Here is a 126773-nt window from a genome sequence, read left to right as displayed (position 1 = left end):
AGATTGTTAAATCCAGATTTTTTTCAATTAGAATCCTTATGGCTTCTTTTCTTTAGACTTAAAATGGACATCAAACAAATTTTACGCCCATTTTTAGTCCAGAAATGGTCGTAAAATTTGTTTTTACGCCCCATTTTACGTCGAGAAACGGAACCTATATTCAAAAGGCCCTTAAAAACATGACACCCACTTGATATGGAGCTCAATATATCACAAAACATCACATTATAAAATTACATGCAAAATATCAGCAGCAAATAGAATTTCATTTGATCAAGTTCTACCACATAAGGGTGTCAATTTTGGCTCGAGCTCGGAAGCTCGCTCGAGCTCGGAAGCTCGCTCGAGCTCGGCTCGAATCCTTAACGAGCCGAGCCGAGCCGAGCCCGATTTAGGCCAGGCTCGTTAAGGCTCGGCTCGTTAAGGCTCGTTAAGAATTTAATATATTTAAATATATATATTATATATTAATATATACACTAAAAGGGTTGTCCATGGAGTGAAAGGGGGAGGCAAAATATGTCACTTCATTTTTGGAACCCCATTTGTTACTTGGACCACCCCCCATAGTGTAAAAAAAGTAGTCAAATTACACTAGATAGGGCTGTCCAGGGAAGATGAGGGGTGTGAACTGAATATAACCCGAGCTCGGTAAGGCTCGCGAGCCGCTCGCGATCCTGGCCGAGCCTGGCCGAGCCGAGCCGAGCCTGGTTCGAGCCCTAGCCGAGCCTGGCCAAGCTCGGCTCGGCTCGTTTACACCCCTACTACCACATTATTACAGCACACTGACTACATTTTGTTCTAGGCCCCCATAACCCTAATAGCAACCTCACAATATCAAATTTATTAATTCATGATTATTCTTCAAAACAGGGAAGACAAAATACTACAATATCCTACTCCTAATAACACAAATCCTGTACCTTAAAGTCCTAATCTTCCCCGTCTTTACTGCGAAGAACACTAACCTATGACTGCACAGTGAGATTAAATTGCGGTTTATTACTTATTATATACTCATCGATACGTCGATTATTCTCCATCACCACATCTAGAAACATGAGACATTGATGGTACCAAGATATTCCTTCTAATTCATTTATTCTCTTCTTTAGACCCTGAATTAACTCACCACTACTAACATCATCTAGTACTATTAATTTTCTATCGAATTTGATCTCAATTCGGAGCGGGATGGGCGGATCTATCCTTAAGAAGAACTCGAATTCGGACCCGTCCTCTATAGGATAATCCTTTAATTTCTTCGTATTGTCTATCAATAGTTTTCCATTGGATACTATGATAAATTTCTCACCGTTGAGTTTCAGACGCCTTTCAAGTGCCCCTCTCAAGGTTCCCACCGTCACTGAAGACGCGTTTAGCTTGAATTCTTCGCCAAGTGCATTGTTCCTCATAACCAAAAACTCCATTGAAGAGATTGAAGGCAAAAAGAGGAAGGAGATATGGTTATGGTTCTGCTAAGTGTTATTAGTAGGGGATAAATGAGATGGAAAATAGAGGCCGAATGGTGAATGGTGGGAGTCTAGAGATATGTATGGGACTTGTATAGACTTGGAACAGACATAAAATGGAAATGATATCCATGTTAGAATAGGATGATTAGGCAAATGCATTAGATTAGGAAATTTTTGAAAAGATATTCATGTTAGAATAAGATTAGATCTTGGAAGATGGCATATTAGGTACATGGATTAGATTAGGCAACTGCATTAGATTAAAATAAGGGGAGTGATAAATCGACTCCCAAACATGATAAATCGACTCTCCATGTGTCTTTCTCTCTCCTCTGGGTTAGAGAGAGAAAGAGGAGAGAGATAGACCGGAGTCGATTTATCATTTTGGGGGGTCGATTTATCACTGCCCTAAAATAATCCCTTTTTTGTTTTTCCTTGTTTACCCCTTCAGGCTATGTTTGGGTGGCAAGAAAAACATTAGTTTTGATGGAAATTTTTTCTTTCCATGGTTTAAGAACTAATTATTAGATTGATTGTGGTCTATTAAGTACTTAGATTAGGCAAGTGCATTAGATTAGTGTCATCTCTTTTATTGTTTTCTTTTATCTTTCCCTTGTTTATCATGTATGGATTGCAAGAAAAAGAATTCTTCCCACAACTAAGAAGAAAAAGTTATGATTACAATTAACTTAGATTGGATATTATCTTAAATTAAAGGTCCCATTAAGTAAAAATTGAATAGGGTTGGTTCAAGTTATCTTTTCTGTGTAAAAAAAGTAGGAAATTTAAGAGACACTTTTCCATTCTATACTTTTTCCAGAAATTCCTGCAATCCAAACAGGGCCAGGGTCAGGAGAGATTTCGTTTCTTTACTTTCCTTATTCTCTTGATTTGATAGGAAAATCAAACAGTGGAAGAGGATTTCCATTTGAATAACTTACTACTTACAAGTTACAGCTAACAATGTTTGCCACATGAATACTAAATTTCAACCAAAGAGTGTTAATAGTTTCTTTTTCTTAGAAAAAAACTTCCATAATAAAATTGGTTTTCCTTTGGATTGCGAGAAAAACATTTCTGATGGAAAGTTTTTCTTGAAAATTTTTCTATTGCCATGTTTTAGAGGATAATGATGGGAATATAGTTAATTTAGAGGGATATTATCATAAATTGAAGGTGATATTTTAAAAAAAGTTAGAATTTTTGTCTTGCTCAGTGAATAACTGAAAAAATCTAAAAAAAAAAAAAAAAAGATAGCGAAATGTTTTAAATTTCTACTCTGTCCCTCTTTAGAGGCTTGAAATGTGGCCTGCATTACGTTAAGATCGAAGTAAACTCAACAAACAATACTCATGAATCACTATATCGAGGTCCTCTGAGCGAGCAGTTAAAGAAGGCAAGGACAAAAGACAAAGAGAAAGGGAAGGGGCTGACAGGCCTGCTCACCCGTAGGCTGACTTGCTCCTTTAGTTGCTGCTTCATTAGGGCTTTCCTTTTTTTTTAAAGAGCGGATAGTACTCTACTTGAGCATCAGTTTCATCCACCCCGTCTTTTGGATTCAAAATGGATTTTAGGACTCTTTCAAATCGCAGGCGATTCGCTGCATATGGGGTTTGGGATTATCATTCACAGTTTTAATTTCAGATTCTATATTCAAGTGGGATTATTCCAAAGAAGTCAAAGATCGGAATTCAAAGGTTTTGGCACACAAGTCGATTAATCAATAATCAGAAGGTCACAAGTATTAGGAGCATGGGAACTAAGTTCATATGGTCGCAATCTGATGGAGTTCAAAGGGATGAATAGCGGGTCATACATCGAAAACCGAAGTTCACATAATTTCAAATCGATGGGATTCAAATGGAGTCATGGGTCACACTCAGCTCACACTGCAAAGGGTTCATGAAGGGTCACATATCATTTGCCAATAGTCTGAAGGATTCAAAGAGAGTCACGCGTTTCAGAATTTCAAAGGTTCTTAAGGATGGTACAAAATTCAATAAGTTCAGATGTTTCAATAACTCTTTAGAGGGTCCAGAGTTTCAGTACATGGACGCATTAGTCCCACCCAACTTTTGGCTTATACTCTGAAAACCTGAGTTTAGTCAGGGCCAAGGGTTCAGGCAATAGACTCTCTCAAAATCCAATTCTCTTGTTAGAATGACTCGAGAATCCTGTTTCCTCCTTGCATACCTGACCCAAATATAGGGTGGTCATCATGGCCTTATATAAATTTTCTACATTAAAATTTGTGAATTGTTTGATTTGTGATGTGTTAGCCATATTACATGTGGGGTCCACTTTTCTAATATTCCAAGCCATTCATCGACAAGGCCACAATGTAGATGGACCATGCCCAGAAGATCTCGACCATTGAGAGTTTGAGACTCATCTCTTTATTTGTAAGTCACTAGCAGTACAAATGAATGGTGTGGATCAATGAACAAGTGGCATCCAATCCCACCAATCAGAACCGCAATCACGATCGACTGATCCTAGCCCTTCATTTACACCCTTTTATATCAAATGCACTTGTAAAAGTATTTAGAATGAGTTAATAGGGATTAGGAGTTGGATTATTTAATGATAAGTACCTTCTTTCCATATTAAACCTATTCATTTTGGGAGCTTGGCGTGTTTCTCGAAGCGGGACTACATAAAATCTAGCCGTCCGATCTAACCCTCCGGATATCTCGTCCGTCGATTTGGCTCTAGCCATCTAAATAGACTTTTTAGAGAAGAACATCTCTCATTTCCACTGCCAGAAGAAGAAGAAGAAGAAGAAGAAGAAAAACCCTAATCTTTTCAGGTTCTCTCTTTCTCTCTCATACATTTTCTCGTTTTTGAAACCCTAATCTTCTCTCAAACCCTAAATTTGTCATTCTATATCAGTAATCTTTCGTTTCTTTTGTCTCATTTCCTCATAAATAAATAAATCTGACATTTTCCCCTTCATTTAAGTGGATTTTGAAAGGTTCTGTTGAAATTTCGATTTCTTTTATACTGTTTCTGACATATGGTAATTCATTTAATAGCTAGGGTTAGCTCAATCAGTCTGTAATTTGAGATTGTTGCGTTTTTGGGTGAAACCTAGGGTTTGGTAGAGAAAATTTAGGGTTTGATGGAAAATGGTGTGGGGAGCATTGATAAAATTGGTTTGAGTGAGATGAAGGGAGAGAAAGATGAGAATTTGCAGTTGGAATTAGGAGATGAGAGTTTAAATGACGATTTTAGAGAAATGAAGGGAGCAAAAGATGAGAACTTGCAGTTGAAATTAGGAGATGATGGTTTTCATGGTGATTTTAGGGAAATGAAGGGAGAAAAAGATGAGAATTTGCAGTTGAAATTTGAAGATGAGGGTGGTGGTGGTGATTTTAGAGAAATGAAGGGAGAGATGGATGGGAATTTGGAGTTGAATTTAGGAGATGAGGGTTTTAATGGTGGGTTTCACGAGCGGAAGGATTCTGAAGCGGACGAGGTTTTCGAGGAGGCTATAGAGGAGCCTGAAGAGATTCATACGGAGCAAGAACACAATTTCGATGGTGTTGTTGTTGATGGAGATGGAGAGGTGGAGAAACATGGAGGGGAAGGGAATGGGAATCCTAACGAGGGTTATGAGATTGAGAAATTTGAAGGAGTGGAGGGAAACAAGGACGCTAATGAGGGCTATGAGATTGAGAAATTTGAAGAAGCAATGGACCTCTTGGTGGAAGAATGGATTCGAGAGGACGAAATGAAAGATGTTGGAGAGGAAGGAGTTGTTTTGGAAGATTTGGAAATTGGGGATGATGTTAGGGTTGCAAATGTTGTAGAGGAGGGTGTTACGACACTGACTAAATTAAATGGCATGGTAGGTGACCGTGTAATTGGAATAGGGGAGGGACATGTTGAGGAAGTTTTTGATGTTATTGTTGACGGCGAGATGAGAATTTCTTTAGACAATGAAGAAGGAACATATGGGGTTCAAGCTCGTGTTCTTGAATACTCTGAAAGTGAGGATTTTGATGATGTGAATTCAAATGGGATCCATTCTGTTGTTCGTGAAAAAACCGAAAATGGGGATTTTGGTAAAGTTAATTCAGATGGGATTGGCTTGGAGGGAAATGCTGAGGAAATTTCTGATGTTATTGTTGTAGGTGGCATGAGAACTTCTGTGGAGAGTGAAGTAACATTTGAGATGCAAGCTGGTATTCATGAAAACTCTCAAAATATGGATTTCGATAATGGGAATTCAAATGGGGTCCATGTTGTTGTTCATGAAAAATATGAAAATGGGGATTTTGGTAATGTGAACTCAGATGGGATTGGCTCATGTCCTGGAAATAACTTGAATAAAGAGATTTCCGATCAAGACATGTATCAACTAATGCATGATGCTATGGTTGATATGGATACTTCTACTATTGAAGAGATAGATGCCGTGCAAGACGACACTCCACAACCTATAGAAGTTCTTTCCGAAATAATTGGGGATACAGATACTAATTCTGAAGCAGGTGAATCAGGGGCTCTGGATTGGCTGGATTCCGAGGTTCAGTGCTCTGGCAATACGCAAGAAGGTTCTGAAAATTCTGAGGTTATAGATGTAACCGATGAGGGAAGAGGTGGAGAGCCTCAAAAACAAGATGAGGGAGAGAAATCGAGCTTTGTTGAGAAATCGGATATAAAAAAGTCGCATGAAAACGAATTTGTTTCCCTAGAAGAGTATGATGAATCTACTTCAACTGATGAAGATGTCAGTGTGCCGAGTATTCAGCCTCCACCACTTGTTAGTTCATCTGGTGGACAACCCATGAATCCTCCTCCTCCTACTCGTCCTGCTGGTCTCGGATCTTTTGTGCCACCATTGGGACCCACCCCTCGTGCTTTGCCATCATCCCGGGTGAACGGAACCTTACAACAGCGGCAACCTCAGCCCGTGGAAGACTCTACAAATAGAGAGACAGAGGAGTATGATGAGACCCGAGAAAAGCTTCAAATGATCCGAGTGAAATTCTTGCGGCTTGCTTATAGACTTGGCCAGACTCCCCACAATGTTGTTGTAGCCCAAGTTTTGTACCGGCTCGGACTAGCGGAACAGCTACGAGGGAGCCGAAACACAAGCCGTGCCGGTGCCTTTAGCTTTGACCTAGCAAGTGCCGTGGCCGGGCAACTCGAGGCCGCTGGGCAGGATGCCCTTGATTTCTCTTGTACAATCATGGTTCTTGGAAAGACGGGTGTTGGTAAAAGTGCAACCATCAATTCAATTTTTGACGAGGTTAAGTTCAACACAAATGCATTTCAGTTGGGAACTCAGAAAGTTCAGGATATAGTGGGGACAGTTCAAGGCATCAAGGTTCGCGTGATTGATACTCCTGGTCTTCTATGTTCATCTATGGACCAACGGCGTAATGAAAAGATCCTCCACTCTGTTAAACGTTTCATCAAGCGGGCCCCTCCCGATATTGTTTTATATCTCGATCGGTTGGATATGCAAAGCAGAGATTACGGTGATGGTCCATTGTTACACACCATCACCAATATATTTGGACCTTCCATTTGGTTTAATGCTATTGTTGTTCTAACCCATGCAGCATCTGCTCCACCCGATGGCCCAAATGGTACTCCACTGAGTTACGAGATGTTTGTGACTCAGCGTTCTCATGTAGTTCAGCAAGCAATTCGGCAAGCAGCTGGGGATATGCGACTTATGAATCCTGTCTCTTTAGTAGAAAATCACTCGGCGTGTAGGACAAACAGGGCTGGGCAGAGAGTCTTGCCAAATGGTCAGGTTTGGAAGCCACATTTGTTATTATTGTCATTTGCATCAAAGATTTTGGCCGAAGCTAACACGCTTTTAAAGTTGCAAGAAGGCTCACCTGGGAAGCCTTTTGGGGTTCGTTCTAGGTCACCCCCGTTACCTTTTCTTTTGTCTTCCCTCCTTCAATCAAGACCCCAGCTAAAACTGCCAGAGGAGCAGTTTGGTGATGAGGACAATATGGATGAGGACTTGGATGATGCATCAGATGAGGAGTCGGAGTACGATGAGCTCCCACCATTTATGCGTCTGACAAAGACCCAACTCGCAAAGTTGAGTAAAGAACAGAATAATTCATATTTTGATGAGCTAGAGTATAGAGAGAAGCTTTTTATGAAAAAGCAATTGAAGGAGGAGAGAAGGCGTCGGAAACTTCTGAAGAAAATGGCAGCATCCGCTAAGGATTTGCCAACTGAGTACAGTGAGAACTTAGACGAAGAAAATGGTGGTCCGGCATCTGTGCCCGTTCCTATGCCAGATTTGGCCTTGCCTAGTTCTTTTGATTCTGACAATCCTACTCACCGCTACCGTTTCCTAGATTCCTCCAACCAGTGGCTTGTGAGGCCTGTTCTAGAAAGTCATGGTTGGGATCATGACGTTGGTTATGAGGGTCTAAACATTGAAAGATTATTTGTGGTTGAAGACAAGATACCTGTATCAATTTCTGGTCAGGTTACAAAAGACAAAAAAGAGTCCAATCTCCAGATGGAATTAGCCAGTTCTATAAAGCATGGCGAAAGGAAAGCAACCTCATTAGGTTTTGATATGCAAACCGTTGGAAAGGACGTGGCATATACTCTACGCAGTGAAACAAGATTTAGTAATTTCACTCACAATAAGACAGCGGCCGGTCTTTCTGTTACTATTCTTGGTGATGCCTTGATGGCCGGAGTAAAACTTGAAGATAAATTGATGGTTAACAAACGGTTTAGGTTAGTTTTGACTGGTGGTGCCATGACGGGTCGTGGTGATGTGGCTTATGGAGGTAATTTGGAGGCTACCTTGAGAGATAAGGACTACCCTATAGGTAGGACACTTTCTACAATTGGGCTCTCCATCATGGATTGGCATGGCGATCTTGCAATTGGCTGCAATTTACAGTCTCAGTTCCCTGTTGGTCGGAGCACAAACATGATTGCTCGTGCGAATTTGAACAATAGGGGGGGTGGACAAGTCAGTATCAGCTTGAATAGTTCAGAACAAATTCAGATAGCTTTGATTGCCCTTATACCTGTATTCAGAAATATCATCAAGAATAGGTTATTTGGTTCTTCGCAATCTACTCATTAGGGTGGAACAGTGTGATGCGGGCAGTAGCTTTGAGGTATTAGAACATAGCCTTAAAAATAGCCTTAAAAATAGCCATTTCTATATGCCTTTGGTTGGTATCAACTGTGAGTGAAACTAAGCTGCTGTTTGTATTTATTTACATTGCAAGAATCCCTGGTCACTTATATACGCTAGTTCTTTAAATGGCATTTTTCATTTGGTGATTTTCATCCTAGAATGGCAATGGCTTAGCTAAGGATTCATGACACCTTTGTATTCAGTTGGTGCCTTAAGGCAAGTATGCAAATTGATTTTTTATCTAGAAATTAGAAATGTTAGTTCTTATCTTCTTCTGAAATTTCTTATGATTTCAAGGCCTTTTACACCCAGCTATACGTGTTTTCTAATATTGGAGAACATATATGAGTTCAAGTCCTTTGCAGCATTCTTTTCAGGTTTCAGCATGGGATTGGGTAGCCATCCATACTGAAGAACCTTCATTATTACCCTAATAAAATTAATGGTTTGTAGTCTCTAACAAGGGATTTGCTAGCGTCCATCGCAGAAGGCATGTCACGGATGGTCTGTTGCATCTGACAGCAGCCACAGAGGCGCACTTTTCAGCAGAGTTTGTCTTCATTCATGAGGTGGCTGCTGTCAGATGCAACAGACCATCCGCGAAATGCCTTCTGTGATGGACGCTAGCAAATCCCCTCTAACAACTATTTATCACGGGTTTGAGCCTCTAGCTCAATTGGTTAAGGCTTTGTTCTTCAACTATGGGATTGGAGGTTCAATCCCAGCTTACCTACCCAAAAAAAAACTATTTGTCACATGTAAATGCAGAAAACTGAAGGAACTTCTTTGGACTTTGCATGAAAACACATTGTAAATCTCTCTCTCTCTCTCTCTCTCTCTCTCTCTCTCTCTCTCGTGTGATTATTCTGTTTCCAGCATAACAATTTTCTCAATACTCGATTTGTTCAGGCCCAAACCTCCTCCTTAAAGTACAATTTCATAGATCTTGCAACTTTTATTCCATGCATGTATTTTTTCCTGTCAAGACACATGGGATTGATACTATTGTCTTATATTCTGACTAATTGTAATGGTTCACTGGTTATTACAAATCTTCTGTCTGAACTCACTACCTTCTTCCTGCTATATGTTTTGATTTTCAGCCTCATACCAGCCTTTTGGTTATAGATAGATTTGCATAGAGAAACTCAATCCTTTAGGCCCATTTGGTTGCTTTCCATCTAGGATTCCCTCTTGGGATTTTCTGGCATGTGGAAGTTTGAGACAAAGTTCAACATCCAACTGAAATCCCCTACTTGATCTTGACTCAATGGATTTGATTGATGTACTAACATTGGAGAGGACTTTGGGGGATTTTTGGTTGTGTTTTATCCTAAGCTTCACTAGTCACGGTCTGATCATTAGGTTTGGGCTTATCTTGTCACTATTGGAGTGAAGTCAAGAAAGGTGTTAGAGGACACATTATAGAAACCTCTACAGATAGGAGGGCAAGGATCATCTTATGAAGATGATTTTTGGGCACGGCATATATAAGTTGGGACACACCAGGGAAAAAATATGAACTGGTAGAAGTACAAGTGGGTCTCACACTCTCACTTGTTCAAAGATCCAACTCACTCATCTGTGAGGTCTTACTATGGATGATCAAGACATATCAGACGATCCTGACCCTCCAACTTGTGGCTGTGAATAAGAGAATTGGTGGGCTTAGAATGGTTGAATGAAAGTGGATTTTGATGCATGCTAGCAAACGAATGGTTTGGATCATTGAAAAAGTGGGCCTCTCCTGTTCAATGATCTAGACCAGTTATCTATTAGGTCTCACTATGGATGAGCCATGCATCAAAATTAACTTGTATGGAATGATCCTAACCCTCCAAGATGTCACCAAGAATCGGGCATTTGGCAGGATTAGAATCATCTGATGGGAGAGTGGGTTTTAATCCCTGCCTAATCTATGAATGGTTTGGATCATTGAAATAGTGGGGGCCAAGGTTTTTTTTTTTTTTTTTTTCTTTTGTAGTACTGTAATTCACTCGGAAGGTAAAAGTAAAACAATAGCAGAATACAGGGTATTGGATTTTTTTTTTTTTCTTTTTTTTGGAGCTGTGGTGGGGACCCTCCCATCATTTGGATGTACAAAATGGACCCTCCTATCATTTGGTTTTTTAAAGCTCTTAAGTTTGATGGATCTAGCTTGGGTAATCCCGGCCCGGCTGGGATAGGAGGCGTTCTTAGAAACAAGCTTGGGGAGGTTATTTGGGCCTATGAGGGCCCCATAGGAGTGGTAGATGCTACGGCAGTAGAGGTGCGTGCAATCCATCAAGGGTTGAGGTTGGTGGAACGTGATCGGCTAAAGAATGTGGTAGTTGAAAGAGATTCACTCAACGTTATTCCTTGGCTTAATGGATCTTAGAAACCGTCTTAGAGATTTGATAGTTTGTTCGATGAAATGTTTGGATAGCTGAAAACCTCACTTGTTGTGTTCAAGCATGTGCGTCCTCGGCAAATTCGGTAGCGGACGTCTCGCTAGAGATGGAGTTCCAAAAGAATTGCTGACTCTCTTTCATTCTCTTCGCCCTTTGTCCTTTGATCTCCTATAATCTTGTTAGTACTAGCTCTTTATTTTGGTATCTTTCTTTCCCTTGTATTGACCACCTGCCGTATCCCCCTTATTTTTTTCAATAAAACTGGTTGCCATTTAAAACAACAGTAGAATACATAGAGAGATGATATTTTCACCCCCTGCATTATACGCACGCTCCCCTTATAACGTGGTCTGACGTGAAAAGTGGGCAACTTTAACGCTTTTTGACGTCAAATCACGTTATAAGGGGAGTGTGCGCATAATTTGGGGAGGGGTTAACGTTTTTCGACGTCAAATCACTTTATAAGGCATCCCACATTCAAATGTAGAAACTCCTTCCATTGAATGGTTAGGATTGTCCAATCCGAAAGATTCTGGACCTATCGAGATGGGGGAAAGTCCTCCCATTGAACGGTTAGGATTGCCCAATAGGAAAGGTCTTGTCACCTATTGAGATGGGAGTGTCCCTCTCCATGGAAGTGAAAGCAATAAAAAATAGTGAGATCAATGGACATCATATGAACGATCAAGATCACCACATCTGACGGCGAAGATCGATGGACAGACAGCCAAAGGGCTGCAATTACCAATTTTCTGAATGGCTCCAGACTTTGAATACAATAATGTTTTGTAATGTATTTTAGTCCCACATCGGAAGTTTAAGAAACAGGGAGATAGGCTCAGTCCTATAAAATGAGGGTGTTCGTTCTCTTAAGATATGATCCTTCAGGCAGTTAACGGGATATGATGAGTGGTCAAAACTCGCTGTAATTCAATGTGCGAGAGGGGTGTCCAGCCCAAGCCTGGTTACGACAATATGGGCACTCCAATCTCACCAATCTGATCCCTATTATAATGTTTTCTCCTGCAAGGAAAATTTTTTAGTGGGTGTGGTAATATCAATAGTTGTGGGTGATATATATTTAAACCCATTCCCCTTTCCCAGGCCACTCCCCTCATTAGTTGTTTTTACCCTAATGAGCCGTGGTCATTAGTGGTTTAACCCTAATGAGAGGGCTTGTCTGCTGGATGGGGGGGGAATGTGGGTTGTTGGCATTAAAACTCACTTTGTATTCATCCATTGTAATTTTACAATGGATGAAATTTGGGTTTTGCTTAGAAAAGTAATTTTACAATGGATGAAATTAACACATGTTTGGAGGGGAGCCAGGAATTTGGCCCAAGGGGGGCAGAGAATGGTTGTTATAGCATGTTGGGGCCCATACTTTTCCAAAATGCACAATGGGGCCACACGATAGGATGATCCAAACTGTTCATTTGTCGGGCAGTATTGCATAAATCATCTCCATAAGATGATCCTAAGCCTCTCATAAATAGATGTTTCTGTAGTGGCCAAGATCAGAGGATTAGGATCATACCATGGAGATGATTTACGTATTTACATTGTGGCCCACCAAATGAACCATTTGGATTGTCCTAATACTTTTTGAAAAATACTAGAGTTCAACGGCCACTAAACATATAAAATCTCATAATCTAATGGGAAAATTATATGCTCTCCAAGGTAAATGTTCTCTTCAAGGGACCTGATATTCCGGTAGTGCTCTCCACTCCCCAGCTCCTCCATCTCATCGAAGAGGACCGAAATGAAGTTAAATATGCTCGTATATAAGTGTGCTTCCTTCTGGCCAAAGAGGGTCCTTGGGTTATTGTTTTATTTTCTCTTATGTATGTGGGAGCCTATTCCCCTTTTGCTAGCTATCGAGCCCCCTTAATCTCTGTACATTTTCATTATTCTTAATGATATCTGGTCGGGGTCTTGCCTAATCCCAGCTTACTCATCAAAAAATAATAATAATAAAATGATACCCACATAAGTGAGGGTAAAAAAGTCAAGCTAATAAAAAAAATATCCGATTTCAGGCCCTGGCTTATGAACCAACACGCCCTTGAGTAGAAATGACACCAACACTCCCTTATTTTTATAAAGCCACTCCTCACTTATGAACCATTTTCCTGGTGATTTGTTAGGTTTATTTAAGATTAAAAGATAAATTTCATCACTAAAACAAGGTAGTGAGGATATCATTTCACCTCAATCACTAATTGGGATTGCTTTTTTCCATTTCAAGTACAAACAATGCATTCTTTGATGCACCTCTGTCTAATTATATTCTATAAGTTTTTTTTATTACGTGCTCTGAACTAGCAAGAGCAAGTGTAAAAACACCACAGAAAGGCTAAGACATAATCACAATTAAGCCATAAAAAGTTAAATTAACCATATAAGTAAGGATATTTAGTTAAACCAACATGTACGTAGGGATATTAAGAACAACAACAATGTATCATTAAAATTCTTACAAGGACACATCCATCTTACTCTCAATGGTACTTGAAGTTGCAACCCTCGGCGGCTTCCTAACTTTGGTTAATTGTTCAAATGCATAGGCAATTTCTATTAGCTTTGCTTCAGAGCCTTTTAATCCTGCAAACATGATCGCATAGGGCACGCCGTCCGGATCATAACCAGCGGGCACCACAATTGCAGGGTAACCTCCAATCGCCAACATGGGATATGCAAAGAATTCCGGAGCCAACATGGCATCCAAGTTGTGGTCATTCATAAACTTTTCAAAACCCTCTTCACAAAGCTTTGTTAGCTTCTCTACAGTGTTTGTGTATTCGCTATTTGGTAGTGATGTTTGCTCAGACATTAAGAAAAATTCCTGACCATACTCATCCAATTTCTCCTACAAAAAAGAAAAGAAAAAAGAGTATGATGAGTAAGATTAGATAGAAAACAGAATTCCTGCATCAGATGGGTTGTAAGGAATTTATAGAAATGAATCTGAAAGTAGATAATTGTAACTATGCATGAGCAAAAATTTCAAAATGAAAATAACATTGAAACTTCCATGGATGACAACTGAATGGTAGCAGGTCATTTGCTGAGAATCAAATTAGGCAGAGAATAGATTCATCATCTCTTGAACAGAGAGATATCAACGTATGAATTGTTGAAATTAGCCACCAATGCAAGGCTATATCAACATATAAAATGACCTTAGCCACCAATGCGAGGATAGTCAGCATTAGATTCTAAATGTGTTGCTGTTATGAAAAAATGGGAGTGCCGATAACAGCTCATATAAATTCAGAATATGTTAGGGAAAGGTGAACAATACCTAAAACTGGAAATTTAAAAATAATACACTTACTTTTAAAAATAATCATATTGAAACCCAGAGTTACATGTTTACTCGTATTGATCAATTTGGAATAGTTAAAAATAATCATATTGAAATTGAAATCAAGATGTGAATCCTGTTCAACACTCACTCATCTTCTGAATGCAGGAACATCAATGACGAGTGTTGATAGTTTTAGAATAGCGAAATGGCATACAATATTAGGGCCCTTCTAGTTTTGGTACATTTGCATAGTGAGGTCATGGTCTGAACCCATACCTTATCTAAAACCTTGTCAAGAGAATGATATTTATAGTAATTATAATGAAAAGAATGATAAAAAAGAAGAAGAGTAACATGCATCACTAGCTGCCTATCAATGATTATCGGTGGCATGTAACATGTATCACTGGCTGCCTACATTTTACAAAGGGCAGCCAGTGCACGAGGCTCCCGCCATTGCGTTGTCTGGGGAGGGCTAGATGTAAGCAGCCTTACCCCTTCTTTGCAGAGAGGCTGTTTCCGTGACTCGAACCCGTGACCACTAGCTGCCTACATTTTAAACAAGGAAAATGATATGGGACATATGGTGCTCCAATTTCTTTGGGAAATAGCCAGTCACAGACTAGAAATTTCACAGCTGTTAATTTGGTGGGCAACCACGAGAACATAGTCACCACAAGTCCACACCTCCTCTGTTTGATAAGTTAATTGAGGTAAAGCTCTTTAATAAAGTTGGCTTTGATAAAAGGGAACAACTCCTCATATATAATTTACTTACTTGATCTCTATAATTTGGGTCCTCATTAAAAGCAATTGCAGCTGTTAATGACCTGATTAATGATTCCAGCAAGTTGGATAAGTAAACATTGAGGTCTCGCTTGAACTCGTACTTGAGAGCCAATTGCTCCCCGCTTTCTTCAGGATTCATCACAGTTTCTATATTGGATATTGCAAGATCATTGATAAGCACTGCTCCATTTTGACTGCATCATCATCATAAAACAATACATTCAACTTCAACATAAGCAGGGCCTAAATTATTAAATATACTGCTTTAGCAGGGATCAAGCGTCAGACTCTAGCAGTTAGAATCGATATAGTAACTCAGAAAGGTGAGACATGGCTTCAACGCCAATCTACATGCCAAAAAAGAACATAATGACAACCAATACACTTAAATGGGAAACCCATAACTTATCATTGAAACATTTTTGAGCCGTAATTCCTAGGGAACAATGGCATGTCATTAAATGGTGGAGTTCCTAAACATAAATACTGCTTAAATAAATAGAGAAAGGTTGTGTATAGGTAATAATAAATGGTCTCACCTCATAACATTGAAATGGTCTTCAAATGTCCGCACAATTTCAGGATCTGTATACTCTACTTTGAAATAATGCCATAGGTTCCCAAGCCTTTTGTTATTGAGTCCATCGTGTTTTAGGCACTGCTTGAATCCACCACTAGGGATATATTGGATGTTTTCTTTGGTTATCTCGTCCCTAGGGTCGTAACCCACAATCTCGTCTAGCAGGTACACAGCATCGGATACTGTTCTGCCAATGGGACTGTTGAAGAATTTATTAATTCATCAAGTTACTAAGCAAGGCTCCAATATTGATATTTTTAGATTTCTTCAATGAAAAAATATAATTAGTAATCATAAGTATTTAGAACAAATTAGAAGAGTAGTGTACAAAGACCGCAATACATAAAAAAGAATGGCAATATTAACTTTGACCAACAACTACTATTTGAAGCATCTCCACATATTGCTGAATCTGAGAAAAATGGTTGGTCAAATTATAATGAAACAATGCATGTGAATTCTGTTGGATTGGAATTTTATGATTTAAATCAAAGGATAAAAAGCATTTTATCATTCAAGAAAAAAAAAGGTTGAGCATTTTCATCTATCATGGAGTTTCATCTAAAATATAGATCACCATAAAATTTTATGGGGTCGTTCCTCGATTTTGCCTCGAGTCGAAGTGATTGGCCACGGTGAATATTTCAAACTGTTATGATGGCTGTTTGAAGGTGTTATGAGGTCTCAGAGATAGAAGATATCAACTATTGGTGATTCCAAAACCACTTCCACGATGTCCGTGACTCCGGCTTATGCTCCTATGGATGGAAACTTTGGTGATCATATAGATGTCCGAGTCACAAAGTTGATGGTTCAAATTACCTTGAATGCCCCAATATGTGAAAATGTACAGTGGTGGTAGAGGGAAGCTCAGATACCTGACTGGTTGAGTGAAGCAACAAAAGAAAGATGATGAACCACTTATAGATAAGTGGGAATGAGAGAATTGATGGTGATGTCGGGGCCGACAAGTTCCTTGCAGCCACATACTAGTAGAGGATATACGTTCATAAAGATTGAAAAGAAGATTTAGGTTTAGGCAGCATAGACTTATTCTCAAAGGAATAATATTCATCATCCACAGCTTTGAAAGGGCCAAGATAAATATTCTTAGGGAGCGTAACTTTCAACCCATGAACTCTCTTCTCCTCCTTGCTCCTTCTCTCTTATTCCCATTTTTATTGATTTGTTCACATGGTTAAATCAGAACTCTCTTTTCCCAACACTTTTATTCTATGAATAATATTGGTTGCATTTTTATGCAATGAAGTAAAAAATGTGGCAATTTGCAAAGATAAAGATTTGCACAAAGTTTTCACATAAATTGTGATTTTTCTTTTTCCAAAATCTCAATAAACTCTGCATGGAATTTCCAACAAAAAATCTACATTGGAATTTGCAAAATAGCTTTTGTATCATAGATTGAACTTAAAAGCATAAAAAAATTAAGGAAAGCACGGTTTACTATATTCACCATATGAAAGAAGAAATAAATGAAGCTTACCCCACAGTATCCTGCCTAAGAGAGCCAGAAAACGTTCCGGCCCTGCTAGTGAGACCCACCGTTGGCTTGATCCCCACTACTCCACTGATACTGCATGGTTGGACAATGCTACCACTTGTTTCCGTTCCAAGAGAAACCGTGACAAGGTTCGCGGCAACACTGACGGCAGATCCTGTGCTCGAACCACCTGGTTCCGTTGATCGCACATAGGGGTTCTGATTCAATCAAATTTCAAAGATGAAAGGATAAACCACATATTGACACATAACTCATTAGGCAACAACTAGAAGAAAACCCATGCAATGCATGTGTGTGTGTGTGTGTGTGTGTGTGTGAGAGAGAGAGAGAGAGAGAGAGAGAGAGAGAGAGAGAGAGAGAGAGTTTTCCTTAAGAATATGAAGAGAACGGCATAATATTTGAGAGTTTTCATATCGTGTCTTTACGTCCATTATGTACAGTTTCAACTGGATTTTTGTAGACTGTTGGATTTAAATCCAATAGCTATATAATATTTATCATTTAATAATAGATTGAAGAAAAAAGATAAAACATAGAATAATAGGTTTTAGGTGTAGGATGCAGCCTGCCTAGACTTGACGGTATTGGGTAGAGCTGGCAGAGAGTACCATTCCCTCTCCTCTTTGTTTTAGTAAAACACTTCTTCCCTTTCACCTTCCCTCCTCGCTCACTATTATGCAAACCTTTGTCTTCCTCGTTCGCTCGACTGGAGTGGGACCACCACTCGAGTTCTTCAGTGTCGACGCTCCGACTGCTCAGCCAGGATCTTCTTGAATGCATGAATACATCTCCATACCCCAATTGCCATTGTTAATATTCTTACCAATGCTCCTACGTAGGTTCCTGCCCGAACGCCTAGTGACATGCACTGTCCCGCATGTCTGATAATTTAGCACATACCAGATTCCCCATGTAATTCATATAAATATGTATACATAATACATGCACCAAATTTCGCATGAAATTCATATAAATATAATTATGTAACGCATACTAATATATTATACCAATGTAGCACTTACGAGATTGGTTTATGCATCTTGGTCGTTTCAGTTCCAGTGTCAGTGGGGGATGGAAATGGAAGCATTTCGGTTGTTTGGTGTCGGCATCGGTGGAAATTTAAATCATGATTGTTATATAAAACAGAGCACTGTTTATTAGAATGCGTAAATTTGTAGCGCAGTCCTTTAGGGCCAAATGTCTCACAAGATGAGAGTAAGTTCCCAAACATTGAGGTTACCATTTTGATCCTAGCTTACTGACAACCAAAAAATAAAATTAGAAAATGAAGACAAACTAATTTACACAAACAAGAATAGTGTTAGAAAGTTTGCGGTTTTCAAATTCTTCAACTGCCCAATAAGGCGGGGACCATAAATCAACATTAGTCAAGAAATGATATAAATACTTGAATGACAAACAAAATTAAGAACTCACACTCACTGTACCACCTCTCGCACTCCATCCATCTGGCATTTTTCCACTACTGGACCGAAAATTGCACCATTCGGTAAGGCCGGCTTTCCCCAAGATGACCGCACCCGCCTTTCTCAACTTGTCAACAACTCCGGCGTCTCGAGGGACAACTGAATTAAGGAGCGCAAGGGACCCAGCTGCTGTGTTGAGTTTGTCTTTAGTGGCAATGTTGTCCTTAAGCATCACTGGAATTCCATGCATTCCACTCAAGCAGCCACCTGGGAGATTTCGTTCTCTATCAGCTTGATCAGCTTGGCTTAGAGCATCTGGGTTCACTTCAATGACTGCACTAAGGGTAGGATTTAGCTCTTCAATGGCATTTATATAGTGCTGCACTAGTTGTCTTGACGTGAGATTGTTTTCCTTGAATGCTAATTGAATCTCCTCGACAGTCGCCTCTTCGATCTTGAGCCCATTGTAGAAATTAAAAGCCAAATTGGTAGATTATGTTAGAAATGAGAATGAATATAAATTTAATGGCAATAAAGGAATTGATGCAGGACAATACCTAAACGAGGGAAAATCCTACACTCCTAATGGAATAATGGGTTCTAGGAAAGTTTAGGGCTAACTTCTTAAGAGGCTAAAGACACCTACTGGTTAACTAGGGTTGATTTAAGGCAGAATTAATTGGTGGACAACAGCAATATTGAGGCTTAAATTTACATTAAATAATGAGAAAGAACACAATTAGCATGAAATAAACCTTAAACAAATTAATCGACAGTTAAAGGGTCCTTCGGGTAACTAGTTAAGGGCAAAATTAGGCTAAAACGGGGTTTTAAAAGTGCGACCAAGTAGAATAATTAAAACAGTACCAAAACCTATGAATTAAACCTTATTTTGATGAGAAATCAGCAATAATCCAATGGAAAAACAGTAATAAATTTCTGCAGCAACAAAACAGAGTCAAATCGGTCTAATTTAGGCCAAAAGGGTATTCTGGTAATTTGGACAGATCTGGAAATTCTGGGTGAACCGCTGTGGGTTGAAACATAATAGGTTTAAATGATAAAAGAAATTAGATTTTCAGGTTTAGGGGGCTGGTACGTTTGCCGATTACGCTTTCAATCTCCAAAAGCAAGTTTTGGGGCTTGAAAGGTGTGAAAATTTGATTGGCCTCGAAAGGGGTTGTAAAACTATAAGTTTTGATTGATGTAGTCCCAAAATAAGTCCTTCAAAGTTTCAAGATGAGATCTTAAACGATGTAGGAGATATTTGGATTTTGGGTTTTTGTATTTTAGGGTTCAAGAACACACAAAAAAATTGAAGAACTAATGACTTACTTGTTTATGGCTGATTTGAGAGGAGAATAGAAGTGAGAAGATGAGAGGGGATTGAGAAGACTGGCTCCAAGCTACCAAGAAGAGAGAAGAGAAGAAGTTCCAAGCTTCAATAGCTTCTTTTGCAAAAAAAAAAAACTTTAATTCTTTATTCAATAGTCAAAAGTCTTTTACATTGCTTTCATAAGATATATTTATAAGAAAAGAAACCCTAAAAACTAACTTAATACCCAAGCAACTAATCATAACCGTCCATCTAAAATAACGTAAATAAAACCTTGACTAAAACTTACCTAAAATAGTAAATCTCGTAATAGACCCTTACCCTATTCTAAAACTGCCTATAACTTAGCCAAATCAAGTCCAAATCGCATAATCTTGGGCTCTTTAGATAGGTAATCGAAAAATCTTTCTAAAAATAACAAAATCAGCCCAAAAGAACAAGATTTGATGCCCTAAAAAAATACTGCAAATAAAATGACGAAACTAATAAAAAAATCAACTAAAAGAAAAACGTCAACATAGAGTGGACGCATGTAGCACAACACATGTGGTATATGTAGCATATGTGAACGTCCATCTCTCCTGAAAAAGCAGTCACTCTCCTTCCCATAAGTCTGGATGGGAAGGAGACCAGATGGAGACTGGAGAAATCCGGTGAATTAAATTGATCGTACCGCTCTCATAAGTCTGGATGTAGACTGGAGAAGAAACAATATTTTTTACACTTTCACTAAACATCATGACAAGAACTGCCGCGCTATCATTGATGGTGGGAGTTGTATGAATGTAGTTTCTCCCAGTGGAGTTAGTCGCATGGGACTCAAGCCTAAGCCACATCCAAATCCCTATAAGGCTGCTTGGGTCGACCAGTCAACCATTCCGGTTACCCAGAGATGTCGTGTGCCCCTTCAATTCTTATCATACATCGACACCATCTGGTGTGATGTGGTTGAGATGAATGTTGCTCACGTTTTACTTGGACGACCGTGGTTGTATGACAGATATGTCGTGCATTACGGGAAATCCAACACGTATTCATTTGAGCACAAGGGCAAGAAAATTACGTTACAACCATGCCCGCCGCAGCCGTTCAAGGTGACTGAGAAGAAGGATGTTGCTCCCATTAGCAAGTCCAAGAAACCCTTGAGTATTCTTAGTCAAAAGGATTTTGAAAGGGAGTGTGGAGAGTCTGAAAGGATTTACGCTCTTGTGGCAAAAGAGGATTATGTCCTTCAGAATGAGGCTGTTATGGAAATTCCTCTTGAGATGAAACCGTTAATGGGAGAATATGAGGAGTTATTTCCTGAGCAACTACCAGATGAACTACCACCTATGCGAGACATTCAACATGTCATCGATCTAGTTCCTGGATCCTCATTACCGAACTTGCCCCATTATCGCATGAACCCCAAAGAACATGCCGAATTAAAGAGGCAAGTAGATGAACTCTTGAGCAAAGGCTTGATTCGAGAAAGCCTGAGTCCATGTGCAGTACCCACATTACTTACGCCAAACAAGGATGGAAGTTGGCGCATGTGCATCGATAGTCGAGCTATTAACAAGATCACTGTCAAGTATCGATTTCCAATTCCCAGGCTTGATGATATGCTTGACATGATTGCTGGCTCGGCCATCTTTTCAAAGATAGATCTAAAAAGCGGTATTACCAAATTAGAGTTCGAATTGGTGATGAGTGGAAGACTGCCTTTAAGACAAAGGATGGCTCACATGAATGGTTGGTTATGCCTTTTGGCTTAACAAATGCACCAAGCACATTCATGAGAATAATGACACAGGTGCTTAGACCCTTTATTGGCAAGTTTTTGGTTGTTTACTTTGATGATATCTTAGTTTATAGCAAAACCAAAATTGCCCACTTGTCACACCTTCGCCAAGTGTTTGAGACACTCAAGAAAGAGAAATTGTACGCGAACCTCAAGAAATGCACGTTTTTCAGCAATCAGGTTATATTTCTTGGGTTTGTTGTCTCGGTTGAGGGTGTAGAAGTTGATCCTAAAAAGGTTAGAGCAATCATTGAGTGGCCAGAACCCACTAATATTCATGAGGTTCGAAGCTTCTATGGATTGGCAACATTCTATAGAAGGTTCATTAAAGGGTTCAGTTTCATTATGGCTCCCGTGACGGATTGTATAAAAAAAAGGGGAGTTCAAGTGGACCAAAAGTGCCACGAAGGCATTTCACGAAATCAAGAGACTCATAACTGAGGCTCCCGTATTGCGTTTACCTGATTTTTCTAAGGTATTTGAGGTCGCATGTGATGCATATGGAGTCGGACTTGGTGGTGTACTTAGTCAGGAAGGGCACCCAGTTGCCTATTTTAGCGAAAAACTTAATGAGGCTAGGCAAAAGTATACCACATACGAGAAAGAATTCTATGCAGTAGTCCAGGCATTACGCCATTGGAGACACTACCTAATACCTCAAGAATTTGTGTTATACTCTGACCATCAAGCTCTCAGATACCTTAATTCTCAGAAGAAGTTGAAACCAATGCATGCGAGGTGGGTAGAGTATCTGCAAGAGTACACTTTTGTCCTTAAACACCGTCCTGGTGTTGAGAATACAACAGCAGATGCCCTCAATCGTGTCACGCTTTCTATGTCTCTTAAGACCTTTGAGAAGGTCAATGCCTCATGTGAATTTCATGCGTGGAGTCATGTTAGATGTTTGTTAAATTCCATGAGTATAGAAGTCATTGGGTTTGAGAAGATCAAGGATGAGTAAATCACTTGCCCAGACTTGGGAAGTGTTTATAGTGCCTCGAATGAGGAGAATCCCGAGTTGAGATCTGATTATTTCTTACGGGATGGCTATTTGTTCAAAGGTACTAAGTTGTGTCTGCCACGTATATCCTTAAGAGATTTTATGGTTTGGGAATTACATGCTGGAGGAACTGCAGGACACTTCGGTCGAGATAAGACCATATCATTGGTTGAAGATAGGTTCTATTGGCCTGGATTAAAGAGAGATGTTGCTAGGATTGTTAGCCATTGTCGAACTTGTCAGACAGCCAAGATGCATAAATAGAACACGGGATTGTATACTCCATTGCCAGTACCATATGCCCCATGGGAGGATGTGAGTATGGATTTTGTTTTAGGCCTTCCGAGAACTCAAAGGAGACATGATTCGATATTTGCAGTGGTAGATAGGTTCTCGAAAATGGCCCATTTTATTCCATGTTCTAAAACTTCTGATGCTTCTGCTATTGCTCGGATATTCTTTTCTGAGGTTGTGAAACACCATGGTCTCCCAAAGGCAATTGTGTCTGATCGTGATGTTAAGTTCACCAGTCGCTTCTGGAGAACCCTGTGGAAAATGTTGGGAACTGAATTGAAGTTTTCTAGTGCATACCACCCACAAACAGATGGTCAGACAGAGGTCATTAATAGAAGTTTAGGAAATCTCCTTAGATGTCTAGTTGGTGACCACATTTCTAGTTGGGATCGAGTCCTTCCTCAGGCTGAATTTGCTTATAACAGTTCTGTGAACCGTAGTACATGTCTTTCTCCTTTTCAGATCATCACAGGCTATTCTCCTAGGAAACCAGTTGACCTTATTCCTATTGTAGCTAGTGAGAGTTCTAGAGTTTCTAAGTCTGCCGAGTCCTTTGCGCAGCATATTCGAGACTTACATGCAGAAATAAGAAGAAAGATTATAATTAGCAATGAAACATATAAATCTTATGCAGATGTACATCGAAGGTTGCAGGAATTCCAAGAAGGTGACATGGTAATGGTAAGGATTAGGCCAGAACGCTATGGTAAGCGCATAGTTAGCAAACTACATGCTCGTGGCGTGGGACCTTTTAAAATAATTAAAAAGATTAGTGCTAATGCTTATGTTTTGGATCTTCCATCTGACATGGGAATTAGTAGTACATTCAATGTTGAAGACCTTGCACCATACCATGAACCCTTTTCTGCCGTTGAAAATTCCAAATATGTTTCATCACCGCCCATCCCAGTGCAACCCTCTTCTACCCCACCATTACCCAGATTTGACAGAAGAAAAGCGGTAATAGAAGACATATTGGATGAGAAGATTGTCTCCACTCAAACCGGTGGAATTAGAAAGTTCCTAGTTCGATGGCGAGGACGACCACAGAGCGATGATTCTTGGATTACAGTCGACGAGCTTCAAGAGCTTAATCCTGGATTGTGGGAACAGTGCAAGCAGCTTCATTCACCGGAGGTGAATCTTTCCAAGCCGGGGAGAAATGATGGGGACATCGACCATGGGAAGGGATTCAAGGTCTACAGGCGTCGAAAAAGCCAAAGGATATCCGCGATCCGTACTTTTGACGATGGAGATGATTGTGATCGTTGATGATGATGGAGATGATCTTGATATTAGCGTGGACCATGGCATATGCTATCTATGCTAGCTATTTCCATGAGTGAGCCACGTTACCACCATGAGTGGGACGTTTTTTTTATTGCTTTATTTCATTAGTTGGACGTTATTTTATTACTATTATTAGATGGTAATTGATTATGTCAGAGTTGTAATAGAATAGGAAACAAATTACTTAGTGCTTAAGTAATTATCTAAAGCCGTGTGGGCCCCACTTAGAATTGGGGAACATTCACGCGTGAACTCTCTATATGTAGTCTTTGACGCTACTTTTCTAGGGGAAATAAAAAATTATCGCATATTGCATATTGTCGTGGAACTCTTCTCTCTCTCTCTCTCTCTCTCTCTCTCTCTCTCTCTCTCTCTCTCTCTCTCTGTAGGTGGCTTGGAGCCAACCCTTCTCGCCTCCCCTCCTCTCCTTCTTCTCTTCTCATCTCTCAGATATGTTGCATCACAGGTAAGATCAAAACCCAAAGTGCGTGTGCCTTCTTTGTCCAACAAATTGGAAACCCTAGATTCAATTTAATTTCTTTGTTCGTAAGATCTCAACTGGAAACTTGAAGAACCCTAGTTGGAATCAAATTTTCAGCCCAATACTGAAGATCCATTGCTTTAAACTCTCCAAAATCCCTAATTAATAGCCCCTTGATTCCAGCCTTTGCATAACAGCATCAAACAATTTTGGCCGTTAATCTGAACTATTTTTTTTTCTAATATTTTGAAATTGCTGAAATTCCCTCTTTGCCATGAATCATTGAATGATACTAGTTTCATATCTATAGAGGTTTAATTCATTGGATTACATCGTTCTTTGTTATTTTAATTGATCTTGCATAATAGACTATAGTTTTGGGTTAATTTTGCTATTATTTGTTATCTCTAGGACTTATTACTTGTTGATTTTCATTTGCATAGATTTATCTATTTCATATTAAAATATGATCTCTCTAACTCATGACTGCCTGTATAAGTCTTACTGCTGCCCGTAGAAATTAGAGAGTCAAATCAGCCCATACTTAGTTAATTTCTGTGTTATTTTGTTTCCTACATAAGCCTAAAAGTTTCCTAAACCCATTATCCCATTTGGAGTGTAGGGTTTTCCCTATTCTAGGTATTGTCCTGCATCAGGAGTGCTGAAAGAAAATTCTATGGTCTTCATATGGTTTTCCCTGATGAGGAGATCTACGGATTGATAGGAGATGTGTAGATTAGTTATGGAACAAATGCAGCACAAAATCTACATTAAAATGTTGTAGGCAATGAAGACCAATGATCGCAGTATGTGGTTTCCGTACCTTAAATGGTCCTTAATAATTACACCTCACGTAGGAACAAAAATTATTAGAACTATCATTTATCTAATCTCCTTACAGAAAAGGTTAAATTATCTGGATATATAGGCATACCGTTATGCTTTTAACAGAAGTGTCTTGGGCTTCTCCACTCATCTTCAAGGAAAACTGCAATTAACATGAAATTGTCTGTTTAATGACCACAATATATAATAATGTGATGGTATTCAATACGTGTAATTAATTTTTCCTATTAAACTATGTGAAAGTTAAAATGCATTAAACCTCTCAGATAAAAGCACTCTCACGACAAATGGTTCTTTTAAATGGCGATTTCTAAACACCAATCAGGTTTCACATGAGCCATGTTTTTTTCTTGATAGATGCTCTCAGGATTCTAAAACCTGTTTATGTAGAGAGAGTTCCAGTGGCTTCATGTCTTACCCTTAATTGGCAATTAGCGGTCTGAATTGCAGCTTTCCAAAACTCCCTTTGGTTACAACTTACAAAAATACAACGGATCTTTGTATAAATCGATCAGATAAGATCGTTTGGGAAAAATGAATGCGGTAAGCAAATCCAAGATTAAGAAAATGATTTAATTCTGATAGAATTTTTTTAATCAAAATATGGATGCGACTTATAGACACTTTCCCTCCTACTTCGCTATGTTAGCTGCATGCCCATTCCCTCTCAAGTTTTCTCTTGCTTAAAGAGTTATCCATTGTAGCTCTTTTGTTACAATGTTTATTCCCACTTTTGATTTAAAATTCATGTAGTAAAGTAAAGTTTTTTTTTTCCTGAATGGCAGGGTAGAGTTATTAGACCAGGTATCTCTAAATCTTCCTATGGAAATATGTTTATTTATTCATTTTTTTAATGGAGGGGTAGAGTTATTAGACCCGATATCTGTAAATCTCACTATGGAAAGATGTTTAGAAGACATGTCAACATATACACCTTTTCTCAAAGGTTTGAATTGACTAGGATATCATAAGCTTTTACTCACCAACAGATTTTCCTCTCCTGATAACTAGTAAAATGGACCATGAAGTTTTTCATGCTCATGCTGATTTTCTCACAAGACAACCAATATAAAGTGTGCTAGATTTTACTTTCACGAGGCTTTTTATGCTCATGTGGGTTCCTTCTCATGACAACATATACAATGTGTTTTAGAAGTTAGCGAGTTAGATGTCAGTAAGTCCCATCAAGCCAAGATACATGAAAAATGCATACATTACACCCCTTATCAAAGGGTTATTTTTCAGTCAATGCTATATCTCATGATTAATTGTCAATTCATGTAGTTAATTTAAAATTAACCTCCAAAGACTGGTATTTGTTAAGAAGAATCATGGCCAACCATAAGATAAAAATTTCATCTCCATAAACTAGTTTTACGATGAGGGATCATGGCTGCGTCTTTTTTCTCCCACTTGGCTAGGAAGACCAAAAGCTATGACATGTCATAAGATCTCACTCCTAGTCTGGACTTTTTATGACTACTTTCATGTCACTAGATTTCCCTCCCACTTTTGAAGTTTCCTTTGTGAGTACCAGAAAGAAACTTGTGTTAGACATATCCAAGTTCATTAGACCAACGTCTCGAATTTTTTTTATTAATTGTTCAATTCACACTACAGGTAATGTATCTCGATTCGGTCATGTACCTTGGTTCATGTGTTTATGCAGTAAAAGTGTAAAACAACCCTGTTCCCTGGTAGGGGTTCTGCCAAACCCCACTCTACCCATCAAAAAAAAAAAAAAAACCTTGTTCCGACAAAGAAATAACATCTCATCTAAAGAGGTAAGCAAGTCTTCAGGTGGACTAACATCAATGAGAATTCTGATCAAATCTGATCAGAATATCCTTTCATCTCAAGCTTATCTTCTTGAAAATAGAACTAATAATCATTTGTACCTTACATGTACAGTGCATCTCAACATATTCTTTCTACATCCTGCCAATGTTTTGTGGAACTACTTACAGTGGTCCAGCAAATGGGATAGATAGAATTTCATTCATAACAATACATATATCAAATGTGGTACCACTTTTGCATAATGAATAGTACCCTCCATCATATCAAAAGACAGTTGGTATTGGAATTTCTCCAAAATAGAGGATGTTTCTCCATGCCCTTTGTCATACCGTGTATCATATCATGGCTGACATACTTCTATTATTCTAGAAATTTAACACTCACATCATTAAATCACATGAGTATACAAGTCCTTGTCATGGATCAAAAACTCTATTCAAGTGTCAAGCGACTCAAGCATCACCCTAGTGTTTTGTCGTGTGCAAATTACACAGGTAAGTTTATTTTTGAAACCTCTATCATGTAAATTACAACTAGTTTTCATGTTCCCCCACACTATAGATTAATTTTGTAAGCATCTACTTCGATATCATAATTATGTATGACTATAGATGGCTTTATTTGTTATTTTTTTGAACAATTGAAATTTTGATTAAAAAAAAAAGTAGCACACCAAAGCGAAGCCGTGAAGATCCAAGGAGCAGAACAAGGAAAAAATAAAAACAAGAAAAAAAACTACAACCAAGGCAATAAATGCCAAGTCAACAAACAAACAAACACAAGACACCATCGAACATATTGATCTACACTGTCCCAAATCCCATGATGTTACGAGTAGACCTGTCACCCAAGCACACTAAACTTGGCTTTATTTCATGAAATGCACCAAAATAATTTCTCCTAGAGCATGCATGAACAAACTACCCTGATTTTAAAATCCACTCGTCACGAAGAGTGTAAACATGTGGAGACTGTGAGAACAATTCCAACCATTTCGCTCTGCTCATCTGTTACAGCCACAATCATATTTATAGCACAATTGTTCGACTTTCAAGCTCGCTTCGAACAATCCCGCTTGATGTGGTCATATTCCTTGCAACAATGACATTGCACATCATTTTCTCTGACCTAGATCTTGATCAATCTTTCTCTGATCCCGTGTTAGACAACCTTTCTCTTTGAGGTCCACCATGAACAACTAGTCCATGAGCTTGACTTCCATCAAGAATAGGTTTCTCCCGCATCCCATTAGATAAGAGAGACGCCTTCAGCTCCTTTAACTCCACTATGTCATTATCATACAATAGAGTCGTTGCTATGTTGTCATATGAATCCATAAGCGAGGTAAGAAGCATACGGGCAATGTCTTCTTCTTTCAACTTTTCTTCCAAGTGTGTAGCTAATCCACAAGCCCATTGAACATAACCATGTGTTCGATTCCATCATTAAATATAGTATGCCTGGTCCGAATCAGGCATATTTGTGTTTTACTTCCCGTAACTCTTCCTCAGCCAGGCTTGGCCAGAAGATTCTCACATTCTTACATCTTCAACTTGTACAATTGTCACTTCATATACAATCGGTTGGCCCAAGTTTTTTGACATGTAAAGGTTTTCCAACTTCTCCCATAACTAAGGTACTGATTCTTCTTCCATAACGTTTAATGTAATGTTATCTAATAGACATAGTAGAATCATGTTGATTGCCTTCGACTCAATGTCTTCTCACTCGGCATCCGTCATTTTTTTCGGATTCTCATCCTTTTCCTTCAACGTCTTAGCCAGGCCATGTTGAACAAAGATGTCCTTCAACCTCATCTGACATAGGGTGAAACTACCCTTTTCGTCAAACCTATCTTAGATCACCCTCTCTGAGGAGCTCCACTTCAAACAAGAATGTCTCAAACAATCTTTCTACTCTCGACGATCGCTCTAATCGCGATCCAACCACGACACTCATGATCGCTCCAACCACGGCCTTACGACCGTCACTCCAACCCATGGTTTTAAATTTTGACCGAAATCCAAATTTTTGGATTTTGGTGAGGACCGAAACGAAAAGGTACCGAAACCGAAATTCCCGAAACTTACCAAATTTCGTTTGAAATTTCGGGATTTTCGTCGAAATTTATAATAAAATAATAATTTTTTATTCCGTTAAAGAATTTCAAATGAAATTACAGAAATTTCACCCAAAATTTTGGTAATTTCGATCAAAATTTCGTCCCAAAAATCCGGCGTTTCGTGCGCCAATACCAAATTTAGCCCGAAATTTTGGGATTTCGGCTGAAATTTCGGTTTCGGATAAGTCCGAAATTTTAGCGGAAACCGAAATTTAAAACCATGCTCCAACCACAACTCTAATACCGCTTGTTGAGAAATCCATCGGGGAAATCCTTTCCTGATCCAACCATGCACAAACACACGGAAAAGTATAAATAAAGGCAAACCACAAGATGAACACCAAGGTTTTGCATGGTTTGGCCAAAATACCTACGTCTACAGGTGAGAACACGATCTTCCACTATGAGAAAGCAAAAAATTAAAAGGAATACAATGGATTAACCTAAAACCCACAAACACACAACTCTTTCCTTTGCTTTTGTAACCCAAGAACCTCTTTCTCTTTCTCTCTTTTTTCTCTTATTCATGCCCTTCAGGTAGAGCCTTTTACCGTACGTGATATAAGTTTCATATCTTAGATTTTTCCAAAACTTAGAAACTCTCTGTTAGGGTTCTGTAGTTTTAGAGAGAAGAATTGCAGAAAGTTAGAGCTAGAAGAAGAAGAAAAAGAGGAAGAAAAGGAATATTTTCATTCAGCTTCCTCTCCTCTGAGAGCAGGCCCTTTTAAAGGGGTTTTACAACAGTTTGTTATAACTAACATATTCCCTCCTCATTACCTCAATACTATAACTAATTTGTAAAGTAATCTAATCATTATTCCTTATTCATCTTGCTAATTCAGAAATTAGCATAATCAGACATCCACAATGGTTTACGCTTCACTCTGTTTTCCCTCTTCAGTATTCCTCCCTTCAGTATCAGAACCTTGCATCTGATCGGTCATCATCTGTTGATCTACAGTGTTAACACTCTCTTTTTTGTTTTGCCTTCCAACCCACAATCCTATTTATTTTAGGAAACTGTATTGGTGAGAAACAAAGCAACTTTCCCAACATAAATCCAGTCTTCCAATTCTCTCTCATATGAAAAGAGAAAAAAAAAACCCATAAGCTGAATATTTTGGTCTCTAGCATGTGGGTTTTTTAATACCTAAAACCTGGAGGTAGAAGGGAAAAAAAAGAGTGAAGTGATGTACCTAGTATTCCCAATTTCTATTTGTATTTTGGGAGGAGTTTGCTTATCTCTCTGTTCCTGTAGACAAGAAAACCAGGCAATGGGAAAATGAGGAACATGAAAAATAATAATGCAAGACAAAATTGGGAAACAATAGATGATTAAAAAAAAAAATCATGGAGAGAAAAACCTTAAAAAGTTTAAGCAGAAATTAGGAATTGCAGAGATGGGGGAAACAACATTGTGAATATGAAATGAGAGGTGGAAGATGGGAACTGTCATTTTCAGTAAAACCCATCGTCTTTGTCATTTATCAAAATACTGCTTTACAGAACCAGCAACGGTCAAGATTGCAACCCGTGCCATTTCTTTTCTGTTTATCTTCTTTGTAGTTACTAGTAAAAACGCACGTGCGTGAATAAAGGATTATCATCTGTAAATTATTTTTTGGGAACAATCAATTTATCCTGTGGCCCATTAAATGAACGGTTTCGATCATCCTATGGTAGTCCGTAAAATATTCAGTACAATTTTTTCTTTTTTATAGGTAAGTTGGGGTTTTGCGGGGGCCCCTACCGGCTTATTAAAAAATACTTCACTACATGAGCTTACATTATATATATATATATATATATATATATATATATATATATATATATATATATATATATATATATATATATATATATATGAGAATAGAGTTCCTAAGGTGTCACCTCATATAGCTTATATGAGGTGGCGCTCACAAAACATAAGGGGCCCACTTTGTTTGGATGATCCAAAGCATTCATTTGATAGGCCCTCACATAGATAGGGTGTGCCCAAAAAATTAACTTCATAGGATCATCCTAACCCTTCCATTTGTGGAGGTTGAAATGGATGGGTATAAAGCTTCATAAATCTGCCCATTTTTAACCTCCATAAATGGAAGGGTTAGGATGATCCTATGGACCTGATTTTTTGTAGGCACCATATCCATCTAAGGGCCTTTCAAATGAGTGGTTTGGATCACCCCAAAAATGTGGGCCCCTTATGTTTTGTGAGCGCCACCTCATATAAGTTATATGAGGTGACACCTTAGGAAGTCTATTCTCATATATATATATATATATATATATATATATATATATATATATATATATATATATATTCTAACAAGAATTTTGTGACAAAGCCTGCAAACCAAAAACATATTTCTTACACTCCCTATTCAAAGAAAACAATAGTGTATAACTTACACCGTAGGATGATCCAAACCGTCCAATTGATGGGCCACATCGTACATAGGGTGTTCCCAAAAAACACATTTCCATGCGATGATCCTAGCCCTGCAGTCTATTGAGGAACGGCATGTTTAGGAAACATTTATTGGTTGGAGGGTTGTAATTATCCTGTGGAAATGAATTTTGGCACACAACCTACTTACATTGTGGCCCATGAAATGGACGGTTTGGATCATCCTACGATGTAGCCATACAGTACTTTTTCAAAAAAAAAAAAATTCACTATCAGGACTTACACTATATAAAAACTCTCATAATCACATCATTTCCCTCTAAATCATGGGAAATGGGTCAAAAGGGCCGGGTAAAAATCACCTGGAAATGAAAGGTTTAGATCATTAAATGAACGGTTTGGATCATCCTATGGTGTAGGCCGTAAAATATTCAGTACATTTTTTTCTTTTTTATAGGTAAGTTGGGGTTTTGTGCGGACCCCTACCGGCTTATTAAAAAATACTTCACTACATGAGCTTACACCATATATATATTCTAACAAGAATTTTGTGACAAAGCCTGCTGCAAACCAAAAACATATTTCTTACACTCCCTATTCAAAGAAAATAGTACTGTATAACTTACACCATTGGATGATCCAAACCGTCCAATTGATGGGCCACATCGTACATAGGGTGTTCCCAAAAAACACATTTCCATGCGATGATCCTAGCCCTGCAGTCTATAGAGGAACAGCATATTTAGGAAACATTTATTGGTTGGAGGGTTGTAATTATCCTATGGAAATGAATTTTGGCACACAACCTACTTACATTGTGGCCCATGAAATGGACGGTTTGGATCATCCTACGATGTAAGCCATACAGTACTTTTTTTTTAAAAAAATACTCACCATCAGGACTTACACTATATAAAAACTCTCATAATCACATCATTTCCCTCTAAATCATGGGGAAAGGGGTCAAACAGGCCGGGTCAAAATCACCCGGGAAATTTTATGGGTCATCAGGCTTGGACCCGCGGGTTAACCAGAATTTTGACATTAAAATAAGGTGATAGAGCTAGAGAATTGCCCATATCAAATAAGTTGATTCTAATACAAGCTTTCTATAATTTTTTTTGGAGTTACTACTATTATGCCATTATAGATAAAAGTCATGTAGGATAGAATTTATCGAGAACAACCTATCCTAATTGATACATCTAAAAATTATTTGCATAGAAGAAATGAAATTTCCATATGTTTGCTGAGTTTTTTACCCCTTCCTTGCTTGTCTTTTAACAAAAATGACCGAAATTTCACCTTTTTATTTTTTGGTTTTGAAGAATAAAGTAATTCCAGGATAAAAACAAATAAAAGGGGTTGGTAATGCTGAGAAAGGAGGGGGGGGTATCTCTGCCCATGATCTTATATTATCCTAAAAGATAAAATGTTAACCACTCTTCCCTGCAAATGTATTCAATAAGATAAAAATGTACGTGACATTTTTTATAAGAGGAATTAGACCTCAGCAGATCGGAGGGTGAGGATCAGCCTATGGAGAAGATTTTCAAGGCACAACCTATTTACTCCAAGGCCCAACAAATGAGTGGTTTAGATCACCCAAACAATGCAGGCGCCATTGTTTTTGTGGGGCTGCATGGGCCACCATGTATTGTGCCGCAAAAATCATTTTGCTAGGATGATCCCAACCGTCCGGTAATTTTACGGGTCATTGGGGTTGGACGCACACCCGGCCTGTGCGGGCCGGGTTGACCCGCGGGTCACCCAGATTTTTGACGTTTTGTTTAAGATTTTTTTGTGTGCAGGGATTTGCTAGCCACCTTCGCGGAGGCTACTTCTCGGCTTGTCGCACATCCTTTGTTGCAAAGATCGACAGAAGTACGATTTGTGCAAAGGTGGCTAGCAATAAATAATAATCATGCGGTACTAAGTTTGAAATGAAAAATTACAGAAAATGGAGACAGAGTAGACAAATTACCAAAAAAAATATCAAAAGAGTGTAGTAAAATATGACAATTACGGAAAAAATACAAAGAAAATTAAAAAATTATGACAATTACGGGAAAAAAGCATAAAAAGCAGAAAGCTGGCATTTTTTTAAACTCATGTGCAAGGGCATATGAGAAGCGGAAATGACGAAAAAGAAGCAGTGAAAAAAGACATACGTGGGATTTTGACTGGAATTAAGGCGGGATACATAAGGCAATAGCAGGAAAGAACGTGCCGAAAAATATAGGATTCTCGCTTTTAGTATAGTAAGGATTGATATCCTCATTGGCTTTTTTTGATATTGGCACTTTGTTTCCTTGGCTGTTTATACTATAGCATTTTGGGAACAGCAACAGCCTTGCCAGAAAATAAAAGAGAGGAGTTCCATTGTTAAAAATTAAGTAATATTGGCAAAGTGCATAACCATGTTTTAGTAATTTCACTAACTCAGCTTGTATTTATTTTTTATAATCGGCTTTGAATAGCTTTTTGGGAGCAATAATAACTTTTGACAGGGCATAGTTTGAAGGAAATTGCTGACGTCATGGCAAAAGGCATTTCGCACATGTCACACGAGGAGGCTGGTCCGACATGCAGCTTTTGTCTTCATTCACCGGGTGGCTGGTCTGACATGCAATAGACCATCTGCGAAATGCGTTTTGTGATGGACCCTAGCAAATCCCTAGTTTGAAAATTGGGACTCAATAACAACTCGTTGAGTTACTTGGTCAGCGGACAGCGGACTAGATGACTCACCCGGTCTGTCCACGAGGTGACTCACTGGGTCAGGGGTCAAGTAAAAAGTTGTAATTAATGTCGATATTAGTTACGGGGCTTTGGCAGGAACCATCGCACAAGGCAATTCGCGATGGAACTGTTGCATGTGAGAGCAACCACCTCAGATGAATTAAATTAAAAAGACAAAATCTGAACTGGCTTCACATGCAACAACCCAGCCGCGAAATATCAAATCCCTAGGTTTTGATGTATAATCTAAAATTGATAATTTTCAACATTTGATAAACTGTGTTCTCGAAAAAATAATCTAAAATTGATAATTTTCCCTATTTTCAAGGAAAATTGCAAACCTACTAAACAGAAGTTCATTCCATGTGATATTATTTTTCCATTGAAAGTTTTCTCTATATCCAATCACCCCCTTATTTTCACATTTTAACTGCCTACCATGAGTCACGGGGAATCATAGAGTGGTCCTCAAAATATCATGTGTACGTTGTACAACCGTGTATTCGATAAAGACTTAAGAAATGGAGAGTTGATTGTAAAAAATTAACAGCTAAAAACGTTATGATACTTGATGGGGTATAAAAACAGCAACCAATTAGCTGTCGACACGTGGCCCAGGAGGGCCCACCACAAGCCCAACTGCTGCACGGGGGTATTATGGTAATTACCTTAAAGTAGGTGAGCTCAAGCCTATAGCTGGCCGACACCTGTCCTGGGGTAATAACTCCCCAACTACCACAGATTTCTCTCTATGAAAGGGCTTTCAAAGCTCATAAAAGAGGATAATAACTTCTTACCCACCACTCTTAAACTCGCTCTGCACTCCTGCTCATACTGACTTGAGTGTCGAAGGGCCTGTCCGGAGTAACACTCCGGGTTGGTCTTTTGACCTCGTTTGCTTCTGTGCAGAACACAGTTCCGCAGGACTCATTTCCTTCACTTCGGCTCCTCGAGTCATCCGGCTCAGCTCTTACGTCACTGCCGTATCTGTTAACCGATTTTAGGCACAACAATACTCAAGAATAAGAATGATGTGAGAAACCAACAATCATAATGCGCCATGTGTACCTTTTGGTGAGTTTCCTAAAGAAAAGGACCGGTTGTATGTGACTTGTAATGCCGTAGCAATAACCGATTTGTTAGGTTTCTTGCTCGGTTGTAAAATCGGTTTCCCTAGCATTACTCATAAATAAATAAAAAATTAAGGAAGAAAGAAAAGAAAAGCCTTTGTGCCGGCATCAAAATAGGATGCTGATTCCGATTCCTAATTCCAACAATCCATAACATAGCCATTACGCATTGACTACACCAACCATATTAGCGCATGTGTAAAGTAGGACAAATGATTCTAGGAATGGTCCAATAGTATCCAAAGATTACACAACTTACCCAATAGTTGAGACCTCTCGGGAAGACCTACATTTCGAGGAGGTCAGTACTTTTAACACCAACACATAAATAGCGAATTTTTATCCCTTTAATATTGGTTTTACCTCTTTCATTGATGAAGTTATCTTCACTATTATAGCAATATTTTTTATAATAAAGATACCTTAGGGCCTGTTTGGATATGTAGATTTTAGAATCTTGGATTTCCTCAAAATTGTAGATGGGAGACGAGAGAAGAATGAGACCAGCCATCGTTTTCTGATTTCTCGCCCTTCTTTCCGACAGCAAAAGAGCAGGAGATCATCCTATGTTTTCCAAGTTTTAGAAATATCAGGATGGGGAGGAGACTATAACCTGGATTTCTTACTTAAAATCCAAGAAATGTTGTTAGGACAACATACAGCAGCTTGATCATGAACCCCCTTTTACACTATTTCCAAACTAAAACCCGGATTCTAAAATCCACGTATCCAACCAGCCCCTTAGTCTTTCTCTCTTTCATTGATAAATCTCCTTCACAATTGGTAATACTTTTGAGGATAAAGCTACATTCTTCATTAGTCATTTCAATTCTTGGCTCCACTTTCAGTTATAAAGATAATGACACCATTAGCAATACTCTTGATGATAAAGCTACCTTCACCCATAGCAATATTTTTTATGATAAAATTAAATTCATCATTATTTTTTTTTTCCTTTCAAAGAAAAAGCTACTTAACAAATGTAGTAGAAACTTAATACTCTAATCCGAATTACAGGGATAATTAAAAAGCCAAGAACAAAACCCTCCCTCATATAGGCTTTCAAGGTTTGAATGAAGGTGGTTTCCTAACTTTGGTTGCTTGTTCAAAACCATAAGCTATCTCAATCAACTTAGGTTCTGAACCCCTTCGCCCTCCAAAGTAGATTCCGAAGGGAATTCCATCACTTCCATATCCCGCCGGAATGCTAATTCCCGGGAATCCCCCGATGGCTAGAATAGAAGAAGCAATTGCTCCCGGTGTCACCAATGCATCTAACTTCTTCTCCTTCATCAATCTCTCCAACCCATCTCTAGAAAGTCTCTTCATTTTCTCTATTGCATTTTTTTCTGCTTCTCCGATTCCGTTTGTTGCTTGAGCCGCTAGAAAAATGTCCTGCCCAAACTCATTGATTTTCTCCTACACAATAGAGAAAGGCAAATTGATAGTCTGAAAAATAATTTTTCATCAAATAAAGGCTTGCAAAAACCTTCTTATAGTTTGACAATTTACAAATAGTGTCTTCATATTGGAGTGGATTTTGCAAATCACTATGGAAGAATTTTTTTTTTTTTGGTCTCATGAAAAGACCAAAATGTAGGAAAAATACCTTACAAAAAGACCAAAATATCCATGATGCTCAATGATTTGTTTTGAATCAAAGGTGTGGGTATCATTTTTATATATACTAACATTCTTGCCCTAGCTATGCATGGGTGCAAAAAAGAAGGACCCCACCCAATAAAAAACATGAGGTGTAAAATTGTGGGCCCCACCCTATGGTGAAGGTTATGGGACCTACCCCATTAAACTATGACGTAAAGTGGCAAGCCCCACCCTAACAAAACATATCATTGAGCTTCACAAGTATTTTGGTCTTTTTACGAGTAAATTTTTGGCCTTTCACGTATAAGGACATTTTGGTCTTTTTACAAGTCAAAAAATAAAAAAATGTATCGTGGATATTTTGGTCACAAATTGATGGCAGTGACCTGATTTGCAAATTCACTCAAATGTGATGGACTCTTTCCAAATTGTGAAATTAGAAGATTGTTTTCTTACAAATAAAGCAAAGTAGAAGACTTCTTTAGCAAAACCCCGTCTTAAGTAGATGATATTTCTACTCTTACACACACAGTCGGTTTTTAGGGAAATAATATCAGCACAACCATATTTTACTAATTGCACCAACTCAGCACGTCTGTTTTTTAATCGGCTTGTTAGAGCTTTTGGGGAACCGTAATAACCTTTCACAGCGGAGTTTGTGCAATTATTAAAACAAGGTTGTGCTGACATCACTTTCTTTGTTTTTGGGAAATGATTTCAGCGCTACCATGTTTTGATAAGATGAGGGAAGCGGGAAGCATCTTATCGTTTAGTAATTAAAGGGCTGTCAAAAAAATATTTTGGTTCTCAAAAAGCTCTTACCGTAGGGGTGTAAACGAGCCGAGCCGAGCCGAGCTTGGCCAGGCTCGGCTCGGCTCGTTAAGCTCACAAGTGAGGCTCGGCTCGGGTTCGGGCTCGGCTCGGTCAGCCTTACCGAGCTCGGGTTATATTATGTTCACACCCCTCATCTTCCCTGGACAGCCCTACTAGTGTAATTTGACTACTTTTTTTACACTATGGGGGGTGGTCCTAGTAACAAATGGGGTTCCAAAAATGAAGTGACATATTTTGCCCCCCCCTTTTCACTCCATGGACAACCCTTTTAATGTATATATTAATATATAATATATATATTTAAATATATTAAATTCTTAACGAGCCGAGCCGAGCCCAGCCTGGCCTAACTCGGGCTCGGCTCGTTAAGGATTCGAGCTGAGCTCGAGCTGAGCTCGAGCGAGCTTCCGAGCCCGAGCCAAAATTGACACCCTTACTTACCGGCCTTAAATATTATAAGACAACATGTGTTGCACATCTTTATCAAACCTATAAGTTTTTCTTTGTTCTGTAGAAGTACCATAAAGGGGTGAAATATTAGATTTGTTTGTAGCAATACCTGAGCTGAGAATTTGTTGTTGAAGGCTATTATGTCTGCCAGTGATCTGACTGGAGAACGGACTAACTCTAATAAGTAGGCATTTAATGAAATCTTAAACTCGGCCACCAATGCAGTAGCTTCACCACTGGCAGTGGAGTTTACTATGATATCCACGTTTGCTATTTCGATATTATCCACCAATATGGCACCTCTTTGCTTTAATGTGACGAAATGCTTTTCAAAAGCGTGATTGAAAACAGTTCCATTGTATAAATCGAAGAAGAGTTTTCTAAGGATCCCTAGTCTCTTTCCTTTGAGGCCATCTTCCTTGAGAAATTGCTTATAACCACCATAAGGGATGAACTTTGCTGCTTCTCTAGTTGCTTCTGCGTCTCTTGAATCGAATCCTACGATCGCATCTAATACATAGACTGCGTCCGATACTGTTCTGCAAATGGGACTGTTACAAAGAAAAATATTAGGGAAATGATATTCCAACTCTTCTTCTACCATTTTCCACCATGTTTTGTCTGTTTTTCACTATATTTTGACTTTACATAAGGAATAAGAGGAAGTCTAGACTGAAGGGAGCCCTTGCAAAAAGGAGGTGAACGGGTTCCCCCATTGGCTACACATCACTACCGTATTAATGGTTGAAAAGTGTGCCCTTCAGTTTAGACTTCCTCAAGAAATTAATTAGTCTATACTTTACATATGTGGCAATGTTGAAATTGACTTAGATGCCATTATTTTCAATGAACTAACTCACAACAATGTTTAAAGGGATTGGATAGGTCAATCGCTAAAGGCATTTCTCAGATGGTCTGTCGCATCATGTCAGACCAGCCACACAGTTAATAAAGACAAAAGTTGTCATCTTCATTCATTGTGTGACAGACCAGACCAGCTGTGAAATGTCTTTTGCGATGGACCCTAGTAATTCCCATGTTTAAAAACACAACCCGAAACAATATGTGGTAGGGTCTGGTTTACAAACAGTGGGTTTTCCAAAAAGAAACCCGACCCGACCCTGAGGTAGGGTAGGGTATTGGAAAGCCCGACCCGACCCAACCCAAGACAGGGTATTGAAAAGCCGAGTTGCAATCCTAATCATTTCTCTTGTGTAATTAATTTTTAACAACTGCTTTATAATTTGAGGAATGATAAAATGAAGGGTGCCTATGCAAAAAAAAACAAGGTACAAGGGCACCCCCATTGGTCCATCCCTACAAAGTGGGCACATAAAATCAGCAAAGTGCATTTGTTGCTCCACCATTTCATAATTCTGTGCCCACTTTATAGACATGGACCAATGGGAGCGCCCTTGTAGCTTGTTTTTGCAAGGGCACCCTTCATTTTATCATTCCTCAAATAATTTATATTTAGACTTACGACTGATGTAACAGATGAACTAGTTCTAATTCTCTCACCCAACAGTGTCCTGTCTAGGAGAAATTGTTATGACCCCAGATCGACTTGTGAGTCCTAGAGTGGGTTTGATCCCCACCACAGAATTGGCACTCGATGGACATACGATCGAACCGTCCGTTTCCGTTCCCAACGATACTGTCACCAGATTTGCCGCCACCCCGATTGCCGATCCACTACTCGACCCGCATGGCTCTGCCGATAACAAATACGGGTTCTGCACTCAAACAACATAAATTAAAGGGGGCGCATAATCCTTATGTGGGGTGAAAAAATTATGACCCTTATCTTAATTATGACTGATTCCACCTATTCAGGGGGTTGGCATTTGGTTCAAAAAATGAACGAGGGCAGAATGATTGAAAGGCGGAAATAATGATGGAATCAGTCCGCCACCCCTAAGAGGTGGTATTCTGATTCCACCCTTTTTGAATGAATTTTTACTGGAATATTTTCAAGGGATTTGCTAGGGACCATCGTAGAAAAGCGTTTCGCGGCCTGCTGTTGCAGGAGAGAGTAGCCACCTCAGATGAATTAATTGAATAACACAAAAATCTTCTGAAAAGTGAGCCTGTGTGGCTGCTCTGTGGCTGCGGAATGCCTTTCTGCAATGGGTCCCTAGCAAATTTCTATTTTTAATTAAAATTATTATTTTAATTTCTTTTCTCTGGTGGAATCAATTGCTGGAATCAGCATCTGATTCCGATTCCACTCAATTCTGGCAATTAATTCAATAAAAAAAGAAGAAGAACGGAATCAGGGCGGCAGAATAAAAGAGGAAACAAATATCTTAATCAGTTCCCATCCTAAGAGGAGGTATTCTGATTCCACCCAGGTTGAAATGGAATTTTTATTAGAATTGTTTGGGAATATAACTTTTTATTTTAATTTTTTCTCACTCCCTTTGGGTGAGAATTGGAATAGGAATAAAGGGATACCGAGAATGGGGGAAAAGAGAGAGAATGTTGTTCAGCAAATCTGACCATTCTTCCCCTTTCAGACTTGGGATTTCAGTGTATAAGTTCTCCCAGCAAAGCTAAGTTGCTCAAAATTCTCCCCACAAGACTATTCGAAGCCTCTAATTTGTGGACTTCATGGAAGGTTATAACAAAAACACTTAAGGGCATTCATTCAGGTTCATTGGAAACTTAATTTTACACATGTTTTGACATATTTTTTATATATCATCAGAACATGCAAAAATCTCAAACCATGCGTAAAATGATTGCAAAATTAAGTTTTCAATGCACCTTACGAAATACGGTAGAGGAGAGAAGAAGGAGCTTACTTTGCCCTGGCCGCTTCTCGCGTTCCACCCACTAGGCGCATTAAGAGACCGAAACTGTGCCCACTCACTCAAACTAGCCTTCCCCAAAATAATAGACCCAGCCCTTCTCAACCTCTCAACCACGCCGGAGTCTCGACCCACCACCGAACCCACTAGAGCCAATGACCCGGCCGTAGTATTCAACCGGTCTTTGGTCCCTATATTATCCTTCAACAAAACCGGAATCCCCTCTAAACCGGCCGAGTTTCCCCCACTCGCTCGTCTCTTCTCATCTGCCTCATCAGCTTGGTTTAGAGCGTCCGGGCTCACCTCGATCACGGCCCGTAGAACCGGGTTCAGGGCTTGAATTTGTTTTAGATAGAATTCAACTAATTGTCTTGAGGTTAGTTTGTTTGAGTTGAAAGCTAGGTGGATGTCTTGAATTGTAGCTTCTTTGATTTTGAATCCATGGGTTAAGGATACAGCTAGAAGGAGAATAAATAGTGTGGACCGGATAGCCATGTATGGGAGATTTTTCATATTATTTCATTGCCTCTCTGCTTTTGCAATAAATAGTGAGAAGATAATATATTCGCCACCTTTTCTTCCCTGGAACACCCCATTTAGTGTAAAAACTAAAGAGTAGTCTTTGGCCCTAAATAGTGGATATAGGATTGAATTGATTTGGTATTTTCAGCCATTTGTTTTATTTGAATTGTTTCATTATGTTTATCTTTGTCTACTCTCTATCTGTTTATGCTGTTGTTTTTTTCTCTTTTTTTATCTCTTCTTTAGTCGTCGTAATGTGAGTGTTTTGGCTGTGTACGTTAAGCTGGGTCTCTTCGGGACGAACTTATGGAAGCAGGATTTAGAATTATTGGGGTTTTTATAAGCAATATGTAGATAAGCATAGATCTGCATATGGGGATATTCAATATTTGAAACCTATGGTTGATTCTCTTTCTTATAGATGGAGATTTTATATGGGGGTGAGCCCTTATAGTCCCTTAGTTTTTTTTCAAAAAGTACTATACGGACCACATCATTGGATGATCCCACCCGTCCATAAGATGGAACACAACGTTAAATAGGTTGTTCCTCAAAAAGTCATTTCCATAGGATGATCCCAACCCTCCAATCTATAGGGTAACTGCATATTATGGAAACTCTGTTGATCGGAGGGCTAGGATTATCCTATGGAATGATTTTAAGGAACAACCTATTTACGTTGTGTTCCATCTTATCTACGGTTCGGATCATCCTATGATGTGGTCCGGAAAGTATGTTTTTTGAAAAATAAGGGACTAGAAGGGCTTACACCATATAAAAACTCAGGATAGGCTATATGTTGGATATGTTCCTTTTATCATATTTTTAGGGCAGTGATAAATCGACTCCCAAATATCTTAACTCGACTCCCAAATATCTTAAATACACCATATATTTGGGAGTCGATTTATCACTACCCTAATTTTATTGGGAGACGATATTTTCACTCCCCCTGCATTATGCATGCGCCTTCCCTTATAATGTGATTTGATGTGAACAGTGGGCAACTTTTAACGCTTTTTGACGTCAAATCACGTTATAAGTTGGACACATGCGTAGTGAGTGGGTGAAAATTTCATCGCCCTTTTTATTACAATAGATTTAAGGGAGAGAACAACCACCTAGCAGCAGATTCTCTCATCAAAAGTATGACTATTAAATTGTAGGACCCACCAATCTTCAAAAGAGGAATGCTTGACTAGGGAGGAAAACACCAAAGACAGCCAATTTATTTTCTGAACTTCTAAAGGCGGCGAGTTTTCAACTTTACACCCTGACACGGCAAAAGGACATGTGTCAGACGAAATATAGACCATTTTGCCCTTCGTTGTTATGCAAGTGATACACATCACAATCAACCTTTTTCCTACTGATTACGTCTCCTTTTCTACCTGCATTAAATATACCTCGAAATCCGCAAAATAGAAATCATTTCATGTGATTTGAAAAAACCTACTTAAAATCAGGAATAGTCTTTGCCGTAGAGGCGGAGGTCGACGGCTACAAGGTGCGACTGGAATGCAGCTGGGTGCGATCGGAAAATACATGGGTGCGAGTGCATTAAAGAAATCCAATTAATATTTTGTGATCTCGAGGCCCACACCTTCGAAGTTGGAAAAGGAAAGTTTTAATCTACGATGTTGAACGATGGGGTTCGTTTCGAAATAACTGTGGTTCGATATAGTTTCGAAATGTTCATTTCTCAACGCCACCGTAGCCACTAGCTTCTCCCTCCATCTTCCTGAGAAACCTCTTTTTTCCCTGTCTCTCCCTTGTTATCTTTCGTCTTCTGCATTTTCTCCCTTGCTTTTCCTTCGTCTTTTGCATCTTCAGCCACCGCCCGGTTTACAATTCTCGTACAACTGTTAACTTCGACATTAACGTCGGCGCTAACTTCGACATTAACGCCGGCGTTAACTTCGACGATCCTCGCACAACTGCTAATGTTGAAGTTAATGCCGACGTTATGATCGAAGTTAACAGTTGTACGAGGATCATAAACCGGGGGGTGGCTGAAGATGCAGAAGACGAAGGTGCCCGTGGAAGAGTGAAACAACATTTTATTTTGGGCCTTTTTCCCGTAGTTTTCATATTTTCATCCATTTTTTCGTAGTTTTTTCCGTAATTTTTCTGTAGAGGTGCCTTCTTTCGGTATTTTTTCCCCTAGTTTTTCTAATTTGTAACCTTTCACCCGTAATTTTTCTTCAAAACTTAGTACCTTACCCGCAAGAATATTATTGCTGGCCACCTTTGTAGAAATGTACATCCCCCGTCCTTTGCAGTTTGCACCATGTCAATGAATAAGACAAATCTGCCAAAAAGTCAACATAAATGGCTATTGCAAATCCCTATAAAAACAAAAAAAATCTTAAATAAACAGAAGGGAGAAGATACTGGCTACGGACGTTGAGAAATGAACCTTTCGGAAAAATATCTGAACCCAACTTAATTCAAAACTAACCCTAGTTCCTACCCGTAGATTAATCGTTCAACATCGTAGATTAAGCCTTTCATTTCTCAAGTTCGAAGGCGTGGGCCTAGATATCAAAAAATATTTAATGGCATGCACTCACATCGATATACATTCTGATCGCACCCATCATTATTCCAGACGCACCTTACTTTGTACCCTTAGATTCCTGCCTCAACGGCAAAGATTATTGTTGTCTTTACATTTACATTCACAGCGTTATAGTCGACGCTAAGTGTATGTTTCACATGAAATGATTTATATACTTTGGCGGATGTCGAAGTATATTTAACGCAAGTAGAAAAAGAGACGCAATCAGTAGGAAAAGTTAGGATGCATGCCACTGGAACCTGCAACTAAGGGCAAAATGGTCTATATTTGATCTGACACATGCTCTTTTGTCGTGTCAGGGCGTAAAGTTGAAAACTGGCCGCCTTTGAAAGTTCATGGCCGTCTTTGGTGTTTTCCTCTTACTAGGGCAAACTCATAGTAAGAAAATAATGCTTGGAATCTCACTGAACCATAGAAAATGACCTCTTTTCCATTTTATTTCAACCATGACGTGGGCTGAACAGACCCCAAGGCAATATTAGAGGGTTGATCCTAACCCTCCTATATATTAAGGGTTAGGATCAACATTTATGGAAATGATTTTTGGGGCACAATCTATTTAGGTTGTGGCCGATCTAATGGACGGTTTGGATAATCTATGGTGTGGGGCATACAATACTTTTTTATAAAGTGGGAGTGCGATCACGAAAATATGGTAGTGGTGATATCATTTCCCTATCAGATAATGGGCAGCATATATAATTGATCCAAATGTTATCGGACACTTATGTTGGATCCGTTATTTTAATTATGTTTTCATTCAATTGTAGAGTTAAAGAGCGACCAAACAAACATATGACACACATTTCTTTGCAAGTTTATTGAATTTTACTAAAGGGAAGTGATATATTCACCCTCTTTCTTCCCCAGGCCAACCCTTGTTGTGTAAAATGAGTTGCCATGAATACCCTAGAGTGGGCGGCCTGGGAAGAAAGGAGGATAAAGGTATCCACCCCTGTTGTCTATTTTTATTTTTCAAAAAAAAAAAAAAAAGGTGCATTTTCACCTCCTTTTACTCATTCCCAAAAATAAAGTCATTCAAAAAAATAGGGAAAAAATACATAAAGACCCCCTTAACTATCTGACATTTTCACTTCTAACCCTATAGTTTCGAAGTCACCAACGACACCCCCTGAGCTTTCGTTGGTTTTTTCTAATGTGATGTAGTGGACGGAGAGGTGGAAATGACCATATGCCCTTCAGTATAAACTTAATAGAACCCACTTTCGACATTTCCATAATTTCTTTATGGGAGCTGATATTTACGCCCCTTATAAGTCTGCGGACACCCGCATTTAAACGCCGTTATGGGCTAGGATGAGTTGTCAGTTAGTAAAAAAAGAGTACTTCTAAAATGACGACAATACCCTTCCAACAAACCGCCTATTCCTCTCTCTGACGATCAAAATCTTTCTGTTCTCTGCCCTTACCAAAATCCCCTATTCGATCTCTCTCCCTCTCAAAATCTTTTCTCTTTCTCTCACCTTACCAAAATCTGGAAACCTCATTTCCTCTCTCTCTGGCACGACCAAAATCGAGACCTTCGTGCTCTGTCCGCCTCTAAGCTCAAATCAAAAGAAGAGCTTGCCATCACAGATTCACAGTTATATCTCTCTCTCTCTCTCTCTCTCTCTCTCTCTCTCTCTCCCTATATATATATATATATATATATATATATATATATATATATGACCATGAAAATATCTCATGTCTATGAAAATAGGGTTTTCCATTTTGGGCTATTAGATTTACTTTTCAAGTGCTCGGTGAAATGCTCGAGAGGGATTATATTTTCTTCTTGTTTGATTAGATATTGGGTTTAGTTGTTAATGGCTACATGTGTTAATTTTTTTGCTTTTCTTTGTTAAGACTAGAGTGGGCATTGGGCTTTAGTTATTTATGGTTGTGAATTTCATTATTAACATCAAGTTACTAGATTGGAAATGAGTTGATGATTTTAGTTGTGAGAATTAACTATATCCGATTGTAATATGATAAATCAAATTAGGTTGTTTATTTCGTTTCTGATTTTCTTCCATTATATTATTTGGTCCCGGCTTAATGTGCAAATAGTGATTATGAATTATAAAAGGGAAATTATTTCTACGCTCCAATGTTTTGATAAACATGCGCTCCAACTTTTGTCGTGTGGTATTTAGCAGGCTGTCAAAGGAATATTATGATTCTCAAAAAGCTCTTAAAGCCCTTAAAATACTACACGACAAATATGTAGAGCGCATGTTTATCAAAACATTGGAGCGCTGAAATCATTTCCCTTAAAAAAAAAAGTGTTAAATTGTTGTGGTTTTTTATCTGCTTTTCATTTTTAATATAACTCGCTAACATTTTTTGAGTTTATATCAGTTATATTTTTTCCTACTTACGATGGACATTCAAAGCCAAGAAGAATGCCCTAAGAATATGGAAATGCTTCTACCTCTAAAGATGGAGTTTGCAAATCGAGAAGAGCTTCTTGAGCATGTGGCCAATTTTGCAAAATCCCAAGGGTATATTATAAGCATTAAGAAATCGGAAAAGAACAAGAAAGTTATCATTGGATGTGATAGAGGAGGTGTTTACAGGAATACTCGTAAGATTCCGGATAATCTTCGTCAGAAAGACACTTGCTCACGCTTGATAAATTGTCCGTTTAGAATTGATGGTAGAAGGATATACAACGGTTCATGGATACTCAATATAAAAAACTTGGAGCACAACCATAAAGCTTCAGAAGATATCTCAGGTCATCCCTCCAGTCGTCGGCTTTCAAAAGAAGAGATTTTGCGAATTAAGGAAATGACTATTGCAGGTATACAACCACGTCAAATACTTTCTTCTCTTAAGCAAAGTAATCCACAATTTTTATCAATATCAAGAGATGTCTACAATTGTATTGCGAAGGTTCGTAAAGAGATACTAGCAGGTCGTACCCCTAGCCAAGCCTTAGTAGACGAACTTGCTAATGATGGTTTCTTATACAATCTTTAAAATGATGAAGAAGGTCGTTTGACACATTTATTTTTCGCTCACCCACAATCGATAATATTGAGCAAGAGATACTCTAATGTTTTTTTGATGGATTGTACCTATAAGACCAATAAATACAAGATGCCATTATTTGATGTCATTGGAATGACAAGCTTTGGTTCTTCATTTTATTCATGCTTTGCATTTCTATCGAAAGAGGAAACAGAAGATTATGTATGGGCTTTGAAAATGCTTCATGATATGTTGGGTGTTGTTTCTCAACAAATAGTATTTGTAACAGACAGGAAATTGGCCTTGATGAAAGCTATACATGTTGTATTTCCAAGAGCTATTAATCTTTTGTGTGTATGGCATATTGATAAAAATATTTTATCGAAATGTAAACGTCATTTTGAAGATGGAGACAATTGGGAGAAATTTTTATCTGGTTGGAGTACTTTGATAAACTCTCCAACCGAAGATGCATATGTTGAAGCTTGGAAAGAATTTAGAGATAAGTTTAAAGAGAAGGTGATTGCTATCAACTACATTTCCGACACTTGGCTTCCTTATAAAGAATGTTTTGTAAAGGCATGGACAGAGAAGCATCTTCACTTTGGGAACCGTGTTACTTCAAGGGTAGAAGGTGCGCATTCCCAACTTAAAAAATACTTGCAACTTTCAACCAGTGACTTTTATTTGGTTAAAAGGAAACTATGTCTAGCTATTGAAAACCAGTTTCAAGAAATCAAAACACAGCTTTCAGCGGAAAAGATTAAAGTTCCTTATAAGTTGCATATGGCATTTTTTCGTGAGCTCATTAATCATGTATCTATTTTTGCATTGGATAAGCTTTTCCAACAATTTGAGTTGGCTACAACTTGTTCAGCTTTGGCCACATGCAAGAATCACTTTACTGCTACCATGGGGCTTCCTTGTGCACACAAGATTAGATATTTGTTGGATGAACGTAAGGTATTGTTTCCAAGTGATGTCCACTCACAATGGCGAATAGATGATCAAGCAATCGATGATATGAATTGTGTTAAAAATAGTCGAGAAGAACAAATGGAAAAGATAATTGGGAACTTGCAAGATAAATACCGAAAATGGCCCTCCTCTCAACAAGAGATTGTTTTAAATCAACTTTCTCAGGTAGTGAACAGTTCTACCCCAATGCTTCATGAACCTAATGTTCAAAACCTGAGAGGACGTCCACCAACGTCAAAGAGTCGAAAGACAATCAGCAGCACAAGACGAGACCCTTCATCATTCGAGATTGTGGAAGCAACAAGAAGATGTAGTATATGCAAAGGCGTTGGCCATAACAGCCGTACATGTCCACGACAAACCGTAGGTACCGTCTCAACAACTTATTTTTCTATGCCCATTCCAATTGGTGTTGAAACTGAAATTGGCATTTCAGAATTGAGCACTTTCCCTAGTGAGACTATCGGATTTGGGGATGATTAGCAAATGGTAAGTTGCTTATATTGCTTGCAAGGTCAAGTTATGAAATTTAATAATGTGATTTTTCTTTTCTATCAATCTAGATTGGCTGATATATTTAAGATTTTCTTCGCCGCAGATGGAGTTTTTTTATATAAACCCCTCCCCCAACTTTTTGCAGAGGTGATTTTTGTCATATTTTAGTTAGAACAATTTGCTAATAGTGAAAGGTAAGAATCTTTTGTCATGACCTCATAATGAGTTTTTCTTTCTTTTTAAAAAGGACATTGATGTGTTTTCTTGAATTATTTTGTAGGAATCTTGGACGATCGAAGTGGCACTCATTCAAATCTGAAGCATTTGTTGTTGTTTTATACCATCAAAGTGTCACTCATTCATTCCGGCGCTTCTCTAATATATCATTGATTTTGTAATGTATGCGTCCATTTTGTCATTTAAATCGCCCCATGGGGTCATTATTAATGAAAGACCTTTCGATTTACATTTAGATTTTCATCAACTAAGGATTTGAATTCTCGCAATGTGTTGAAAATGAATCAAATCAGTGCAAATTTATGGATCTTGATGGATTCGAATCACCATCTTCTTGAGACATATTTCTCAAGTTCAACTCTTTATTCATAATGTTTATTTGTGTATCTGATTTAAAACCCTTGAATTGACGTTGTGTAGGGAGAGAAAGGTGAAATTGTGAATGCGCCCCTAAGTGCAGATTTCTGCACTAATGGAAGGGTGCCTAGCCACGCAAATTGGCCAGTGGACAAATATTAAGGTGTTGGAAGTGTGAGCTGTAACCGAACTGACGTTATGTTGGGAGAGAGGGGAATTTGTGAATGTACAAATATTAAGGTGTTGGAAGTGTGAGCTGTAACCGAATTGAAGTTATGTTGGGAGAGAAAGGGGAAATTGTGAATGTGCCCTTAAGTACAGAATTTCTGGAGTAAAATTCCTCTATAAACTGAGGCAAAAACCTTATTAGATCCAGACAATTCCCAAGGCGAAAGTAATTCCGAACTCACTGTGCACAAAATTCTGCTCTTAGGATAGATGATGTGAGCAGCTCTAGGACAAGTTCAATTACAATTAGAGACTTTCATCCCATTGAACACCCTGAACCGAACAACTTCAAGTAGTGCAAGCTTCTGATACCAATCATGCATTATAACTCTGTTTGGAATGCTCTGAGATACATCAAGCATACACTCTCTAAATGAAGATTGAGTAGGTACTGGTTCAACCGTTCTAGTCTTTTTTCTATGAAATTTTAGAAATGTTTTCCCTTTTTCAAACTTTGCTAGAAAATTCCTGCAATTAAACGGGCCTCAGGAAAAACGATTCTCTTAATAGTCAATGTCATAACTCATAACCACATGTCCTCATTTCCCTTATTACATCTCTCCTGTCATAGCAGCCAATTTGTGATGAAGAGGGAAGTGAGTCTTTTTCCGGTGCAGAACCTGTTGCTGCAAATGGTGACTCTGTTACAAGATCTTTGGAAGGGGTGGCCATGGAAGGGTTCCAGATTTTTGGTAAGGTGAGAGAAAGAGAAAAGATTTTGAGAGAGAGAGAGAGAGAGATCGAATAGGGGATTTTGGTAAGGGCAGAGAACAGAAAGATTTTGATCGTCAGAGAGAGGAATAGGCGGTTTGTTGGAAGGGTATTGTCGTCATTTTAGAAGTACTCTGTTTTTACTAACTGACAGCTCATCCTAGCCCATAACGGCGTTTAAATGCGGGTGTCCTCAGACTTATAAGGGGCGTAAATATCAGCTCCCTTTCTTTATTTGCCAAAGCTATGGTTTCGTTGGGTTTTTCTCAAAAACTAGGGTTTCTGATTGGGTGATTATCATCTTCAACCTCAATCGTGTCGAGGCGTTGCTCATCTTCAACCTCGATCGTCTTCAACCTTGCTCTTCCTCAACCAAGTAACCTTAATCCCTTGGATGGAAATGGCATAACCCCTATGCAAATTTCTTCAAAACAGTGAATGTCGTGACCTCTGTAAATGGTAGGACGAAATAACATTGGAAGGAAGAAGGAAATGGCGTGAAATGGCTTTAAACGATTGAGGGTATTTTTAGGGCGCTGATATTCCCCCTCACCCCCTCCCCTTGTAGGCTATTTTCCCCCCCTTGACGGCTGGCTAACGTTAAACGTTAGGATTCACGTATATGTCACTTGCCCACCATTTGGCCTCTCTCTCTCTCTCTCTCTCTCTCTCTCCACACACACACAAAACAGGTGTTAGTGTATTAGGGTTTAAGCAAGGATGCTTAAAGCATTACACCCAAGATATCTATTTTGGAATACCAAGTTTGTTGCCTCCAGCCCCTATATATAGAGATACACTAGGGTTAGAAGAGGTTAATGGGCTCCAGCCCAAATGGGCCCACTACACCTGGTCTATTACCTATTGGGCTTATATTAGAACATACATGGGTTATATGATATACCCAACAACAGGTACAGTTGGTGGGCCCAACAGAAACCGTCGGTGGAATCGTGGGCCCATCTTTGAACAACGTAGGCCCCGCCTATACCACACCATAGATAATCCAAACCGTCCATTTGATGGGCCATAAACGTAAATAGGTTGCGTCCCAAAATATCATTTCCATAGGCTGATCCTAGCCCTCCGATCTAAATAGAAACTACATCTTATGCAACCTCTATAGATTGCAGGGTTGTGATCATCCTATGGAAATGATTTGTGGGTTACAACCTATTTACATTGTGGCCCATCAATGAATGGTTTGGATCATTCTATGGAGTTGGTCGTAATGTAACATTAAAGCCCGTCCACAACATAGGATGATCCAAGCCGTCCATGGTTTGGGTAATCCTATGGAGTTGGTCGTACAGTAACATTAAGGCCCAATCGTGGGCCCCACCGATATTTTTTCAAATTGAAGCGTACTGTCCACAACATAGGATGATCCAAGCCGTCCATGGTTTGGGTAATCCTATGGAGTTGGTCGTACAGTAACATTAAGGCCCAATCGTGGGCCCCACCGATATTTTTTCAAATTGAAGCGTACTGTCCACAACATAGGATGATCCAAGCCGTCCATGGTTCGGATCATCCTATGGTTCGTACAGTAACATTAAGGCCCAATTTAGGCCCCACACATATTTTTGAAAATGAAGTGTACCGTCAAGACCATAGGATGATCCGAGCCGTCCATTTGATGGGCCATAACGTAAATGGGTTGTGCCCCCAAAAGGGTTGCCCCATCAAATGAATGGTTTGGATCATCCTGTGGTCGTACAGTAACATTAAGGCCCGTCCACAACATAGGATGATCCTATGGAGTTGGTCGTACACTAACATTAAGGCCCAATCGTAGGCCCCACCTATATATTTCAAATTGAAGCATACCGTCCACAACGTAGGATGATCCAAGCCGTCCATGGTTTGGATCATCCTATGGTGTGGTTTGTACCAATTTAGGCCCCACCCATATTTTTGAAAATGAAGTGTACCGTCCAGACCATAGGATGATCCGAGCCGTCCATTTGATGGGCCACAATGTAATAGGTTGTGCCCCAAAAATCATTTCCGTATGATAATCACAACCCTACAATCTATAGAGGTTGCATAAGATGTAGTTCCTATTTAGATCGGAGGGCTAGGATCAGCCTATGGAAATGATATTTTGGGACGCAACCTATTTACATTTATGGCCCATCCAATGGACGGTTTGGATTATCCTATGATGTGGTATGGGTGGGGCCTACGTTATTCAAAGATGGGCCCACCATTCCACCAACGGTTTGCTGCACCCAAACAACCCCCCCCCCCCCCCCCCCCCCCCCCCCCGCGCCCGCGGGGGTTTTCCTTTTAGTGAAAAGCCACTTAGCAAATGCTGTAGATACTTAAACACTAAAACATTAATCTGAATCACATAGATATAAACCAAGAACAAACCTTCACTCATATAGGCTTCCAGGTTTGAATGAAGGTGGTTTCCTAACCTTGGTTGCTTGTTCAAAACTATAAGCTATCTCGATCAACTTAGGTTCTGAACCCCTTAGCCCTCCAAAGCAGATTCCGAAGGGAACTCCATCATTTCCATATCCCGCTGGAACGCTAATTCCTGGGAATCCCCCGATGGCTAGAATAGCAGAAGCATGTGCTCCCGGCATCACCAACGCATCTAACTTCTTCTCCTTCATCAATCTCTCCAACCCATCTCTAGAAAGTCTCTTCATTTTCTCTATTGCATTTTTTTCTGCTTCGCCGAATCCATTTGTTGCTTCAGCTGCCAAAAAGATGTCCTGTCCGAACTCATCAATTTTCTCCTACACATCAGAGCAAGGCAAAAATATCGTCTGAAAATTTATCTTAAATTGAATATAGGGATAAGTATTGAATAGTTTATAGGGGTTTTTGCAAGAGAAGTCTTTTACTTTTGATTTATTTGAAGTCTGTGAAGGGTGGTGCCCACTACATTGGATTTCACTTGCGGGGACCATATCATTTCTCCAGTTTGACAATTTACAAATAGTATTTTCACAATAGAGTGAATTTTGGAAATGACTATGGTAGATCTTTTGTCTTATGAAAAGACAAAAGATGTAAAAGGTGAAGATTACCTTATAAAAAGACTAAAATACCCATGACTCAATGATATGTTTTGAATCAAGAGTGTGGGAATATCATTTCTATATATACACTAACATGAGTTGGCTATGCTAAACCTCAGGATATTATCTCTACTTTCAATAATTTCAGCATCCTCGAGAGAATAGAGCAAGAGGAGGAAAACTGGAAAGAGCATCACAAGGAGGAGGATCCTATAGATACCCACAAGAGAATGCCCACACCAGATAGAAACTCACAAATAGAAAACAAAGACCCAAGCCATGGTTATTGGGCTCTTCTCCTAAACAACTATGGATGGCTATGCTATATCCGAAGAAGAAGGAATAGAGAGTGAGGGGGACATTGAATTAGAGGACTACTCGGACCCTAAAGAGGTTCCCTCATTAGAATCCTCGTCAAACTAGGAAGATGATCCAACAAACACAAAAGGTCCTAAAGAATCTCCTAAAAAAAAAAAAAATAGTTATCATGGGCGGAGTCCACCTGATCCCAGTCTAGTAAGAGGATAGTTGTGAAGAAGAGAATCCAGAACTTGAGGAATCAAATGAATCATTGCAGGAAGTTCACAAGAAAAAATGGCCAAGACGCTCACAAAGAGCCCAGCACACCCCTACCAAATTAGCTGATTATGTAATTCACAAGTGTTGAGCATTTAGATCTCTATCTGTCTGGTTAGATGAGATTTTAGTGGAAGTAGTAGTCAACAAGGAGGTGACAAAGGTGGGATATGTGTAGACTTGTCTAGAGAAGATTAGAGGGAATTTTGATAGTGTGTTTGGTTAGATATCAAAGCATGTGGGAGAATGGAGGGGTGTCATTAACAAAATAAATAGTAGAAGAGAGAGAAAGAGAAAAAAAAGTAATGATTACACATGGCATATCATATTCTACTCTTCTCCCCTTTAAAATTTACCAAAAACAAGGTTTGGCATTGGAAAAGTAGGGGAGGGGACAATCCCGCCACATAGGCGCCACCTAAGCAAAAAGCTAATAATGATGTCTCTTCCATGTCTAGTAGTCCAATGGGATTTGAGCTAAAAAATGACAACCAAACAACATTTGGTATTTCATTTTCCTAGAAAATGCTCAGCCGTGCTTTTTGCAACCAAACAGAGCCTAGGCTTAGTATTTGTCGCTTATATGTGCTAAGCCTTAGTTCTCCCTTTCTCTCATGTTCTGAGTTACGGAAGGTTTTGTGCCTATTATTGTATCATCTTTCTCTTTATCAAATAAACTGGTAGGGCCCCCTGCCAAACCCTAGCTTACCCATAAAAAAAAAAACATGTGGTATAAAATGCTATGCATTGGTGTAAAAAAGAAGGGTCCTACCCCATCGAAACATGAAGTTTAAAATGGTGGGTTTCACTACAGTCTACAGACATGGGCTTGGGTGGAGGCAATGGGACCTACGCCATTAAAACATGAGGTAAAATGGTGGGTCCCACCTGATGCATGGGTTTAAGTTCAGTTGGTGGTACTCACCCAAACAAAACATATCAATGAGCATTAAGGGTATTTTGGTCTTTTTACAAACTAAGTTTGTCTTTTCACATGTAAGGACATTTGGTTCTTTTATGATTCAAAAAAATCAACCAAGGGCATGTTGGTCACAAATTGATGGCATTGACCCGATTTGAAAAAGTCACTCAAATGTGATGATTCTTTCTAAATTATTAAACTAGAAGACTACTTTTGCAAATAAAGCAAGTAGAAGACTTCTTTTACAAAAACCACTTTAAAGGAGATGATATTTCTACACTTACAGATGCTGTCGTCTTTCTCAGGGAAATGTTATCAGCACAACCATATTCTCACTAAACCTGTCTTGTCTTTTACTATTTATAGAGCTGTCAAAGGTTATTCGATTAAAAAGGAAAAGACAAACTGGGTTTGTGCAATTATTAAAACAAGGTTGTGCTGATATCAATTCCCTTTTTTTATGCAGAAATTTTTCTTTGACTTGAAGAAGTAAAGGAGTGGAATTACCAAAAAAGGCATGAAATATTAGGTTTGTTTAGAGCAATACCTGAGCTGAGAATTTGATGTTGAAGGCTATTATGTCTGCCAATGATCTGACTGGAGACCGAACTAACTCTAATAAGTAGGCATTTAATGAAAGCTTAAACTCGGCCACTAATGCAGTATCTTCACCACTGGCAATGGGGTTTCGTATGATACCCACGTTTGCTATTTCAATATTATCAACCAACATGGCACCTCTTTGCTTTAATGTGATGAAATGCTTCTCAAAAGCTTGATTGAGAACAGTTCCATTGTAGAAATCAAAGAAGGGTTTTCTGAGGATACCTAATCTCTTTCCTTTAATGCCATCTGTTTTGAGAAATTGCGTGTAACCACCAGAAGGGATGAACTTTGCTGCTTCTCTAGTTGCTTCTGCATCTCTTGAATCGAATCCTACTATTGCGTTTAATACGTAGACTGCATCTGATACTGTTCGACAAATGGGACTATTGAAAAGAAAAATAATTGTTATTCTTGCCATTGTCATTAGGTAAATGATATTTCCACACTTTTTCTAGCATTGTTAGTGATTTTGCATTTTCAAAATCATGTATATTACATGTTTTAGTGTTTTGGAAAATGTTTTATCAAAAGCGTTTGGGAAAAAAAAAATGTTTTCTTGGAAATATTTGCTTTTACAAAAGGATGTAGAAGTGTAGTTGAAAAAGATAGTTCCACATCGGATGAGAGAAAAGAAAGAGAAGGGCTTATAAAGCACTACCTTTTCTAATTCTTGTTGATTGCAAATTGGGTTGAACCCATGGTTGGACCCGCACCGTTCGCACACGCGCACGCGCGCGCGTGGCGTGGGCTATAGGGCGCTTTATTGGCGCTTTTTTAGGCGCACTTTGCACTTTGCACGTACGCAACGTCGCGAGGAGCGATTGGAGCCTTTAATTTTTCCAGATTTGATCTGCACCGTTGGATCAAGATGAAGGTGGACCGGTCGGATGGGTGGGTCAAATGGTTCGCAGGCCCATCAAGCCAAATGGTTCAGTTGGGTTGGGCTTCGGTTCGGGCCTAACGGTCGGCCCAACGGGCCCATGACTCCAACGGTCAAAGGGTGTGATCAAATGGGTTGTGTCCCTTCCCCCAACGGTCATGTGCCAAGGGGGTGCGATCCACACCATAGATGGTTGATCTAACGATGACTGGGTTGGAGAGAGGTTTTACTCAAACCAACAGTCACCTCTAGAATCGATCAGGACCATTCAAAATCAATGGGTGCGATATAACGGTCAGATTTCAAACATTCTGGAAAGGTGCCCTGTAGAGGTGTTTTTCACACTGAAAAGTCACCAGATGGTCTATAAAATATGTGCAAACTTCAGTCATTTAATATAGAAATCGAATTGGCAATTCTGACTGATTTTACACTCTCTTCTACACTCCTACAAAAATCCCCAAGTATTTCTACATACTGTTTTTCTTTTCTTTATTGTTCTAGATACTGTTTTTCTGCAGAAACAGAATCTAGAGATTTCTCTAAGGCTTGAAATTTCGGAAGGGCATTTCGGGTTTGATTCCGCTAGTGCTACGCGTCATCAAACATTAGTAGGGCTTCCCTACTAGGCTTCATTGTATCTTGGAGGCAATTCGCGGATCCCCTTTGCACACTACTAGTGGGGGCGAATCTTGTCTTAAGGAAAGTGATATCACGCCTTGAAGCAACAAGTTTCTGTTTTCTATCATCAACAGTACCCTCAACAAATTTTCCAACAATCTTAAGACAAGATATTTCTACTGTTGTTTCAATGGCACTTTATTCAGTGCGTCAAATGACCCAAGACTTTGTCAAACTCGAACGTTTCGACAAAGGAAATTTCAAGCGCTGGCAGAAGAAGTTGCACTTCATTTTGACATCACTCAAAGTGGTCCATGTTCTCACTACTCTAAAGCCGTCAGCAAATGAAAATGAAACTTTGGCGGAGGCTCGTGCAAGGATGAAGTGGGAACAGGATGACTACATTTGCAAAGGGCACATCCTAAATGCTATGTCAGATACACTATTTGACATATATCAAGGCATGGGATCAGCAAGTGAAATCTGGAATGCACTTGAAGCCAAATACTTGGCGGAAGATGCCAGTAGCAAGAAATTCACTGTGAGTCAATTTTTAAATTTTTAAATGGTAGATGATAAGTCTGTTATTGATCAATTACATGAAATACAACATGTAATTAATCAAATTCATTTGCAAGGCATCCTTCTTGATGATTCCTTCATTGTCCCGTCAATTATTGACAAACTTCCACCAAATTGGAAAGACTTTAGAAAAAGTCTAAAACACAAGAAAGAGAAAATGTCTATTGAAGACTTGGCTCAATGCCTCAGGATTGAGGAAGAGTCAAGAATCAGAGACAAGAAAGAAAATGAAACTGTATCCTCTAAGATCCATTTGGTGGAAAATGTCAAGAATTCGAACCAACAAAGAAAAGGCAATTGGAAGAGAAACAAACACCCTGAAAATAATACTAATAAGAATAAGAAAAGAAAGGGTGCTTGTTTCAACTGTGGCAAACCAGGTCATTACAAGAGTGAGTGCCGACTTCTTAAGGATAAGAAGTCGGGTGCACCAACAGACAAAGAAAAGTTTGTCGCCATGATTTCAGAGGCAAATATGCTTGAAGATGGCAATGATTGGTGAATTGACTCTGGTGCGACGATGCATGTCTGTAAAGACAGGAACCTGTTTTCAACTTATGAAACAGTTGAAGATGGAAGCGTGTTATACATGGGAAATTCGTCGACAGCAGAAGTCAAAGGGAAGGGCAAGGTGGAACTTGAGTTCACATCCGGCAAGCGACTCACTCTAACCGGTGTCTACCATGTACCAGAAGTTAGAAAGAACTTAGTGTCTGGAAGCATTCTCAACAAGAATGGCTTCAAACTTGTATTTGAATCTGACAAGTTCATTCTTTCTAATGGGGGTACTTTTGTTGGGAAGGGATATATGTATGAAGGGATGTTCAAACTTAATATCAATAAAGTGAATGTCTTTGCTTATGTTTTGGATTCTTCTTTATCTTTATGGCATAATCGTTTAGGACATGTAAATACTAGGAAAATGAATGATATGGTGACTGAACTCAGGGTGCCAGCAGCACGCCTGAGCTGCCTACGTACCCCTCAGCTAGGGATCAAGCCATCCGTAGTTCGGACCAGAATTCCTAACTACTCTGCACATGACTCAAGATTTTTTTTGAAATTTTGATTTTTAAAATGTTTTTGGATTTTGAATTGTTTTTGAGATGTTTTTGAATTTTCAAGTGTTTTTTGGAATGTTTTTGTTGTTTTCAAGTATTTTTGAAATGTTTTTATTGTTTTTTGACACCAGAGAATAAAATCCTATCATCATACGGGTAGGGAGACTTCTGGAATCCCGCAAAGGTTGGATAGCATCCTATGCTTTGCGGGGGAACGAACAGGAAAATAACTCGGCAAGGGTTGGACAGCATCCTATACCTTGCAGGAGCGGGTAAAGATCACGACTTGATGAGAGGATGGACAGAATCCTAACCCCTATGATGATAGGAAAAACTCCTGGACTGACTGAAGGACTGACTCCTGTGCTGAAGACTGTTATAATTACTATTTATAATTACTATACAAGATTACTATTCAAAACTACTATTCATAATTACTATTTATAGGTACTATTCAAAACTACTATTCATAATTACTATTTATAAGTACTATTCAAACTACTATTCATAATTACTATTTATAAGTACTATTCAAAACTACTATTCATAGTAGGACTCGTTGATGTGGGACCCGCTGTTGTGGGACCCGCTGTTGTGGGACCCGCTGCGGGACCCGTTGTGGGACCCGCTGTGGGACCCGCTGTGGGACCCGCTGATGTGGGACCCGCTGATGTGGGACTCGCTGTGGGACCCGCTTTGGGACCCGTTGTGGGACCCTCTGTGGGACCTGCTGATGTGGGACCCACGGATGTGGGACCCTCTGTGGGACCCGCTGCGGGACCCGCTGTTGTGGGACCCGTTGATGTGGGACCCGCTGATGTGGGACCCGCTAATGTGGGACCCGCTGATGTGGGACCCACTGTTGTGGGACCCGTTGTGGGACCCGCTGTTGTGGGACCCGCTGGGACCCGCTGTGGGACCTACTGATGTGGGACCCGCTGTAGGACCCGTTGTGGGACCCACTGTGGGACCCATGTAGTGCAAAGAATGAATAATTAAAAAATAAAAAATAAAAAAAAATGAACTTACGCCACAAGAGATCCAGGAAGGTGTTGACAGAGTCGTGCTTGTGTGGGGCCCGCTGATGTGGGACCCGCTGATGTGGGACCCGCTGGAGGTGGGGCCCGCTGGAGGTGGGGTGGAGGAGATGTGGATGCCGGTGGAGCTCCGGTGGTTGGTTGGGAGGATGTCGGAGAAGGTGGTGGTGATCGGTGGATGGCCGGTCGGAAATGGGTTTGGCCTCGCCGGATTCCGGCTGGGTTGCCGGAGGAGAAGACTCTCTCTCTCTCTCTCTCTACAGATCTCTCCTCTCTCTCTCCCCTCTGCAGATCTCCCTCTCTCTCCCTCTCCCCTCTGGTTTTTTCTTCTTTTTTTTTTTTTCTCTTCCCTCTGGTTTTTTTCTTCTCTCCCTCTTTTTTTTTTCTCCCTGGTTTTCGGTTTTCTCCTCGCGAGAGAGAAAACAATCATGAGTCATCATGAGTTTTTTTTTTTCTTCTTTTTTTTTTTTTTTTTTTTTCGTCAAATGGGAGGTGTGGGGTCAAGAAAAGAGAAAAAGGGGGACAATGATGATGGGTTTTTATTTTATATTATATATATATATATATATATATATATAAAAGAAACCGACGATTCGCTTCTCTCTCTCTAAAAAACGGATTTTTTTTTTATTTTTTTTTTATTTTATAAAAACAGGGTGGTGATATTGGCACTACCAATATTGATGGGCGCACTATTGGCGGAAAAATTGATGGGCGCACCATCCAATCGTGTCTTATTCGAAATCTGCTCTGCACCGTTCCAGGATAATTCACCCCCCTTTTCTGGTTTACACTACGGTCCTTTCTCTGCTCGTTCGCTAGGCAAACGTACTCGGATTTTGACGAAATTTTGCGGGGACCTAGCTGTGGCCCAAAGCTAGCCTAGGGTTAAGTTTGGGACCCTAGATCATTGATCTGATGGGGTTTTGCACAAAATTGAAAGGTTTAGGGCACGGTCAAAATGGGGTGTCTACAGATGCCCCTCTTTGGCAGAGCGTGCTTGTCGCGCGAATGTCAAAGCTGAACAGACAACACATTTTGACTGGCCCAAAATCAGAGGTTTTTTTTTTTTTTTTTTTTTGGACTTTTGAAAATGATACTCACAAAGATAACATGGTGAAATAGCCTTTCACCGGACTCTGACTCTACAAACGCTGGTGAGATAGCCTCTCTTGAACTCGTAACTCAATAATGGATGTATGGATGAGATAGCCTCTCTTGCAGAACCTTAAAAGATTGATTTGGCTGCGAGAGAGCCGGGAAAGATATTGGCATGGTTGCGATTGAACCAGAAGCCTAGAATTGACTTGATTGCGAATGAGTCGGAAGGTCAAAAATTTGCTTGGTTGCGAGCGAACCGAGAAGCGAAGGGTTGACTTGACTGCAAAGGAGCAAAAATCAGGGATACTGGCCGAGTTGCGAATGAACTATGAGACCGAATAATTGTCTTGGTTGCGAATGAACCAGAAAGTCAGGGATTGACTCGACTGCGAATGAGTCAGAGTTAGGGAGATTAGCTTGATTGCGAATGAGTCAAAGGAACGGGAACTGGCTTGGTTGCGAACGAACTGAAGCGAACGAACCGAAAAGCAAAGGGTTTGACTTGACTGCGAGGGAGCCAGAGTCAAGGATACTGGCCTAGTTGCGAATGAACTAGAAAGTGAGGGATTGACTCGACTGCGAATGAGTCAGAGTCAGGGAGATTAGCTTGATTGCGAATGAATCAAGAAATCAGCAAGAAACTTGGCAGCGAATGAGCCGAAGAGTCTAAGATTTTAGCTTGGTTGCGAATGAACCAAAAGGATGGAATTTGATTTGAGCTGTGAATGAGTTAAGAATTGAAAGATTGACTCGACTGCGAAGGAGTCGAAGTCAGGGAGATTATCTTGATTGCGAATGAATCAAGAAATCAGCGAGAACTTGGCAGCGAATGTGCCGAAGAGTCCGAGATTTTGACCCGGTTGCGAATGAACCAAAAGGCCGGAATGATGACTTGGTTGCGAACGAACTGAAGTCAAAGAGATTAATTTGACTGCGAACGAGTCAAGAGTTTAGAAAACAGGCCTGACTGCGAATGAGTCGGAAACCTAAGATTTTGACCCTGTTGCGAATGAACCAAAAGGTCGAGGATACGAGCTAGACTGCGAATGAGCCAAAACTCAAAGGATTGACCTGGTTGCGAATGAACCGAAAGGTCGAAGATATGCAAACCTGAATTGGGATCTGAGAAGATAGCATCTTGGCAGATGAACAGGGCGGAATGATTAGACAGTTATCATGATCAAACCTATGACCTGGTTGCGAATGAACCGAAAGGTCGAGGATATGAGCGAGACTGCGAATGAGTCAAAACTCAAAGGATTGACCTGGTTGCGAATGAACCGAAAGGTCGAAGATATGCAAGCCTGAATTTGGATCTGAGAAGATAGCATCTTGGCAGATGATCAGGGCGGAATGATTAGACAGTTATCATGATCAAACCTATGACCTGGTTGCGAATGAACCGAAAGGCCGAGGATATGAGCGAGACTGCGAATGAGTCAAAACTCAAGGATTGACCTGGTTGCGAATGAACCGAAAGGTCGAAGATATGCAAACCTGAATTTGGATCTGAGAAGATAGCATCTTGGCAGATGATCAGGGCGGAATGATTAGACAGTTGTCATGATCAAACCTATGACCTGGTTGCGAATGAACCGAAAGGTCGAGGATATGAGCGAGACTGCGAATGAGTCAAAACTCAAGGATTGACCTGGTTGCGAATGAACCGAAAGGTCGAAGATATGCAAACCTGAATTTGGATCTGAGAAGATAGCATCTTGGCAGATGATCATGGCGGAATGATTAGACAGCTATCATGATCAAACCTAAATTGGGATCTGGGAAGATAGCATCTTGACAGATCAACATGGTGGAATGATTAGACAGCTATCATGATCAAACCTAAATTGGGATCTGGGAAGATAGCATCTTGACAGATCACCATGGCGGAATGATTAGACAGCTATCATGATCAAACCTAAATTGGGATCTGGGAAGATAGCATCTTGACAGATCAACACGGCGGAATGATTAGACAGCTATCATGATCAAACCTAAATTGGGATCTGGGAAGATAGCATCTTGACAGATCAACACGGCGGAATGATTAGACAGCTATCATGATCAAACCGAAATTGGGATCTGGGAAGATAGCATCTTGACAGATCAACAGGGCGGAATGATTAGACAGTTATCATGATCAAACCTAAATTGGGATCTGGGAAGATAGCATCTAGACAGATCACCATGGCGGAATGATTAGACAGCTATCATGATCATACCTAAATTGGGATATGGGAAGATAGCATCTTGACAGATCAACATGGCGGAATGATTAGACAGCTATCATGATCAAACCACTCTAAGAATCAAGAGCACGAAACTCAAGGAGGAACAATTTTGATTCAAGAAATCGAGATTTCGATCGATTCCATTACATGATTGATTGTCTCTTGCCGAGAACGTTAGGAGTGCGTGATCTCTGCTGAGAACCAGACACAGGTAACTTGCTGAGGTTTTGAGTATTGACCATTTTTCTGATTTTGCCGGGGATTGAAGGCTGCGCGAGCAAATTCTAGACTCTGCTTGGGAAACTGATTTTCTGGGGAAGTAGACCTTTTAGATAGTGCACTCGTCTGAGAAGTTTGAAGTTTGGCTCGAGATATACTCGTACATCTCTTATCTCAAATTACTGAAGACATTGGCACTGATTGCCTTTTGTGCTTGATATCTTTTATGACGCAAGTCATAAAAGATGCCCCTAGTATATTGTGTTTCCATGACAGGAGTTTTAAGGAGGCAGGGCAATGATGGTTGAAGAAAAGATGCTTCGTTTCATGAAGGCTCGAGGATGCAAAGTTCTTTTGTATGGAGAGAATAGGACAATAACCATGATGGCTGAGTCTGGAAATCTCTTCTTTCGCATGGCTCACTTTTGGAGGCTTAAGGTCTCGGGTAGGTTTGAACAAGATGTCTCCCGCCCCTTCTGATACCTAAACCAGGATTTACTCTGAATTTTCTTCGCAATTTGGAGGACACGCTCCCATTCTTCTAGCACCCGACAGTTTGGACTTTGCAAGGAAAGGGAACACAAATATGAAGGAGGAATAGATTTCCAAGGACTCGGTCAAAGAAGATTCTTGTTGTTCGGAGGACTCGACTCGCTTTCGACTCACTCTTGGATCTGATGTGTTAATTTTCAAGGGTATGGCTTAGCCACTCTTAGAGTATTTCGAAGACCGTGTCAAGAGGCACTATTCTCCTTTTTCGGTGTTTATGTCATGATTATTATCCCTTTCGGATTGCTCGGTTTCAATGCCCCTAGTTTAGATGAATGTTAAAGTAAGCTTGCTGGCACTACTTGGACTCCAAGATTTTACCCTGGTTGAAGACTGTTTCTCCACCTCAATGATTCGCTTTTTCGTTGGAAGTCATTGCCATTGACCAGATTGCCTTGTCAGGTTTTCAATCTGGCGGACCGCTTGCCCTAACTTTTGCCTGGTTCGCCCTTTCGGGTTTTCAATCCAGCGGGCTCGATACCCTAACTTTTGCCTAAGCTGAATTTTCAGTTGTCAACTTAGCGGGTAAATGACCCTAAATTTTGCCTAGACCGCCCTCCCGGGTTTTCAACCTAGCGGGTCTTCAAACTCCATCATTTTTTCTTCTTGACTTTGAACCTCTGCTTGTTCACCAGAAGGACTTTCTAGGCGGGCTTGGGTTCAAAAGGGTTAGATATCGGAAGTTCAAACGATTTGGATCGAATCTGGTCTTGCCAGACTACCTACGTACCCCAAAAATGGAGGATCAGATCCGCGTAGTTCGCTTTGGGTTTAACAAAGAATGGTTTAGCTTTTTAGCTTCAAAAGTTTGAAAAGGGGATGATTTAGCTTTTATCCCCAAGGATTTGACCGAACCTGAATTGATCAAGTTGCCTACGTACCCCCGAAGAGTTGGGGATCAGGTCCGCGTAGTTCGGGTCGAAATGCCCCTGGTTTGCGGGTGTTTGAAAAGAATGTTTGATTTTGTTGAGGCTCGAAGGTGTTCGCAAAAGGATTTTTTTAAACTTGGGATTTGTGGCGTTTAAGGCTCTGGCGTCCAAGGATGACCTTCTGATGTTTTGGCATACAAGCTTCTTGAATGGCTAAGGTTCAATGGCTTTGAACTTTTTTTTTTTAGGAGTCTGGCGGCATTTCCTGGCAAGACTTCATCTGCACTGTGCAAGCTAGACTGATTGAATTCCCACTTTGTCTTTGAGATCTTGCACTGATATTTGGGATTCTACGACTCTGGGTCTTCTCTGAATGCTGAAGATTTTGAAATTTTCAATCTACTTATCGACTCCGCTTCCTGCGATTCTGATGCTCTTGAGGAGTTGACGCGGGGCATGCTCCCTTCTCCTTTCTTCTCTGGATTCTATCTTATTTTTCTTTGTTCATTCTGATTTTTATTTTTTTGCTTGGATGTGGGGAATGCCCCTACGCCTGGAATGCTTTAACTTGAAATTCCATCGCAATGTATAGCCCAAGTATTCTTTTTGGGGTTCATGCTCTATGCTCATGACTTTGTTGTCTGAAAGTCTTCTCTCAATTTTTCATTCACTGCATTTGATGTTTGGTATTCTTTATTTGAATTTTTTTGCTTTTTTGACCTGTCTGAAGCCGAGGGTGACTCACATTGAACGATGCCAAGGCACGCTTCTGGTTTATCCTCATAGGACCAAGCAACACTTCTTTGAACCCTCTAAATAGGTTTATCGATTCTTTGCGCTCTTCGGGAGATTTTGCCAATCCTTACTTCCCGAGTTTCGGATTTCGATACCACTATCCACGGTATCGATTTCATCTGCAAGTGGCTTTGCTCGACGCTCTTCCTCTCGTTTGATTATCTTTCAAATCACGAGGAGAATTTCATCGGCATCCTCGTCCGAGGAGGGTGTCTTTAGTTATTTTAAACATTAGATCCAAGAGTGAATCATAAAACATTGAAGATATTGAAATCAAACTTTATTGAATTGAAAACTTTCAAGTACATCAATAGTTCTCAACACGCCTCAGTGGGGTCTTCATCAGACTTGACAGAAAATAAAACACCGACTCTAAATGAAAAAGACTGACAAACAGGACACCCCCTTCTTTTTTTTCTTTTTTTTTTTGACATTGACACTATGACTCACCAACCTTCAACACAAGAGTTGGTATACACTCGATAGAAGTTAAATCTTGAAACATGACATTTGGAACACCTCACTTGAAACACGACACTTGGACGCGGACAAGGACTAGGCACTGAAGTTCAGAAGTACACGTCTTCCTCCATGATGTTGTCGGCTAGTGGTTTCGGTCCTGGTATAGGAATCTCGGAAGAGGCGGTCCCATGCAGTTTTGTCGACCTGGCCCAAACTGCCCTTGAAAACCTGCTGGTGGCATCATGCTCTCTGCCCTGACATTCTTCGGAGGCTCACATTCTGACATTTTTTCTTTCCCTTTCGGTTCATCCCTCTGCTTTGATGCAGCATAAACAGAGGTGGTGGAACCTTTGAAGGGTTGAATAGGTCTAACCGGTGCATAATTCATGAAAGCACAGAGTTCAGGAAGGGAAGAGTCTCCATCTATCTCGTCCTGAATTTTGTGTTTCAATGCCAGGCACTTTTCTGTTGTATGACCAATACCTCTATGGTACTCGCAATACTGATCTCTTCTCCAGTGCTTGGGGAGTGGGTTAGGAATAAGCTTCGGATCTAAAAGTGTCAAACGACCTTCGCTGACCCATTTCTTCATGATAACTTCCTGAGAACATGGTAGCTGAGCGCATTCTCTCCTCAGTCTCTGACCCATCCTCTCTTCCACTTCTATGATTGGCTTCTTAAAAGGTTGACGATAAGGTTCAACATTCTGAACTTCACTGGGAACAAATACAGGCTTCGTCCCACTATGCAAATCAACGTATCTGTCAAGAATTAAACTCTGAACTGATGTTTCTTCTGTCATAGTACCCATATCGGCAAACTGCTTAGGAGCTGAATCATATCCGGTAGACAGATATCGTATCTGAGTTTTCATCTCCCTCACTTCTTCAGTTAACATGGCCATCTGACCAAAGAGCTTAACCATCCAGTTTTCCATTCGGATGAGGGCCGACCTTTCAAAAGATTCCTCCATTGGTCGAAGGCTTGATGGAACAGGTGGCATTTCTGAGATAGGACGAATAAGGGATGCAGGATCCAATAATGGTTCATCCGTAGAGATAGCTCCTACCATCGGTAAAGGGCCAACTGATCTTTGCACTGGTTTTTTGGTAGCCCCGGGTTCTCCAACAACTACCTTACCACCCTTGATAAGTTTTAGGATCTTATGTTTCAGGGCTTGGCAACTGTTGGATGAATGTCCATGAACTCGATGATATTCACAGAAATCTTGTTCATAAAATTTGCTAGGAAGAGGATTTGGAGGAGAAGAAGGTTCAGGAAGTTCAAGTTTACCCACTTCGACCAATTCTCTCAAAGCTTTTTCAAGATTCTTCGGCAATGGAGGAATCTCTTCTTGTAACCTCTGAATAGGCTTGTTTCCTTTCTGAACCACCTTCTTGAAAGGTTGACGAGAGGTCTCCACATTACTGACTTCTTCAGCTGCTACCATAGTCCTCTTTCCGTCTCTAACATCAGTTGAGGTCCTTGTCTTTAGGCCTTTAGCCAGTGCATCCTCTACTTGGGTTCCCGTCTTGATGAGGTGATTGAAATCGAGAAAGTATTGGATAGCCATATGATGATAATACTGTGGAGACAGGTTCTTAACTACAATCTTGATCTGATCTTCATCGGACAATCTGTGGGTCATCTGAGCAGCTTTTCTCCTCCATCTTCGGATGAAGGAAGTGAAAGTTTCATTATGCCCCTGTTTCAACATTTTCAGATCCCTTTTGGTTACCTCTATCCCTTCCTCCATGGAAAATTGTTCCACAAACTTGTTAGCAATGTCTTCTAAGGTTCGGATCTCTTCAGACTTCAGACTCAAAAACCATTTCTTTGCAGTTCCGACTAGAGACCTGGGGAATAGGAAAGCAATCTGCTCTGGAGAGAGTCCATGTTGCTGTAGAAGAGGAATGACAGATTTCAGATGACTGGTGGGGCATCCCGTCCCATCATACTTGTCAAGATCAGGTACTGTGAACTTAGGAGGAAGAACAACTCCCGGGACTGTCATGAAGTCGGACATGTTCAACTTCTTAGGGCCTTGGAACTTCATGCTTTCCATTTCTCGGGTTAGCTTATCCAATCTATTTGTTATCGCTCTGCCCTCATTGGCTCTCTCCAGATGAGGGAAACAATTATCTTCTGCATACTGCTCATCCTCGACATCGTCTTCGACATTCAAAACAGCAAGCCTGGCCATTGCAGGATGTGGGGGAGGTATAAGTGGAATTTGCCGGGGTACAGGTTCTTCAGAAGTAGAACCTCTATCACTTTTCAGACGGACTATCTCCTCACTCATATTATTCATCTGTTGGAGCATAGACTTCATCAACTCATTCATCTCGGCCAGAGTATTTCCAGATTCAGCCATAGGTTCTGGTGTGGGTTGAATAGAAATAGGTACTGCAAATGAGTGAGGTTAATAAGGTCAGATTCCCGCCATGGAATGGACAAACACTATAGCTCAATATAGGGTAATCAAATGAAAATCACATACACAAGCTGAGACAAAAGATGATACGAGTATATCCTCCCATGGATAAAATCCGGCAGCATAACATCTATGCAAGAAATGTGGTAAGATAAGCACATGGTTTGTCAACGAACCAGAAAAGATAATGATTACGCTCAAGGTTTCTAAAAAAAAATCGGCAGCATGACGGCTATACTAGGAGATATGGTACGGTAAGCACATGGTTTGTCAACAAGCCTAAAAAGATAGTGACCACACTCAAGGTATTTAGGAAAAATCCGGCAGCATGACGGCTGTAGTAGGAGAGACTCAGCAACTAAACATGAAGAGTATGCCGTCATGGTCAAGATAAAGCAGGGCTCTCAGCAAGAACACACACTCCGGTAATGATGATGGCAAGATAGACTCATAATCGACATGCGGAGTGATCTGATCAGGATCGATCAAATGATCAGGCTCACGGAAAACAGATCATGACTAAAAGAGCCAAGAATCTTATGATAATCCACAGAATGGATAGATGGGGAAAAATTGATTAGATTATAAGAAAACCTAACTAAGAAGCAAGCCCTAATCTAATAATAAATATATACATATATATACATCCTAACCAGGGGCACCAACCCTAGTCTAATCTAGCGGAGTCGAGAGAGTCTCGACTCATGACAGACAAGTGAGTGTACTAGGACTGCGTCTGTAGCCACATAAGGTGGGCTACAATAATCTATAGATAGGACATGGCTCCTAAACCTAGGCTCCAACATGTGTAAGCCACACATGTTCGTCCTTATATGAATGCAATATACTTATATAAACACGGGTACTTCCTAGTTGGGTTTCACTAGGTCAGTAAGTATATACATAATATATAAAACAAAGTAGGGCTCCGAACTCAATCTATCGGGTACTATGCGTATGAAACATACTTAATATGTATAACTCAAGTGCACCGAGTGTTATACATAGTATGCTTCATTGCTCATCGGCTGCTGTAAACACAAGTGCACCGAGTGTTTACGGCCGCAGCGCTGGCGCATAGCTTGGAAATAGATTCAACAGCACCATCAGGGTGTAATGACATCCCAGTCGGGCACGCATCGAATCTATCCCGTGGAGCCAATAATGAAAAACAACGAAAGAAATAAAGAATGAACGATATGGCAACATATGATGTGCAGTGTGTGAATCCCTCGTTTTATTTACGCACCTACTTGGTGCCCCTGGATTTCTAACGATAAAGTTCCCATTTAACTTGGTTTTGACCCAAATTTCTTCAAAATTAGTAAAAATGGCATTTTTACAGAGTTAGGCAATGTTTCAAGAACTCCCCAGCAGAGTCGCCAGCCTGTGGAACCAGATCCGGGACGGGCGTGGAGGACGGGCCCCCGCGCGAGTCTCTCTAGATCGTCCACGTGAAGGAGAGCCCCACCAAGGAACTCTCGAAAGAGTGCCCCTCACAGCATGAACGGCGATGTAAAGTGAGATACCTCTCGATTCGGGGACTAGCCCAGATTCGAGGCGTACCTTAAACAAAGAAGAGTCGCCATCCAAGGAAGTGGGCCCTGGATCCCATGCTGTGCTCTGTTGCAACGGATAACCAGAGATATAAAATAGGGTTCGTGCCTGATGACGAATGGGGAAGGGATTAGGCGCCCCCAATTCGCCCAAGTGCTAGCACCTGGTCTCTTATGCCATTTATTATTAATTTTGAAGAGTTTTGGGCGAAAATCATGCGAAATGGGAACGAATATCTCCGAGATAACGTCTAGCTAATCATGCATGTCTCGGAGATGAATAAGAAGCACACACAAAAGAAATGAAAGATATGTCGCCTAAGAATAGCTAGGTTATGAGTGCCATGCCTAATTGGTGTCTAAGTTCTGGTGGACAAGCACATGCATGTTACAGCTAAAGGTATAAGATCTGTACATAAAAATAAGAAAACACAGCAAAACACACAACACAACACGACTCGACACACGACCCGACACGACAAACCCTAGACTCTAATGCAATACTTGACTCGGACCAGGATGGCCATCCATCCTAGCTGCACTACGTATCCCGGCCTCGGGAAGAATCAGAGCCAACGTAGTTCGGTGCCCTATTCTAAACTACGATGCCTAAAACTCTAGGACCGCTATCCTAGACTCGATCCACTAGACTCGACTGATGTTTAAAGCTTTTTGTGCGATTGCTTAAATTCAAGTGGATTGTAATTTTTAGGACTCTATATGCCCTAACTAATGCAAGTTGATTAGCCTTAAGCTAATGCAGGTGGGCCCTATATCCTATGTGTATCTAGGCTGTGCAACATAAAGAAAACCATGGGCTGACTATATGCTTCCTAGTCTAGCCATCGGTTCGACTAAGTGTCTGACCGATCGACTCGAGGCCTCCTAACTCTAGGGACACTCACACGACAGGACACACCACATCAATACAAATCAAGACCGACTCCTAACTCTAAAACACCCTAAATATCTAGGACAGACTCCTAACTCTAGGGGAAGATCTTTTTGAAAAGGTTTTAAAGTTTTTTGTATTTTTTGGAGGTTTTGAAGTTATGAAAAATGGTGAAAGTTGTGAGAAATATTTACAAAAAATGGTGACTGAAAATGGTGAAAGGGTGTAAAAATGGTGTCTAAAAATGGTGACTGAACTCAGGGTGCCAGCAGCACGCCTGAGCTGCCTACGTACCCCTCAGCTAGGGATCAAGCCATCCGTAGTTCGGACCAGAATTCCTAACTACTCTGCACATGACTCAAGATTTTTTTTGAAATTTTGATTTTTAAAATGTTTTTGGATTTTGAATTGTTTTTGAGATGTTTTTGAATTTTCAAGTGTTTTTTGGAATGTTTTTGTTGTTTTCAAGTATTTTTGAAATGTTTTTATTGTTTTTTGACACCAGAGAATAAAATCCTATCATCATACGGGTAGGGAGACTTCTGGAATCCCGCAAAGGTTGGATAGCATCCTATGCTTTGCGGGGGAACGAACAGGAAAATAACTCGGCAAGGGTTGGACAGCATCCTATACCTTGCAGGAGCGGGTAAAGATCACGACTTGATGAGAGGATGGACAGAATCCTAACCCCTATGATGATAGGAAAAACTCCTGGACTGACTGAAGGACTGACTCCTGTGCTGAAGACTGTTATAATTACTATTTATAATTACTATACAAGATTACTATTCAAAACTACTATTCATAATTACTATTTATAGGTACTATTCAAAACTACTATTCATAATTACTATTTATAAGTACTATTCAAACTACTATTCATAATTACTATTTATAAGTACTATTCAAAACTACTATTCATAGTAGGACTCGTTGATGTGGGACCCGCTGTTGTGGGACCCGCTGTTGTGGGACCCGCTGCGGGACCCGTTGTGGGACCCGCTGTGGGACCCGCTGTGGGACCCGCTGATGTGGGACCCGCGGATGTGGGACCCTCTGTGGGACCCGCTTTGGGACCCGTTGTGGGACCCGCTGATGTGGGACCTGCTGATGTGGGACCCGCTGTGGGACCCACGGATGTGGGACCCACGGATGTGGGACCCACGGATGTGGGACCCTCTGTGGGACCCGCTGTGGGACCCACGGATGTGGGACCCTCTGTGGGACCCGCTGCGGGACCCGCTGTTGTGGGACCCGTTGATGTGGGACCCGCTGATGTGGGACCCGCTAATGTGGGACCCGCTGATGTGGGACCCACTGTTGTGGGACCCGTTGTGGGACCCGCTGTTGTGGGACCCGCTGGGACCCGCTGTGGGACCTACTGATGTGGGACCCGCTGTAGGACCCGTTGTGGGACCCACTGTGGGACCCATGTAGTGCAAAGAATGAATAATTAAAAAATAAAAAATAAAAAAAAATGAACTTACGCCACAAGAGATCCAGGAAGGTGTTGACAGAGTCGTGCTTGTGTGGGGCCCGCTGATGTGGGACCCGCTGATGTGGGACCCGCTGGAGGTGGGGCCCGCTGGAGGTGGGGTGGAGGAGATGTGGATGCCGGTGGAGCTCCGGTGGTTGGTTGGGAGGATGTCGGAGAAGGTGGTGGTGATCGGTGGATGGCCGGTCGGAAATGGGTTTGGCCTCGCCGGATTCCGGCTGGGTTGCCGGAGGAGAAGACTCTCTCTCTCTCTCTCTCTACAGATCTCTCCTCTCTCTCTCCCCTCTGCAGATCTCCCTCTCTCTCCCTCTCCCCTCTGGTTTTTTCTTCTTTTTTTTTTTTTTTTTTTTTTCGTCAAATGGGAGGTGTGGGGTCAAGAAAAGAGAAAAAGGGGGACAATGATGATGGGTTTTTATTTTATATTATATATATATATATATATATATATATATATATAAAAGAAACCGACGATTCGCTTCTCTCTCTCTAAAAAACGGATTTTTTTTTTATTTTTTTTTTATTTTATAAAAACAGGGTGGTGATATTGGCACTACCAATATTGATGGGCGCACTATTGGCGGAAAAATTGATGGGCGCACCATCCAATCGTGTCTTATTCGAAATCTGCTCTGCACCGTTCCAGGATAATTCACCCCCCTTTTCTGGTTTACACTACGGTCCTTTCTCTGCTCGTTCGCTAGGCAAACGTACTCGGATTTTGACGAAATTTTGCGGGGACCTAGCTGTGGCCCAAAGCTAGCCTAGGGTTAAGTTTGGGACCCTAGATCATTGATCTGATGGGGTTTTGCACAAAATTGAAAGGTTTAGGGCACGGTCAAAATGGGGTGTCTACACTTATGTTTTGGATTCTTCTTTATCTTTATGGCATAATCGTTTAGGACATGTAAATACTAGGAAAATGAATGATATGGTTAAGTTAACCTTAATTCCTAAATATGAAAATGACTTAGTAGATAGATGTAAAATATGCATGCAAACCAAGATAATCACTAAGTCATTTCATAAAGTAGATAGAACTTCTAACTTGTTAGATTTAATTCATAGTGATGTATGTGACATACATAGTGTTCCCACAAAGGGAGGTAAAAAGTACTTTGTTACATTTATTGATGATTATTCTAGGTACTGTTATGTTTATCTACTTAGTCATAAAGATGAGGTTTTAGAAAAATTTAAGATTTATAAAACTGAAGTAGAAAACCAATGTATAACAAGCATTAAATGTCTCAGATCAGATAAAGGTGGTGAATATCACTTTCCTCATTTCTGTGAATCAGTAGGCATAGTCCATGAATCTTCTGCCCCTTATACACCACAACAAAATGGTGTAGCAGAAAGGAAGAATAGGACACTTACTGAAATGATTAATGCTATGCTTGTTAATTCTGGTTTAAATAAAAGTTTTTGGGGTGAAGCCTTACTTACAGCTTGTCACATTTTGAATAGGGTACCAAGTAAGAAATCTGATATAACCCCTTATGAATTGTGGAAGAAAAGGAAACCAAACTTAAGTTACCTTAAAGTTTGGGGTTGTAGATCTATAGTTAAAGTCCCTAAACCTAAGTTAAGAAAATTAGGTGAAAGGGGTATTGAGTGTATCTTTTTGGGATATGCTAGTCACAGTAAGGCCTATAGGTTCTTAGTTATAGAACCTAATGATTTCATAGATGTCAATACCATAATTGAATCTAAAGATGCATTTTTCTATGAAAATAGGTTCACTGCAATTCCTAAAGAAATTGAACCTACAACTTCTGTAGATCATCCTTTAGAATCACAAACAGAAGTTGGTGAACCTAGTGTACAACCTAGTAAAATAAGAAGAAGTTCAAGAGATAGAAGGGATAGGAGTTTTGGCCCTGACTTTGTAACCTACCTGGTAGAAGGGACAAGGGAAAAACTCCAAGGTTCTGTCTTGTTAAACTTAAGCATAGAAAGTGACCCTCAAACCTATGGAGAAGCCATAAAGTCACAAGATGTTGCTTTTTGGAAAGAAGCAATTAATGACGAAATGGATTCTATCATGGGTAATAAAACTTGAATTTTGATTGATCTACCACCTGGGTCTAAACCTATAGGATGTAAATGGATCTTCAAGAAGAAGATCAATGTAGATGGGATCATAGAAAAGTTTAAGGCAAGGTTAGTTGCCAAAGGGTTTACTCAAAAACCCGGTATTGATTACTTTGACACATATGCACCTGTTGCTAGGATTTCTACCATTAGAGTGTTGATTGCCCTTGCTTCCATATACAAACTTCACATTCACCAGATGGATGTTAAAACCGCATTCTTAAATGGTGAACTTGATGAAGAAGTGTATATGGAACAACCTGAGGGATTTATTCTGCCAGGCCAAGAGCATAAAGTATGTAAGCTTATCAAATCTTTGTATGGGCTTAAGCAAGCCCCTAAACAATGGCATGAAAGATTTGATAAAGTCTTAGTGTCAAATGGTTATAAGATACATGAATCAGATAAATGTATATATAGTAAATTTAAGGGCGGCAAAGGTGTTGTTATTTGTTTATATGTTGATGACATGTTAATTTTTGGTACTGATATTGCAAGCATTCAAAGTACTAAATCATATCTTTCTCAAAACTTTGATATGAAAGATATGGGTGAAGCTGATGTGATTTTGGGTATTAGAATCATAAGACAGGACAATGGTCTTATTCTAACACAATCACATTATATTGAGAAAGTTCTTAAAAAGTTTAACCATTTTGAATATTCACCCATTTCAACACCTTTTGACCCAAATATAAAGTTGTATCTTAATACTGGCAGGACTATCTCTCAACTAGGGTATGCTAGTGTAATTGGTAGTCTTATGTATGCTATGACTTGTACTAGGCCAGACATAGCATATGCTGTAGGTAAACTTAGTAGGTTTACCAGTAATCCTAGTTTTTCTCATTGGAATGCAGTCTATAGAGTTTTAAAATATTTAAAGAAAACTATAGACTATGGTTTATGTTATAGTGGGTATCCAACTGTAATAGAAGGATACTCTGATGCTAGTTGGATAACTGAGCGTATAGACCATTTATCAACCAGTGGGTGGATTTTCACCCTTGGTGGGGGAGCAGTCTCCTGGGCCTCTAAGAAACAGACATGCATAACAACTTCAACTATGGAAGCAGAGTTTATAGCTCTGGCAGCATGTTGTAAAGAGGCGGAATGGCTTCGGAATTTGTTATTGGAAATTCCGTTATGGTCTAAACCAATGCCATCGATTTATGTCCATTGTGATAGTCAGGCCACACTATCAAGGGCATATAATCATGTTTATAATGGTAAGTCCAGACATATAGGACTTAGACATAGTGCTATAAGAGAGTTACTTACTAATGGAGTAGTAACTATTGATTTTGTGAGATCGAGCCAAAACTTGGCCGATCCATTCACTAAAGCTCTTGCAAGAGATCTGGTGTGTAAAACATCATTAGGGATGGGGTTAAAGCCATTAACCAATAGTCACCAATGATGGAACATCAACTCAACACTTGAATAAACATCAAGTCTTGAGTTCAATGAGTCCAAGTACATCATATGGAGTGATTGCAAACACTATAATCTGTATTATTTGCCATCCCAAGGTAAAGTGCTTGGTACCTGTAATGTTTAAAAGGAGAAGGCTGAGTATTTAAACTCTTAATAGGCTTATAACATAATGTTGGAGTGTCTTAGTTACAGGGGCACTCTTGATAAGCCTACCTATGTGAGTGTGGGAGTGGTGCCGCTTCCTATGAGACCTGGCTAGTCTCTAGAGCGCTCATGAAACCAAGATATAGACACAAGGCCAGTTCATGTGTCGGTTTTAGAAATTGCCCAAAGAGGTGAAATCTTGTGTGTGAGACGTATCCGGTTAATCATATAGAATAGCTAGTTCAAAGATACGTCTACTATGCAATTCTGGTTAACTTTGATATGTCATCACTAAGTGAAGGTTCAAATCGAGAGATACCTTCATCTATGCATAAGATTTCCAAGCCTGATGAGAAAATTTTCTTTGATTTTGAAAATGGTGGGGGATTGTTAGTGATTTTGCATTTTCAAAATCATGTATATTACATGTTTTAGTGTTTTGGAAAATGTTTTATCAAAAGCGTTTGGGAAAAAGAAAATGTTTTCTTGGACATATTTGCTTTTACAAAAGGATGTAGAAGTGTAGTTGAAAAAGATAGTTCCACATCGGATGAGAGAAAAGAAAGAGAAGGACTTATAAAGCACTATCTTTTCTAACTCTTGTTGATTGCACATTGGGTTGAACCCATGGTTGGACCCGCGGGACGGTGCAACGCACCGTTCGCACACGCGCGCGCGGCGTGGGTAATGGGCTATAGGGCGCATAGTGGCGCTTTATTGGCGCTTTTTTAGGCGCACTTTGCACTTCGCACGTACGCAACGTCGCGAGGAGCGATTGGAGCCTTTAATTTTTCCAGATTTGATCTGCACCGTTGGATCAAGATGAAGGTGGACCGGTCGGATGGGTGGGTCAAATGGTTCGCAGGCCCATCAAGCCAAATGGTTCAGTTGGGTTGGGCTTCGGTTCGGGCCTAACGGTCGGCCCAACGGGCCCATGACTCCAACGGTCAAAGGGTGTGATCAAATGGGTTGTGTCCCTTCCCCCAACGGTCATGTGCCAAGGGGGTGCGATCCACACCATAGATGGTTGATCTAACGATGACTGGGTTGGAGAGAGGTTTTACTCAAACCAACAGTCACCTCTAGAATCGATCAAGACCATTCAAAATCAATGGGTGCGATCTAACGGTTAGATTTCAAACATTCTGGAAAGGTGCCCTGTAGAGGTGTTTTTCACACTGAAAAGTCACCAGTTGGTCTATAAAATATGTGCAAACTTCAGTCATTTAATATAGAAATCGAATTGGCAATTCTGACTGATTTTACACTCTCTTCTACACTCCTACAAAAATCCCCAAGTATTTCTACATACTGTTTTTCTTTTCTTTATTGTTCTAGATACTGTTTTTCTGCAGAAACAGAATCTAGAGATTTCTCTAAGGCTTGAAATTTCGGAAGGGCATTTCGGGTTTGATTCCGCTAGTGCTACGCGTCATCAAACATTAGTAGGGCTTCCCTACTAGGCTTCATTGTATCTTGGAGGCAATTCGCGGATCCCCTTTGCACACTACTAGTGGGGGCGAATCTTGTCTTAAGGAAAGTGATATCACGCCTTGAAGCAACAAGTTTCTGTTTTCTATCATCAACAGTACCCTCAACAAATTTTCCAACATTTTCCACCTTGTTTTGTCTGTTTCCCTTATATTTTGACTTCACATTGGAAAGTAATTAGTCTATACTTTTCTGATTTGGGAATGTTGAAATTGACTCGATGCATTATTTTTAACGAACAATCTAATGTGGGTGCTTAAGAGGGAAAAAGAAAAGAAATTAGAAATCAAGAACACAACTTAGAGAAGAAGAAAATGAGAGCAAAGCTTAACCCAATTGATATTCCATCAATTACATAAGTTAATCAGCATCTAAAATCCCATTTAAAGATGGTTTCTAACCCTTTAAATAAAAGACAACCAAAGCAAATTCGTTCAAGCTCATCCACTAGCTAGCTTAGGGACTTACATATTATAAATGGCATTAGAACTCACTAACTTTGACTGTTTTGGGAACCCACAGACATAGTCCACTAAAACTGCAATAACTTTCTACCCTCTTGTCCAATTTTTGAGCACGAGTACTTGTTGGAAAGATCTCAAAGAGACCTACAACTTTATAATTTACTACTTTCCATAATTCTGCCATTTAGAGGTCCAAAAAAGAAGTTCAAAAACGGGCCAGCAACATTACTGCAGGAATGCACCTTGGAACTCTACCAAAACCACCTAGGCTTGACATGGCTGCCATGTTGGCACTGCATCATTATCTCCAGGTGAGAAAGAACTCGCCCACGAGTTCTCATCAAGCTCTCCATAATAAGTTGTCAAGTCTTTAACATTGAAGTTGGGTAAGTATTGATATTTGGAGGGAGCTCAACCTTGAATGAATTATCCCCAATTTTCTTAAGAACTTGAAAAGGGGCATCCACATGATCTTGAAATTTGCTAAACTTCCTTGGTTCAAGAAAACTCACCAAGAAAACTCGCCCTCGAACCTTGAAGTATCGAAGAATGATCATCAATTGAAACTTCCCAAGATCAAGCTCCACTTCATAATCTCCATGAAGAAATGATAATTTGTCTAGATTTTAAAAATGTTTGAATATATAAATATCAATTGTGAGCTTCAATGTAGGATTGAATAAAAATTGATCGATGAAATTGGATGAAAAAATCGAGGTAATATTTTTTCATTTACCCATCACTTCAATATCCATCGGTTCACCTAATATGCAATCAGATCCAATTTCTTTGGTGATAAATTCATTTAATTATCGTTGAAGTTCCTTGTACTCCTCGTTAGTTTCAACAACAAGTAGAGCATCGAATTTACCATTATCATTGGTCTCTTGATCAAATTCGTTCTTGAAAAGAAAAAAGTTACTCTCATACCCTATTTTGAATCATGCAATCCGATACGGCTTTAGATGCTGTTCGGTTTTGAGCTTGTGCTTGTTCACAATTTTATGAGATACGATGTTCTCACAACTCCAATCAACGATCACAATGGAGCAAACCTTGTCATGAGATTCACATCGAGTCTTGAAAATATCGGAATGAAACCAATCATCATCGGATTCAACCTTTGGTGTAGCAAGTTCTCTTTGGATCACCAAACTTTCTTCTTTTTCGGGTTCTATTTCTTCATTTTGTATGCCATCTTCCTCATCATATATGGATTGATTTGAATAGTCAATAAGATCTTCATCATATATGGACTGATTTGAATCATCAACAAGATCCTCATCATTTTCTTCATCACCGAAGGTACTTGCCTCTTTGGACAATTTTTGAAGCGATGGCCAACTTGACCACACTTGAAACAAGCATTTGAATTGTTGGGACGATTGGGCTGATTTTCAACTTAATGTGTAGGGTCTGATTTTGTAGAAGTTTTGTTGAAATATTTGGACCTTGACTTTGTACCTCCACCATGTGAAGATTTACCTTCGGAAGAAGGATAGAGACTACGAACATGCACATACTTTTTAGCACCACGACGAGAAAGCTTAGCCTCCACCTTCAAGGCTAGTTGATAAGCATCATTGACGCTCAATGATCGATGCATTTCCACCTCATCTCGAATGAAAATTTTCAAACTATCAACATACCTTGCCACAAGTTGATCTTCACCTTCTTGAATATCATTACGAGCCATGAGTTTGTAGAATTCTTCGGTGTAGTCCAACACACTCTTAGATTCTTGGCGTAGGTTGTTGAATTGAGAAAAGATAATTTGGGAACAATCAAACGGAAGAAATTTCTCCTTAAGCATTGATTTCATTTTCTCCCAATAAGAGATCTTACGTTTTCCTTTGCGGATTTTCATCTCTTGGACCTTATCCCACCATGTGAAGCGTAGCCACGAAGCCTTGTTGTAGCCATAAGCTTCACACGTTGGCTTTCGGGTTGTAATCAAAGAACTTCTCAATGGCACTAAGCCATTCAAGAAACTCTTCGGGTTGTAGACGACCATGAAACTCCTACAAATCAATCTTGACGGTGTCGAAATTACGATAGAACCTTCCCAACCTAGCCTCCTCGCGAGTATTGGCGAAGGGATTTACATCGGATTCGTCACTAGAACCTCCACGGCTTGATCTACCACGCTCACTACGAGCCTCTCGGCGTTCAAGACGCATGGTAAGTTGTTCAACTTGTCTTTGAAGCGCTTGAAGTTCATCATCTCTTTCATCTCTCAAATCTTCTATCATTTAGTTACCACGCCTTCCTCTACCTTTTCTTGCCGCCATGAAAATCAAATCGAAGCTAGCCCAAGAGAGTATTGTTGGCTCTGATACCAGATAATGTGGGTGCTTAAGAGGGAAGAAGAAGAGAAATTAGAAATCAAGAACACAACTTAGAGAAGAAGAAGAAAATGGGAGCAAAGTTCAACCCAATTGATATTCCATCAATTATATAAGTTAATCAACATCCAAAATCACCTTTAAAGATGGTTTCTAACCCTTTAAATAAAAGACAACCAAAACAAATTCGTTCAAGCGCATCCACTTTGATAGCTTAGGGACTTACATATCATAAATGGCATTGGAACTCATTAACTTTGACTGTTTTGGGAACCCACAGACACAGTCCACTAAAACTGTATAACTTTCTGCCCTCTTGTCCAATTTTCGAGCAGAAATACTTGTTGGAAAGATTTCAAAGAAACCTATAACTTTGTAGTTTACTACTTTTCATAATTCTGCCATTTAAAGGTCCAAAAAAGAGGTTAAAAAACGGACCAGCAACATTACTGTAGGAATGCACCTTGGAACTCCACCAAAACCACCTAGGCATGACATGGCTGCCATGTTGGCACTGCATCACAATCTCAGGACAATGTTTAAAAACTCGACCAGACCCCACCCAAGAAACTATTTAGGGTAGGGCCGGGTCCACAAATCGTGGGTTTTCCATAAAGAAACCCCACCAGACCCGAGTTATTTTCTCGGGTAGGGTAGGGAATTGGAAAACCCGACCGGCCCGACCAAGCTGCAACTCTACATTTCTCTTGTTTAATTATGTTTTAATAACAGCATGGGATTTGCTAGGGACCATCGCAGAAGGCATATCGCGGACCAGCTGTTGCACCTTATAATTTGATGAATGATCAAATGAACGGCGCCCTTGCAAAACAAAGCAACAAGGACGCTCCACAAAGTGGGCACAGAATGATGTGCCCACCTTGTGGAGATGGACCTATCGGACATTTATTTTGATAAAATGAAGGTGCCCTTCATTTTATCATTCCTCAAATAATTTATATTTAGACTTAATTAATTGAACAGAAAAAAGAAAATGATGTAACAGTTGAACAAGTTCTAAGTCTCTCACCCAACCGTGTCCTGTCTAGGAGAAATTGGTATGACCCCAGATCGACTTGTGGGCCCAAGAGTGGGTTTGATCCCCACCACAGAATTGAAACTCGACGGACAGATGATCGAACCATCCGTCTCCGTGCCCAGCGATACTGTCACCAGATTCGCCGCCACCCCGATTGCCGATCCGCTACTCGACCCGCATGGATTCGCCGATAACACATAGGGGTTCTGCTTTCAAACAACACAATTTGTCTAAATTATCATTGAATATGCACCTTATAATACCCTTAGGGGGCCAGGGCATTTGGATCTATGGGAAAGAAAAGTATGGAAAATAATATTTTCCATGGTAAAACATTCATCGCCACAGCAATTGCTGATCGATCCGCTGCTCAACCCACATGGATCTGTGGGTAACACATACGGATTCTGTCTCAATAAACATAATTTGTCTAAATTATCATTGATTATGCACAGGGGCGGAGCTACATATAGCATGGGAGTGGCCATGGCCCCCAATGACTTGCAAAATCCCTATGTTACAAGGTGTCTCCTTGGAAATTTTTAACCAAAATTCGAGAAAGTAAGTAAGCGGCCCAGCAATTGTAAATTCCTGGCTCCGCGACTAATTATGCACCTTACAATAGTTTGGATGTAGGGAAAACAAAATAATGGAAAATAATAGTGTCGATGGAAAATGTATTAAAAGCCACCCCAACACAACTCTACGTAATTAGCCGTTAATCATATTTTAACCAGCTGCTGAGAGCTTTTTGGGAATTGCCACAGCCTTTAGCAGGTGGTTAAATCATATAAAACAAGGCGAGTTTGTCCCATTATTAAAAGATGGTTGTGTGGATATCAGTCCCCTCTTCCAATGAGGTGATCATGTTTGTGATTTGAAAAAATAGTTTTTCCATCTTAAGATTATACACTTGATGCATAATTTTGGAGATTTTTAGTGTGAATATTTGTTGTTTTCTACAATTTTTTTAATTTGTCACTATCCTACACTAAAATAAAAAAATAAAAACCCAACCCGAAAAACTATCTTAGCAAGGATCGGGTTTATGAATCTCGGGTTTTCCCATAAAATGTTAGACCCTACCTGAGATAATTTCTCGGGTAGGGTAGGGTTCCGGAAAATCGGACCGCCGGACTTGTGTTGCAACCGCAGAAGAATAAAGTGAGGACCACTTTTTCAATGACGTAAATCATTATCTATTATGAATGGGACATTCCCAAAAATTCTCCACCACTAGGGATAAAAGATAAATAACGCCTTTCTCCAACAGCTTAAGCTTTTGGAGAAGTAGGTAAGTTAACATGGTATAAGAGCAAAAGGTCTCGAGTTCAAGCCTCCCGGATAGCAAAAAAATCCACATGCGATGGTCGGCCCAAAGTGGGACCATGGTTTTAAATTTTGATCGAAATCCGAAATTTCGGATTTCGGTAGGGACTGAAACTGGTATTTGGCGAAATTATAAATTTCGGTTTGAAATTTATGAAAATTCATTTTTTAATTTAAAAAAAAGCGTTAGAAATTTCGAACGAGAGTACCAAATTAACCCGAAATTTTGGTTTTTCAGAAGTCCGAAACCGGTACCGAAATCGATATTTTAAACCTTGAGTGGGACCACATGTGCCACTTGTTTGCCTAGTGGGCTACACTTGAGGGAGAGTGTTAAAATATAAAAGATAAATAACGCCTTTCTCCAACCGCTTAAGCTTTCGGAGAAGTTGGTAAGATAACAAATTCTAAGCCTCTAATTTGTGGGCAATAAGAAGGCATGTTTGGATTAGGGAAAATAAAAATATGGAAATTTGGGTAAACTGGCACTCACTAGGGTAGATTGGAAACCTAATGTTACACATGTTTTAAGTAAAAGTCTCAAAACATTCTCAAAACAAGTGTACAATTGGGTTTTCAATGCACCTTAAAGAGTACCCTAGCAAAACCCAATAATATTTTCCAGGAAATCAAAGCGCTTGGGAGAAATAGGAAAGAAGGAGGTTACCTTGCCCTGGCCACTTCTAGCGCACCACCCATTAGGCGCATAAGAAGAACGAAAATGAGCCCACTCACTAAGACTCGCCTTCCCCAAAATAATACACCCAGCCCTTCTCAACCTCTCAACCACGCCCGAGTCTCGACCCACCACTGAACCCAATAGAGCCAATGACCCGGCCGTAGTGTTCAACCGGTCTTTGGTCCCTATATTATCCTTTAACAAAATGGGAATCCCCTCTAAACCGGCCGAGTTACCCCCACTCGCCCGTCTCTTCTCATCTGCCACATTAGCTTGGTTTAGAGCATCCGGGTTCACCTCAATCACGGCCCTGAGAACCGGGTTCAGGGTTTGAATTTGTTTTAGATATAATTCTACTAATTGTCTTGAGGTTAGTTTGTTTGAGTTGAAAGCTTGGTGGATTTCTTGGATTGTGGCTTCTTTGATTTTGAATTCATGGGTTAAGGATATTGCTAGAAGGAGAAGAAATAGTGTGGACTGGAAAGCCATGGTTGGGAGATTTTTCATGTTAATTCATTGCCTCTCTGTGCTTTTACAATAAATAATGGGCGATGATATTGTCACCCCCCCTAAATTACGCATTCGCTCCCCTTTTGGCTTGATTTGACGTCAAAAAGCTTTAATAAGGGGGGCGAATGCGTACGCAGGGGGGGTGACAATATCATTGCCCTAAATAATGGGAAGATAATATATTCGCCCCCTTTTCTTCCCTGGAACACCCACTTTTAGTGTCAAAAGAGTAAGTGGTCTCTGGCACTACATAGTGAATATAAGATTGAAGAACGCGGCTAAAAGGCCGTGGTCCGTTGCCCCCCACGTACAGCGCGTGGCCGTCCTTTCTGGCCTCAAATTATTCTTAGGGTAAAAATTGCAAGCACTCGGATTGGTATTTCCACCCATTTGTTTTATTTGAAGGAAAAATTACCAATGGGGGCACCAAAATATAAGAATTGTGAAGGGAGGATATACTTTCGAAAAATTGTTAAAAGAGGGACGAAATGGGGGTTATCAAGTCTCTAGAAGGGGGTTATCATCCCTCTAAATGGGGTTATCAAACTCTCAAAAGGGGGTTATCAACCCTCTTTAACAAATTCTCAAAGTGTCCCCCGTTCACAATTCTTGTATTTTGGTGTTCCCAGTGGCAATTTTTCCTTTATTTAATTCATCTGAACAGACCTCAAGGCAAATTAGAGTGTTGATCCTAACCCTTAATAGATAGGAGGGTTAGGATCAACTTATGGAAATGATTTCCTTTATTTAATTCATCTGAACAGACCTCAAGGCAAATTAGAGTGTTGATCCTAACCCTTAATAGATAGGAGGGTTAGGATCAACTTATGGAAACTGGATTTTCACCTCCTTTTACTCGTTTGTTCCCAAAAATGAAGTCATTTAAAAAAATAGGGAACAATACATATAGACCCCCTCAACTATATGACATTTTCACTTCTAACCCTATAGTTTCGAAGTCACCAACTACACCCCCTCAGGTTTTGTTGGGCTTTGCCAATGTGATGTAGTGGACGCAGAGGAGGAAATGGCCGTAATGAACTTCCGTATAAACTTAACAGAACCCACTTTCGATGTTGGGTTTTTCTCGAAAACTAGAGTTTCTGATTGGGTGTTGATCATCTTCAACCTCAATCGTGTCAAGGCGTTGCTTATCTTCAACCTCGATCGTCTTCAACCTTGCTCTTTCTCAACCACATAACCTTAATCCCTTGGATGGGAATGGCATAATCCCTCTGCAAATTTCTTCAAAACAGTGAATGACGTGACCTCTGTAAATGGTAGGACGAAATAACTTTGGCAGGAATTAAGAAAGAAATGGCGGGAAATGGCTTTAAACGATTGAGGAGGGAGTTTTTATCCTCAAAATATTAACCATGGTTACTTTGAGTCATTCCGTCATGTTAAACTAACGGACCGTCAGCAGAGGAGGTCTACCTAAATTCCAATGAAACCTCGGGGGTTTCATTGGTGACTTCGTAACTATAGGGTTAGAAGTGAAAATGTCAGATATTTGAGGGGGTCTATATGTATTTTTCCCAAAAAAAAATAAAAAAGAGGGGATGGATATGCTAAAAAAAGGTCGTTGAGATATTCACGAGACCCTTTCAATAATTGCAGTTATATAAAATTTTGCATCCAAAACAGCCTTTCTTGTAGGACAAAATGATATTGGCAGTCCAACTTTGAGGGGATTCGAGTAGATACGTTTTTATTTAGTTCCACAACCCCCCCCCCCCTTTTTCCCTTTTAGTGAAAAGCCACTTAGCAAATGTTGTAGATTGTAGATACTTAAACATTAATCTGAATCACATAGATATAAACCAAGAACAAACCTTCACTCATATAGGCTTCCAGGTTTGAATGAAGGTGGTTTCCTAACCTTGGTTGCTTGTTCAAAACTATAAGCTATCTCGATCAACTTAGGTTCTGAACCCCTTAGCCCTCCAAAGCAGATTCCGAAGGGAACTCCATCATTTCCATATCCCGCAGGAACGCTAATTCCTGGGAATCCTCCGATGGCTAGAATAGCAGAAGCATCTGCTCCCGGCGTCACCAACGCATCTAACTTCTTCTCCTTCATCAATCTCTCCAACCCATCTCTAGAAAGTCTCTTCATTTTCTCAATTGCTTTATTTTCTGCTTCGCCGAATCCATTTGTTGCTTCAGCTGCCAGAAAGACGCCCTGTCCGAACTCATCAATTTTCTCCTACACATCAGAGCAAGGCAAAAATATCGTCTGAAAATTTATCTTAAATCGAATATAAGGTTAAGTATTGAATAGTTAGGGGTTTCTGCAAAAGAAGTCTTCTACTTCTGATTTATTTGAAGTTTGTGAAGAGTGGTGCCCAGTACATTGGATTTCACGTGCGGGGACCATATCATTTCACCAGTTTGACAATTTACAAATAGTTTCTTCACAATAGAGTGAATTTTGGAAATGACAATGGTAGAATTTTTTTTCCTTATGAAAAGACAAAAATGTCCTTAGATGTAAAAGGTGAAGATTACCTTATAAAAAGACTAAGATACTCATGACTCAATGATATGTTTTGAATCAAGAGTGTGGGAATATCATTTCTATATATACACTAACATGAGTTGGCTATGCTAAACCCCAGGATATTATCTCTGCTTTCAATAATTTCAGCATACTCGATAGAATGGAGCAAGAGGAGGAAAACTGGGAAGAGCATCGCAAGGAGGAGGATCTTATAGAGACCCACAAGAAGAATGCCAAACCAGATAGATATTCACAAATAGAAAACAAAGACCCAAGCCATGGGTCATTGAGCTCTTCCCCTAAACCAACTATGGAAGATGGCTATGTTATATCCGAAAAAGAAGGAATAGAGAGTGAAGAGGACACTGAATTAGAGAACTACTCAGACCCTAAAGAGGTTCCCTCATTAGAATCCTCCTCAGAAAAGGAAGACGGTACAACAAACACAAAAGGTCCCAAAGAATCTCAAAATTGTTTTAAGGATAGTTGTGAAGAAGAGAATTCAAAACTTGAGGAATCAAATGAATCATGGCAAGAAGTTCACTATAAAAATTGGCCAAGACGCTCACAAAGAGCCTAGCACACCCCTACCAAATTAGGTGATTATGTAATTTGCAAGTGTTGAGCATTTAGATCTCTTAGGCTTAGTTTTTCTCACTCACATGTGCTAAGCCTAGGTTCTCCCTCTCTCACATGTTCTGAGTTAGGGAGGGTTTTGTGCCTATTATTGTATCACCTTTCTCTTTATCAAAAACTGGTAGGGGTACCCGCCAAACCCCAGCTTACTCATTAAAAAAAACATGGTGTAAAATGCTATGCATGGGTGTAAAAAAGAAGGGCCCTACCCCATATATCAACACATGAAGTTTATAATGGTGGGCTCCACTCTATACATGGGCTTGGGTGGAGGACCGGAGGTAATGGGACCTACACCATTAAAACATGAAGTAAAATGGTGGGTCCCACCTGATGCGTGGGTTTAAGTTCAGTTGGTGGTACTCACCCAAACAAAACATATCAATGAGCAATAAGGGTATTTTGGTCTTTTTACAAACCAACTTTGTCTTTTCACATGTAAGGACATTTGGTTTTTTCATGAGTAATCAACTAAGGACATGTTGGTCACAAATTGATGGCATTGACCTGATTTACAAAAGTCACTCAAATGTGATGATTCTTTCTAAATTGTTAAATTAGAAGACTGCTTTTGCAAATAAAGCAAGTAGAAGACTTCTTTTACAAAAGCCACTTTAAAAGATATTAAGGGTGTCAATTTTGGCTCGGGCTCGGAAGCTCGCTCGAGCTCGGCTCGAATCCTTAACGAGCCGAGCCCGAGTTAGGCCAGGCTCGGCTCGGCCCGGCTCGTTAAGGCTCGTTAAGAATTTAATATATTTAAATATATATATATATTATATATTAATATATACATTAAAAGGGTTGTCCATGGAGTGAAGGGGGGGGGGGCAAAATATGTCACTTCATTTTTGGAACCACCACTCCCCATAGTGTAAAAAAAGTAGTCAAATTACACTAGTAGGGCTGTCCAGGGAAGATGAGGGGTGTGAACATAATATAACCCGCGCTCGGTAAGGCTCGCGAGCCGCTCACGAGCCTGACCGAGCCGAGCCCGAGCCGAGCCTCACTTATGAGCTTAACGAGCCGAGCCAAGCCTGGCCAAGCTCGGCTCGGCTCGGCTCGTTTACACCCCTAAAAGAGATGATATTTCTACACTTACACATACTGTCGTCTTTGTCGTCTTTCTTAGGAAAATGTTATCGGCACAACCATATTTTCACTAAACCCGTCTTGTCTTTTAGTATTGAAAGAGGTGTTAAAAGGTTATTCGATTAAAAAGGAAAAGACAAACTGGGTTTGTGCAATTATTAAAACAAAGTTGTGCTGATATCAATTCCCTTTTTTTAATTCAGAAATTTTTCTTTAACTTGTAGAAGTAAAGGAGTGGAATTACCAAAAAAGGCATGAAATATTAGGTGTTTAGACTTTAGAGCAATACCTGAGCTGAGAATTTGATGTTGAAGGCTATTATGTCTGCCAATGATCTGACTGGAGAACGAACTAACTCTAATAAGTAGGCATTTAATGAAAGCTTAAACTCGGCATTTAATGCAGTATCTTCACCACTGGCAGTGGAGTTTCCTATGATATCCACGTTTGCTATTTCAATATGATCAAACAATATGGCACCTCTTTGCTTTAATGTGATGAAATGCTTCTCAAAAGCTTGATTGAGAACAGTTCCATTGTAGAAATCAAAGAAGGGTTTTCTAAGGATCCCTAATCTCTTTCCTTTAAGGCCATCTGTTTTGAGAAATTGCGTGTAACCACCAGAAGGGATGAACTTTGCTGCTTCTCTAGTTGCTTCTGCATCTCTTGAATCAAACCCTATGATTGCGTTTAATACGTAGACTGCATCTGATACTGTTCGACAAATTGGACTGTTGTAAAGAAAAATAATTGTTAGTGCTGGGAATGTTGCCTTGTTTCCCACGATAGTGGTGGGAAGACAAGAACGAGAGAGGTGTGTTTGGCTACCTCGACAAGAGAGAGAGGAGAGAGAAAGAGGTTTCTTCTTTGGCTTTCTTCTTGGGTTCTTCTTAGGGTTTTCTCTTAGTTGTTTATCTTGGGTTTTTTCTCGGGTTATCTCTTGCGTACGGTCTTAGGTTGAGAAGCAAGAAAGGGTTGTGGGGTTTTGAATTTAATTCATTATAATCCTTGTATATTGTTTTTCTCATGGTGGAAGATCATTATAATCCACGTAAAATGTTTGTGTTCTTCTTAGGGTTTTCTCTTCATTGTTAATCTTCCTTTTTAAGGAAAAGATAAAGAAAAATAATTGTTATTCTTGCCATTATCATTAGGTAATTCTAGCATTTTCCACCCTGTTTTGTCTGTTTTCCTTATATTTTGACTTTACATTAGAAATTAGTTAGTCTATAATTTTCTAATTTGGGAATGTTGAAATTGACTGGATGCCATTATTTTCAATGAACAATCTCACGACAATGTTTAAAAACCCAAACCGACCCACCAAGAAACTATCTAGGGTACGGCCGGGTGCAGGAATTGTGGGTTTTCCAAAAAGAAACCCCACCCGACCCGAGATATTTTCTCTGGTAGGGTAGGCAATTGGAAAACCCGACCGGCCCGACCAAGCTGCAACCCTACAATAATATTTTCCGAGGTAAAACGTTCACCGGCACAGCAATTGCTGATCCGCTGCTCAACCCACATGGATCTGTGGGTAACACATACTGATTCTGTCTCAAAAAACATAATTTGTGTAAATTATCATCGATTATGCACAGGGGTGGAGCTACGTATAGCATGGGGGTGGCCATGGCCCCAATGAATTGCAAAATCCCTATCTTACAACGTGTCTCCTTCGAAATTTTTAACCAAAATTCCAGAATGTAAGTAAGCGGACCCGCAATGACCAATGCAGGCAAAGTGTAAATTAGACTGGCCCCACCAATTGTAAATTCCTGGCTCCGCGACTAATTATGCACCTTACAATAGTTTGGATGTAGGGTAAACAAATAATGAAAAATAATAGTTTCCATGGAAAATGTATTCACAGCACCCCACGCCACGCCCCCCCCCCCAACACAACTCTACATAGTTAGCTGTTAATCATATTTTAACCTGCTGAGAGCTTTTTGGGAATTGTCACAGCCTTCACCAGGTGGTTAAAACATATAAAAAAAGGCGAGTTTGTCCCATTATTAAAACATGGTCATGTGGATATCAGTCCCCTCTTCCAATGAGGTGATCATGTTTGTGATGTGAAAAAATAGTTTTTCTGTGACTATTTGTTGTTTTCTACAATTTTTGAAATTTCTCACTATCCTACACTAAAATAAAATCCTAACCCAGAAACTATCTCAGCAAGTATCGGGTTTATGAATCTCGGGTTTTCCCATACAACGTTAGACCTGGCCTGAGATAATTTCTCGGGTAGGATAGGGTTCTAGAAAGCCGGACCGCCCGAGTTGAGTTGCAACTAGGGGTGGCCAGAACCGAACCAGACCCGAAGAACCGCACCGGAACCGAACTGTTTAAAAACACTTTGGGTCCGGTTCGGTTCCACTGATGGAGAACCGAACTTATTCGGTTCGGTTCCGGGTCTAATATTTTTGGTTCGGTTCTGGAACCGAAGAACCGAACTTTTGAATATATATATATATATATATATATATATATATATATATATATATATATATATATATATATAATATTTTTTATATTTCTATTATACATATACTTATTAATATAAATTATTTATAATATTAATAAGTAATAGTTAATAGATACTATTCTTATAATAAGAAAGTAACTTATATTATAACTTTAATTAAAAGTTTTTTATAAATTATAATTAGTAATTAGTAATTAGCCATTAGAACCGGAGAACCGAACCAGACCGAACCGATTTTGTTCGGTCCGGTTCGGTTCGGTCCTACTATGTACTACGGTTCGGTTCGGTTCTTACGGTTCATGGAACCGGGAACCGAGAACCGAACCGGTTGGCCACCCCCTAGTTGCAACCGCAGAAGAATAAAGTGAGGACCACTTTTTGAATGACCTAAATCATTATCTATTATGAATGGGGCATTCCCAAAAATTCTCCACCACTAGCCAATTCTAAGCCTCTAATTTGTGGACATTAAGAAGGCATATTTGGATTAGGGGAAATAAAAATATAGAAATTTGGGTAAACTGGCACTCACTAGGGTAGATTGGAAACTTAATGTTACACATGTTTTGAGTAAAAGTTTCGAAAACATTCTCAAAACAAGTGTAAGATTAGGTTTTCAATGAACCTTAAAGAGTGCCCCAGCAAAACCGAATAATATTTTCCAAGAAATCAAAGGGCTAGGGAGAAATATAGGGAGAAATAGGAAAGAAGGAGCTTACTTTGCCCTGCCCACTTCTAGCGCACCACCCACTAGGCGCATTAAAATCACGAAAATGAGCCCACTCACTCAAACTAGCCTTCCCCAAAATAATAGACTCAGCCCTTCTCAACCTCTCAACCACGCCCGAGTCTCGACCCACCACTGAACCCACTAGAGCCAATGACCCGGCCGTAGTGTTCAACCGGTCTTTGGTCCCTATATTATCCTTTAACAAAATGGGAATCCCCTCTAAACCGGCCGAGTTACCCCCACTCGCTCGTCTCTTCTCATCTGCCACATTAGCTTGGTTTAGAGCATCCGGGTTCACCTCAATCACGGCCCTGAGAACCGGATTCAGGGCTTGAATTTGTTTTAGATAGAATTCTACTAATTGTCTTGAGGTAACTTTGTTTGAGTTGAAAGCTTGGTGGATTTCTTGGATTGTGGCCTCTTTGATTTTGAATTCATGGGTTAAGGATATTGCTAGAAGGAGAAGAAATAGTGTGGACTGGAAAGCCATGGATGAGAGATTTTTCATGTTATCATTGCCTCTAGGCTCTAGTGCTTTTACAATAAATAATGGGAAGATAATATATTCGCCCCCTTTTCTTCCCTGGAACACCCCCTGTTAGTGTCAAAAGAGTAAGAGGCCTCTTGGCACTAAATAGTGGATATAGGATTGAAGAACGCGGCTAAAAGACCCTGGTCCCCTGCCCACGTGCAGCGCATGGAGGTCCTTGCTGGCCTCAAATTATTCTTGGGGTAAAAATTTCAAGCACTCGGTTTGGTATTTCCACCCATTTGTTTTATTTGAATTGTCTCATCATGTTATCTCTGTCTAATCTCCCTCGCTTTATGCTGTTATTTTTCTCCTTTTTTTGCTTTTTTTGGTCTTTTAGTTAGTCGTTAGGGGTGTCAACGGATCCACTTCGGGTCGGATCCACCTATGTCACACTCAAGGTTTAAAATTTTAGTTTCGGACCTGAAATTTCAAATTTTCGGTCGAAATCTGGTACAAAACCCAAAACCAATATTTTATACAATATTAAATTTCGATAATTCTGAAATTTCAGCCGAAATAAATGACCGTTTCGGTTTTGGGTGATTTCGACCGAAATTTCGGATTTCGGTCGAAATTTAAAACCATGGTCACAGTCATGATCCATTCAAATTCCATATCTGCGGGATTGTTCTTCGGATCCTACTTTCCACGTCGTGATCATGATCTATTTTAATTCAGACCGTCCATCGGAGTGTCCTGTTATGTCCCACTAAGCTAAGTAAACAATTAATTATTTGAAAAAGAGTTAGAATGGCAATCCACTATTAGTGTGTCTCTTTGCATTTTCTTCAACTACATTAAAAATTTATCTATGTTTGATCTATGTGTAAAATAATGCTTGTAAACAATAAAACTAATCGAAATTACGTACACAAATATAATGTATAACTATTATCAAAGAATATGATGCATAAAGAACAAAACCCCTCTCTCTTTTCATTTGTGAAAGTATGAAATGAAACGATTGAAATGAGTGAAATGAAATCGCGATTCATTAAGTGATAAGAGAGGTTTTGACCAAAATACCCTTCATAGAACAGTTAGCATTAACAAAATTTGGAGGGTATTTTTGCAAAACATTTCGAATCGTGACTATCCAATGGGCATCTATGGCATGCCCATACCCAATCTGAAATTTTTCGGATCCCAGATTTGATGATCCAAAATATGCCTACGGATCCTACTCCTATGTTTAGATCCCGTTCATTAACTTTTGGATTCAGACAATCCATCGGACCGTCTGGATCCATTGACACCCCTATTAGTCGTCCATATCTTGTTGAGTTCTTATAAGCAATTTATAAAGATAATTCGGCAGGAATCAGAATATGTTGAGTGGGAAACAGATACCAGCATTTCCCCCTCTAATTCTGCCCAGGTTTCAATTCAGCCCCCTTGATTCCATTATTCTTCTTTTTTCCAAATCAAATGTCATAATTGGTTGGAACTGGAATCATATCTCAATTCCACCGCCTGATTCTAGCAATCATCTTTGCTTTCGCGCAGAACTCCCAACATGTCTTCTCTCTAACCTCTATTATATATACATCTCCTAGGGTCCCTGCTCTCCCATTCTTGGGAAGAGCTTTTCCTTTTCATTCCATGGAAAGCCAATGAGAATAGGTGAGTGACACCTATTCATTTGGTAGCACGTTAATGTCACTATTCTACTTGGTAAATCCTAGGTAGATCAAACACTACAAATGTTTGTAGGGAGATGATTTTTTCGCCCCATGTAGGGTAATGTGCCCCCCTCTTACATGAATTGTGGGCAGACTTCAACGCTTTTTTATGTCAAATCACGTTAAAAGGGGGGCGCATTATCCTTTTGGGGGGGAGGGGGGCGCATTATCCTTTTACATCAATTCACGTGAAAAGGTAGGGGTGTCAACGGATCCACTTCGGATCGGATCCACCTATGTCACGGTCACGATCCATTCAAATTCCTTATCGGTCAGATCGGATTTGGATTGTTCTTCGGATCCTACTTTCCACGTCACGATCACGATCCATTTTAAATCGGACCGTCCATCGGAGTGGCCTATTATGTCCTACTAAGCTTAGTACACAATTAATTTTTTTTTAAAAGAATTAGAATGTCAGTCCATCATAATGAAAAGCAGTGATCGACTTCAAAGAAGTGACTAAAAATAGGGAAAAATATGTATCCACTATCAAGTATTCTAAGAAGATAATAAAAACCAAAAATTTAGCAGGAGTTTTCCGTGCATACTGCTCGAATGCTGGGAAGGCAAGGGTGTTGCGATGGCGAGGGTGAGAGCAATGACTAGCGATAGCGAGGGTGAGAGCAATGACTAGGGACAGAACATTAATTAATGTCAACGGAGTAGATGGGTTATGGTTACCGATAGGAAGATGAGATGTTCGTTCCACAAATGGGGAAGGGAAACTTACACGGGAAGGAAGTGGAGATTTATTTCGAAAAGGAGATTTCGTTCAATAAAGATGGAAACCGGTAACTACTAAAAGAATATGACTATTTGACGAGAATACCCCCACTTAACATTGATGTTGTAATGATTTTGAGGGTATTTCTGTAAGATGATTTCGGACGATAGGAAGATGAGATGTTCGTTCCACAAATGGGGAGGGGATACTTACACGGGAAGGAAGAGGAGATTTATTTCAAAAAGGAGATTTCGTTCAATAAAGATGGAAACCGGTAACTACTAAAAGGATATGACTATTTTGATGAGAATACCCCCACTTAACATTGTTGTTGTAATGATTTTGAGGGTATTTCTGTAAGATGATTTCGGATCGTGACTGTCCCCAAGGACTTTCGCAGCATGCCTAGATCCGATCCAAAAAATTTCGGATCATATGATTAGGAATCCGAAATATGCCCATAGACGCTCTTGGTATGCTTATATCCCGTTCATTAAAGTTCGGATTCCGATGGTCCATCGAACCGTCTGGATCCATTGACACCCGTATGAAAAGGGTGTGAATTTTTCATCACCCAACTTAAAAGGCTATTATTTGGAAAATTCCTTGCAGAGAAGGAAAGTAGAATGAATACTGTGTGGCAACCAAATGTGAAGAAGAAAAAATGGTGTCATTTTACTTCTCTTTCAAGAGGAACACTATTTTGATGGCAACCAAATGAACCTAGAAGAAGATGGAAACTGAGTAAAGAGAGAGATTCGCTCAAAATCAAAAAGGAGAAATTAGGTGTTATTTTCTTATTTAAAAAAACCCTATTGGCTATTGCATTTATGAAATTAAGGAGGGCATTTTCCATGTATTCAAAATGCCATGTTTGTTTGCTTGTTTTCTTTCCTCTTTTTTTTCAAAAAAAAAAAATGGTCTGCATTTTCACCTCATTCTATTTTGATCTGCTTGTTCCTTAAAAAAAAAGAGGTCAGTTTAAAAGAAAAGACAAAGAAAATGAGGTGAAAATGATGAGAAATGGTGTGGATATATCATTTCCCCTTCAATAATTGCAATCATATAAAATTTTGCATCCAAAAAACAGCCAAAGTGATATGGGTAACCTCACTTTTGGGCATTATATTCAAGGAAAAATTGCCGACGGGGGACACCAAAATACAAGAATTGTGAACAGGGGACGCACTTTTGAAAAATTGTTAGAGAAGGACAAAATGGGGGTTATCAAGTCTCTAAAAGGGGGTTATCAACCCTCTAAATGGGGTTATCAAACTCTCAAAAGGGGGTTATCAACCCTCTTTAATAATTTTTCAAAATTGTGTCCCCCGTTCACAATTCTTGTATTTTGGCATCCCCATTGGCAATTCTTCCTAGTAGAAAATTGGCTCCACTAGTTACCAAAAATGATGAAATGCCTCACACCATGAAATAGATTTTCATGAAAATGGGTCAATCCAAACCCCCTATAAAATTGATTTATGTGGAAAACTATTTCACTTGGATGACTATAAAGGAAAATTTGTATAGACATGGCAAGAAAATCGGAGAGCCCAATAGAGTCCAAATTTAACTAGAAAATAGAGGGGGGGAATTATTTTGACTAAAAAATTATGGAAAATGAGTTAGCCAAATCATTTTTCTAGGGGAATTACACCCAAGCAGCCCGTAAATCTACTTGGAATGTTGTCAATTCCTTTCTTCTGGGTAGGACTACAAAGAATATTGATATTGACAACATAGTCTCATAAAAAAACAAGGGAGCTGATATTTCCGCTCCACTTTTAGACTAATCCACTCCAACTTGGAGTGGATTAGTCTAAAAGTGGAGCGGAAATATCCAAAGCATAGGTGAGTTGATATTTCCGCTCCCCTTTTAGACCTATCCACTCCAAGTTGGAGTGGATAGGTCTAAAAGGGGAGCGGAAATATCAATTTCCAAAAACCATAGTAGATTACGAGCAGATTGATGGTTTTTAGTAATCTAAATTCTTTTTTGTTTCTGTGTTTCTCCTTTTTCTTTTTAAATTCTTTTGGCATTTTGTACAGTTCCCTTTTATAATTCAAGATTTTTCAATGGGTTGTAGGTGAGCCATAAATTTAAAACTGGCCCAAACTGTGCCACATGTATGTAATCAGGTCAGTTGATCCCTTAAGCTACCACAACTACAACCCATTGCCATTGCTCGCATCTTGATACGATGATCTGAGCCCTTGATCTATGATCTTTTCCGCCATTGCTCACATCTTGATTGGATGATCTGAGCCCTTGATCTATGATCTTTTGGGCCATTGCTCACATCTTGATTGGATGATCTGAGCCCTTGATCTATGATCTTTTGGGCCATCGCTCACATCTTGATAGGATTATCTGAACCTTTGATCTTAATCTTTTGTGGAGTTAATCTTATGGATCAAATCTCCATTCATCCTGGTACCAAGACGATCTGCGTTGCCTCTTATTGTCAACTAGATCAATGGTTGAGATCACACTGTCATATAGGATCAAAGATCGACGGTCGGCGATCATTAGTGCAGTCAACCTCCATGAAAAAAAGACAACTAAAATTCACCCTTAAAACATTTGCATAAAAGCATTCTATTGGACATCAAAGTAAAGTCAATTAAGAGGATAGATTTTCATTGACAAGTGAGTTTCATCCACTAAAAGCATATTTCTTTCACTAATCTTCGATTATTTGAAGAAATCTCTACACCTCCGTTAGTGTGGGATCATTAATCATGCAACTCAAGTCTTCCAGACGTATCGCTTCAAATGTGATGCCACTAGCATTTGTTATAAAAATCATTTCAATTTCATTATTCATATACACAATCCTTTAATACATACATATGAGAGAAAAAAATGAGGAACCAAAAGAAAAATAAAGCTATGCAGATCAGTATACTAAAGAGCAGGAGAGGTCTCAGGTGCATCCAACCCATCCATTGCATCCAAAACCTTAATCCTTTCACTTGATTTCTTAGTTGGAGAACTACCACTACTCCTGCTCAACCCCAAATCTTTGCTGCCTTTCTTCTTGCTGATAACAAACTCTTGGCTTTTGCTTATTCCTGGAATCAACTTTCTGTAAATCACCTCTTGTAACATCTCTCTATCTTCTTGAGACAATTGAGAGATTTTAGTTTTATTGTTACAGGTAAGAGATGGGTATCGTAGAGTTTCGGGCGATAAGGGGGAGCCTTTTTGGGCAGGGGAGCGAAAGGGTACGAGGGACTTGAACCTGTGATCTCTGGATTTTACTTGGATGACAAGATGGTGAAGCCATGTTACCAATTCAAGTATGTATTCATCTGTCTTCTCTTTCTGTGCATGATAGAGCGTCTGGATGCGGATCATGTTACTTTGTGGGGATGTCTTCTTGTGAAACTCAATGCTGCCACACAACAAAATTTTAAACTGAATTTAGAGTTTGTACAATCTCTGGTGGAGGAATAGAAACATGTTAGCCAGTTCTCAGATTCCAAGAAAAGGATACCCATCATAATAAAACTAAAAATTAAAACTACATAGATCAAAGAAAAATGAAAGATGAAGCACTTAAAAGGATGCCTTAACTGACCCAGTATTTGCCCACTCTCCAACCCATCCAAAACCTTGATGTGCTCTGGTTCCAAAAAAAAAAAAAACCTTAGTACAACGGATTTACATAATAGAGAATTGAAATTGTGGGCATCTCTGTTCATAAAATAAGAACACAGTAGAAGCCGTAGAAGTCACCAACTCCGCTGGTGAATATTTAAACTCATTCAACTCGCCTGGTTGTATTTGTGGCTATGGGGACGATCCACTGGAGTGTTTTTTCCATCTCAGCTTTTATCTGGGGAATCGTAAGCTGCAGACAACCATATCGTGAGCTGTGTAGGACTATAAATAAAAAAAACTCAGTTCTAGTATCACATTTGCTCGGTATCAAGCTAATAATAACTATTTGAAGTGAATGATAAAGAGCGATAGTATGCAGGCCTACTAAGAATAAATCCGGCCAGGAAACAGTTTTCCATGAAGTTCTCCTTTAGCTTGGTTGCAAAACTCTCACATAGACATAAGTTGAGTGAATTTATTGACAAATGTCATTTACAGCACCGACGTATTAATTTAATTTGTTAAGTCATCCAGAACTTATTTAAATGAAGAAACAAAAATATAAAAGAGTCGACATTTACGAAATCCTCATACAGAGAGAAATGGCCGGGTTTGGCCCATTCCTCGAAAGAAGTTATTATGGGATCCCTATCCACCAAAATCTTCACCTCTGGTTCCGGCGAACGAATAATCATTGAGTCCTCCTCTTTCCGGACAACACATATGTTAAAGCATTAAAGATAAATAACGCCTTTCTCCAACAGCTTAAGCTTTTGGAGAAGTTGGTAAGTTAACATGGTATCAGAGCCAAAGGTCTCGAGTTCAAACCTCCCGGATAGCAAAAATCCACATGCGATGGTTACCCCAAAGTGGGACCACATGTGCCACGTGTTTGCCAAGTGGGCCACACGTGCGGGGGAGTGTTAAAGTATAAAAGATAAATAACACCTTTCTCCAACAGCTTAAGCTTTTGGAGAAGTTGGTAAGTTAGCAACATACAAACAAAGAGACCCGCTACCTTCTCTTGCTATATTGTCTGTCATATAGTGGGTGTTGAGATTATAACATGTTTAGTTTTATGAATTATGATAACACCCATCATCATGAATGACGTTATTGTAATTTCTGTTTACAAACCCTACAACTCTCTTTTTTCCCCTTTCCTCTTCTCGTTTTACTTCTTTTCTTAATATATGCCTCCAAATGTGAAGTATCGCCAAGATCTACAATCACAATTCACAAGTGCATTGATCTGATTTTCTTTGTTCCTATCACATGTTTCTCTTTGCAACCATGATTTTTCTTTAGGTCATTTTGTGCTACAACTGAAATCGTAATCATACGAGTGCACATGAATACACAAGAAGACAATTCATATTGAGAATGAATTCTGTCTTTGCAAAGTTTTATAAGGGGGCCAACTGGACATGCGTGTGTACTAAAAAAAAGGTAGTGGGGCTCAAATTATTGGGTGACATAAACCATTCATAAGTTGGGCCTTGATGTAGATATACCATGCCTAAATTCTTCTCCATAGCATGATCCAAATCCTCTGATCTATAGAGGTTTGAAATGGATGGCATCTTATAGAAACCTCAACAGCTCGGTCGGTTAGGAATTTAGGATCATCCTATGCAGAAGACTTTAGGGCATAACCTATCTACACCGGGGCCCAACTTTTGAACGGTTTAGATCACACAATAATGAGGGCCCTACTGGCTTCTGTTTTTGCTACACACATCTGCAAGATCGTTATATAAAAACTCCTGTATTGAAAACAAAACTAATTGTAAGATGGATGGTTCTGAGAACATTGGATGTGAGAACATTGAAGGTAGTTCTGTCACTCTGCGCAACATTTTTTTCCTTTACCATAAGGCTGTGTTAACTTAAAAATCAGTTGGGGATAATATAACCATTTTTCTCAATATTTTAATTGTAAACTTCTATGTTGGCTACAATACAAATTCTCCGATGAGTTTTCGAGATCACATGTCACTCCTATAAATAGACAAAGTTTAAGACTTAGGAAACTACCACACAGGCATATCCTCCATAACGGCAGCAGCTACAGAAGGTGAGATTCCAGAGGACTGAGAATTAGATGTAGATAATATCCCCAATGTACCCTTTTCTGTAGCCATTTGCTTTTAATTGTTTCTGATTAAAGATTTACATAAATGAGCTTACAAATTTAACAGTACATTTTGTACACTGTGAAATCTGAAAAGATGTAAAACTTTTATTTTAAAGGAATTGCATATCTATTACATTAATATGCTTCCTAAAATTATCGTTACTTGTAACCATAGTTGTCAACCCGTGACTCGATTTCTTAATTTTATGACTCGTGACTCAACTCGACTCGTCACTCGTAAGAGTTTTTGAAAAGAGTAGAAATGTAGTTAAAAAAATTATCATTATATCTCAAAAGATGAAGCATGTAAAAAAATATATAACATAATTGAACATAGATTAAGCACTGAGCCAAAAATATCCATCTATCCGTAATATATACTAAGCACGTAACTTTCCAAATGTCATTCACCTTTTCTAGAGAAAGTATTTTCCCCTACATCATGTTTTGATATTTTGATTGCGTGGGGTGGGGCTCATATTCGATACCCAAGAATAGCATGGGTAGGGTCCACTATTTTACCCTTGATCTGATGAGCCCACCAACTCTATCCAAACCCATACATACACCGTGGGACCAACTTTTTTTTGAATGGTTTGGACTAATTATTTTACACGTCATGCTATGATGGGGTGGGGCCCAATATTTAATGACCATGCCTAGGATTGGTGGGGCCCACTGTCTCTACCCAAACCAATGTAGAAAGTGGGGCCCACCATTTTACCCATAATTTTATTGACAAAATGGTGTCCACCATCCCTACCCAAACCTATGCATTTGACTGGAGCCCGCCATTTTACATCTCATGTTTTGATGGCGTGGGGCCCACCATCTACTAGTAAATAATTACATGCTTGTAACTTGCATGAACAAAAATAATTAAGTTTTATGTTCCTACTTTCAAGTTTTCAACCATCAAAGCAAGAAAGCCCAGGCCCAACAACTCGATTCGACTCGTATGAGTAATAGTTTTTTTCCTCGACTCGGAGGGACTCGTAGGAGTCACCAGATGACTCGTAAGAGTTTTCGACAGAGGCGACTCGACTCGAAAGCCCGGCGACTCGACTCAACTCGAGAGTTGACTCGTAAGAGTTTGACAACTATGCTTGTAACAGTGGCACAATGAGGGCAAATACTTCCCATGGACTAATAACAACCATCAAACACTGGAAGCAAAAGTTTTATCTCTTTTTTATCTCAACTGAAACTTTAGTTTCCTTTGAGATGTCACAGCGAACTTATAAGTGTGCCATACAAAGAACAAACATAGTGTCAGATCGCACCATCATACAGAGGGATCTAGACAGGTTGAATTTAATTCAGAAGTTACTACATGGATTTTCATGGTCAAACAATAAAGGAAATTTAATGAAAAAAAAACATCAGACAATAGAAATAATTGGTGCATAACCAAATTCATAAAGTGATAGGGAATCACCCAATAGAATGACCCATTTGTGGGAGACTGAAATTATCAAGACCAGACATACCTCTTCCTTGGCTTGAAATGACTGTAACCGGGAACGCAGAGCCACTTTAACATCGGATGGTAATCCGTTGTACAATGTATCCCTTGTATTAGGAGGAATGGAACATGGTCGAGATACCTGAGGGCATTAGATGTTTAACATATGAAAAAAATCAATATCAAGTTAAGAGAAAATATAGGGCATTAGATGTTTAAGGCATTAGATGTTTAAGATATAAAAAAATCAATATCAAGTTAAGAGAAAATATTGGTCAATGTTTCATGGAAATGTATTCCGATTCCGCGCTTACTACGAACACAAGCAACTATATTGACTACATCAAAAAAACTAAAACCAACACAGTTACTACACTCACAGTATTATCAATCTGATTGATTAAGTTGGCATAGTGCAAAGAAAGACCAAGAACGCCCAATCTTTGGGGATATATTCTCTTGTCGACCAATTTAGTACCTGCTATAATTCGAAGAAAGAATAAATATTATCAGATGCATCCACTCAAAGGTGATGATAACACAATAGATTGGGTTTGAGATAGAGAAACAATATGAGCACCCCTAACACCACAAATCATCCACCCCTAACAAATGGCAGGAATCAATTCTTAGTATATTCATGCCTATTTATTTTTAATTTTACAAATTATGGAGGTATCATCCTTGTGGTTAGGCAATTAAGTTTATAAACCTTGTACAATGACAGATCTTGTAGAACTCAAGGTTTAAGGTTTCGATTTCAGTATGGGTTTCGGTTTCAGTACGCTTTCCGTCACTACGGAAACGTGTAGGTTTCAATTAGAAATTTTGGTAGAAATCATGTAAAACCACATAAGCGTATACAAATGATGGAAATTTAAGATGAAACTGCAAGAAATAATTTAGAAACCATCACAAGAGCAAGAACACCATTCATAATGGTTTAACAACATCGACCACCTAGTGACAGGCATTGCCGCGCATGTCAAGAACAATAGGGTTCAATTTCCAATGTTGAAGGGAGTGCATTTTCTCATGTGATGGTAAACAGTTCTAAAGAAATTTACATTTAAAATAATATTTGATAATTGAAGGAAACTTTATCTTCACAAGATGTGTACATTCTTACCACGCCTTTTTTATACACTTTCATTAGAGAATTTTCTCCAATTATAACTCCCAGGTTATTCAATCATATGCAGACCCTAGTAGGGATTGACATTGTGGAGGTAAAAGTTCATGCAATATGGAGTCTAAAGAAATTTACATGTATAATATATTTAACAGTTATAAAGAAATTTACATTTGTATGGTATTTGATAGATAAAGAAATTCATATGTAAAAGTTATTAGATAAAGAAATTTAAGTTTTCATATTGGTCATGGGCCCACTCTGTAGTTTTGGTCTTCTTTACAATGGTTCTCGATTCGGAATCATATTCAGGTATGCTGGACTATAGCATGCCCACGACATCAATACGGATGCCCAATAAGGAATCTACCACCTCTAAAAGAGGAAAGTTATTTATGGTTTCGATCACAACACGGACCTCTAAAAACTAATTAGGTGAATTGATAAATGTCTTTGTTGAAAGAGAGAAGAGAATGAGTTGGAGACTTGCTCCCCCTCACTTATGTATTTATATTAAGAGAGAAAGGATACAAAGACCATAATGCCCTTAGGCATATACATACACCTTCTAACACTCCCCCTCAAGCTGGAATGTATATATCATACATTCCCAGATTGTTACAAATAACGCTCAACTTAGCCTTACTTAAGGATTTGGTAAACACATCAACCAGCTGATCCACTGATCTAGTAAAAACTGTGCATATCTCCCCATTATGGATTCTCCAACGGATGAAACGGCAATCCACTTCAATGTGTTTAGTCCGCTCATGGAAGACTAGATTTGTAGCAATATGAATCGCGGCCTTATTATCACAATAAAACTGAGAAGGAGAGGAAGAAGAAAGGGGAAGAGGGTGTAGGATGGAAGAGAGGAAGAAGAGGATTTCTTCTAATGGTGGTCCCTAGGGCACCACAACCCTAGGGCTCTAATACCATGGGCTCTGATACCATGGTGAAAGAGAGAAGATGAGAGAAGAGAATGAGTTGGAGACTTGCCCCCCCCCCCCCCCTCACTTATGTATTTATATTAAGAGAGAAAGAGTACAAAGACCATAATGCCCTTAGGCATATACATACACCTTCTAACAGTCTTATCGAAGGGATTTCCAAATATATGTGTATATATTTATATTTCAAATGAAATTTACAAACACATTTGGATGTCCAAGCTGATGAACGGAAAGCCATCTTCATCTACTTAGTTCCATCTACTTTCACAGTTGTGATATGATTGTTCAGATTGTCCCCAAAGGAACCCGTAGAGGGTCCAAACCATGGTTTTAAATTTCGACCGAAATTTCGGATTTCGGCCAACATTGAAACCGAAATGCACCGAAATTTCGGTCGAAATTTTATTAAAATATTATTTTATCTTGAAATTCCGGCAATTTCAGCCAAAATTTCGGCCCAAAGAAACGAAATTTTGTGGCTTTTACCGCATTTCGGTTGAAATTTCGGGATTTTGGCCGAAATTTCGGTTTTAGCCAACGCCGAAATTTAAAACCATGGTCTAAACACATTGCACAGAATCCCACAACAGCAACAGTGGAGCTCATTTCGGATCCAGCAGCCGATGCCACAGGAGTTAGGAGATTGCCTGAAACCAACCTTAGAGTGAGATTCTCAACCCTCCAAATGGTCAAAAGCTGACTAAAACGTAGATTTCAACAAAAAAATCCCCAAAACAGGGCGTGACGCCCCAATAGGATACCACGAAAATCAATATAACTTTCTTTTTGAATGGTATTATGATATCATTTTCAAAAAAAAAAAGAAAAGAACTTACTCAATCGGACTCCGATCGAAGCAAGGTCACCACTAATGTGATCCTCATCAAAAAAAAATGTTCCAAAAGGGATAGGTTTCCCCTCTTAGCAGATCAAGTGCGGAGGGTTCTCTCTCATCAACCCTAAAACTACACTTTTATGTATTTTTTCTAGAAAAATCAGAAACACATTATGGAGGTCTCAAAAAATTCTCGAAAAAATACCAAATTCATGAGAAATATATGCCCTCTCTATTGAAGTTTTTCGGACTGAAACCATGGCCGTACGACAGATGGTTTCAGTCTTACGGCTTGATGACATCACCAATGGTGCGATCAGTCACAGTGGTTGATTTGCATACACAAACAATTGTAAATCTTGCTTTGACACTAAGTTGTAATTCAAGGAAGATGAACACAACAGAAAAGAGAGGAAGGGGAAAACGCTGGAGAGAATAGAATTATCACACCATGATGGTTGATTCCTGTGTATTTATGTTAAACCCTTGATGGCTGAAGAAAAGACATAAATGCCCAACCCCACTCCACACCCACAAAATATATATATATATACTAATACAAGTGATACCCTATTAACTTAGCTAAATATTTATTTCCTACAAAAAAATTAGTAATAAACCCCAAAATTTTGAAACCAAAATCTGCCACAAGAAAGCCTCCTCTGCTGATCAATGATTTTGTTGGTAAGATCCATCACGATTGGTAGTGAACCAACTAGAACACCAGCAGTTTTTAGATTGCTGGTACAAGGAAAACATGACTGTGCGGTTTATAAGAGGATTTGGCTATTGCAAAACCACCTGACACAAGAATTTGTTTTGCCATAAAACCCCATCTTTCTGGGAAGAAAGTGACTGAACTGGATGTAGGGATGGTAAGAGCGATGGTGAGAGAATGGGAACAGCGGTAATGATAATGATGGCTACAGTCACAATGGCAAACTGATTATGGTTGTGATGGAGCAATGGCAGTCATAGTGACATGGTAGGTGTGGAATGGTTGTGATAGAAAGCAACAGGAGAAGACGAAGAAGAAAGGGGAAGAGAAAACCAAAAACACAAAAGAATAAATAAATTGTGAAAACCAAATTTATCTATTTGTGTATGTGTTATTTTTCATGAAATTTTTCTAAAGGATTCATTTAGCCAACCCCAACTAGTTTGGGACAAAGGCTTTGTTGAGTTGACTTGAGTTGTGTATGTGTTATTTTCTTAGTAGGAAAAACCAAACACCAGTATATAAATCCATCCGTGATATTTCCTTGGATATACATGAGGGTATGTACATTAAGATCTACATACACATAATATAATATAACAAGTGCATATAGGATTTACAGTGTTGTCAATTCCAATTGCGATGAAATTCTACAACATACCATTATTGGCAAAGGCCCCATTGATCTCCTGATGTAGAAAGGTAACAATGTCAACAAGTTTCTCCATGACCTGCAATAGATTCCATGTCACTTTAATTAGGAAAGTTTATTTTGAGCAAATGCGTGGAACATTAAATGCCATATACAAACATTCGTCCCATGCATGAAAGGAACAACATTACAAAATAAATTTCGTAGAAACAATAAAATAAAAACTCCGCCTGTGTTTTCACAGCCTGTCCCAAGCCAGGATAAAGGAGGAGGGAAGGCGTTAGGTTGGCAGCCGGCCGTAAACTTTGCCACTTTTCTGTGAAATGAATCCGATAGAAAATTCTAAAGGATTCATTAGCCGACCATAACTAGTTTGGGACAAAGGCTTAGTTGAGTTGAGTTGAGAAACAATAAAATAAAATAAACCTATTACAAGAATAAGGGCAGCAGAGAATGGCAAGTCAGATAGGGTTGCAAGAAAAATACAATAAATGAAATTGGAGATGCAATACTTCAAAAGCTTCCTTGAAAGTTGTGATGCTAATGCATATTTGCAGTAACTGACGAATAAGTATCCGTGTAATCATATACCTCTTCCAAATTTTTGGACCAAAGAGATTTCTTTTGCAATCCCTTTACAAGCTTTCTTTGGCGTTTTAACTCACTATGTAACACCGTGAGATTCTCTCCTGAAAAGAGAAAGTATTTGTTAATTATAATGTCATACTTCAATTATCAGTGAATGATATAAAAACACAGTTACATAAAAATAAAGTAAAACATATGATATGCAATGAAGGTTACACACATGAATTGCATTTTATAGAATTAAGGAATGGAAATGAAAGACTGTTGGAATTTGATCTAGGCCAACTAAGATTATCATCCAAATGAATATTGTTAAAAAGGTAAAACAAACCAATAGATTCTCAAACTTGTAATCATATAAGGTCATAATAAGCGACCACCCTCCAAGAAATTGTCAAAATTGCAATCATATAACGATGGTGTAGGTTTAATAATAAACCATGACACTCCAACAAATGAAAAAATCTTTTAAGGGAAAAGGGTTCGTGAGAAAAGATGAGCCATATTGCTTGCTACACACCAAAATCCAAACATCAAATGTGATGAAAGGGATTGTGTATCACGCTGCTTACACATCCAAGGAAAATAATACCTTCTTTGGGAGGCACTCTGCTTATCTATTTAAGGAAAATAATATCTTTGGGTACTAGACACTTGGCACGATAGAGGTGCATGAGAGTCTTAAAGGTCATGAGCTTAATAGACGCCGGTAACTCCACAAGAGCAATAGAAAATAGAAGACAAATAGAGAAAAATCTCTAAGGGGCCGTTTGGATACGTGGACTTTAGAATCTTGGATTTCCTCAAAATCATAGGTGAGAGACAAGAGAAGAAGCAGACCAGCCGTCGTTTTCAGATTTCTCGCCCTTCTTTCCGTCAGCAAGAGAGTAAGATATCATCACATGTTTCCAGGTTTTAGAGATTTCTAAAACCTGGATTTTTTCCGTCAGCAAGAGAGTAGGAGATCATCCCATGTTTCCAGGTTTTAGAGATTTCTAAAACCTGGATTTCTTACTTCAAATCCAAGATTCGGAAGAGAAATGCAACGGCTGGTCTGCTTCTTCTCTCGTCTCCCACCTACGATTTTGAGGAAATCCAAGATTCTAAAATCCGTGCATCCAAACAGCCCCTAAAAAAATTTTAGGGTTATGAATGGTGGCATGGAGTATCATATGAGGTATCTTTACAAATTCAAGAGGATTTCGGACGCAATCTGGTATTCTTGGGGTTGTTCACTGTATGCTTAATGCAATACTGAAATTTCGGACGCAATCTGGTGTTTTAACGAATTCAAGTGGATTTCATTTCGCAAGTAGCCAAAATTTAAAACCATGGGTACATTAATTATTAAGAGGCTAGATAGGTGCACCACCCACGGACACCCTCAAGCTCTTCAGATGGAAGCTCTCATAGAAATCTAGGATGTACCAATATGAAAGGGATTAACTACTGGAAATATTATCAGGTCAGTAGGGATCCACGACTAATGAATCGGACGCTTTATCCTAGTTTTTTTTTTCTGACGGCTTCTCCCACAACCTTCTGTTTGAGGTGATTACCCTATTGTTACCACACAGACTACAAAGCACAGGCCAAGACCCATGAAGGACAGACCATATAATTGATGATAGCATAGATTATATTAGTGGTAGAGATGTGTCCTTTAAGGACGTATAGGGATTAGGGAGAAGCAAATGACATAGTGTAGAAGATACATTTATCCAGAGAGTATTATAATCCGGAGTTGCATTAAGCATATTGGGCAAGCCTGATACTATTGTAGCTCTTTTATATAAAATATTAATAATATTAATAAATTAAGCTAATTGTAATTTACTCAGCATTCATTAAACAAAAGACTCCTAATGATCCACACTAACTGAAACTCCTTCGAAGGTTATCATCAGTTCACCAACAAAACATGTGTGGGTCCAGGGTCCTATTGTATGAGGTGATTAATGACTAATCCATTGGCATGGATCACAAATACATGATTTGTCATGCAACCATCACAGAGATTATTGATGAGAACATGAAAAGTGGTGAAAGATGACAATATAAAGCTGGTACCATTCTTTCAAAAGTTGACCAAAAAAGCTAAGTGTTTCACCTCTTCGAGTGACCTGTAAAGACTCTTCTTCCTGAACCTTACGCCGATAATCTTGTTCAAATCTGTCCAATGCATTTAACTCATGGTACAATTCCTATCCATGGAAAATCCGGTACTAAAATTAGTTAGGTTTTTCAATGAAAGTCATAAATGAAGTAAGCTATCTAAATAACCATTAAAAAAAAGTAAGCTACCTAAATAACAGGATCTCATGATCATAAAATCAATTGTCATTTTCTTGATGAGCACAAAGATGAAAATGTAACAAACATAGAGACAAATGGCTGTGATAATTATGCTGACAATATTCACTAAATAAAATATCTGATAAAATCAGCAACTCTTCATTAAGTTGATGGCTGAAGTGGACAAAGGCATAGAAATTTGCAAGCATACAGTGAACCACATGTGTAAGTTCTAATTTTCCATGCATGACACACTGTGAGCTAGACATAATGAAGTCGCAATATATACATGTATACATAATGAAGTGCGTGTGCGCATGTGCGTGTATAGATAAATAGATGGATAGATATTTGAACCAATATTCAAAATATAATAATCATGATAATAATTTGATTCATAGTCATGTTTCCAGAGCCATATGGGTTGCAAGTAGTAATGTAATCAAAAGTACTACATGGTCAACAGAAGCAATGATGCAAAACTGGAACTTCTTATTTGAAATATCTCATAAAAAAGAAAATAATGTACTGACAAAATATAAATACTCGTGATATTTAGGGGAGAGAAAAGTTCCCTTTTTCTCTTTTCCAAACATATAAATGGTGAAACTTCATAACTAAGAAAAAAAACCTTACAAGGCCAGGAACAAATAACAATCAAAGCATAAAAGCCTAAATGTCTAGCATATAAGGCCACACTCTAATCAATATGCACAACTTACAAGTTTAGATACGAACTTATATCCTTCGCTACAAATATGACAACCTTGACTTTGAAGAAAAAAATACAAATCTTCTCAGAAAGACAAGAAGAGATTGAATATTAAATTTCAATGCAAATAAAAATGTGCATGCACTCCCCATGCTGCAGTGGACTTTTTGTGAATACATCCATTATGTTCACACGTCATAAAATATCCTTTGATACCACCAGTCAATAAGAAATCAACAAAAAATAGTATGGGATGTTTTTCAAAAAATGAGATTCAGTAACCCCTAAAGATTAAACCTCCAGTCCACTATAAACCAAATCACCTGGCTTGGATTATCATTGATTGTCCCAACATTTGTCATAGGTTCAGAAATGACAACAAATATAATATTATAGAGTTTATCAAACATTTCAATCTACAAACATAGGGTTTATTTTGAACCCCACTTATATTCCATATCAATTCATTAATCATTGGGACACATATCCCGTTGACCTTCCCGTGCGGGTTTTAACCCCACTAGTCGCTCGTTTCCTGCTACACTTCATACCATTTTCCCTCTGGTTTGTCTCAGTAATTTCTGCTGGTTCAACCCATATTAGCTCTACAGAACTGTTTAGCATCGCGTCACTTTCAATTTGAGTTCGGAGTTCATTTCATGTCTCCAACCATTTCCATGATTGTTTATAGATTCAATAACAGAACCTCGCATCCCTTGGGACAAACCTCGCATCCCTCTTTCCGATGCTATTTCACAACCTACATATCTATTTTTTTTTATTTTTTTTTAAATGATAACCAATTTTATAGAGAGAGAAAAGAAGACCGAGATGGTCAATACAAGAGAAGGCAAAGAACACAAAATATACAACAGAGAGAAGTCAAGGGGGAAGGGAAAAGAGCGCCAAAGATTCCTTAGAGACTCCAGCTAATGTTTTCTGACATAATGTAATCAGGTAATCAATAAGATATTTTATGATTCATCCACTGCTTTTAAATGCAGAAACCATCTTGAGGAAACCTATAATGCTGATAAACACTTGGATAGTCAGTACTCTATCACATACAGTAACACAAAAATTGATCTGTGTTCTCCAATAATCCCAACGCATATCCACAAAAAAAATTAAAAATAAATAAAAATAAATAAACCTAGAAAACTAAATAGCATATTATTAACATATCACTGGCTAGCAGTGTGCAAAGACAAAGGGGGAATAAAAACATGACCATCTTACAGGAAAGTGTACCTACTATTTGGGAAAGAAAGCATTTGCAAAACTGGCTAGCAGTGTGCAAAGACGAAGGGGGAAAAAAAAAGAGATGACCATCTTACAGGAAAGTGTACCTATTATTTGGGAAAGAAAGCATTTGCAAAAAACAAAAAATACAATATTAAACATGTAATTATGAACTTCCTTTCAATCAAAATAAAAATAATATTTTATGTGTAATCAAGCAGTACACATGTAGCTAAGGACCATAATCCAACTGTTTCCGTTTAAAGTTTCTCCTATTCTAATAAATCCCGCAGTAAAATAAATCCCTGCAATTTCCAGGGACATAAAGGAACACACGTAAAAATGAAAACATAGGAGATTTCACTAGGCACGAAAATAGACTTACAGAAGTAAGTTGAGCCCAATTCGTCAACTGTTGCATTGTTGCTTCCGTCTCTTCTCTAACCATTTTCTGGGCTGTAAGATCTGAATCCAACCTGTAAGAATCAAACAAGTATTTCAAAAATATAAGCCCGGTTTCATTAATGGAAGGAAGTCAAGTATTTCATAAGTGGGATTTGCTAGGGACCATCGAGGAAGGCATTTGGTGGACGGGCTGTTGCATGAGAGAGCAGCCACATAGGCTCACTTTTCAACAGATTTTGTCTAATTCATTTAATTCATCTGAGGTGGCTGCTTTCTCATGCAACAGCCCGCCCGCGAAATGCCTACCGCGATGGTCCCTAGCCAATCCCTTCATATGTATGAATTTCTGCATCAGTAAAATTCAGGAACAGGACTTCTAAACTATCGAGCAGCATTCTATAAACTATCTACCTTACTTTTGAAAATAGCGACTTAAGTTGTGCCACTGAGCATCCTTACATAGGTCTCCAAACCTAGATACTTCTCTGGAAAAGACGTTCAACTCCTCCCTGCAACAAGAAAATATACATAGTAAGGCATGAGCAAATAGAATGCTACCATTCAGTATAAGGTACTACAACGTTAAAAGACCTATAATATTGTTCAAAGTTCTAAGTTCACACAATTTACTCTCTCAAGGCACCTTTTGTCAGAGGCGGCAATGCTGAGTAGCTCCTCCATATTTGTAGACACTAATCGCTGTACACCATCCGAATGTAGAATCTCTTCTTTCAAAAACTGTATGTTTTCCTCTGAAAGAGATTGCAACAGATTGGCACCTTTGGCAATTGTATTAGCTACTTCAAAAGCACGGATGGATATTTTATTTCCCCGTGCTGCCATCCCAGAAACAAATCCTCCACTAGGATTCAAATTTGACATGCTACTTCCGAGTGTATCCAGGACGTCCACAGCACGCTCAAGGCCCACAATTCCAGCCCTTCCCAAGAGTGAGCCTATCTCAGGTACCTATAAAAAGCAATTCAACTTAACTCGGAGATACATACTGAAAGAAAACAAAATTTGATTGCTCATAAAATCAGTAACAGCAGATTTCCAAAGGTCAATCAATAAAATTATTTCTCAACGTATGGATGTCTTTAGAAAAATAAAAAAATTATCAAGTAGGAGGTATCCCACAACAGCAATTTCAACAAGCAGAGAATTTCTCTAAATAATGAAAGGAAAATCCAGAGCTCAATTAGTTATCGAACCCCATAACCAAGACTAGAAATCGATTGCACTAGAAGCATGGCCCTGCGAATTCTCAGGGAGTAGATAGATACAGTGCAAAAGAATTAACAGAAACCTCCTCTAGCAAATCTCCATTCAAAAAAGCATCCCCATCACCTATCTGTTAAGAGTCCACATTTTCACCACTGCTCTTCTTTGTCATTTCATTCACAGGCACTTTAACCATAGATTGTGCTACTAGTTTTGTTCGAGGTCCACTAGACTTAAATTGTATGCATTGCTGAATGATGGGTTGGGGGCTCACCCCACATCTGAGGCCTTTATGGCTGCGGTTTCACACTGAGGGTTGAACCTTTTCAAGGTAGACTGACTCATTTCTCGATTTTCAAAGTCATCTGGAAAGAATCATCTAGATCGTAGATGCACAAAGTAGCCATTTCTTTCCAGATTTCAGATCTCAACCCAGTCTTGAAGCGAGAAAGGGTTTGCTTTGGGTTCTCAAGGGTCTCGCACCGAATAGATAGTTCATCAAATTTGTGCATATATTCATTGACGGACAAATTGCCTTGCCGGAACATCACCATCCGATCATATAACTCATTATAGAAATCAAATGGGAGGTACTTACTTTTGAGCCATAATTTCATCTCTTCCAAATGAATAATGGGTGGTTGCTCGAATGTGTGTTGCTGATTTTTCAAATTCGTCCACCTCACTTTTGCATGTCTGACCAGCTTCATCCTAGCAAATCAGACACTTCAGTCTTCCGTCATCAAGCCAATCGACAAATGACTGTGGATCGAGGTCACGGCTAAAGCCAGGAGCGTCCACACAGACCTTCTTAGTGATGTCTCCAATGAAGTTAGTGAAGTCGTGTCTGTATAGCCCTAGCAACTCACGCACCTCATCACTCAAGTTGACTGTGGACATCATCCTCTCTCTGCTCACCAAAATTGCCAAGCTCATCAGTAGCTTCACACCTTGGAGTAGCGGAATTTCTTCTCTCCCCCATGTGTAGCTCGATGATACCTACTCTTTCGACCATCTTGAAGAGTAACTCTTCTTTCTCACGCTCGGTGAGTCTTCCTGGGTAAGTCCTCCCACTGTGGGTGCCATGGTGGCTGGCAATCTAGGCTCTAATACCAATTGATGTAGGACCAATAAGGGAATGCGACTAATTGTGCAGAGTTAACACAGCAAACACTAGGCAATAGGTTGGGTTTACTATGATGAATTAGGAGAACTACGAGGTTAGGGAATAGGAAATAAGTGTTGGAGGATTAGGGGAAAATTAAAAGGGTGGACTGCTAGGGTTGTAGTGAAAGATTGAGTTACTTTGAGTAGATTGTTGGGTTGGGAGTGGATTATTTGACTAAGAAATAAGCTGTTGACAGGTGTCAAGTGATTGCTGACATGGTTAATAATTTGCATCGAAACTAACACAAAACAACAGAAATATTCAAAGGCTTGACCTCATTGGAAAGAACACTACCCTTCTGAACTCCACCTTTAAGAAAGATAACCCTAAGTCCTCTCTGAAGTCCTCATTTACACAAGGATGGTGAGTCTCTATCATAAATAGCCATTCCCCCTAACTCACAGAAATTTCTGAGATATTAAAATTAAGGCCTCCGTGCCACAATATATCCAATACCATCCACAATGAGACTGTCTTCTAGCCCAAGTTGTCAGCATGTGATGGAAGAACACCACATTCTTGCCACCATCAGCTATCCAAGACACCTTAAACCTCTGTCCAAAATAGGTTCTTGATAAATCACACAAAGAAATACAGATCTTAGATTGCCTGGCCCTCTCTTCAAGCAAAAGGGAGTCGTCCTATTCCGAGCATTTAAAATTGCAATTTAACTTCATAGCTCACATTTTCTCATTTTTAGGCTCCCAAACACCTCCTTGCTCCATTTATGGAGCTCCTCCAGCAGAACATTGTGTTTTCTGACTCCGAGGAGCCCCTCAATCTGTTAAAGAGCCACTGCTTCAGAAAAAATATATCAAAATTATGGATAGTATGCAAGCCATATTAAAACGATGCACAGATATAGTGGTGCCATGAGAAGTTGTCAGCTGGCCTGGATACTAATCTGGAACTTATTTCAACCGACCATACCACATTTCAGACTTTCACATTCGAAAAAAATTCAGCATGGTTTTGTGCTTTCAGATGTTTTACAGAAAGGTTTTTATAGTTATGTTTCCATACACTGTATTTCTTCCTTTGTTTTCTTTTTCTCCAGTTAAGCTGGATAAAACCTGAAAATTTCAAGGTTGAGACACAAAGCCTCGTCCAGTTACCCAACAGGCTCAAACCCTCCTGTTTTCATACACTAGCAGTGCATTCCAGGGGCATCGCAAAAATTGCTTCTTGGCTTGCAAGTTGAGGGACAAGAGGAGCAAAATCAATCCCAACATGAGCAAAGCGACTGGCAGCGTAGATATTGTACCGTAATTCATAGTGGTAAAATGATTCCAACTGAATATTTACAAAAAGAATTGACTCCTCAATCCATTCTTTTTTTCAAAAAATCACAATAAAACATACACTGCAATAAGACAACAAATAACACGCCCAGCATTCAAGCCATCAGAGTCTTTCAAAACGCGAATGCGAGTCAAAACGCGGCCAAAGCAAATCCTAGTCAACTCAGCATGACCTGGTCGAGTCCTCGGTTGACGCGGTTCAGTACTCAATTGACACGTTCATAATTTATTTTATTTTTTATTAAATGATTGACGCGGTCATAGATTGGGAGAGTCAAAAAGGAGTTTTGATTGACTTTCCAGAACAAAACACGGACAAGGATAAGAACGCGGCCAAGGCAAAAGGGAGTCGACTCGGATGATCCAAGTCAACAATGACGCGAGGGAGTTTTGAATCAATGGGTAAAATGATTCAAACATAACTTTTTACACAAAAAATTGACTTTTTTTTTTTTTTTTTTGCATTCTTTGTTTTTAAAAAAATCACAATAAAACATATACTGAAATAAGGGAACAAATAACATGCCCCCAATTTCAGGCCATCAGACTACAGAAAAGCAACATACATCAAAATCATACACTACCCATTACATATATCTTAAAGAAAATTATTAAAATCTTAACTTGAATTCTCCAAACCAAAACCAAAAAATCAACACACAGAAGCTAAAAACACCATTACAACTAAAAAAAATTACCTTACTCGCCACTGCGCGAGACGGTGCCCTCAATTTACAAGGTTCGGACAATCGAAGCTCACACGAATCGAATTCCCGCGGACCCCTCTCATAAACTGGCATAAGATCCGAATCTAGGTCACCAGAAATTGGATCAGATTCTTCCATCTTTTTCCCTATACTTTTCATCGTTTTTAGCTTCTTTGAATGCTCATCTGATCCCAAATTCTTAGTAGGAATTACCGGATTCCTCTCCACCATTCCCCTCGTACAAACCCCACCCATTGATTACTGAATCTACAAACCCTAATTCAAGAAAAAAATAGATAGAATCATAGAAATCAGCTCTCCAATTACCAAAAAAAAGGGGAAAACTGTAATGAGATCAGGATACTCACGAGAATTGTGTGGATGAATTTTGAGGGTTTTTACTGAATCCAGAAACCCTAATTCGGGAAAAAATTGATAGAAATCAGTTCTCTGAGTACCAAAAGAACAAAATCGTGTACGAGAAAAACAGGGGAAAAGGATTGAATAAGATCAGGGTATTAATGACGAGAATTTGGTGGGAGATTTGATTTGGGATGGATGAATTTTAGGGTTTTGTGAGGAAATTTTTGGGGGAGAATTGGAGGGAAGAATTCTCGTGTATGAAATGAATGCAGAGGAACAAATGTAAGACTTTTTATTGATTTGTAAGACTTTTTACGGATTTGTGTTGGGTAATGATAAATTCGCACTCACTGTAGGATAATTCACACCACTCTTGTGTTAAAGTCTGCCACAATTCACGTTATAAGGGCACGGATTATTCTACAGGGGGTGCGAATTTATCATCTCTCTCAGCTCGCCCGACGTTTGGTTCGGTACAAGTCTAGTCAATGCTAGTGGCGGGAGTTTGATTTTACCAAAATGTCCCTTTGAGGTAGGATTTTACAATAATGCCCTTCTAATTGTATTTCCGTGTCAACTACGGTCGGAGAGTAATGGCAGATTGGTAATCTACACAAGCAGTTGATATCCGCACTACCATGATTTGATAATGGCACTACTCGGTTTGTTTTACACTTCTTAATTAGTTTTTAATCCGGGCATGTTTTACTTCCGTCTTCTTCTTCTTTGTGAAGGTCACTACCATGTTTTGATAATTACACGAACTCAGCTCGTCTTTTCTTTTTTAATCGGTTACCTTTTTCAACTGTTTAAATAATATAAGACTAGATAAATTCGTATACTTATAGAAAAACATGTCTGTGCCAACATCCGTCTCCGTAATCTGAACCCACCCAGTTCAATTTTTACTCGGAGGGACCTTCAATTCATGATAATATCCCTCTAAATTAACGCTATTCATATCATTTTCCTCTAAATTGTGGAAAGAACAAATTTTCCTCTGATGGTATGATTTCCCTTTAAATCTAGGAAAATATTTTCTAACAGAAATATTTTTCCTTGCAATCCGAACAGGGCCTTATAGTAAAATCAGATTATAACATTATTTTTTAGGTCGGAAAGCTATGTATCTTCTTAATTTTGAAATGTCAACAGAGTAGTTAGGTTCTTTACTCTGTCGTGTCTATGCTGATATTGACATTGCTAACATTCTTAGTTTCTTACCTATTCCACTACAAAATATATGTAAAAACAAGTGCTAGGATCACTAATAAGAAATGTGAGTACACATGCCACATTACTTTAGCACATGAGAAAATATAATAAGGTCCCACATTATCACCGTCCTCAAACATAATGTAAATAAAAGATGATATTTCTATGAGATTGGCCCTAGCATTTGAGCCAGTATTTTTTTTAAAAGTATAGTGGGGCCCACTTCATAGGATGATCCAAACCATTTGTGTGTCGGGTCACAATGTACCCAATAAATCTTCTACATAGGTTGATCCTAACCCTCTGATCTATAGAGGTTTCCATCATGTGCGGTCCCTCTACAGATTGAAGGGTTGCGAATTTACGATCATCCTATAGAGATAATTTACGGGGTACATCCTATTTACTATTGTGGCCCGACAAATGAATGGTTTAGATCATCATAATGAAGTGGGCCCCACCATACTTTTTATTTACTATTGTGGTCTGACAAATGAATGGTTTAGATCATCCTAATGAAGTGGGCCCACCATACTTTTTATTTACTATTGTGGCCTGACAAATGAATGGTTTAGATCATCGTAATGAAGTGGGCCCCACCATACTTTTTGAAAAATATTCGACTTCACGCGTAGGCTGTGTATAAAAATCTCATACTTTCCAAGTCAACAAAATAAGGTGGGGATACGATGGTCATTTTGAAAATGCCAAACATTTCATATGGCTTCTTATGCAAAGGTCAGACCTCGAAAATACTTTCAGTTTAAAAGCAAGATCGAAACCAAGTCTTCGGCGAGAAAGAAGATAAAATGGCCTGAAAGGGCGGGGAAGTATCCACGTGGCAGTTTTTTATTCGTCCGAAAGATCAAAGCATCTCCTTACTTTTCAAAGCTTTCACATGAGAATAGAAGTTGAGATGTACGGTCAGAAATGGCCACATGTAGAGATAAAGACCTCTAATCCCACCGTACATTTATGATCTACATGGATATGAACCGTCCATTGAGTTGGGTCATCATCACACTCGGTTCTTTATTAAGCGAGACCATAGTCAGCAAAACGCAAATTTAAAACCGCTTTTTTTTGTTTTTAAGGAAACAAAAAACACGTTTTCTCGCCGCCTTGTCTTTAATACTCAGTTTAAAACTTTGACAAACCACTGTCTTTATTTTCCGATGAAAATATTTAACACGCATTTTTTTTGGCCAACTTTCCAACTTTACCCTGCTACATTTTGTAAATGACAAAATTTCAAATGTATTTTTTGTCTTATATTATTTTACTACGTTTTTTTTAAGAGGAATGTTATCAGCACTACTGTATTTTGATGAGGTCACTCTCACTTTATTGAAAGTACTATATGGCCCGCACCAATAGATGATCCAGACTGTCCATTAGATGGGCCACAGCCTAAATAGGTTGTGCTCCAAAAAGTATTTCCATAGGTTGATCCTAACCCTCTGATCTATAGAGGGTTAGGATCAACACTCTAACATTCAGATCGGAGGGTTAGGATCAACCTATGGAAATGATTTTTAAGGATGTGGCCTGTCTAGTGGACAGTTTGGATCATCCTATGGTGTGGGCCATACGTACTTCTAATAGAGTGAGGAGTGTCCTCATCAAAATACTGTAGTGCTGATAACATTTCCCTTTTTTAATCAATAACGTATTAAACTCGAATTTTTTCCTGTCCCTTTTTCTTTTTTGCCGAATCACATTTTGCTTCGTAAAAACGTGACAAACTTCGCTTTGAAGGGATGAAGATAATGAATATTGCATTGAGGCTTATCAATTTGTGCTTTGATAGTGATAGAATTGGTCCATTTAGTAAACCATTTTATCCTTTGAGGCTGCGTTTGTTTTAGATTTTGAGAACCGATTGTGAGTCCCATAATCAGTTATGGGACTCACAATCCATTATCAAAATCCAAAACAAAATGGGCACAATTTGATATGGTCTATCAATTTGGTTCTCTGAATGAGTGCAGGTTAAAGGATTGGTAAGGGCACAAAATTCAACTACCAGACCAGCTTATCTCACCGTACATATAAGACCTAGATGGATCTAAACCGTCCATTGAGTGGGGTCATCACATTTCACTGCCTAGAATGTCAAACTTCGCTTTGAATGAGTGCAGATAATGAGTGTTCGAAGGCTTATTAATCTTGTTCTTTGATAGAATTGGTCCATCACGTAGACCATATGTTTATCATCCTTCAAAGAGATAATATTAATCACTAAGTTGACATTGTCTATCATTTTCATTTCGTCCTTTGAATGCGTGCAGATAATGGATTGCTGAGGGCACAAGACAAGACTTACGTACAAGACCACCTCACAACAATAGATAAACTAGGAGTAATAGGTTAATTTCATTAGGTATGGTACTTGAGCCCTTCTAATTCCATAACCAAAGAACATAGCCTGATGGATCAGGGTGACTTATAAACTCGACAAGAATATGAAGGTATTGTAGTAAAAAAAATTAGGAATCAAACCTTAAACCGAGACGATCCAGTTTGAATAGAGTTAACGCCTGGGATTAATAGGGTCTAGGACTCACTTATAAAGAACCAGGCATGTGTTCCCGACAGGTTCATTTTTGGGTTAGGGAATTAAAAAGGTGTTAAGCACCAATTATACCTGATTGAAGATCAGTCCCTATTTGTATGCATGATCTCAAGCCTTAAATACTTTTAAAATATGAAATTTTCCTTAAGGAATGTTTAAGATTATCACCACTGATTGTGAGTCCAAACCAAGTATTGGACTCAAATCTTAATCTTAAACGAGCAGGGCAGGCCTAAACTACAACATTGTGACTAGCTATAATAAATAAATCTAATGTGTACCTTCTACTTCTCCTTAAAGGGTTCCAATGGTAAGACTCCATGGATTGAAGATTCTCAAAGAAGAAAATTGTTTTCTTTGGCCAAGAGCACCGTGTTCAATCCTGTAGAAGAAGAACACCGTCTTCTTTAATAAAAGCTCTTGAATCCAAAAGGAAGAGAAAACTGAAATGAGTTTATTCCATTAAAAGATCTCCTTTTACATGCACCGTACATCTACATTCATAGACTTTCCAACTCAAACTAAGATAAACTCTATCTTTATGGATAAATTCTATCCCTAACCCAACTGTATCTCAAACTAACTAATAATAGAGATAAAAACTAACTAAATAGATAAATACAATAACACTAATAGAGAAAAAGAAAAATCTAAAGATAACATAAACATTGTCGTACATCAAAAGAACACATTAAGGAGAGAGAACTAATCATTTTTTGCCATGTCGGACATGCCTTATCTTCCATTAATCGGAAATTAGACAAGCCGAGATGCTAATGAGCTACATGCAATGAAAGAAAATATATACTTGGAAAATGAAATATCCCCACTGCCTATTAATTGGTTATCATTAACAGGGGAGAATAATCTCTAATAAATGGTTATCATTTGATGGCATAGTGATGCAGGTTCATTATCAGATCGTTGAGATCAACGGTTCACGTTGATCGATCCGTGGAATTAAGAGTTTTAGTTGGTTAGAAATTCTTTTATTAGAATTTATTTTTATTAGAAATTAGCGGACGAATTTGAATGTTAACGTGAGTCGTCCAAAGTTAGCTAAAGTGTAGGAGAAAGTAGAGATTATTTAGGAGTTTGATAGCTTTTAGGGTAGTTTGGATTTGATAAATATTGGGTTTTGATATTTTAGGAGTTCTCTTTATCTTGTTTCCTAAATTTAGTAGAAGTAGGAGATTGTGTTCATGTTGGAAAAGTCCACTGAAGTCTATAAATAGACTATCAATTGTAAACGAAAGAGGCTGATTTTGTTTGAATAAAAAGTTGAGTGTTTTGTTTTAGGAATTTATTCCTTTTCTATCGTCATCTTCAACCTTGGAACAAGAAGAAAACACAGAAGATTTTTGTGGTTCTCTTTCTTCTTCCCCATCTCTTATTGCTTGTTTGGTTTCCAACGGCAAACCACCATCGAAGTAGCTTTTCCTACTTCATCCGCACGTACCCTCCTCTATAATCAAGAAGCAGCCCCTTAAAGTCTGCTAATCCGCTTCCCTCCCAAACTGCTTGCAACCTTCCTTAACACCCATTAAAACTAGCCCTTCCAACAGCCCATATTTCAATGTCCTAACTGCCCCTACATCCTATATTAGTTAGCCGAGACACCTACACTCTATCCCTGTTTTTGTCACCCAAACCCAAAGACCTTTCATCATAGCCTCTTTTTCACGTAAAACCCATCCGCCCCTCCTTTGGCCCAAGAAACACCAGCCCTTCATCATCCAATACAAGAGGGATGACTTGCTATCATCTATTGCGAGGCGTGTCAGAATCTAATAGTTAGGCAACCTTATGTTGGGACATCAAGGCACCTAGTTGGCTTTCTGCCAAAGCTTTCTAAAATTCAAAATATGGTAGGGTTGTCCTTGATTCTTACTTGTTGAATCATACTGCATGAGTAAACATACATTGAACATGAAATCAAAGAAAATTAAGTGAGAAGCATGTTTGGCTACTTTCAAAAAAAATTCCCCAACAAAGAAAAACACGAAATATTATGATAGAAATTTTTTTGCTTGAAAAAACTTTTACCTAAAAATGGATTGCAAAATTCAGTTTCATGGAAAAATATTTCCCAATAAATTTTTTTTAACATGTCTGAATCATGTATAAATGTAGAAATTTATACTTGACATAATCCTCATAAAAGTTCATTATTATCCAAGTTGACATCTACTCATACACTGTCTATCACCAACAAATATAAAATACACATCAGCTAAATGTGAAGAATGCCTTCTTATATGTCTTACATATAGAACATAAATTCAACTATTTTTATCTAAGATAGACTGAGAGCGTGCCAAATTAGAGAACATACATATATGTAAATAACAAAGCTAGGAGTAGGCACAAAAGTAAGAATCACTTGCACGGAGTGAAATTGCAATGGGCATTGCTGCCCCCAGAGTTGGCCATCTTAAACCTAAACGCGGTTTGGAGGGCTTGTTGACGGGACCCCAACAGTGCCAAGTTCATATGGTAAACCACAGCGGGCGTGGGGTACATAAATTGGATGTTGTTGTATGAATTGAGAAGGGCAGTTGTCCCTTCCCTAAGGAGGGTTCTGTACAACTCTCCTCTCCCTGTAAGCCCCTCCCATAGGGTCATGTCTGTCCCATATTTCCTAGCCGCAGGAAGTCCAAACGCCACGGCCACCTTCATGTCCGGGCCCACCACCTTCCAGTAACACTTGTACTCAGGCATAGTCCAATACCTACAAGAGCAGAATATAGAAAAGTATAAATTATAAAAGACTTGTTATGTTTAGTGACCATTCTCCCCCCATAATTCTTTCGTTTTTTTTTTTTTCCTGTGCGAAGAATGGGTAAAATGAAAGAATCATATTCTGCAAACACAACCCACAAAGCCTAATTCTCCAAATCCCCTCAAAATAGAATCAGATTTTAACCTATTTCTTTCCTAAGCTTGGCAGAGTTGTGTCGGAGAAGGAGCCCTCGACCCGCAACATATAGAGGATGATTTATTCAATCACATAACTTGGGCTCCTAAAACATGGCACCCTTTAGACCTGTTCATTTTGTATTTTGATAATTGATTTTCAGTTCAAAACTGATTAGTGGACTCAAAAGTAAAGGCAGTTTTGAGTCTACTAATCAGTTTTGGAGTCAAAATCAATTCTCAAAATTATAAAAATAAAAAATAAAAATAAAAAGGAACCAGGCCTCAGTTTTAGCTTGTTCTCAGAAGAAAGTCTTTTTTGAGCCGAAAGGCGCTACTGGGTCCATTGATTTGACAAACAAACACCTTGATATGGTAATCCTAGCCCTCCAATTCATGGGATAACTCGCCACCTTTTCTTCCCGGGCAAACCCCCTTATAGTGTAGAAAGAGTAGTCATACACAAGGTTTAAAATTTGGATTTAGGTACCGGTTTCGGTCTTCCCTAAAACCGAAATTTCGGTCAAAATTTGGTACTCGTTTGAAATTCCGGAGACAAATTTCGGACCGAAATTCCTAAATTTTGGCCAAAATTTTGAAATGTTTTTTTTAAAATAAAAAAGTCATTTTCTCGAAATTTCTGATGGCGAAATTTCTAATTTCGTCAAATACCGGATTCGGTCCCCACGAAAAACTGAAATTTCGGATTTCGGTCGAAATTTTAAACCATGGTCATACATACTCATAATGACATAATTACACTGGAGGGGGTGGCCTGGGGATAAGGGTGTCAATTTTGGCTTGGGCTCGGAAGCTCGCTCGAGCTCGGCTCGAAAAAAGCTCGTCTCGAATCCTTAACGAGCCGAGCCCGAGTTAGGCCAGGCTCGGCTCGGCTCATTAAGGCTGTTAAGGCTCGTTAAGAATTTAATATATTTAAATATATATATTATATATTAATATATAAATTAAAAGGGTTGTCCTTGGAGTGAAAGGTGGGGGGCAAAATATGTGACTTCATTTTTGGAACCCCATTTGTTACTAGGACCACCCCCATAGTGTAAAAAAAGTAGTCAAATTACACTAGTAGGGCTGTCCAGGGAAGATGAGGGATGTGAACATAATATAATCAGAGCTCGGTAAGGCTCGCGAGCCTGACCGAGCCGAGCCTCACTTGTGAGCTTAACGAGCCGAGCCGAGCCTGGCCAAGCTTGCCTCGGCTCGGCTCGTTTACACCCATACATAGGGAAGAAAAGGGGACATGTCCGTTACAACAATAAACGACAATGGCCCAATGGGATGACTTTTGAGTAATGACCCATTCATAGTGGGGCCCATCAAGTGATGGGAACAATCAAACACACGGCCTTACTTTTTCTTGCCTTCCAATAGGCGTAAATTCTACAGTCAAAGACGAGAAAAAGGGCTTGTCAGATACCAAAAAGGCAGGGTTGCAGGCCGGAGTATAAGGTTTCATCTGTTCACACTCCCTCTTTTTCGTAAATACACCATCTCTTTATTGCAAAATGTGCCGTTAGACAGTCGGCAGTCGCAGTCGGACAGCGATAGAAAGTTCAAAATAGGAAGAAAAGAAAGGGAAATATCATCAACACTCCTGTATTTTGATGAGGGCACTCCTCACTTTATTAAAAGTACGGTATGGCTCTCACCATAGGATGATCCAAACCGTCCATTAGATGGGCCACAGCCTAATTAGGTTATGCCCCAAAAATCATTTCCATAGGCTGATCTTAACCCTCCGATCTGAATGTTAGAGGGTTGATCCTAAACCTCTATAGATCGGAGGGTTAGGATCAACCTATGGAAATAAATTTTGGGGCACATCCTATTTAGGCTGTGCCCTCATCGAAATACAGTGGTGCTGATAACATTTCCCAAAAAAAAAAAGGGGAATGATATCAGCACAGCCATGTTTTAATAATTACACAAACGTGGCTTCTTTTATCTTTTAATTGGTTTTGGAGGGATTTTTTGGGAACTGTAATAACCTTTGACAGCTCTTTAAATACTAAAAGACAAGATGGGTCAGTGAAAATATCAAAACATAGTTTTGCTGATATCATTTCCCCAAAAAAATGTGATTATTTCACGTAACAGAGCCGGAATGTAATCAAAACAAAGGGGTGCTAACATTAGATAGTAGGGCCTACCTTAGGCTTATACGCAAGATGATATCAAGAATCTAATTTCAATCAGAAAAGTGTAAAAAAAGTGAGTGGTGTCCATTATCAAAATACCGTAGGGCAGATATCAGTCCCATTATTATTGATCTGACTGTCGACATAGGCCTATCTAGTGAACGGTTCAGATCAATCAAATGTGGGACCTAGGTGCACACATTTTATTACAATCTGGTCCCACATTTTCCCTGACCCATGCGTAATTTTCAAGAAAACCAAATGATATAAGTGGTGCGAATTATCCTACAGTGCGTGCGAATTTATCATCACCCTTCAAGAAAACCAAATGATAAATCAGTCAATCAACAAGACAGAGAGACCTTACCCGTACGGGCAACCGGAAGCTCCCCAAAAATGAGTGGGCGGGGTTACCGGAGAAGGCACTTTAGGAGGGTTGGTGACCGGAGGGGTGACCGGAGTAGCCGGTGTCGGGTTTCTGCCCGGACCCGGGCCCCATCTCGGGCAGAAGGACATGGCCTCTAAAGGTTGAGAGATCAACAAATCGGCAGAGTAAAGATCCATATTAAACATACTAAAAAGGTGTCTTATACCACGGGCAGGTCCGGGAACTGCCCCACAGCCCGACCCACTCCCCATCACTTGAACAGAACAACGGGTCAAATCCGGGCTGCCCGAAAACCTGACCGCATAGTTCCCGAACCAGTTCGTGGTCTGCTCCGTCCACACGCTCACCTGCCCGTCGCTGCCCGTACACGCCATCTCAACCTTAGCACCTACAAAGAAAAGGAGTGGGAATATCATTTCAGGATGCGAAAACGCAAAATGTTCTCTCTCTCTTATATTGGCACTACAATGTTTTTATAATGGCACAAACTCAGCTTGTCTTTTCTTCTTTAATTGGTTTTTTGATAGCTTTTTGGAAACTGTATCAACATGTGCCATGATAAAAAGACAAGATGAGTTAGTGCAATTATCAACACACGTAGTGCAAATATCAGTAGCATCTTCTCTTTCGTTTTTTTTTGGGGGGATTCTTTTTGCTGACCGTAGAGAGGGTAATCGAAGAGACTCCTCTGCCCGTCTTTGCACTGGTCGCAAAAGACACTGCCCGTCATCATTGCATCTGCCCGTGTTCTCTTCACGCTTGAAGAAAGAAGAAGAATCACCAAGAAGAGAAGCTTGTGGAGAAACTCCATGAAAAATGTGGGTATTATTACACACAGAGAGAATGAGAGAGAGAGAGAGAGAGAGAGAGAGAGAGGGTGTGTGTGAATATAAAATGGAGGAGAGTGAGGAATAAATATGAGAGGATTTGAGAGGGTGTTTCTAACTCTCAACTGTCACCATTTAATAAGATGGGAAAAGGGAATAGAAAGGGAATTTTTGAATTAAAAAAAGGAGAGAGGGTCTTCCAAAAGCTCAGCTGAACTGTGCTGGTTTTTTCATTTATTAGAGGATGATGAAGATGAAATTTATGTACAGAGCATTATATGTTACTATGGCCCACGATAATCTTCACCCTACACGTGGCTGCGTGTCGGGAAGGATGTGAAATCCACTCAAAAATACCCTTCCCCATCTTTCTCTCATCAGTGAGACAACCAAACAGTACAAAAGCTTAAACTATTACAGTTGTGGTATTATTTAATGATTTAAACTTCGACCCTCAACTTAAAATCTAGGGGGTGCCCAAGTCCTTTTTAAGGACTTCAACATCAGTCTCACAGTCTCACTTTCCCGATGTGGGATCTTTGCTGCCTTGGGTAACTTCCAACCAACGTTTTAAATTTCGGTTTCGGTATGCGTTTTGACCTCACCGAAAGCCGAAACCGAAATTTTGAAATTTCGGACGAAACCTCTCGAAATCAAACAACGTATTATTTTATCCCCTA

General features: G+C 39.3%; 9 protein-coding genes and 1 non-coding gene across 14 annotated transcripts; 4 read left to right on the top strand and 6 right to left on the bottom strand.

The window, feature by feature from the left end:
- The first annotated feature begins 4250 nt into the window (after positions 1 to 4250).
- On the top strand, positions 4251 to 8771 carry LOC143864151 (translocase of chloroplast 101, chloroplastic-like). The gene is made up of 2 exons (XM_077375008.1): positions 4251 to 4284; positions 4511 to 8771. Exon 2 carries the CDS (start codon positions 4597 to 4599, stop codon positions 8560 to 8562), a length of 3966 nt encoding a protein of 1321 aa, XP_077231123.1. The 5' UTR covers positions 4251 to 4284; positions 4511 to 4596; the 3' UTR covers positions 8563 to 8771.
- Positions 8772 to 11906: 3135 nt separating this feature from the next.
- LOC143864486 (small nucleolar RNA Z279/snoR105/snoR108) lies at positions 11907 to 12015 on the top strand. Its single transcript, XR_013241163.1, has one exon. It is a non-coding gene; the product is annotated as a small nucleolar RNA Z279/snoR105/snoR108 (small nucleolar RNA).
- A 1370-nt stretch (positions 12016 to 13385) lies between these two features.
- Positions 13386 to 31074, bottom strand: LOC143864133 (putative amidase At4g34880). Of its 3 annotated transcripts, none has more exons than XM_077374953.1 (8): positions 30957 to 31074; positions 30789 to 30844; positions 25759 to 25812; positions 18657 to 19094; positions 17196 to 17410; positions 15651 to 15890; positions 15101 to 15305; positions 13386 to 13881 (listed from the first exon to the last, which is right to left on the bottom strand). In XM_077374953.1, the coding sequence occupies exons 3-8, from the start codon at positions 25798 to 25800 to the stop codon at positions 13489 to 13491; spliced, it is 1533 nt and encodes a 510-aa protein (XP_077231068.1). In that variant the 5' UTR covers positions 25801 to 25812; positions 30789 to 30844; positions 30957 to 31074; the 3' UTR covers positions 13386 to 13488. The 3 variants fall into 3 exon arrangements, with proteins under 3 accessions (XP_077231068.1, XP_077231067.1, XP_077231070.1); XM_077374952.1 differs by having other exon boundaries at positions 18651 to 19094; positions 30957 to 31069; XM_077374955.1 differs by lacking the exon at positions 25759 to 25812 and having other exon boundaries at positions 18651 to 19094; positions 30957 to 31066.
- A 5680-nt stretch (positions 31075 to 36754) lies between these two features.
- On the bottom strand, positions 36755 to 42074 carry LOC143864307 (putative amidase At4g34880). The gene is made up of 4 exons (XM_077375221.1): positions 41571 to 42074; positions 40285 to 40499; positions 38873 to 39314; positions 36755 to 37293 (listed from the first exon to the last, which is right to left on the bottom strand). The coding sequence occupies exons 1-4, from the start codon at positions 42069 to 42071 to the stop codon at positions 36937 to 36939; spliced, it is 1515 nt and encodes a 504-aa protein (XP_077231336.1). The 5' UTR covers positions 42072 to 42074; the 3' UTR covers positions 36755 to 36936.
- Positions 42075 to 47064: 4990 nt separating this feature from the next.
- On the top strand, positions 47065 to 47667 carry LOC143864450 (PKS-NRPS hybrid synthetase cheA-like). The gene has a single exon (XM_077375378.1). The coding sequence runs from the start codon at positions 47065 to 47067 to the stop codon at positions 47665 to 47667; it is 603 nt and encodes a 200-aa protein (XP_077231493.1).
- Positions 47668 to 47787: 120 nt separating this feature from the next.
- On the top strand, positions 47788 to 49119 carry LOC143864449 (PKS-NRPS hybrid synthetase cheA-like). The gene has a single exon (XM_077375377.1). It carries the CDS (start codon positions 47788 to 47790, stop codon positions 49117 to 49119), a length of 1332 nt encoding a protein of 443 aa, XP_077231492.1.
- A 3852-nt stretch (positions 49120 to 52971) lies between these two features.
- LOC143864392 (putative amidase At4g34880) lies at positions 52972 to 84149 on the bottom strand. Of its 2 annotated transcripts, XM_077375322.1 has the most exons (5): positions 83601 to 84149; positions 81596 to 81810; positions 55748 to 56189; positions 53224 to 53417; positions 52972 to 53189 (listed from the first exon to the last, which is right to left on the bottom strand). In XM_077375322.1, exons 1-5 carry the CDS (start codon positions 84117 to 84119, stop codon positions 53147 to 53149), a joined length of 1413 nt encoding a protein of 470 aa, XP_077231437.1. In that variant the 5' UTR covers positions 84120 to 84149; the 3' UTR covers positions 52972 to 53146. The 2 variants fall into 2 exon arrangements, with proteins under 2 accessions (XP_077231437.1, XP_077231436.1); XM_077375321.1 differs by having other exon boundaries at positions 52972 to 53417.
- A 1761-nt stretch (positions 84150 to 85910) lies between these two features.
- Positions 85911 to 92177, bottom strand: LOC143864408 (putative amidase At4g34880). Its single transcript, XM_077375343.1, has 4 exons — positions 91561 to 92177; positions 89835 to 89903; positions 88640 to 89215; positions 85911 to 86331 (listed from the first exon to the last, which is right to left on the bottom strand). Exons 1-4 carry the CDS (start codon positions 92077 to 92079, stop codon positions 85960 to 85962), a joined length of 1536 nt encoding a protein of 511 aa, XP_077231458.1. The 5' UTR covers positions 92080 to 92177; the 3' UTR covers positions 85911 to 85959.
- Positions 92178 to 97281: 5104 nt separating this feature from the next.
- LOC143864406 (protein PSK SIMULATOR 2-like) lies at positions 97282 to 116435 on the bottom strand. 2 transcript variants are annotated; one of them, XM_077375342.1, is made up of 13 exons: positions 116022 to 116435; positions 115645 to 115929; positions 111897 to 112222; positions 111670 to 111762; positions 111234 to 111324; positions 108710 to 108803; positions 106603 to 106700; positions 106021 to 106090; positions 102102 to 102199; positions 101747 to 101863; positions 98293 to 98369; positions 98097 to 98141; positions 97282 to 97910 (listed from the first exon to the last, which is right to left on the bottom strand). In XM_077375342.1, the coding sequence occupies exons 2-13, from the start codon at positions 115906 to 115908 to the stop codon at positions 97421 to 97423; spliced, it is 1863 nt and encodes a 620-aa protein (XP_077231457.1). In that variant the 5' UTR covers positions 115909 to 115929; positions 116022 to 116435; the 3' UTR covers positions 97282 to 97420. The 2 variants fall into 2 exon arrangements, with proteins under 2 accessions (XP_077231457.1, XP_077231456.1); XM_077375341.1 differs by having other exon boundaries at positions 102102 to 102202; positions 116022 to 116434.
- Positions 116436 to 122009: 5574 nt separating this feature from the next.
- Positions 122010 to 126349, bottom strand: LOC143864292 (Pollen Ole e 1 allergen and extensin family protein). The gene is made up of 3 exons (XM_077375206.1): positions 125927 to 126349; positions 125246 to 125654; positions 122010 to 122537 (listed from the first exon to the last, which is right to left on the bottom strand). The coding sequence occupies exons 1-3, from the start codon at positions 126075 to 126077 to the stop codon at positions 122186 to 122188; spliced, it is 912 nt and encodes a 303-aa protein (XP_077231321.1). The 5' UTR covers positions 126078 to 126349; the 3' UTR covers positions 122010 to 122185.
- Positions 126350 to 126773: the final 424 nt, after the last annotated feature.

This window comes from Tasmannia lanceolata, unplaced genomic scaffold (assembly GCF_043159265.1).
Source record: "Tasmannia lanceolata isolate RefF3 unplaced genomic scaffold, GAP_Taslan_0.1 ptg000048l, whole genome shotgun sequence".
NCBI classification, from domain to species: domain Eukaryota; kingdom Viridiplantae; phylum Streptophyta; class Magnoliopsida; order Canellales; family Winteraceae; genus Tasmannia; species Tasmannia lanceolata.
The sequence above is the reverse complement of the archived record's forward strand: the minus strand, read 5'-3'. Positions and strand labels throughout refer to the sequence as shown.

Coding starts and splice junctions, on each gene's coding strand:
- LOC143864449 (XM_077375377.1), top strand. CDS start 47,788: ATGCCATTATTTGATGTCATTGGAATGACAAGCTTTGGTTCTTCATTT.
- LOC143864292 (XM_077375206.1), bottom strand. CDS start 126,077: ATGGAGTTTCTCCACAAGCTTCTCTTCTTGGTGATTCTTCTTCTTTCT. Junction 125,655..125,926: donor CTTCGATTACCCTCTCTACG/GTCAGCAAAAAG, acceptor TTTTCTTTGTAG/GTGCTAAGGTTGAGATGGCG. Junction 122,538..125,245: donor GCTTCCGGTTGCCCGTACGG/GTAAGGTCTCTC, acceptor CTGCTCTTGTAG/GTATTGGACTATGCCTGAGT.
- LOC143864450 (XM_077375378.1), top strand. CDS start 47,065: ATGGACATTCAAAGCCAAGAAGAATGCCCTAAGAATATGGAAATGCTT.
- LOC143864406 (XM_077375341.1), bottom strand. CDS start 115,908: ATGGGTGGGGTTTGTACGAGGGGAATGGTGGAGAGGAATCCGGTAATT. Junction 111,763..111,896: donor ATTGCCGCCTCTGACAAAAG/GTGCCTTGAGAG, acceptor TTCTTGTTGCAG/GGAGGAGTTGAACGTCTTTT. Junction 101,864..102,101: donor TCAATCAGATTGATAATACT/GTGAGTGTAGTA, acceptor TAATGCCCTCAG/GTATCTCGACCATGTTCCAT.
- LOC143864151 (XM_077375008.1), top strand. CDS start 4,597: ATGGAAAATGGTGTGGGGAGCATTGATAAAATTGGTTTGAGTGAGATG.
- LOC143864408 (XM_077375343.1), bottom strand. CDS start 92,079: ATGAAAAATCTCTCATCCATGGCTTTCCAGTCCACACTATTTCTTCTC. Junction 89,904..91,560: donor CTAGAAGTGGGCAGGGCAAA/GTAAGCTCCTTC, acceptor TTTTTGAGACAG/AATCAGTATGTGTTACCCAC. Junction 86,332..88,639: donor ACATCAAATTCTCAGCTCAG/GTATTGCTCTAA, acceptor TCTGATGTGTAG/GAGAAAATTGATGAGTTCGG.
- LOC143864392 (XM_077375321.1), bottom strand. CDS start 84,119: ATGAAAAATCTCCCAACCATGGCTTTCCAGTCCACACTATTTCTTCTC. Junction 81,811..83,600: donor CTAGAAGTGGCCAGGGCAAG/GTAACCTCCTTC, acceptor GTTTGAAAGCAG/AACCCCTATGTGTTATCGGC. Junction 56,190..81,595: donor CCTAGACAGGACACGGTTGG/GTGAGAGACTTA, acceptor TCTTTTCAATAG/TCCCATTTGTCGAACAGTAT.
- LOC143864133 (XM_077374952.1), bottom strand. CDS start 25,800: ATGAGTGGAGAAGCCCAAGACACTTCTGTTAAAAGCATAACG. Junction 17,411..18,650: donor CGAGAGGTGGTACAGTGAGT/GTGAGTTCTTAA, acceptor TGATTGAATCAG/AACCCCTATGTGCGATCAAC. Junction 13,882..15,100: donor ACCCAAATTATAGAGATCAA/GTAAGTAAATTA, acceptor TCTTTTTTGTAG/GAGAAATTGGATGAGTATGG.
- LOC143864307 (XM_077375221.1), bottom strand. CDS start 42,071: ATGGCTATCCGGTCCACACTATTTATTCTCCTTCTAGCTGTATCCTTA. Junction 40,500..41,570: donor CGAGAAGCGGCCAGGGCAAA/GTAAGCTCCTTC, acceptor GTTTGAGTGCAG/AACCCGTATTTGTTATCGGC. Junction 37,294..38,872: donor ACAACAAATTCTCAGCTCAG/GTATTGCTACAA, acceptor TCTATTGTGTAG/GAGAAAATCAATGAGTTTGG.